The sequence below is a fragment of the Lethenteron reissneri genome, chromosome 13 (assembly GCF_015708825.2).
Source record: "Lethenteron reissneri isolate LAM-NWPU_2019-01 chromosome 13, ASM1570882v1, whole genome shotgun sequence".
NCBI classification, from domain to species: domain Eukaryota; kingdom Metazoa; phylum Chordata; class Hyperoartia; order Petromyzontiformes; family Petromyzontidae; genus Lethenteron; species Lethenteron reissneri.
In genome coordinates this window covers 3,645,159-3,789,337 of record NC_083791.1, presented here as the reverse complement: position 1 = coordinate 3,789,337, position 144,179 = coordinate 3,645,159, and the positions used below count along the sequence as shown (strand labels likewise).

Sequence of the window (144,179 nt, the reverse complement as noted above, 5' to 3'; positions counted from 1 at the left end):
TCAACGATGTAGGGGTCAAAGTCTTGACTCGATTTGTCCTCATGCTTAAATGAGTCTCGTAGGAGCTTTCATCTGTGTTGGTGGTTTATTAAAAGTTCTGATTTTTTGTTTAAACACATTTCATTAATTGTTTTTATCACCCCGGACTTCTCACTGTGGTCGCATCATCAAGCCACCTCACCTTAGATCGAAATTATAATTTTTAGATCTCACATCGCATGGTCATGAGAGGTGACGGCAGTTTGGGAAGGCCTCTATCCAGCAGCGGAGTGACCATGGCTGACGATGATGATGACCTTCATGAATAACCTTCCATAACAACATCTTCTGCTAAACATTATCTTTAGTCACATCACATTAACGTACACACATTTATTCCACGTATTATTCATTTTATTATTATTATTCATTCCTATTATTAATTTTTTTCATACATTCATTTTCTGTTACCACTTTTTTTACAATTGTAGGCAGGTGGTTGATTTTTGATTGTTAAAGTAACACCGGTTTTTGTTTCGTTTTTATTTCGAATAATAATTCTCCTGTGTCACTTAAATGGGCAAATGTCATTGAATAGGGCCTTATTCGGAGGGCTGGTGTGATGTCCAATATCTATCCATCTTCCAGGCTAGCAGGGGGCACATGTATCTGCACAAGCGATCTCCATATTGTGTATCACTGCGCAAATGCTGCCCCAGTCATGTGCTCTACTTCCTATCTGGTCGTTTCTGCTTTCACAAATGCAGGACAACTCAGGCCCATTGACTCTTTGCTGGTTTGCATCATATGACCAGGCCACTCTTTGATAAGCCGATGATAAGCTAATCAAGTTGAAAGGACAAGACAAAGATCACCGTGTAGCCTTAGTAGACTTTTGGGGGCAAGTGCTCTCCGCGAGCACCTACAAAGGATGGCAAAACACGTGAGTGGAGATGTTTCACGCAACGCACTGGGCACTTATTCGAAACTGAGCCGACCTGACGGCCGGTTCAGATTATAATTTCGATTTAAAGCATTCGTGACTGCAGGGATTCATCTTCTTGGTTCTTTCGGTAAAGTCACATAGAAGGGAAATAATAAAATAATAAAAATAAAACATAATAAAATAATTCTCACATTTAGGTGAGAAACTCAATTAGCTGAGCCTTCTTATCCCGGAGTTTGTTGAAGGATCTTAAAGTTTTGTGGAATCCCACCCCGTATTTTATTATTTCCCTTCTACGTGACTTTACTGAAAGAACCAAGAAGACAGATTATAATTGTCACCGGTGTGGGCCGAGAGCGGGAATTCAACTCGGGTCGCCGGGTTCGTTGGGCAGCGTGCTAATCAATACACAACTACGCCCTAGAGGGCAAGCACACGCAGAGTGAAGATAGACACAGACAACGATCCCGCATATCGCCTGAACAGATTGTTCGTGCTGTTGGGGGAAGTGCTGCTAGAAAGCACCTATGAAGGCAACGCGCCCGATCCGCCTTTGTCTCCCTGAGTGGCGATGTTTGGACACCGCACCAGGTACTTATTTGAGGCTGAGTCAACCCAAGAGAAAATTGATGTTGGCCGTAAGGGGGAATCGAAATTGGGTCGTCGGGTTCGTTGCGCAGGGGGCTAACCGCTACACCACCACTCCCACTAGGCACACGTACACACGCATACATGCATGCATGCAACCATCTTACAATTGCTTCATGAATTACATTAGCAGTGCTGTTAAAGTTTGTTGCTGAAAATACTTTGCATTTTTTATTTTTACCGCACAAAATTTGCACAAAGTATTGGGACCGTTTCAGGATGGCCGTGCTTGGTCCATCTGGCTGTTAGTGCAGTGGATGATACCGTGGTGCAATGGTGAGCGCATTGGACTCGCAATCCAGAGGTCGCCAGCTCCATCTCCTGGAACAACCGTTGAAACAATGGGGCATGTTTCATAAATCCCACCGGAATTTGCGTTCACCCAGCAACGTCCATTTGTTCCACACAGTTAGTCGATCGGAAGGCGTTCAAGATGTCTGGCCAGCGTGAACGAGTTGGTACATTTCCCTCTCGAGGGGGCTGTCGAGAGCTCCCTGAAATGGAAACACTTCCACCAGCAGTGGCATAAGCAATACATTGAGGACTACACCTGCACAATGATTTGTTATTATTAAGCTATCAGCGAGCACCTATTAATACTAGTACATCAGCTGATGTACACACACACACCACGCATAGGAGAATGCCTTTGGCAGAATGTCGTGGCATGGGGAGGGCTCTGAGTGTATGTAGAGTTTGCAGGACGGAAGATTCACAATGGAGGCGCTCTCATCCTCATGCTCTTTTCTGAACCTTGCTGCCCTGCTCAGAAACCTCCCAATGCGCATGGCATTATTTTTTCCATAATGTACGTTTTTTTCTCCCTTTTTTCAGCTCACCTTGAGGCTGATCGTCTGTCTTTGAAGAGAAGAATTTTAACATGTGACATCCATTCAGCTAAATTCAAACCGTTGCGCAGGACACGTTTTCCAGAAGGGATGAAAACCGATGGTGAAGAACAATATTGGAGCAGCAGCCAAGGGATGGAAGGACTCATCTGAGAGCACGTCTTTCGATGAGATTTAGCAACTAAATCAGTTCATGTGCAGGTGCTTGGTGGATTATTAAATTGCAGCATTGTGCAAGGTCATGTTGGCTTGTGGGAGGCCATTTTCCCAGCAGTAGATCGACCATGGCTGATGATGATGATGATTGCGATTTGATGAATTGACCATACTAAAAGTTGCTCTTTTATATCATTTATGTGAGCCCCAAAAATAAAAACAGTTTCCTCCAGCTGGTGACAGAGCGGATGTAACTTATACTAAAAACACACACGTACACACGTCATTTGAAAATGTCAGCTTTATGATTTGTGGAAATGAGCACACCTGCAAAGAATTCCACTGAGCAAAGCATTAGCAGCATAACTTCTCTCTGATTCCATTGCACAAGTGTGCATTCACAGGGGAGCCCGTGCGTGGATTCATCAGCTGGAAAAGTGGAGCAAATGTCTGTCGAAAAATATAACTTAAGAACAACCTCCCTCCCAGAAGTATCGCCGTAACCACCACGTATGCCGACTTCATCGTACGCGAGGCGCTAAGCAAAGCTAGGCCTCCTCGTGGCATGAGTTCCCTTCGAAAGGATTGCGCATCCAACAGATTGCGACTATTGCATTCACAATCTGCGTTAAAGCTGCACATACTGGGAACGTTTACCATCCCCTTTACATTGCCACCCCTAATTCGTCGTTTGCCTTTCCAAGTCGACAAATACCGGGTAGAAGGGACGCGACTTTAGATTCGGCTGCTGTCGAATTCACGCGGCACAGTCGTACCCGATTAAAGTTAAGATACGAACGCAACAACGGCGTTTGCCTGGGGGCTGAATCTTTTGCTCAATTTTATGATGCCACTGTTCCCCAAATTCCACCAGCGTTGGCTTGGCGATGGCCAAGAGAAAATGCCCGCGTCGGGAGGAATTGTACGCCGGAGTAACGTTGTCCCAAGCACTCCCAGCACTGTTTGTGCAGACTGCTGCCTGGAACACGTCCACAACTCCTGCAACTTGACCCTCATGCCCAAGGCATCGTCCACACATGTGCTTTTAAAACAGTGGCCAGTCCATTCCATCCGCACGTGCTTGCTTGGGCATACGCCGCCCCCATCGGCTTCGGCCCCACGCGGCTTTCTTTTGAGAATTGTCCTCCGTTCCCAAATAGCCTTCCAGCTGAGACAATGGAAGATTCGTAAACTGCACCTTTTGCGAACAGTGCCTGCATCAAACGCGCGAGATGTCCACGTGTGAACATTCTGGGGCTCTGTCGCAGGGATCGCCAATGTTTTAAAGGATGATCTGTTTCCCCTTTTGGTGATTCGTTCTTGACCTGACCTTTTTACCCCGTCTTGTATTTTCCACGAGTCACCCTCTGCCTTTCATTTTCTTTTCTCCTTTATATAGTTCCCTTTATCTCCCTTCCTCTCCCTCGCTTCCTAGATCATAGCTGGGGGCTGCATCTATTGTGTACGTTTGTGTCGGTTGTGTACCCTGGTTATTTGCCTTTCTGCATTTGTTGCTGAAAGTAAAACTGCAATGCGTAAAGCTGTGGCCAGTGATGAAAGCAGCGCTACACGGGTTATTATTCGTGTTTGTGATTACAGACGATAAAAGAAGTGTGGTTATCAAAACGTATTGTAAACAGTGCCTTCATGTGAAGAACAGGTCCGACAGACCTGTTCTTCACCTGAGGACGGCTGCTTGCGTTGTGGCCGAAATGTCGTGAGAATTGTATTTTATTATGTTTTATTTTTATTATATTATTATTATTTCCCTTCTACGTGACTTTACCGAAAGAACCAAGAAGATGAATCCCTGCAGTCACGAAAGCTTTAAATCGAGACTTCTCTTCTTTCTTTCGCATAGGCTGATGCAGATGCAGAGCAACAGCTGAAATGTCACATTCAGGTTGTCAAGCGAGATAGCCACATGGGGAGTAGCGGCGTGTAACGCTGCGGCGTCTCCTTTTTATTTGATGACTACCAGTGTCGAATGCAGCAATCGTGTTAATAATGATCGCTCTACTGGTACAGTAAAAAATATAAGTACACAGTACGCCTTTTGGCGTCATCTGGTCCAACACCAATGGAGACTAGGCTATAAGAAAAGCTGTCTCGGGTGTGGACCAATCAACTTCAAGGACAGTGCATATCATTATCGGAGTTGTTTCTTTTTCTTTGCATTTTGACTGCTTGTGTTGTGGTTATTGCAAACATGATGCCTTGTATAAAGGTGTCAGTTTTTGTACCAGTTGAAAGGGTAAAAACCTATCACTAAGTACACAGGGGTGAAGGTGCAGCCCTGCAATTGCTTGCTCACACCACTGCTGGTGGAGGGGCCTTCACGAGCCAGAGCCCTTCAGGAAGGAATTTGGCCAGGCATCTTGGAAGAGGATCGGTCCTGTGCGCCTCGAACAGATGAAACACTAAGCCAAGCGTCAACGATGCGAACGATGGATATGCGGAGAAAACGGAACAGAAGCGTTCAATCTTGATTTGAAGCTTTCGTGACTGCAGGAATCCATACTCTTTGGTTCTTTCGGTAAAGTCACGTAGGTATACAATAAAATAAATCACGACGTTTCGGGCGCAACACAAGCTTTCCCACCTGATGACGGACGCTTGTGTTGCGCCCGAAACGTCGTGATTTATTTAATTGTATACCTACGTGACTTTACCGAAAGAACCAAAGCTCAGAAGCGTTCATCTTCTTTGTTCTTTCGGTAAAGTCACGTAGAAGGGAAATATGACAATAATAAAACATAATAAAATAATTCTCACGAAAGACAGCGTCAGACGCTGTCTTTCTGACAGATCTGTTCTTCACCTGAGGACGGCTGCTTGCGTTTTGGCTGAAACGTCGTGAGAATTGTATTTTATTACGTTTTATTTTTTTATTTTATTATTTCCCTTCTACGTGACTTTACCGAAATAACCAAGAAGATGAATCCCTGCAGTCACGAAAGCTTTAAATCGAAACTTAGAAGCGTTGTTGCAGCTGTTGCTGCCAGGAAGGTACCTGCGCTGTACTATTGCCCCGACCGATGCAGCCGGGTTGATTGCTTAGGTGGTTGGGGGGCGTAGTGAGCCAGGGTGCCGGGTGTTTGCGTCTTCCATGAACATGTGTTTTTATTTCTCGTGCGCTTTCTTCTCCTCCTCCTCCTTCTCAGGCTGGCCGGCAGCCATTGGCAAGATGGCGCCTGTTCTGGGCAAAGCGTTTTCACATGCGGCACGCTTCACCTTGTTGTGACGCCCGCCGGCGCAATTGCCTCGGCACACGGCGACTCTGTGCGAAGCAATGGGCTCGTATCTTGACGACCCGATTCATGAGAATAGAGTTGTTGCCCCCTTGTATCTGGCAACAAAACAGCTGTGTTAAGATGTGGAAACAGCAAACTGAAAGCTTTTTTTACGAGGAATCGTGTCTGCATTAACCACAATGCTTGTGGTCAGAATGCGAACTAAAAGCGTGCGCTGATAATATATGCATTGTTTTTGAAACTGATTGGTCCACACCAGAGACGGCTTTCTTTTTAGCAGAAGTGTACTCGTCTGTATGTGTTCATTTTGTTGATTTATTTCTCGTATTGCTTTATTTAAATAAAATAAAAACTTGTTTTGCGCTTATCACAATTTTCACAAATTTAGGTTTCCTTCAAAGTTTGTACTGTACATCAAAGTGTACGGATATTAGAATGCAGATTTATATACATATATGTGTGTGTGTTTTAATATGCAACGTTGTGTTTTCTCAAGTCGTTCTATTCGTGAAGTTGTTAAAATCGGTAGAGAGTTGCAATTCCCAGACATGCAAATGCGTTCAATGTCATTCGAACCTCTGGCTAAAACACTGGCCCTGTGAATGGGAACCTACTGTGGGCAATGAAGTATTCACCAAAAGCCATCAATAGTTTTGATCTCGGGGAGAGTAAAATGTGCTCCTGATTACTGCGCGACAGTGTTGAATACTCGAGAGCTCCCCGATAGATGATGGTAAGCACATGAAAGCTTGAACACGCAAGCAATTGAGACAGCTAAATTGCCTCTGCTAATTAAGTAAACGCACAGAAAAACCCTTTCTGTTTAACATTTTACGTTCTGAATTTTGTTAGTATTGTCAAACGTTAAATATGGCAACATGTATCTGTTACTTCAAGACGTAGAGATATTCCTGTACTTAAGCTGTCCCTGCTATAGTCATGGAACTGTGGGTATTGTTATGGCAGGGACAGTTTTTTTCCATCGGACAACAACAGTTGACTTTCTCCAAAGTGCTACTCATCATGATTAGCCTCAGATGTATAATGAGATTATTTGAGTTTACTTTCAGAAAAATGTTACCTCAACCATTATCATTAATACTGATTTAGAACAGACATAATATTCAGTAGACTGATTTTTCGGTTTTAAACTTCTTTTAAAAATCTACGGTTTTCTCATAATGGGTTGAGCTTTCTTGCCAGCAGGCAAGTGGAGCGATGCATATGAAAACAATGTTTAAATGTTGCTTTGCAAATAGTGTATGGACTATCTCGTTAATGTGACGTAGACATATCGATTTAAACCAGGTAAACGTATACTATACATGAATGGAGTGGTGACGCACTGGTTAGTGCACAGAACTTTCAACTCGCAGTCACAGTGAACATCAGTGGCAAGTTACATCTGAAAAGTCCATCGGCTTCTTTTCCATAACCTCACAGAGCAACGTGGTAAAGTATAAATTGCAAATTATATCTGGATCCTAGCATAACAGCATTGTAAGAGGTGATGGTGACTAAGGAAAGGTCACTCTTTTACAATATAATAATTCTAAACTTTTACAAGCATTAGCTCCGCAACATATGGAGGATGTTATGAAACAACACATCCAAAGTTATTTTTTAAACTTACAGAATATTTGTGTTTGTTTGTAATTGTTATTTCCCCCCCTCAAGATGTACAACCCAATATGTCAAGTCGTGTTTAGGCTGTAGCCTTGGTTTATGTATAGAAATAGGAAAAAGGATCATGTTCTGTTTAAATTGAAGACTGAACATTTTATTTATGTATTTTTAATGGCCAATCTTATATATATATGGATTTAGAAACATTAAGGTCTGCTTTTTAATGCATTTTCTGTCGGCTTGCCAACATTCGTACAACACACGCCTTTAAAAAATATGTTTCCCTGATAACGTTGGGAAGCTCTCGCCAGTATTATCACAGCCATATGTGAGTGCTTAAGTGTCAACAACCTATCAATGCATTTTTTAAACAAATACACTTGTCAAAAAGTCAAGTGCATCCGTGCTCAAATGAGCAATGGTGTAATTTTCATATCTTATGTTGGTCCTTAACGTCTGATGGAAAAGCGACATACTCATAGTAGCATCCCAACTCACCATTTATGTCCCCCAAAATAGGACAACATTTTAGTACACTTGAAGTGGCAATGGTCCGAGTTCACCGCTGACCAGGAATTGAACACGCCATGCTTCCAACTGCGAGTTGAACACTCAAACCACAGCGCCATGCCGCCGGATGGTTCGATTGCTTCATCAGTGCATACATTTGAACCACGGCGAGTGAGCGTGGTGCTCAAAATGTCACGGGCCGAGTAGCGAGTAGATGCAATAATGCATCTCTCGTCTTCAGCCGAGTTCAATTGTCCCATTATCGTGAAGGCTGCGCGGTTAGGAGTTGCCACAAACAATGGCGCAGCGACAACTTTGAACGCCGAAGGCTTGACCCCGAAGTTCTGGAGGAGCATGCGTAAGGAATACAACATGGCTTTTACACATTCCTCATGTCAGGCATCAGCAATTTGCAAAGGTGGGAACGGTGAATTACACTCAGATTCCAACTACACCAAGTTTTACGTTTCTCAACGTAGATCCTGAAAAAATGAACACAGGTTCGGTCATCAGATAATGCTTCTGTCCATCTTATTTTACAATCAGCGTGATATACAACGGTGTGCTTTCTGGGAGGTAAATGTGGATGTTACATATTTTTTAAATCCTTTATATTAAGTTCGCTTGCGTGCTTGCGTGCTTGCGTGCTTGCACGCTTACGACCGTGCAAATCTTTCGGTCGTTTTTTAACCCACTTCCCGTGATCCAATCGAGCTGACATTTTCCACACAGACTCGTTGTGCCAGACAATTAATGTTCCTGAAAAAAAATCCCAAAATTGTACACTTTTTAGGCAAAAAACCATTATTTTACATATATTCAAATATAACTCATTCTTGGCTTTGGCTGAACGTCACAGTATAAGAGCCCAGAGCGTAACCCCTCCACAGGCAGTGGCGGAGTAGCGCAGTTGGTAGCGCCCTCGCTTTCCATGCCAAAGGTCGCGGGATCGATCCCTGTGTCCTCCACAGGCGAATACATTTTTAAATCCTTTATATTAAGTTCGCTGCCACGCATATAAAGGATTTATAGTGAAAAACGTTGTTTTTACGGGTTATACTTATTAAATCCTTTATATTAAGTTCGCTTGCGTGCTTGCTTGCTTGCTTACGACCGTGCAAATCTTTCGGTCGTTTTTTAACCCACTTCCCGTGATCCAATCGAGCTGACATTTTCCACACAGACTCGTTGGGCGTGACAATAAATTTTCGTGAAATTTTTTTCCAAAATTTTACACTGTTTAGGGGAAAATAAATAAATATTTAATTACCAATTGCTTAATGCTGGCTGACAATCATCTGACCCATAGGTGGCAGCCATCTCAAGCCAGAGGACGAGAGGACTCTAGCAGCCACGCATATAAAGGATTTATAGTGAAAAACTTTGTTTTTGCGGGTTAATTATTTTACAATCGTTTTAATATATTTGTTAAGATATATGCACATATTTACCCCACGAAGACACTGACGATATATTTTAAATACATTTCCATATCGTCATATGTACATGTGCATACATATATTAGCATTTAGACGCTCAACTCGTGTTTTTATAGTCATGTGCCTGTGTTGGAAATTCCACATTCCTATGACAGTCGAATCTAGGTGCAGGACAACCACGGTTGACACCCCCTGAAAATAGATAGAAAGTAAGCGCTGAGAATATTCAGAAAATACTCAGCACGTGCACGTTCAAATCTGTGTACGCGCACACTGAAATATGAGAATAAGGTCCCCATTTTGAGCTTAAAGCGGTGTGAATGTATTTACCTTAGTGTGCCTTCCCAGCAAAATATGACCCAGAGCTAAGGGTTGCCAAAACTTTACACCACAAACTCTGATTGTGAATGACAAATGAAAGCCTACAGGGAAGAAGAATAGGGCTTTAAAAAAGAAAGAGTTAAATTGCAGTCACAGTTGACGTTCTTAAATGCTCTCAACAGTAACCCAAAGTTTACTCGGATGACACATGCTGGGTGAAAGGTTTTGATTGCGGCCTTGTTAAATAATTGCGCTTTGTGTTTTTTTCAGGCCCAATAATTGCTTCCAGGTTGATCGTTCTCCAAAACCTTCCTCGCTGCGCACATTCTTGTTGCGTTGTGAGCTGTAGGAAGTAAAGGAAAAGAAGAGGGAGGGAGAGAGAGAGAAAAAAACCGTATAATTAGAGTCGGGCAGACATGTGTGGGACACTTGCAAATGCGTCAGTTGTATGACAGGCGATACATTTGAAACGAAATATTAAGTTACCGTTCTTCGCGGCATTCGTTATTTAAACACGTACCCGACAAGGACAATCGACTACGACTTACCCATTCGGCCGTGTGTTTATTGGCGTGTGTATCAATACAATTGCAAAGGGGAGTGGTGGACATGATGGCTCGTGCATTTGAGCTCACGAGCTTCGTTTCATAGGATCCCATTCTTTCGCCACAGGGCCCAACGCAACTGAATCTGGCCTGGGACTTGCCCGAGGTTGACTCGAAAAAAAATGAGTACTCGGTACGGTGAGGACAACACGAGTACTCAGGTGAATAACAAAAACAAACCAGTGCGCTTTGTTGCTGGCCACACAACAAGGCCTCATTGTTCTTGCAAACAACACTTGCCCTGATAGTTTACAAGGCGAAGCAGTCTACAAGGTAATTTGTATATTGATATATTTAAAGGAAATATGTTTCAGGGAAAAAACGTACATTTGTGAGTATATAAGTAAACAGTAATTGCCACATGTTATATGTGTGCCTGTAAAATAATTGTACCCAGAAAGAATTACATGGAGTTACACATCATTAATAAGCACATACATAAAAAAAAACTATCTAGTTGACGTGCCAATCAATTGTTAACTGCACACACAAGTTCGACCTATAATGGGCTCTTAACATTTACGTTTTATTAACGCGAGGTACTCTTCTTAAACATTTCCACATGAAACCTGTTCGATGGCCCACTCCATCACCGAGTACCTTTGAAGAGACATGGCAACGTTCCACAATCCAAGTGCATACTTATTTTTTTTGCCCATGTGTATGCCCATATGCCGTTAGCGATCACCTATTGCAGCCAACTCCCAATCAGAGGAACCTTAGTGAAATTGTACATTTATCGCTCTCTGATCTAAGCCACCCAATATGATTTCTGCCCATGGGAAATCGGTATTCGAAATAGGCTTAGGTTTCCTTTAGGTGACTTCAGCCAAAATAATGATTATCTACGGCAGTATATCAGTATAAGTGATGGTAGACAAAGGCAGTGGTGGCGTGGTGTGATGCTGGCTACACGAGCTTTGTGTAGCTGTGCCGACCTTAAAAGGTCGCTCACAAAGTACTGTGAACACTTGGCTTGACAAATGGCTAAACAAGGTTCTGTGTGCGTCGGTTTGTGTGCGTGTATGTTGGGAGCTGTGGTGCAGATGTCCGAGCACTGTGCAGCGCTACAATCCCACCAAATATGGTTCAATTCCCCACCATATACATCTGTTCCGGGCCACAGCTAGGTTTACTCGGCCAAAGTGAGTATCTGGTACAGGACGTACTATATAAACGAAGGTAAATAGTCAACCGACAATGTGGTGTGGGCCGAAACGCTCTCTTGTGTGCAAAGCTGGCCGCGGTGAGTTCTCGCTCATAATAAAGTATGCAATGTTCAAGGGGGGGGGGGGGGAGGGATCATTGTTTTCTGTGTGTGCATCACTGTGCGTGTGTTTCCTATATCTGTGGGTCCCTTTGGGTGCTTCCCTCTATGCGGCGGCAAGTATCTGCAGGTGTGCCATGTGTATGGCCCATCATGCGCGGGTGAGCGAGCTTTCCCAGGCATGTACATACCACCCCCCTTCCCATGTGTTGGAGTGCACACGCACACATGTACGAGTGCGCCCAAGCAAAATATGTGTGTCCACGAGCGCATGTGCGTTGCGTTCACCTGCACGGGGAGCACGTGGCTTGCTTTTACAACACATGCTGGTGTTTACACACCGCAGCAGGTATTTATGTAGGGCTGAGTTAACCTAAGGGAAGCCCAGGACATCATCAAAAGTCACTCGCCGTTGATGTTTACCATGGCTGCAAATCAAATCCAGGACACTAAGGTCGTAGCACAAGTGCGCTGACACACACGTTCATGCACACAAGATGTGTTTTAAACGTGTGTTCATTTTCTTTTTCGTTGATTCTTACGTGAATTTGCAATCATGACTGATTTTTTTTCATGGGTAATCAATAATGGAACATTTCTTTGAGAAAGCAACGTTTACCAGTATTATCATCATGTTTAAATGATAAGTCAGAAATTCAAGCACTTGAACAATCTACTGCTGAATGAAGGCCTCTCCTCGCCTTGTTGGTTTTGAGGGTCGCCTGGCCATACTTAACTGTGCTGGGTTGGCAAAGGTTAAGACGAAACCAACAAAAGATTTCAGATATTGAAGAGCACTGATGTTCTCTCTGGTTACTAATTTAACTTTGATGTCTGAATTGATAGCTTAGTGCACTAACCACGACACCGCTGATCCTCCCAACGTATTTATATTCATATATAAATACCACGTAATCAATTATGGTATATACACTGCTGGATGAAGATCTCCCTATGCCACGTCAATCCTGTCTTGTTTATTTTAACTCGTATTGCGTGCCCTTCAGTTATCAGATCAACCAATGACAGCCAAACAAAACCCATTAAAATGTGAAGATTAATTCCTACAAACAAGCAAACTCTCTATCGATGCCCAATGACGTTTGAGAGAGAGCCACTCGGTGAGGAGACACAACACATTTTCGATTCCGGTTTCCAGAATTGAGGATGTATTTATATTGTCCTCGATGTGTGAGAGTTTTGCGGTGGAATTCCTAGACAAATTCCCAATAGAATTCCAACAGACGTTAGAAATGGGATTGATGAGGTGTAAAAGAGCCGGGGTAATCTGGTGAAAGCTGTGAGCTTAATGCCTCTGTCGAGAATTACATTTCCATCTGCTTACCAGTGTCAGGGACTGTAATGCCCAGAGGCATACCAGTGATCGTACCAGCTGTAAAACGCTTCTTGACCACAATTATAACGTTCAGTGGATTCGCAAACCCACCGCTAACTGTTGCAATCATAGCTCGATATAGACAATTCCCAAAAACAACGGTATCGTGAGGTCATTTTCCCCCTGTATGCGAGTGTGTTTAGTAGCACACTGGTGCTTTTTGTCTTGTGAAAATGACTTAATAGGAGCGCTAATTTGAGTGCTGCAACATTTCACTTTGCACTTGTGATTTGGTGAATTCGCAATCGTCACCTAACCCTCACGAATTCCCCATTGCAGCCAGTGCTGTGGCCCATCGTGGGATAAATGGCACTCGTGTGCTTATGCAGTAATGGATGTTTTTTTCGAAAGGAAATTATGGTTTATTTGTATAAAAAAAAGTCAAGTCGATTGGTAAAAATGTTTTTATATTTTCTATGAGGAAGGGCAATCGCAATTGTTAGAAATATCACTTATTGTACGTTATTGTGTGTCCTTTGCGCAGTGTTATGGAGGAATGTGTTGTAGTTTGCGTTATTTGTTGTCGTGCACCACTTCCAATGCAGATGTAGAAAACATTCGGACAATTAAACTAAAAGGAAAGTGAGATACAAAAATTACTCTCAACTTGAAGGCTATGCCGCATGAGTAATAATAAATGAAAATAATGGGAAATATTTTACATTATCGCGAACAATACATGTAAGTGTCATGTCGAGAAACTATGCATTTAAATCATTTCTACGTTCATTTATCTCGGGGAAACATACCGACTGACTGAGAAGATTATCGAGTTGTGCCTAAGTACATCCAATGGTTGATTTATGTACAGACGTTGGTAGAAGGAATAGAGAATGTCTTTGTCTCAGGGCTCTACGGGGTAATTCCCTGGTCTCTGTCAGTTGCCAGTCACAATACGCCTGTCCTTTAAACACGGAGGCCACGTGTAATGCAAATGCTGCTTGAGTGAGCTCACTCGTGATGACCAAGGTTAAAAATAAAATAAAAGTCTTGGCTCGTTAATTAATGTACTTAATTAATGCCGTGTAGCCCGGGAGAGAATATGTATTTAACGTCTAGCAAAAACATTAAAACACTTAAAATTATAGTTTTAGCTCATACAATGCACAGTGCACTTTTATTTTGGCCCTGATAGTGTATTGGCTTTAGCCATCAAACTGCACGTGCGCAAATATAACAGATTGTTTGGTAATAGTGCATTGGCAGTGGCGCCCAAAGCACAAATAGCAAATAACTCAACACATTTGTCAATAACACTGTGGCCGTCAACATTTAAAATCAAGTGTATAGGCGATATATACAACCCAAAGCATGTCGTATGAAGTGATGTCTCCAACTCTTATGCACTCCACCTCTCTGGTCCGCTATGTGTGCTGTGAAGAAGGGCAAATGCCCCAAACATTGCCCCTCATCGCCCTTTTTCTTTTTCAGGCTATGGTGTTGTTGACGAATGCGTGTTTTTGTTGTTATTACGTGTGCGAATATGCTCAGCTTTGAAAACAAACGTAGGGAGAGCGTGGCGGTTGCCTGCCATGGTACCGGCGTAGCTTAGCGTGGCTCATGCGCGGTGAAACAACGGTGCAGGAAAACCTCGCAGCTTCCTCTTCAAGCGGTTTTTTTTTGGTAGTTGCTTTAAAAATATGCCTCCTTGGAACACTGATGCCCTGTTCGTAATGCCCCAAAAATGTGGCAGCCTTCATAAAGCTCTATATTAATTAATTAAAACAATGCGTTGCATTGATCATTTTTTGGACTCGTACACATTGCCAGCAGGCACATTGTGTGCTTGCCAAGAAATATTCCTTTTAGACATCTCCGCTGCGGGTGAAATCTTGGCGGGACTATCTCTCCCATGATCCAGCATCACAACAAAATATCTGCCCATTGTGTTGGCTGAATATGGTCTAAATTCTGGATCTAAGTGATGGCGGCAAAGGTGGTGGTGATTATTTGGTTCATGGTAGTGATGGTGATAATATAATACAGAACAGACCTTATTATTGATCATCATCATCATCTGTTGTCACGATGGTTACGAGCATCTGGCAGAGGGTAGAAAGCTCTGGTTAGGCCTGGTACTATTGTTGCTTTGGCCACGATGGCATATTTTGATCTTGATCTTGACCAGCATCAGCACCATGAGAGTGTTTGCTGTCAAAGTTATCTGTTATCCAGCCAGATGCCACTGCGGCAGAGTGCTTGCCTCGGGGGAGCAGGACTGGGTCCTTAACTCCGTCCATCATCCATCGAGGGTCGATACACTCCATACCAATTTGTGAGACTCCACTAGTGGCTGCCCTGTATAGAAACCGGGCCCGTACCATATTATAGTAGAATATCCACTGCTGGATGGCAATAATGGCATCGAAGAGAAATAAACACTGCCTCACCCCTCCGCAGTGCAGCGAGAGAGCCGGACTCAACTCCAGTCGCTTATGGCCCCGTGCATTGTACCTTTGCGCCATTACCGATGCCTCTGTGCGTGTGCGTCTCTTGTAGCCAGAGCCGGCGGCGGCGGCGTTAGTGCTGCCTACGAGACATTTGATCACCCCCCCTGCGCCTCCCGTACCACCCCCCCCCCCCCCCGGTGCACGAGCATTGCGGCCACGTTAGGAAGCGGCCACCATGTGGTTTGCGTTTTTCTTTTTGGCCAGGGGACGGTTCTTTGCTAAACAAACGCTGGCCTGTGAAGCCTAATGAGACGAGGCCAGAGCTGTTGCTGATGAGGCAGGGGGGAGGTTAAAAAAGAATAAAAGCAAAGGGGTTATTTTTTTCAACAAGAAAAAAACAGATCGGTGCATTTGCGTTTTACGAAAGAAAAGAAAATGCGTTTATGGTTGTGATTTAGGACGGACGATGAGATTAGTTTGTTGGTGATTGGTGTGTGAACGGGCATGCGTTTTTTGTGTCTGGTGTGTGCATGTGTGTGGAGAGGTGATAAGCGCATGTTGCCGCTGTCCTGGAGACCAAGGTTTGTGTGATGTTTCACAGGCGTGTAACGATGCATGCATTCGATTTAAATTGATTCTCACAATCATGATACAATAATCAAATTGCGTGTGAGAGATTTAATTCTTTTAAATTCGTATATGTTGTATTTAATTGGCTCATCGTAAACTCTGCAACCACTAGAAGTGATACATTTACCGAAATAAGAACACTGTTTTACAGAAACCGTGACCCCCAAATTGTGAACATTTCATAGAATTTCCAGGAAGGTGATCATTGAATGCCCAATAGTAAATGCAATACCGTACATTACAATCTCAGTGACTCGGGTCTGATTCCTGGCTATTCCCTAAGCTGGTCAGAAACTGACTTTTGCCTCCACTATGTTGACTTAGACTAAAATGAGGTCCATCCCCGATGAGAAGACAACATTCCCTGCCAGCCCCGCTCCGTTGCGTGCGGCATCAACCTTCATAGACGCTTCAATGCGTGTGCATGCATATGCAAGTGAGCATGCGTGTGAACTAGCCGGCCTTCATAGGTGACACTCGATAAAAGCACTTGCCCCAACAGTCTGTTGCAGGCTATAAGGGGGACCTTTGTCTCTGGACCTGAAGGTGGAGTGATGGCACGAAGGTTTGTACACTCGGCTACGAACTTGATGGCCTACGTTTGATGTCGAGTATCGTTGGCGAATGATGTCTGAACTGCTCCTCAGCTCTCCTTTCACCGGTCCACACTGACCAGCATAGATTGACAAAAAGGTGTTTAAATGATATAAATTTATATTGTGATTTGACCTGCACTTTTTACCTGTATTTTATGTTGAAAAAAAGTTGGGGGTGAGCCTTATAATCTGGAGAATACATGGTCTTGCGGGAGAAATCATTCGATCTAATTGTTCAGTCATCTTCAGGAAGATCTCCAGAGCAATCAATGCATGACCATTCAGAGGACAGAAGACACCATCAGCCATTCAAAATCATCTTCCAGAAGATATCTCTCCCCATTGTAAAGCGGAGGCGTTTGTCATCGTCTTTTGGAATATGAGGTCTCCAAAACAATTCCGTATGCTCTCGATAGAAACAAAAATGTTTATACGTAACTTAAAAAACATTTTTACACAACCTTTGGGGTGTGTCTTGATTTTCCGAGCAACATATAATCTGGAGAATACGGTAATAGGTGTTGACAGCTAGTGGACTCTGACAGCCAATACGGCCAAGCGAGAGATATTCTTGGGTTTAGTGGGGGGGGGGATAAGGTGGTGAGCGGTAAGTGGAACTGTTAGCGTGCTGCACTACAAACCTGGCGACCTGGGTTCGACTCCCGTTCACGGCCAACACCAGTGACGATTATCTGAACCAGCTCTGGGCCTCCCCTAGGTCGACTCAGCCTCAAATTACTACCTGGTGCAGGGTGTGTAAACATCGTCACTGGGGAGACAAAGGCGACCGGGCATGCTGTTGGCCACCCACCCCCTCGTGTACCGTGCCGGCCATCATAGGCGCTACTCGCTAACAGCACTTGCCGCAACCGTCTGTTAAGGCGATACGGGGGACCTTTGTCTTTGTAGGGGGTGGGGGGGGGCACGTCGGGGAATTGGGACAAGTCTGATTTGTTTCCGCCCCCCTAAAGGTGCGTTTACTTCACACACACCAGCCACGGGGCAGTGTACATTCATGACAGGAAATCACTCACGGAAGCCGGCAGTCCTGGGTAATTACATTACAACAGTCGGTGGGGGGGGGCGGGGGGGGGTAGTGGTTTGGGGGCAACATCGATGGTTTAAGGGGGTATGATGGAGGGCCCATCGCGGCTTGGAATCGGGGGGGGGGGGGGGGGAATGCACCGGGGGGTGAGACCGTATGGAAGGAAGTAACCCCACTGGCTGCAGACAATCCAGACGCACAAACGACTTGGACCGGCGGCTCATTAGTGGTGGCTGATTTCCACCAGCGCTGTTCGCACATTACCCAGGATTCCCAACAAATCACATTAAGTCAGGTCGCGTTTACAAAGCCCCCCCCCCCCCCTTTTCCCCCTCCTTTATAGACTGGAATAATAACAGCACCGGGGGTTACAGGCAAAGCGTCTCGCTCCGAAAAGTGCCCTGCTTACCTGCCACAGTGGCGGTCAGTGTGTGTGACCCTCGAAGCGGCCAGTAAAAGTGTGGGCACACGGTGGCCCACAGAGCGCGCTTGGCTGCTCGAGCTGATTGTCCATCGAGTGTGAAAGGAGAAAAAATTGTCGTAGGAATCACAAGGGATATCATCTCATCTCGCCGTGCTTTTTTGCCAATTGTTTGTACTGTCGAAGTTAGCACAAACATTCTGCGCATAGTGATATAGCTGCTACCTCCTTTGCTTGTTGGACAAGTACAATGAGGCTGAATGTTTATGTTTGTGTATTGCTATAGGGCTGCCACAGTGTCGAGATGTTGACTACCTCGCCTGGTATGTAGGAGGACGGCTGTATATTTGGAGATTGCAAGTTCTCACCGTGATCACATAGATTTTTCTCTGGGGTCCTCAGAGGTTAGAAACACGCGTTTAGAATGTTTGGCTCTTATGCCTTTCCACATGGTAATCCATTTCGTTTAGTTATCATTTGTGGCCAAGTCGCTTCTGAATATAAGCTATATAGCTCAATGGGCCTTACCTATAATAGTAAAACAATGGCTTACTGTATAAATGGAAAGATTGACCTCTGCCCTTCAAATGTGCAGTTAGCACCATTTGCTGCGGTCTGCCAATGGAGATCCACTTTCTTCTTTCATGTGGGCGGGGTGATTAGCAACATCCTTTGTTAATGTCGAGTGGTTGAGCCAGTTGAGGCCTACTAAAGGGAGAGATGTTGTGAATGTCTGAGATGCTGCCAGCGAATGAGAAAAGTGGGCACTGCATGTATGCTGACCTTTTTTCGCACTGTACGTAGCCAACCGTGCTAATCGAAGGTGTTGACAATGATAGCCACAGTTGGCACTGGCAGATGAGTGCTCCCCAATTGCCTGTTTAGGCAGGAAGAGCCTTTATAGTTGATGCGTACATAACAACCTCGCTGAATCTCAAACACCTATTTTTCATGGATGTTCTTGTTGAAAAGCATTTGACCGATGATTTCTTTGTCAAATTATAATTGATTGTGTACCGGAGGGCACCGGAGTATGCAGAGAAAATCACCATGTATGAGGTGGTAATTCAAATGATCAGGTGCGGTGTTGCACATGGTACAATCCAGCACTTTAGACAGAGGTTGGTGGATCACGCAAAGATCATCGTGGGCTTTGAGGTGCCCAGAAGATGGCAAAATACAGCAAACAAAGAGTTTCTGACACCTCCGTGTGTATTTTGAGAGTATTTCCCTTACATGATTCACTCTATATGCGCGAGGAATGGTTTTCGAAGATGCTCGTGAAGAGCACGTTTTGAGGATGAATATATTAGCCTACAAAAAGCAATCTTTTAAATGAATTACCTTAAATAAAGACAAAAATAAGCGATGAAATACACAGAGAGTGTAATAACGCAAAACCATGGTGATAATAAACGTAAAGTAAAGACATTTTTTGATAAAAGTATTAAATCATATTCTTGGATCTTTCGGTAAAATCACGTAGAAGGGAAATAATAAAATAATAATAAATTTCACGACGTTTCGGCCACAACGCAAGCAGCCATCCTCAGGTGAAGAACAGAGTTGTCTTTCTGACACTAAAGACACTGTCTTTCCGACAGTTCTGTTCTTCACCTGAGGACGGCTGCTTGCGTTGTGGCCGAAACGTCGTAATAATTTAATATTATTATGTTTTATTTGTATTATTTTATTATTTCCCTTCTACATGACTTCACCGAAAGAACCAAGAATATGAATCCCTGCAGTCACGAAAGCTTTAAATCGATATTAACTAATAGTTTACAAATGAACTTACCTTAAATTGTAACGATGCTGCGCAGTAGAAGAATGCAGTATCGATGATCTCATCGCTTTATCTCGTCGCTTTATCTCATCGCTTTATCTCACCACTTTTTTTCTGTCTCTCAATGCGGTCGTGTAGAGTTCCAGATGTGATTCGCCGATAGCCAACATCGCGGATAGCAAGTCCGTCAATAGCGAGGGAATGCTGTACATGGCTTAGAACATGTACTCCTTTGTGCTGCCACGTGGAAGAAACTCTTTGAGAAATTACCCTTGCATCCCGATGCAGGATCCTCTGGGAACAGAGTCTTGAGACTCAGTAAGCGTTTAATGAAAAGATAAATGACTATTGCTCTTGTTAATGCCACACGGAGTGACTGTTTCATCTCATCCATGACGTGTTCAACCACTGCACCGCAGATGAAAACACTTCTCTTTCTGCTGGTGCCCTCGCACTGGTCTCCACAAGGAATTCACTCCCATCTTCTCTTTTCCCAAGCTCTTATAGCCTCGCTCAATTCAAGAAATGTGTTACAATCTTGTCTAGTACAGCTCTAGTAGTGCTCTTTGTTGCTGGCCACCGTATGGTTTGGGCCATTTTTGCCTGTGCTAAGCAACAGTGTCAAAAAATAAAACATATCGAAAACCTCATGTGTTCGGTGTACAACGGACACACATGACTAGTTATGATTGTTTTAAAAAGCACCATATTTTTAGAGAAACAATGATTCTGCAGAAAGTGGAGTTTTAATCACAATATTATGATGGAGCTGATAAGAGAAATATTACAGTAATACTACTTAATGGCTTTATTAAGCATTTAGTCTTGACTTTGTGAACTGAATTGAATTTTACAATTCCTTCCAAATAACGTCTATTAGTGTATGCGTCATCTAAATGCTTTGCTTCAGTATGCTGTTGTTGCGGCTTCTGATATACGGCACCAGTCACCCAGGTCATTTGAGAAATAACAGCACACACACTCAGTCGTATAAATTGGAATTCCGACAACGTCAAAGTGTTTTTTAGCACGCCAATTTGACGAGCGCACAGATAACAATTCCACGTAAATCATTTGACATCGTAATTTTTGGACTCTGATATGAAACAAATTCGTGGGTTCCTCCATTGCTTCATTTCCGGTCCAAAGGCTCTCCGTTAAATGGCTCAACATGCGAGAGGTGCAACAAACGAACTTGGTGGAAGGCTGTGACCGTTTGCTCAGCAAATTCAATGGCGTGCAAACCAATTTAAACCTTTCAAATGTTTGTACTATTAAAGTAAACATGAGCAAACGTATTTTGTAAATGTTGGCACAGATAAATTAAATATCTCAATCATGGAGGTATGCCTTAATCATTCAATGAATATTCAAAGCATTAAAACTAAAATTATTTGAAGAACTACAGACGAATTTGTCTACGAGGGCATACAAGAGTGAACATTTTAGATGCCAGTCAAAAAGATAAATAAAAAAGGTTTCTCTTTTCTACCATTTAGCACATACGTATCATCAATAAGTCTCTACTTTTATCGACGATGAAAAGAGAGACTAATACAACCACCAAGCTCCCACGAACCAAGGTCTATTTTTACACGCTTTCATTTAACTCACTCTGTTGTTGTTGTCGTTGTTGTTGTTGTCGTTGTTGTATCCTCAAATCTTGTAACTCAATTTTAACCCACTTCCCAATGTGGTATCGACTGAAAACTTGGTATACTAATGTCATACTGATGACAATACTATATTCTATCATAAAATAATATAAATAAAAATTTAAAAATTATTTTGTATATGTTATGCTTCGGCTTGCGTCTAATTGTCCACGCTCAACTGACGTTGGCTGTAATTGGCCACGGTCCCTTACGTTATGGCAAGCTTCAGGGCCACATCCTGGAGTCGTGGAGTTCTGCCATTACTAGTACATTTCATAAAAGCGTGTTTTAAAAAAGTATTTGTTAAAAAATTACTTATTGTATACGGTATACAGACATTGTAAATACCACTTAGAAAGATTCGAACCGCTACACTAAAACCGCATGAAGAGAGTGACAAAATACGTGAGTGCATACCGCGAAGTTATTGAGAAACATGGTACTCATTTTGGTTGTTTTAAAATACTACAATTTCCTTACAGCTTGAATATATATTCTTTAAAAAAAACATAGACTTTAATTTGCCATGAACACACACACACATGTGCATGCACAAACGCATGCAAGCTTACAAATTAGTCATTAAGTAAATTATTTGATGACGAGTTAAAAAAAAAGTATAATCTTTACGTTGTCGTGAAAGTCTAATCGAGTCAAAGGACTTGTTTAGAATAGAGCGCTGTTATTGGAAGTTATATTTTATTTTTTCATGTGGGGGGGGGGGGGGTCACCAAATAGTTAGGAAAAATCTAGCCAAACTCCACATAGATAAGCGTCTCTCTTAATCTACTGACTATACTGTCTGCCACCAGTGCTGCATTAACTTGCACGTGGGAGTCTCGTTATCATCACGGCTCGATGTCTTGGCACAATCCTCTAACCTTGGATACCAATTAACGCGAATAAAGGTATACAAGCGAAATCAACTCAATCTTCTCCCTCCTCAAAAGAGCACGTTGTGTGTCACTTTGTAATGTTTTAGGACACACGGCAGTGGCTAAAATTCCACATTCCTGTGGCAGGTCCACTGTATCCATCATATCAAGACGGCTAATTTCCCACAGCGTAGTACTGATTTTATTGTCCTGATTGGGGTGATGGGCGAAGTCGCTTCCCCGACCTTCCAAAATTGTGAGGAAAAGCCCTTTGACCACAACGACGATCGTATATCATCAATCTTGTTGTTGTTGTTTTTTTATTAACGTCTATTGTGCCTTCGCTGTAATGACCCATATTTTGCGAATTAAAATGTTGACACACGATACCATATTAGGGGGTAAAGCAAAGCATAACCACCGCCCTCTATCACTGCTCATGATCCAAATAGGGCTTCTGAGAGGAGAGCGCAATAATGCATTCGCTCACCATGCTCTCTGATCTTTACCAACATTTGGCTTTTATCAAAGTGAAACAATAACAAAATTAGCGTGTTAAGCCTTGCCACTAGGACACAGAAATCGATGTGGCTACCAGAAACAGATGTCACGAGCCCTTTGTGATTGTTTTTTTTTCGTCTGCATGATTTTGCCATTATTTGTTAATTTCAGTTTTCCCGGTAGCTAATCTTGCTCTTAAAAGGACTGCGGCTGCTCTACAAATGAGGCATTGTTGAGGGGTGCATTTTCCATTTCGCCAGAATGGTTTTCAGAAGGGTTTGAATGTAAAATAAATAAATAAACGAGTAATAAATGCCAGGAGCATGTGTCCTTACTCAAATGAGTTGTTACAATCACAAAGGTGCAGTTTCTACCCCGTACTCTGATTTACATTTAGGGTGCTGCGGTGGTGAGATGTTAACTACTTCGCCTGGTATATAGGAGGTTGTGGGTTTAAACAACGACCCTCATGCACTCTGCGTGTTCTCCCCGTGGTCACGTGGATTTTTCTCCGGGTCCTCCGGTTTTTCCCTCCGCATTTAGAATCAACGTGATGCGTTTAGAGTGTTTGGCTGCTGTACATTTCCACGTGACGATAAGCCACTTCGTTGAGCTGTCATGTGTGGCCAGGTCGCTTCTGAAAATAAACATATACAACTCAGTGGGCCTTACCTGGTATAATAAAAAAATATTTAGTTTAGTTGACATATTCTCACTGACCTTTAAACCCTTTCCTGGTTCCCATATTTTCGTTATCAATATCTTGACCATGTCATGGGAATGTGGAATCGCCACTACCTCAGAGCTGGAGATAGATCTCAGCACCACCCCCTTGCTTGTTTGAGCAGGGGTATGCTCTTATTTATATATTTTTCTATCTCAAACAACAACAATATTTAGTTATTAATGTTCTTCTTAGATTTATCTGCACACAAATATATATTTTGCTATATTTCCGTAATGTAATTTCAACTTCTATAAAAAAAATTGTTTCTTCCACCATATTCTTATGATTGCATTTGTTCTTATACAGGAAAGCCTCATTGAGTCTTCACGACTTTTTTTCAGGAGGGTCCTACCAGGAATGGGTAATGTTGCTGCTCTGTTAGATCCCACTTCAGTAATTTAGTAATGTTTTGGCCAAATGCCAGTTACATTTTTGTTTAGCTTTCATAATTGACGTTATGATGACGTTTATAATGTAAACATATATGTAACAAGTTTTACCATTAAACCATATTTATTTGAGAAAATGCTCAATTAAATTCTTAAATTAAAATTTAACTTTTCATGATTTCTGGCTTTTTTCAACTCGTATCTGTCGGTGAGCATCTATCAAGAGCGACATGGCACAAAACGGGATGATGTATAAACCAGAGATGGGCAAAATACATAAAATGTATATATACAACTGGAGCAATGCAGTAGAGATACAAATTGCGAATTACAAATGCAAATTAAATTATATGTTTAAATGCTATATATTTTAGAAACTGCTCATCTCTGGATGTATCCTACACCCGACATGTCTGGGCCCATTTGTCTCCAGAGTTGTGATGTGTGCAATCTACAACAAGCACTATAATCGACTAAGACTAAGTTTACCTATAGAAAGGTACGGAAAGATGAAGATACAGATTAGCTCAAAACATACATGTATATAATTGATGTTGGCCTAACATCTCAATATAGGACCCTAGCGAAACGGAGTCTTCAGACCCAGTGGGGCTTACCTGGGTAAATCAGTCACGAATTGATACTTGCCACAACTAACATCTCAATATAGGACTCTACCGAATCGGAGTCTTCACACCCAGTGTGGCTTACCTGGATAAATCAGTCATGAATTGATACTTGCCAAAACTGTTGTTGCACCAAAGCAAGGAATTGAACCTGACATTCCAGGGTCACAGCACAATGGCAAAACAACTGAACCACCTTCCCACACATCCACACACATCCACACACACACTCACCAGACACACGTGAAAGCCAAAGATCCCACGTCTAGCTTTAACAGACTGTTGGGGAAAGTGCTGTTGACGAGGGACGGTCATGTGGCCAACACCACGCCCAGCCACCTTTGTCTCCCCAGTAGCGATGTATACGGCATGCCGCACCAGATATTTATCTGAGGCTAGGTCGACCTGGGGGAGGCCCAGGACCGGTTCAGATAATCGTCACTGGTGTTTGTCATCATTCGGCATCGAACTCGAGTTGCCGAGTTCATAGCGCAGCACACAAACCGCGACACTACCGCTACCCGCAGACCATGTGCACGCACACAAACACACACAATACATAACAAACGCATACCCCCTCCTTCCCATTTAAGCGGCATGTGATCTGTCTTTCGGAGGGGGCCTTGTTTATCATCCAGAAGGGGGTTCATTTGAAACATATGAAGCCTCACCTGGTGACAAGCATGGATAATGGGGTCTTGACAGCACATTCTTCTGACTCACGTTAGAGGCATGCTTACCCTGGCTCTCCGACGTATGCCGTGTCCTTTTAGATCTTTGTTTTTCGCATTTTTCTTTTTGGACGGGACGGGGGGGGGGAGTTTGGATACATCATAATACCTTGTCGAAATATAAAAATAAGCTCACTTGTGGTATGGAAATACTGAAATTACCAAATATGTTACCATCGAAATTACATTTTAACCCCAAATGCATAATCTTGATTGAGTGTGTATATGTTAAAAGAACGAACATTATTCTACAGCCACACCATTTTAGCACGCATATAAATTTTATTCGCACAAATGTAAGCGATGCTGCTGCGTTGGCAGTGGTGCACAGCCACACATAAACAAAAACGCAACACGTTCACATAACAACACCGCCCTCAAATTAAAATATGTAGATCCAATAGGGGATGATCTCTTCGCTATAAATAAAGGGCCATTGCATCAAACGTCACCTAATATCCGTTTAAGAGTCGTGTTTTTTGACAAGTTTGTTGAGTGGGTTGTTTTTGTATTATTATTACAATTTACGCCCCAATTAAAGTCGAAACATAAATCGTAACTTAACTGCTAAGGGAGATTGTATTAAAACTACACTGAGTATATATTTTAACGCTGATTTATTTAAAACAAAAAAATATGGTGCCTAGTTTCACGTACCTTAGACGTTCAAATTAAACTTCGACGCACTATTTCTCTGTGCCGTTCACACACACCAGAGAGAGAAGAGAGAGAGAGACACTCGCTTTGTTAACAAACAAGAAAGCCTGATTGTAGTTCCCCCTTTCATCACAGCTACATCTGTGTCTGCCTGTGCTCCCTGACCCGAACACTGGCTTTGATGATGATGCTGCTGCTGCTGCTGCTTACAGACTGAAGGGGGTTTGGCGGTGCCTCTGAGAGAGGGAGGCACGAGTAGAGTGGATGTGATTTGAAGCTTTCGTGACTGCAAGGATTCATATTCTTAGGTTTTTTCGGTAAAGTCACGTAGGTAAAAAAATAAAATGAAAATTAAATAAGTAAAATTAAAAAAATAATTTAAAAAATCACGACGTTTCGGAGGCAACACAAGCTTCCGTCTTCAGGTGGAACCGTCACAGCACGCTTGCTGTACCAAGTACTTGATACACCTGAAGACAGAAGCTTGTGTTGCCTCCGAAACGTTGTGATTTTTATTATTTTGTTATTTTTATTTTACTTTTATTAATTTTTATTTTTTACCTACGTGACATTACCGAAAAAACCTAAGAATATGGATGTTGACTCTCTCACATTTTAAACGCAGTTGCTCAGCACGGGCCAAAAGGGCCAAAACGTTGGCCAACCGGCAAGCCATCGAAGTGGTAACACTTGCGGCCTCACAGCAAGAGGGACCCGTGGTTCGATTCCCTCCTCGGGCAGCTTTCTTGCACAGTGTTTGTATGTTCTCTACCCCCTGAATTGCGTGGATATCCCCCCCCCCCCCCCCCCCCCCGGGGTTCTCCGCACAATGTCACTGGTATTGACGAAGCATCCCAAATGCTGAAACATTACACGCTAATTACTCAATTGGGATCGCACACGGCAGCAGTAGCATGAACCCCCTACTACGAAAACCTGGCATAGAATATGGCAAAACCTGGCAGGGTCCTCTAATAATCCAGTCTCGAGACTCGGTGGCACTGTCCTGGTTAAATAAGCGTAATAACAACAATAATAACTTCAACACGTAGGTATGTGCAGCCAGTGTTATGATTCGGAATGTATGTATTTGTTTATTGGGAATCGTGGCCTAAGACAAAAAGTAAGTTACAAATTACACGACATCTGAGCGCGGGAGAAGTGAAGCGTTTAACATGATGTCCCTTTATAAAAACGTGTGTAAATTGACACACACATACAGAGAGGTGTAAATATCTAATTTGGCCTCCACCGTCCCTGAAAGAATACAGAATGGGAACGAGAGTGAGGATACATACATTGTGTACACGTGTATATGTATATGAAAAGACGCACTCACGACGCCACTGGGCTTTATCAGAAACAGCTGTTTACCCCCACGGAAAGGGGTCGGCTAAGTGTGTATGCAATGAATCTTGCGAATGGCAAAGTGCACGTGCTCTTTATTTGACGGAAGAAGAAGAATAAAAAAATCACGCGCGGTAAACGCTAATGAGTAGCAGTGGAGAGCTGTAGGAAGCGTGGCCTTCGTTTAACGCGGTTTCTTTGTTTTGCTCGCCGCAGTTACCAAGTCGTAAGATGAGTCCAAGCAAGGTTTACTGGGATTCAAAGTTTCCCTCGGTACGGGTGCGAGCGGGCGGGTGGGGAGTCCCTCTCGTCCGATTTCACTTCGGGGGGCCGATCTTATCTCGTCTTAGACAGTAGAACCCTTCTAGACGACCTCCCTTGTTGACGACTAATCGCTTACCGATGGGCCTCCATAGAGCCCAATGTGTAGTGTATAGTGTAGTGTATAGTAGTGTAGTGTATAGTGTAGTGTATAGTGTAGTGTATAGTAGTGTGTAGTGTAGTGTATAGTGTAGTGTATAGTAGTGTGTAGTGTATAGTGTAGTGTATAATAGTGTGTAGTGTATAGTAGTGTAGTGTATAGTGCAGTGTATAATAGTGTGTAGTGTATAGTAGTGTATAGTGTAGTGTATAATAGTGTGTAGTGTATAGTAGTGTAGTGTATAGTGCAGTGTATAATAGTGTAGTGTACAGTAATGTATAGTGTATAGTGTAGTGTATATTAGTGTGTAGTATATAGTAATGTAGTGTATAGTGTAGTGTATAATAGTGTGTAGTTTATAGTAGTATAGTGTAGTGTATAGTAGTGTATAGTAGTGTAGTGTATAGTAATGTAATGTATAGTGTAGTTTGTAGTAGTGTGTAGTGTATAGTAGTGTAGTGGATAGTAGAACCCCTCTTAACGACCACCCTGTTAACGACTAATCGCTTACCGATGGGCCTCCATCTAGCCAAATTCCCCTGTTAACCACGGGGTGCTGTAGGCACAGTAATTATTAATTAATGCATTGATTAACCATGCTTCTTTTAATCTCATGTGTTGATAATGTTGTTAGTATCTGTATGTATTAATATCCATTGTTTAAATATTATAAAGTACGTTTTTTGGGTGAAAAGGGGTCACTTTTGATGCTATCGGGACGAATTAAGCCCTTGACGTGACGCACCTTAGACTCTGCATCAGCATCTTAATCGAGGCAGGAGGAATCCGAAGCGCTATGAAGCTCTATTTTTCACAGATGTCCAGTATGGGCGGCTCAGCAAGTTACAACAGCAAACAATAACCCACCCAACCGCCGCCTTCAAATGTACACTGGGGTGCAGCGCGAGGTTACATCGTCCCTGGTTTGGAGTTTGTAGCGGCAGTCGCAGACACAGTCGAGTCAGCCAGCACCTGTGAGAGCAGCACTCAACGTCATTGCTAATTCCCAACATATGAACCTTATGGCAGGACCCCGGGGTCCCGAATTAACGGAAGTCAAAATCGTAGTTAGTACGTGTATTTTTGGCGACTCCGTCCCACCGAGCACATAAACGCCGCGATCTGCCTGGCGCAGATCATTCTGTTGTCGTGTCGTCCAAGCGCTGCGGCGAGTACGAATGCGCAGAAGAAACACAACTTTGAAACTGTGATTAGCGCATCGTGTAGAGCTCGTCGAGAGGAAATGATCGCCCCATCGTTCGCCTTCAACAGACATAGAATGACGTCGCAACGCAGTTCATGCGAGAGCCGGGGGCTTATGGGACCCCGGGGTCCAGCCATGAGGTTATTTTACCAAATGTTTTTACAGAAGGGGTATGGCTCAACCTGTGTCTGAGCCCGTCAAATTCACTCCAAGTGTCACGGGCTAAAGCTTTAATATCCTGGTCCAGAGTCAGACTGCCGCTCGCTGCAGCCCGGTTTGATTTGCAGCGCGCACGTGAACCCCAGTTCAAACTGCGAGCATTCCCGGAGCAAGCTCATGATTCACGCTGCATCCGGCAACGCAAATTGTTTAGGAAATGAAGTATGTACGTTTTAATGGATATCAGCCACTAGATAATGTATTCGCTGGCTTAGGGAAATTAACCTTGCTTACTGTTGGAAAGGTTCGTTTCCTGACATACGTGACTTATTTTATTTATGTTGAATTTTTTGCAATGAGCTCTGCATCCAATTAATCTGCTTACGTTAAGGTTTTATGGCTGCTATCACAATATATGGGTTCATAAATATGGTTGCATATGTTGTTGTATCGCAGCACCATGTGGGATGGTGGTAATATAGGGAGGAAAATCATCGACCAGTGGATAGAACATGTCTGATTATGTTTGTGACTCTTAAATGGGACATGAAGGTGCTGTATGTTTCAGGCTGATGCCTTGTAATAATCAGTTTAATCAGAACATCGTAAGTTCGTGATCGACCGCGATGGGGAAAGTTATTTTTTCCAACTCCTGAAGATGTCTCCGGGCAGTGCGTGGTGAAAATTCGAGAGTACAATTGGATTTTTTTTTCATGACAAGAAAGGGAAATATTTAAGAAAGCGGTGCTTTTCTCTCCAAATTATAGAAAATAAATGTTTTTTTTTTTTATGAAGATACTTAACCCTTGACTTAAAGCTTTCGTGACTACAGGAATTCATAAGATACTTAACTTCAAGTTACTTAACTTCAAGTAACTTGCAAGACACCATGCATAGAATGATAAATCTCATCACACAATCACTGGCTGCAAATAACGCAGTACAATTGTAATTTTATTCTCAAAACTATCCCTTAGCCAAATGTCAATGCACATTGGCAATGTGACGTGAATACAGATGCACATTGCAAAAATGAATGCTTGATTTATTGAGACGACAAAAGACGCTTGTAAAACCGGCCCCAACTGAGTGAGCCTGTTAAAACAGAATCAGCGCTGATGCTTTTACCAGCGCATTTACATGTCAGCACCTGTTTGCGTGCCTGATGTCGTGACGAGCGACACAACCGGTGGCTTTCGGACCATCGCCGTTGCACAGGCGGCGATCTGAGTTGAACGCCCCTTGGCAGGGAGCCGCACTTTTTTTTGAAACGCCAAGGAAACGGCTTCTCAATAATTACCTGCCAACCGCGATGGGAGGAGAGTCGTTGCCCGCGCAAAGGTGGGGGGGGGGGGGTTGCTCCCTTTCAAGGTTTAATCAGTAGCACCTGCGCGTTCACCCTCGGGAGAGGAAGGTCCAGGCGGGACTGGCGCGCTCGCCAAATCCGCTCACCCCCTGCTCGCACAGGTGATGGGCCCCCCCCACCCCCCAAGGCCTCCAGCCACGCCTACTTGCCCATTCCAGTGACCCTCTCTGTGTGTGCCACAGGCCAGGCCATCGGTTCACAGTTCAAAGGGCACGCTGTCAGAACAGCAGATGTATGTGGAATTCTCCACGCTTGGGGCTACCGCTGTCACGCTTAAACAACAATGCACCGACTCATTTCCCCCCCCCCAAAAAAAAACTTCCCACCTAACAATGTCCCGTATTTGCGTCAGAGAACGATGTTGTGAATGCCTTTGCGTGAACGGTTTCACACTATTACATTTAAATACTGGTTTAAAGCTTTCGTGACTGCAGGAATTCATAGCAATCCTCTTCAGACGTCTTCAGACGATTGCTTGTGTTGCGATCGAAACGTCGTGATCTATTATTTCTACTTACGTGACTTGACCGAATGACCCAGAGAGTATGAATATTACATTTCTGTTTATTTTCCATCAATCTCTACACTCGTTGGGTTTAATAAAATGAGTGCCACTTCGTGGGTAATTGGGAATGGTCATGCCACAGATGGACTGGATGCTGTCATAATAATGTGGCATTTCCAACACTAGCTCAGACCACGAATGGAAAGGGGCAAAACTCAACACATGTTTGAACAGGAATACACTGGCTTTATTTTAAATACAGAAAACAACCAAAGTGCGTGCGTTGTTTAGAATTCTATAAGATGTGTCAAACATTCAAGTACATTCTGTCGTCCCCTTGTGATTTTGCTAGAGCAACATGGCTGCATTAAGCTTACATACAATCAACAACATGTTACCATTAGGCCATACCTTTAGAAACACATGCGCAATGGAACTCTACCATCAATCTCTATCTTCTCATCGTTTCCATTTAGCATGCACATCTGGGTAGCACACGACCTCTTAAAAATCCGAAACAAATTGCTCGCACTAACGTCTCACCCAAATCGCCATTCATTATTAAGGTCTCCAATTTTAGAGGGAAGAGCACCTGTGAAGTCATCGTCGGTTCCTACCCTTTTCAAAACGCAGTTCCGTGCATTAATCATCATTTGGACACGCCAACAGCTATCTGGCCTTGGCATTCTTGAACATGTTCATATTCCCCTTTTTCTTTACACGCCTGAGGTGATCTAAGGCGCCGTCCAACACGCATACCTTCAAAGCCATCATTTTAATGGGGTTCTTTGTGTTTTCTATGTCAGGTAATATCACTCGTTTGCAAATGCCACAGTAGTGAGGAGTGAGGTTATTGTGTTGTCGTGGGGTTCTGTGTTTTTTTGAAGACGAGACATAGTCATCCATCATGTTTGGGTCACCGTCATCAATCACGAAAGACATTTTTCGTAGTTGTTTCATTTAAAGTTAATGTCAATGTTACTTGTCTTTATGGAAGCGCGTGTATCATTCGTATGTTCGTTTCATTCATTTACACTGTCAATCATTCAATTGCAAACATAATTCAGTGGTTTAGGACATGAACACTGCATATTATCGATCCGTTATTAATAATAATAAATAATATTTCCCTGATCAATTGAGCAATGGGTATGTATGATGAACTTCTATCGCACCGTACATAGCCAACGGTGCTAGTTGGAGGTGCGGTGGAGGCACAACAAACTGAACACAACAAAAATAGTTGGTCCTTAACGCCACCTGTGGGCCTGTGCCAATGGTCGGCATTCCACATTCCGATGATGGAGACCAGTCTCTCCATAGGACAACCACTGTTTGCTTTCGACAAAGCGATACCCATTGCATCAACTCTGAATGAATGATTGGCCTCAGTGGAATCTCAAATGTGATGTTTTTAAACGTGTGATATGATTGAGAATTAAGGACACGACCTAGCCAGATATACTTTCATTTGTGTAAGGTGCATATGCGTCATATTGGTTTCATCATCAACCATGGTCATTCCACTGCTGGATGAAGGCCTCCGCACTCGACATCAATCGTGGGGATTGTCAAACCACCCGTCGCCGTGCTGGACATCGCGTGCTGGTGAACGTGGCGAACCACAACGACTGCAAGTTGTGTTTCGCCACTGGTTAGCCGCGCACATGCAATGATACGAAAGGTAAACCCTTCATTTCTTATCAGGTGACAGCTCGCGTCAGGCAGATGGTCTCTCTTATTGCAAGCAACGCCTGGGAAAACGACGGGGTGAAAGGGTAAACAACGAGACGCGCTCGAACCGGCAGCCGCAAAAGCGTGCAATTTGGTGGCGCGTAGTTCAAATAAACAATGGGCGGATCGGGTATAGCTACGCAGCGTGATGCGCGCGTGCGTCCGTGTGCTTGCCTTTGTTGCACACTCAACAAAGACAATGATCCCTACAGCATCTAAGACTGAATGGGGTGGGGGTTGGGGGGGTGGGGGTACTTTATGTTTTGTACAAAACCTACGAGTGGTTGGCATTTAATTCTAGATTTGAAGCTTTCGTGACTGCAAGGATTCATACTCTTGGGGTTTTTATCCGTCAAAGTCACGTAGGTAAAAATAATAATAAAATAAAGTGAAAATGTATTATTATTTTACTTTAATAATTCATTATTATTTTATTATTATTATTTTTAACCTACGTGACTTTACCGGAAGAAAAAAAAACAAAGAGTATGGTTGGCATTTGCCTCCGGAGTTAACTGGGTCTTAATGCTATATCAAGTAATTTACCATGCTTCCTTTAATATAGGCCGTTCGCCAAGGGTACTGGCTCCGATGGTATATCAACGAGTAGAGATCTCTTATTCATATGTGTACCTATGTATATTAAACCTCTTTTGCACCGTACTTAGTCAACCGTGTTAAGCGTCCTAATCGGAGGCGCGCTTCGCACCTATGTGTGAATACCTTAACAGCGCATAAACACAGTACACATACAAAGAGAGGATGCCGCTGTGGGTGCAATGGAGAGCACATTGGGCGATCTCTCTGCGCGGCACGTGGGCAAAAGTTTTCATAAATCTCTCCCTGCCCTGCGTCGCCCCACGCCACCTCTGTCCACGCAGCAGAATAAATGAGTGCATCGCGGCTGGTAAGTCGTAGAAGCGGGTCGCACGTGGTGGTGGGGTAAAGTGTGGGTGCTCCCACCTCTACCGGCCAGCTTTGGAAGAGTAGACCAAATGCCCACGAGAGGGAACTCTTTAGAGCTGTTCGGAGCTCCCTCTCGTGAAGGTCCTTCCGACAGCAGCGGCGCGAGACACCAAATACGGCGCCGCTGCACTGATGACGCACAAACGTCAAGCTTGCTTCTTGACAGGAGCCCTTCGACTCATTCATCATTTCCGTTTCACTTCGCACCTCCGAACGCAGCAGATGCTCGCGCGGGATTTGGCGTTTTTTTTTCCGAGAGCAGGAGCCGCGGCCAGGCAAGCGTCGAACGTGGCAGTCTCGCTCCCCCCGTGGCCTGGCTCCCCTGGCTCCCCCCGGGGCCTGGCTCCCCTGGCTCCCCCCCGTCGCCTGGCTCCCCCCGTGGCCTGGCTCCCCTGGCTCCCCCCGGGGCCTGGCTCCCCTGGCTCCCCCCGTCGCCTGGCTCCCCCCGTGGCCTGGCTCCCCCCATCGCCTGGCTCCCCCCGTGGCCTGGCTCCCCTGGCTCCCCCCGGGGCCTGGCTCCCCCCGTCGCCTGGCTCCCCCCGGGGCCTGGCTCCTCTGGCTCCCCCCGTGGCCTGGCTCCCCCCGTGGCCTGGCTCCCCTGGCTCCCCCCGGGGCCTGGCTCCCCCGTGGCCTGGCTCCCCCCGTGGCCTGGCTCCCCCCGTCGCCTGGCTCCCCCCGTGGCCTGGCTCCCCTGGCTCCCCCCGGGGCCTGGCTCCCCCCGTCGCCTGGCTCCCCCCGTGGCCTGGCTCCCCCCGTCGCCTGGCTCCCCCCGTGGCCTGGCTCCCCTGGCTCCCCCCGGGGCCTGGCTCCCCCGTGGCCTGGCTCCCCCCGTGGCCTGGCTCCCCCCGTCGCCTGGCTCCCCCCGTGGCCTGGCTCCCCTGGCTCCCCCCGGGGCCTGGCTCCCCCGTGGCCTGGCTCCCCCCGTGGCCTGGCTCCCCCCGTCGCCTGGCTCCCCCCGTGGCCTGGCTCCCCTGGCTCCCCCCGGGGCCTGGCTCCCCCCGTCGCCTGGCTCCCCTGGCTCCCCCCGGGGCCTGGCTCCCCCGTGGCCTGGCTCCCCCCGTCGCCTGGCTCCCCCCGTGGCCTGGCTCCCCTGGCTCCCCCCGGGGCCTGGCTCCCCCCGTCGCCTGGCTCCCCCCGGGGCCTGGCTCCCCTGGCTCCCCCCGTGGCCTGGCTCCCCCCGTGGCCTGGCTCCCCTGGCTCCCCCCGGGGCCTGGCTCCCCCCGTGGCCTGGCTCCCCTGGCTCCCCCCCGTGGCCTGGCTCCCCCCGTGGCCTGGCTCCCCGAGCGAGCCCCTGGCGCGTCTCTCGGCAGCGGCTCGCTTGAGACAGACGGTTCCACGCAGACGGCTGGCTCCATGCTAAGGACGCGCCGGGGCAGATGGCACTTTGGTGCGAGACACACACACAAACAAAGCACACACACACAAACCCGCTTTGCCACACACCCTGTTGGCTTGTTTTGCTGTTTGTTTAACCCTCGTGACCAAGAACAAAACATGAACAAATAAATATATAATTGGACGCATTAGAGAGCCCTGTGTTCGCAACTGGGGGATGTTTTTTTTCTGGAATGGCTTCATCGCTTATTTGCATGCCTCTTGCTGTGGCACGGATGTCTGAGTGCCTGGTGGACCTGAGAAGCGAAACGGGACGGGGGTGCCCTTTACCAGCCCGGTATAGGGGCCGGTTACCGACAAAAACACAGACTGAGAATCTTAATTTATCCTGGAGAAAACCAATATGAAGTTCTTTTTCACAGACGTCCACACATTGGAATGGTCCGCACGAGTCTGGCGACCGAGGCGAAGATCCTGAGACCACGGTAGGATACGGTCAGGGCAGATCTTGGCGGTCGAGTGTCTCCTCTGTGCAGCAGCTGCGGGAACTGGCAGAGAGCGGATGGCGTTGGCGAACGGATGCGTTGGCATCGATGCCTTTCGCCACGGTGACCTCTGGATCTCGGCGAGTGGCGAAAATAAAAACCTGTTCCTTTTAACCCACACTGGCCGGCTTGGTGAAGTATGGCTAGAAAGAAGCGACGCTACAAAAGGAATGGATTAAAAGTGGGGGAGGCCTTCGCCAAGCAGTGGGAAGTTACAGGATGACAACAACGAAAGCAATTGCTGATAAATATTCATATTCATCGAGGTTTTGAATGTATGCATGTTGAACTTCTTTAGCACCGTACGGAGCCAACCGTGCTAATCGGCAACCTACATATGGCCCAAATATGTCTCATTCACCATTCACGAGGGAATCGGTGATACTAACACGGACGTTTGATTGTGAAACGAATTTGAAAAGTTGAATTATATTAAAATAATAGGAATATATTTTTAAAAATCCAAAGTGACGCAAAACAGTGTTTCTGTTACAGGATATGTATAGCTATATATTTTCTATCTTAAATAAACTTAAGTTAGTGTTGGCAAAACTACGGATTAGCTCTGGTTAACGCGTCGGGGTCAAACACGCGCTTTGTGGGCACGCACACCTAATCCCTCGTGCAGGTGGACACCGAATGGCAGGGCAGTGATTAGGCCAAGGGAGTTGGCGGAGCTGCGCACAGCGGAGTGAATGCGTGTTGAGCAAAGGCATGAATGAGGCGCTAATCGCAATCGCAGGTGTTCGACGTGTGTGCCGTACCGCTCGTAAAGGGCCGTTTGTTTTGAATGTCCATCCAGGGCAATCACTATAATTTGGCGGAGGGCAGAAAGGCATGCGTCCCAGTTCATTCAGTGGGAAATAAGAACCGAGCCTATTCACAAGGGGGTGTTGGTGTGTTGTGTTTTCTTTCTTTGCTTCAGTCACTCTCGTCCCTGCAGTGTTAACCGAGATGTTTGTGAGTATCTCATTTAGCGGGGTGCATCATATACAGTATGTATTAACACATAAATCTACGTATACTTTTTATAGCTAAATTTTTCAGCTGGAAGATGTATTGAGTTGGATCATATCGTTTGCAAGGATGTCAACGGTACCGCCAAACTAAATTATACAAAAAATTTTTATTTTACCAGGTAAGGCCCATTGAGCTATAATATAGCTCTTTGTCAGAAGCCATTTGGAAACAAATGATCGCTCAACCAAGTGGCTTATCACGTGGAAATGTATAGCAGCCAAATGCTCTAAACGCATGTTGATTCTAAATGTGGAGGGAAAAACCAGAGGATCCGGCGAAAAAAATCCACGCAACCACGGGGAAAACATGCAAACTCCAAATACACAGGCGTCCTGTAGACCAGGCGAGGTAGTTACCATGGCGCACGGTGGCCAGAATTAGACACACACAGCAACTGAGACGCATATAGCAAACACATGTATGCATATGTATACATGTATGTGTGCGGGCAGGGCTTGATTACTCACTTGTAAAGCAAACCTCAGCGAGGGGGGCCATCTCGAGCGGGGCTCACAAGACCCAAAACGCGAGTCGTGTCTGCGGCGGAGAGCAAAACGATGCGTCCTCGCTCGCCTGCGAAGGGAAGCCGTGCACAGCTGATGATTCAAGCGCCTTCACTGACCGTGATTGTCAATCAAGGCAGATATTCATGTTTTTCATACATTACCTGGAATTGCTGACTATAAATTTTTTGTTACAGAACTCCTCTGTCCTGATAGAGGGGATCATAATCGCAGATCCTATTATCTGTGTCGATGTATATGTATTTTGAACTTCTTCCACACCGTACATAGTCGACCGTGCTAAGTTTAGGGCTTATTCACATATTTACTCCAATTATTGGTGGGGGGAAAAAACCTGGTATAATTGCAGGTAATTAAAGCAATGTTTCACTCAATTCCAAACGGCAAAATAATTTGCGGATAATTGGAGTTATGACGTAAAGTAAGGGCCGGTCAGTACCCGCGGACACCCCTTGGGTAAGTGGATGAATTGCGTACCATAGCTGAGTTCCTTGAGCATACTTAGGTGCCTTGGTAGTTCTGCCACTGGCACACTCAATATAACCTCTGACCCCATCAATCCAGAAATCCCCAATGCATTGCATCTCCATGTGTGCACCCAAAACATTACCTTGAGGCAAAGGGAAAAGAAAAGGGGCAGGTCGTTTTTATTAGATTTTAATGACTCCCTGAAACGTACGCAACAAATTAGCGAAACAACTGGCATTTAGGCGTTAGCCACAACATTTCTGAGAATATCGTTGAGGTTTAACTTGGTTTAATGAGTTCATCCATTACCACTGTTATAGTGTTATAATGCCGTTGGTTTCAATAGCACTAAACGGACACTAATGTTGAGCAGAGACGTGATTTATAATCGGGTTGTAATGGCATTTTGGGCTGGTCAGAAGGTCACCGAATGATGTATGAGCCGCAATAAAGCACTTAAAATAAAGTGTGTATAGCGGGTCCCACAACACAGAAGCATATATCAAAAATAACAACGCTTATTTCCGTCCTGCAGTCGAAGGTTCGTGCGTGTGTATATACCTGCACGTAATTTAATTTGCAGCGGGGTATCAAAATCTATTTATTTATTTAGAATTACTTTGAAGAAAGGTGGAGTGAGCCACCTCTGAGGTGCCAAGCAATTAATCCGATCGTTATTGTTTCCCAGCACCCGCTAACATTGCCACGTGCTCATTTATGGCTGAGTCAACCTAGGCGCATTCATAGTCAGAGGTGCGCTTCACTTAAAATGCACGCTAGAATCTTGACCTGCAACCTACTGTACACTGTTTTCAAGGTCTTTCATTGACAAAAAAATGTTTGTAAAACTTTTTCATTCGTTAGCGGTTGGGCAATTTCCTTCTATGTTAACGTATTCTCTATATTGTTGATGTTATAAGGCATTGTTAAAAACAAAGGGGAGTATTTTTCAGTACTCAGCACAATACTATGCTAAATATGAATACTCCGATACTGTGCACTTCTATAGTGTGTTTGAATTACACTGCTGTTGTAATGTTCTGACCCAACTGTTCATCTGTGAATAAGGGCTTTATCGCTCATCCGATCCATCCAGTATAAATACATATTCTGATTCTGACATTAAAAATAAGTTTAAGCAGGTAGGCATCATGAGTATAATAGTTAAGGCTGAGCTACGCTAGCAGATGGCATTAGTCGATTCAGGAGTCATTGGACATATCTGAACAATGAGACTCTAATCAGCCATCACAAAGTGAACACAATAAACATGCCCCACTTGATGCAGCTAATTCGGCTGTGACGGTCCCACCTGATGACGGAGACTTGTGTTGCCTCCGAAACGTCGTGATTTTTTGTTTTATTTTATTTTATTTTCATTAATTTTGATGTTTTACCTACGTGACTTTACCGAAAAAACCTAAGAATATGCCCCTTATGTTTATGTCTCCATCTAAGGCGAGAAGAGACACGCGTTAAGGCCGCACATTGTTTTCGAAGTGCACATTATCAGCGGCATTGAGTCAATGCAAGCAAACTCTCGACCAGCCTCGACATTCAATGTCTCATTAGCAGGGTCAGGCCTGTTTGACCAAATGCTGGTGAACATCCGGATGGTTATAGGCAAGGATCCTGTCTGTAAGAAACGAATCCTCGTTCCACGCTAAACTGTGTAATACCCGACATAACACAACGTACGTTGTGGAGAATGGTGATAACCAAATAGGTAATGCTCATTTTAAACGTAAGGCTATGCAATTGGCAGAAATAAGACCAGGTACAAAGAGAACCACGTGTACTGGTGACTTACCTACGTGACTTTACCGAAAAAATCTAAGAGTATGAATACTTGCAGTCACGAAAGCTTCAAATCTAGAACCACGTGTGTTCACGTGAGTGATTTATGATGGACTATCTGCACAGATGGGAGGTTGTGGGGGCACAGCGGTCAGTGCACTGGGCGAGGAATCCGGCCACCTGAGTTTGATTCATGACCACGGCTAACGTAAGTGGCATCTGAACCGGTCCTGGACGCAAAATTTTCACCAATCCATACCGACCAACTTTCACGACGAACACAGCATGGGGAGGCCTTCATCCGGCAGTGCAAACCACAACGTGTGATGGACCTGGAGAGATATAATCAATGATAAAAATGCCGAAGAAAATATTGATAGCAAACACGGAAACCGTAAGGAAAGGATTGTAAACTGGAAATTGGAGAACACAACGCAAACGATGTATTCGTAATAAACAATGGGAGCAGCAAAACTAAAGTTAATCATTAGTAAATTACGAATAGGAGCGTCAAGAGGTCAAGATGGAACGTTGATGCATGATAGAAATAGAATTATACAACGAGCAGAGGTGCCGTATGGACGTCGTTGTGAAAAAAGAACAATCGTACACATCAGACATTGCAACATTTTCAGAGTGAGAGAAAGAGAGGACGCATTTCACACTTTGAGAAAAAACTACGACACTTCACACGCGTTTAAAAGTGAACAACTCACAATTAGGAAAGTTTCCATCTCAATCCCGTTTGGGTGTCTATCCTGCTCTTCATCTATCCGGGGCTGATAAAAAAGTACAAATTTATGGAAAGCTAACAATTGTCCCATAGCTAGACTCGTCCGCACAATTAGAATGTGGAGTTTCCACAACTTTTTCAGGGTTTTCAAGAAGAGATGAGCACCAATCTTGATTTGAAGCTTTCGTGACTGCAAGAATCCATACTCTTTGGTTCTTTCGGTAAAAGCATGCTTTCCCACCTGATGATGGACGCTTGTTTTGCGCCCAAAACGTCGTAATTTATTTTATTTTATACCTACGCGACTTTACCGAAAGAACCAAAGAGATGAGTACCAGTTATCACCTTGTTTGGATTGGGAAGCAATATGCCATTTATTTTTAACAGATACCGATGGGTCAAGGTGGTAATACTAGTATCACTCCTATAAAAGTGTCGTTGTTTTCATTGATTCCGTGTCGTGCTGCCCACTGAAGTAATACTTATGGAATGGCTCGTGACATGCCAGTACCAAATAAATCAACGTGTTCCTCATTTTATTTTACCTTTCTGGCAACTCCAGCATAGGCCAAAGATTCATCCATTCCCAGGCACGTGGTTTACATTTACGTCCCTCTATTGCTTATTCATCATCTTTTATTTTCTTTGTTTTTGAAAGCGTTTTGCATCTGTTGCTCATTTGGCAAGTGTCTAAACCCGTTTGCTTTGAAACGTACACACGTTGTTCCATTCTGTTTTTCATTGTTGCCTTTTTATCACGGAGAGCAACGGGCTGTTGAATCGGCATCTTTTTCAACAGGTGATACGAAACAGGAGGAAGGGGGACTTAAGACGCATCTGCTCACAGCGTAGCATCACAGCACACGAGTGTAGCGTGCTTCCACTTGTTGAGTAGTTTTTGGGCACCTCGTTTACGAACGCTTCATAAAAATACATAAATAACATTAAAACGTTTGTCAGTCCGCCGCTGGATTAAGATCTCACCACGCTGTGCCAGCCATGAGGGATGTTTGGCCATACTTCGTCGCAACTGGTTAGTGCGGGCTGGTGAAGTCCTCCTTATTGTCACCTTCAAAATATTCCTAAGTAACCAGGGTAAGCACTCATGAAACTTCTAGGCACATAACCAATAGATATTTGAAAATGACCCGTTTTACTTCTTCCGTGACGAAAGCTGCTTTTATTGTCTTAGGCTTTTTTCGGTAAAGTCACGTAGGTAGAAAATGAAATCAAAATATAAAAAATCACGACGTTTCGGAGGCAACAAAAGCTTCCGTCTTCAGGTGGAACCGTCACAGCACGATTGCTGTATCAGCAATCAGCAATCGTGCTGTGAAGACGGAAGCTTGTGTTGCTTCCGAAACGTCGTGATTTTTATTTTATTTTTTACCTACGTGACTTTACCGAAAAAACCTAAGAGTATGAATCCTTGCAGTCACGAAAGCTTCAAATCTAGAACTTCTTTTATTGTTTATTTTTTTTAAGCGATGTCATTCAAACACGTACATATTCACATTGTTTCACGCGTTTTTTTTTAAGGCAAAGGTGCAGTCCTGCAAGTGCCTGCATCACTGCTTGTGGAAGGGCCTCCACTATAGGGAGCTATAGGCAGACCCTTTATAAGGCATCCTGTCCTACTCTTCCACACTGTCCAGATATCATGGGAGAGGGGGGGGGGGGTAACCACACTTTATCCCACCATATACACTGCGGCAGAGGTGTGGACTCGAGTCATGTGACTTGGACTCGAGTCAGACTCGAGTCATGAATTTGATGACTTCAGACTCGACTTGGACTTGCATAACAATGACTTTGTCCCACCTCTGCACTGCGGTGTGTGCGTTTATATTGGCTGGGTGTACAGAGGCGAGGGTATTTAAACAACATAAGTCAAATGTTTAAACTGCCATGCCAAGGAGATAAACGTATGTAATATAATAATAAATGTACATGAGAAAATGAGTACCGCTTGGGGGGGAAGGCACTTTGATAGTTTTTTTGTGGCCATAGGAGACTTTCATCCAATGCCGCATGGCCATTTCGGTCCGCAGGGAGACATTGGCGCTCTTGATTTTTTTTGAGACGTGTGACATCGCAGCATCACGGCAAACTAAACACCCGTCCTTACAAATAACTGGAAAAAAATACCATACACGTTCTATAATTTCAGCAAACCAAAAAAAACGAAAAAACATTCGTCAATAACGCGGCTCTAAAATAAATAAAATATATAAAAGGTGACATTTCAGACGGTGACCCTTCCTCATGACAACGAGAATGTGTTGAGGTTTTGTTGAACGCGTTCAGTTTTTTTTAGTCACCAAGTGGACACAAACGGAATGTAGATTGTACGTGGCTTACATCATACATCTGTCACATAAGCCGTACAATGAGTGTCAAAGCATCCCCTTTGAGACTCGATGTGTTTCTCTCTTATCAAGAGTTGAGCAACGCCCACCTCTTTTTTACACCACGAGCTGGCAGAAATTATAAAATAATGCGGTAGAGGACAATGGGCTGAGTCTGACGACTGACCAGGATTTGCACTGGCAAGACTACAGTTGTGAATTGCACACTGACTAAAGTGCCCACCCAGCCGTATTGCCTTCGAGACTATCACGTAGATGACTATCTGCGTGCAATAATGATGCAGTGCAATATGTCAGATGGAATCACGAGCCACAGAGGGCCATAAACAATCATTTACAACCTCTGCACTCAACTTAATCAAAGTTCCCCCCACCACCACCACCACCACTGCCACTCCAGAGAACGCACACAGGAAAATCACCATGCCATTTTTTTTAAAGCCTCATTAAGGCTCGCCAGCATGGGGCCCTGAGAAGTTAACACACTGTGGCTGGACCTTGTTACATTTTTAAAAACAAAAAAACAAAAAACGGGGAGACTTGGTTCTTACCGAGATCAGCGTGTTCTCAATATATATATTTTTTTGGCCTCAAGAAAGGACGCCGTTGTGCCCCGGCTAAAATCGGCTTCTTTTAAACACAAAAGGGACTGCGCCACTATCCCACAGGAAGGCCCACTAAGAATCATGTTTTTCTTTCTCCGCTAAACGACGGCGCACTTCTACGCACGGCAAACACCAAGCTGCTGCCCCCATGCCAGCCTACCCCCATCCACCGCTGAGAAAGGATGCTGCATGTACCACCTGCATGAGTCCGAAAACAAGGAAAAAAATTGTTTTTTTTTCGTTCAAATGAGCATTGAGCGGTGTTCATCTCCTGTTGTTTACAGCCCTGGAGCAGTTATGGATATTCCACATTGCTATGACAGGGGTGAGTCCCTCAATTGGATAATGACTGTTGGCTTTCCTTCAAAGTGCACTCTTCTTTAAAATAAACATTTTTTTTTACCAGGTAAGGCCCACTGAGCAATAATAGCTCTTTTCAGAAGCGACGTTGCCACAAATCATGGCTCAACGAAGTGGCTTATCACGTGGAGATTTATAGCAGCCAAATACTCGAACACGCATGTTTCTAAATGTGGAGGGAAAAAAACGGAGGACCTGGAGAAAAGTTCGTGGGGAGACCATGCAAACTCCAAATATACAGGCATAAGGGTCTGGATCGAACCTTCGACCTTCTGTATACCAGGCGAGGTAGTGCCACCGTGACCTTAGAAACTATCTGGGCTGAATCAACCCTCAACCATGATTAAAACTTGCAGTCTTCCGAATATGAGTCGCCTCCTCTACTGCTGACCCACCTGGCCAGTTGTGTGTGAGTATAAAACTTTGTTAAGTGGGAGTCTATTGCATTGTGGTAGAATAAGATTTCGATTTATGTAGTGTCAAATTCACGTGGAAGACGAGTGGTGCAGTAAAAGTGTCGGTGTGTAGCGGTGCAGTGGTTGAATTCCCAGCCGCGGTTGAATTCTCAGTCACAGCTAACAACAACAGCGAGTGACATCTCAACTGGTCCTAGGATCCTACCTTCACCAACCTTCACCGACCTTCACCAACCTTCACCAACCTTCACCAACCTTCACCGACCAGCATGTGCACGTGCGTACGTCTGTTGAACTTCTTCCGCAGCCGACTGTGCTAATCGGGGGTGCAGTGGAAGGAAAACAAACTAAAAACAAAATGCAGTTGTAAAGAAGTGAGCTTTCAATCTACATTTTAAAGCGCATAGCTCCGGTGGCCTCCTAATATAGGAAGGAAGAGCATTCCAGACGGCTGCAGAAGCGCATCTGAAAGCGCGCGATGCAATGACCGTCTTTGTGCGATGGCCAGACAAAAGCCGCTTCGAGGACGACCGGAGTTTGCGTGATGATCCATGCTCCTTAACGAGATCAGCGAGGTACTGTGGTTCATTTGTGGCAAGCACTTTGTGCGTGATGAGTGCGACCACAGAACGTATTCGTTCGGCAACCAGAAGTCAGTGCAGCTCGGTGAGCACTGGACCCGACATGGTCGGATGTTGCAGTGTCCCCGTCACGATGCGTGCCAGAGAAAGTTTGTATGGCAAGGTGAAGCGTGGTAAAAATAACGCCCGTTAACACAAAGTGTGGCAACGCCGTAATCCAGCCGTGGATTGCTAATGGTTTGTGAATAGTATGAAGTATTAAATCACTGTACATATATTTACAGCAGTTGCCACGTGGACACACTGCCCCCCCCCCCTCACCATAGGATCATGGAATTTACACCACTGGGTCGGGACCACCAATGGACATGCGCATTGATGTTTCGTGCAGGAAAATATGTCAACTTGACATGAACTCCAAGCACACGTATTGGTCTAACTGTCGGTTAATTGGCGCAGTGATGTTTACAGAAACAATTCTGCTAAATTGCTGTTTGCCTAAAAAAATAAGATTTGCGCTGAATCACGTGGCATTTAAGTAATGTGTTCTGGCACTCACATATCACATTTAATTTTAAGAGAAGAGGCGGGGGGGGGGGGGGACGTGCCAATGAGGACAGGGAATGTTATGTGGCGTCTGGCTAAATGAGACAAGGCATGCAATTAGACCCACAAGATGCGAAAAAAAACTGGGTTTTTTTCACGCTTCGAGCTGAGCTCGGGAAAAATTGCTGTGATTTCTGCCAAGTGATGATATTGGGTTTGGCATGTAAATTACAACAACAAAACAAATACCTGACAGGGAAGGCGTATGTGCTATTTTAAGCAAGCGTGATTTAACTTTTAAAAACATTGTTTTTACCTTTAGCAATTAAATTATATTATACCAAGCCTAAAGCAATACGTTCACAATTGTTTTACCTTTAAAATTATGATGAAAAATATAGCAAATTGTTATAATATGGGAAAATGGCTGTTATGTTCAGCAAGCTTATGATTCAGCACTCCAGAATATAGCTGCCATGGCGGAATGAATAACACCGCGGTTACAAAAGTTTGGGTTGCGACCCAAAATGGTGTCATCTCATCCGAGGATCGGGTCGCCATAAACACAGTAACCCCCTCTTATTCTCATGCTCACGAATTTAAATGCATAGAAAGAGTGGCATCTCCGACATCCTGAAGAAATGGATCTGCCCGCGGCCGAAATCGATCAGATCAATCGAATGTCACGTGATCGGCTTGAGCACGGAAACACATTCCTGCGTCTAACCGTGCAGACAGATCACTCCCGAAATATCAACGCGTCCCTTGAAACTGATGGTGCCCTTTGCAAGCACTTGCGTGGGTTCCTGTGAGTTTCTATGAGGATGGGTCTTTGTGGGTCTCTATGGGTATGGGTCTCTGTGGGTCTCTATGAGTGTGGGTCTCTGTGGGTCTCTGAGTATGGGTCTCTGTGGGTCTCTATGAGTATGGGTCTCTGTGGGTCTCTGATTATGGGTCTCTGTGGGTCTCTATGAGTATGGGTCTCTGTGAGTTTCTATGAGTCTGGGTCTCTGTGAGTTTCTATGAGGATGGGTCTCTGTGAGTTTCTATGAGGATGGGTCTCTGTGGGTCTCTAACTATGGGTCTCTGTGAGTTTCTATGAGGATGGGTCTCTGTGGGTCTCTAACTATGGGTCTCTGTGAGTTTCTATGAGGATGGGTCTCTGTGAGTTTCTATGAGGATGGGTCTCTGTGGGTCTCTATGAGTATGGGTCTCTGTGAGTTTCTATGAGGATGGGTCTCTGTGAGTTTCTATGAGTATGGATCTCTGTGGGTCACGATGCACATTTTGCATCGAGTCTAAGTACAGATCGACCGTGGATGTCACAGCTGAGGTCGACAGTGCAATATTAACCACACCGCGTGATTTTGAGAAACTGCGTCTCACGCTTCAAGCCCATGTGTCTCACTCAACCTGGTGAGTAAGTCAAATCATTATTTCATCGTGACTTAATCTAAGTGTATTTTCATAGCTGCTGTTGTGCAATACCGTTACTTCAGGGACATGTTTTTATTATTCTGGTCGTATTTTCGGGTCCCGTAGAAATGTTTTAGTCTTAAAATGGGGTCATACTGGAAAGAGAATTTGGGAAGTCCTGGCTTACCAAGTTGGACTTGCAATCCAGAGGTCACGGGTTCGACCGCAACAGTACGAATGGGTGCACCACAGTCCAGTGGCAGATCGCATGTGATGGGCTAAAGTGTGGTTACTCCCACCTCTCCCAAGATGTCTTGGCTAGCGTGAAAGAGGAGGTCGAAACACCCTCCAGAGCAGCTCTACAGAGCTCCCTCCAGTACAGGGGTGGGGAACCTTTTTGGATATTTATAACATCATTCGCGGGCCATACAAAATTATCATCTTAAAAATTAGCCCGTTATAGTTGGTCAAACATTTAATTAACTCACCCCTAATGTGATGGCTGGAACTGCTTCTCTTTGGGCGAGGCGTGTGATGTTAGCTGGCATTGATGATGTTGCTGCTACTCGCGACTAAATTTTCCAGGTTTGCTCCGAGATTTATTTAATTTCGAGTCCCGCCTGCGGTTGCCTTGGCAGAGCCAGACCTGCTTTAGGAGAACATCGTCCACCAACAGTGGTCTAAGAAAGCAATCGCAGGGCTGCACCTTTACCTTTATTTTTATTAGCGTACATTACAGCTTGTATTTACAGTATGCAATGTCGACATGTAACCGCATCTGTCAGTTAAGCCCCGCTAGTTTAGGTTGCGAGTTCAAATCCTGATTGGAAATGCACTCGGCCCAATTGTTCCTGGGGGACTGATATAATGAATACCCCTTTGTTGGAGGTCACCCGTGGATTGTGCTTTGGAAGAGGCTGGCCCTGTCCTGGGACATGGCATTTCTACCCTGACTGTTTTCAACTATTTAACTTTTTTTTTTTAACCAGGTAAAACCCACTGAGCACTATAGCTCTTTTTTCAGAAGCGACTTGGCCACAAATGATAGCTCAACAAAGTAGCTTATAATGTGGAAATGTATGGCAGCTAACCACTCGAAACTCATATTTCTGTATGTGGAGGGAAAACCCGGAGAACCCGGAGAAAAATCCCAGCGACCACAGGGAGAACATGCAAACTCCAAATATACAGGCGTCAGGGTCGGCATCGAACCCACGACCTCCTGCATACCAGGCGAGGGAGTTAACATTTTGACAACAGTGCTGCGACATTTCCATTTATTGCATGTTAGGTTATTTTTTTAAAGTCCGCAGAGGTAAACAACAAATTGTAAAAGAAACATGAAAACAAGTTACACTGACCGATGCATATCAATTTGATTCTTCTGCAGCAAACAATAATGGGTGACTTAATTGTTAATAATCGTTTCCTATGCAATGTTAACTTGACTCATTCATCTCAAGGGGTTGTCGGCACAACATCAGCGACGACCTTTACGAAGTAGGTGTGTTTGTAACGGTGCACATTTATTGTGGACTCCTAAGCTGTTTTGTTACTTCATTTTTATTTCAACATATTATGAATAAATACAAAAATATATATACTACTTTGTCAGTCAAATGTATAACTGTTGGTGGCGGTCATTCGTCAAAATTATGTGCAGCGTATGAATCTCTTTATCCCAGTATTGAATAGGTATGAAAATAAACATATGCGTGGATAATACATACCAAATATGTATTTCCATGTACACATATCCATTTGTAGAAAATATACATCTGCTTAAAAAGACGTATACAAAACCGTTGATCATTCTGAGAACAGGCAGCTCTATAGACAGACAGACAAACATATAGACAAATAAACGGCATCGAAGATGAAACGGACGGTAAAGTGAACCCATTTAGATAGAGCTCGCGCAATATAAAGCAAAAGGCACTCTCCTTCTCAATAGAACAAGTGCCCAAATCCGTATGTACTGCTGCCGCTGATCCTGTTGGTTGGGTATACGCAGGCTGGCGAATGCTGGCGTTGGGGTTTTACTCAATCCCACTGGCTCTCACTCACACGCGCACTCACCCAACCGACCCAAGCGAGTGCCCTGCCCTCCCTTGTTTAGTATCCTGTTGGTCTGTAAACAATTTCATGCACTGGGACACTTAAGACCCTTGGAATTCAGACCTTATGAGAATGCCAGAGTGGGGCGTTTGAGCCACCACGTTCAGACGTGCTGCTGCACCACCTCTGGAAATAATTACATCCATCAGATGCAATATGCTGGAGGACTTCCTGGCAGGGGATGCATTCCTTTGCCACTGTGAAGCCCGCGCTGAAATGCTCAAACACTCGCCCTGCTGGTGCGTGGAAGTGGCAGTGTGTCGTGTGCACAGAGCCGCGCTATGTTCTCTTATCAGCGTGTCGCTTTGCGCTCTCCGTGTTGTGCGCATGTCAAGTCGAAAGTCATTGTCTCTTCCACCCCCCTCTCTCAAACTCGTCTCCTTTGGTGGCCATGAATCATCATCGTCATCATCAGCCAGGCTCAGTCCGCTGCTGGATGTAAGTGTGTTCCCAAGCCGCAGGCAACTCTCACAATCCCACGATGTAATAATCCACCCAGCGCCTGCACGTGAACTGATTTCATTGCTCCCGTCTCCTAGGCTTTATTTTCCGTGCCTTGGCTGCCACTCCGTTGTTGTTGTTGTTGTTGTTTTTTACGACTGACAATTGGCCATCATCATGTCCTCGGATGAATACACTTTTCTGAAAAACGTAGTATGAAAATGGGCGAGTTATTGTTGGTGTTGTTGTTGTTGGAAATAACCCTGCCTTAGTCCACAAAGCAGGATTAACGGGTACAGCTGAGTTAATCAATAAAGAGATCACGTGTGGCAGGTAAAGTGTGGTTACATCCACCTCTTTCAAGTTGTCTTGCCAGTGTGGAAGAGTAGACCAAAATACCCTCTCGAACTCTGTGGATATTTTTTTTCCCAGCAGTAGCATGATGACGAAACATGAAGGCAACACCTTTTATATTGTATGTTGAATGTAGCTAAATACTTGCTTTGAGTAATGCTAATTATAACCTTGCTCAAAGTAGTGCATCCCAACATATGAAGGCCATGTGAGCGTCACGTTTATTGAGAACGGTCGGTGTTATATTCTTTTTTTTACCGAAACAAGACAAACAAGTCCACACGTGAAAACACGAAGGTAATTTGTAGGAAGTTGGCTGTCAGATTCATGAAAGGTACATTCTGACGTTAACTTCTAACAATTTCTATCCCTTTCCCCCAATGGGTTCCAAAACGCTGTTTAGCAATTTGTGAAATTAATTTAATATCCATAATCCTACACGGAGAAGTAATATATCCGCTTCTCTACTTACAATACCGGGGCCTTTGTTTTTTTTTTTCAATTGCGCTGGATGAACTACAGACCGCATGGTTGGTTAGTTGTTTAGGAGAACATTCACCTTGCTAATTTCAGAGTCTAAAAGTATTCACATTAAAGCTCACTCATCACTAAAACTACAAAATGCAATAAATGGATCTTTGAAGTTTCCCTAAGCTTTCCTCGATAAAATCAAATGCACGATTATTTTATGTCAATTATAATTCGTCCTTAGCTATGTCGCAAGCGATCCTTAGCCCCGTCAATGTATGTATTTGTTAACTGTAAGAGAAATGAGCCATTAGCTGTATTTACTTTGGTGTGTTTTGCCTTTGTTGTATGGGCAAAGGTGAGAAATGGCATAATCTAACAGGAAGAGGAACATTTCAACGGCAGACCTGGAATGTTAAATGGGCATGGCTCAGTACAGAGTCGTTCCAAAATGCACAGTTTCTTACGTAGGAGCTAAGAAAGTCAAGATACATACATGTCAGAAAATGGGATATTATCGATGAGGTGTAGATTATACAGTATAGGTTAGTCCCACCATAGTCACAAACTATCATACTTTCCGGTCGTAGTCGGTTGTCAGATTTGTATTGAGCACTTTTTATTGCTCATAAAACTGAGATTGTAATTTTAACAAGATTTTCAACATTATTTCCAAAACTGTGGAAATATTTGGAATGCATTGACCATGTTTTAAAAGTCAAAGTCACGTTAAAATGTCTCTCTGGTTGAAATAAGCATGGCCCTCAGCCATTAGTAGATAATACACATTCTCCTGGCAGGGGATCATCTCATGTGAGAATAGCCACCGTTCACTTCCCACAGTGGAACTCGTTTTATCAACCCTGGAGGAATGATAATGCTGATGCTGATGCTTCTTCAACAGTGCACTATCTTGCTGCGGCAAAGAGGCTTGAGTTGATTGTAGACCTCAGTAGCTCTGCTGAGTAGGAGCACCCATATCAGCCAGGTGCTCAGTGAGACAAAAAGTGTTCTTATCACCAACCGGCACATGCGAGCGTGGTGAAGTATGGTCAGCCCCTCCCCCACCCACCATAACTGTCATGGCTGCCAGTCCCCAGCTACTTTGGTTCCACTGCCATGTCTAGCCGGTTGGGATTGTGAAGGAGCAACGGGGTGGTGAGCACGACCATGAGAAGAGACGGCAGGTTGGGGAGGTCTTCATCCAGCAGTGGATTAACCATGGTCTAAAAACAATGAAAAAAGAGATTCTGATGCAGCAAGTCAACCAATATGCCGGGGCTTGAACTCGCAATCTTGTGTTTCCGAGTCTTGCAATTGACCACAGTGCCACCTGGCTGGATCGTAATGATCATCATCATCATAAAGGAGCTTCAAAGAGCGACGTTGGAACCCATGGGGTCAGTTTGCTGCTTCTGTGGCCCCTTGCCGCAGATAACGGCCGCTCTGAGTGACAGGACAGAAGCACACCCAGCCATTATGAGGAGACAGTCGGGCTCAGTGCAAGATGCTGTATGTCAGCGGCTGATTTAGAGATAGCATGTGCATTGTGCCTTACTTTAATCCGCCTTATCGCCATCAGTTCCTCTCCATCCGTCGCAGTTATGTCGATGTTCAGTTCATTTTGAGCACACCTGGCGTGAATTAATAACCGCATGTCAACATGCCTTGCGGAGTGTCAATGTACCTTCGTAATACGCGATTAACCTAAACGGTAAAATCTGCTTAATCTCACATCATCGATGTACTGTTTATGGAGTGATCGTGCCGTGGTTAGCGCACCTCGCTATCCATCTGGCCACCTGAGTTAAATTCCCAGCCATGGCTAACGTCAGTGGCGAGCAATATATAATATATAAAATGGTCTTGGGCTCTTTCCAATTAATGAAGCCTCACATACCAGAATAGTGAAGTATGGTCAAACATCTCCCATGACAAATACGGCATGGGGCGGCTTTAATCGAGCAATGGATTGACAATGGCTGAAAATGATGATTATATTTTAATAAACTGATAATATGGAGAGAAAAAGCTAAAACGTTAAATTCTAGATTTGAAGCTTTCGTGACTGCCAGGATTCATACTCTTAGGTTTTTTCGGTAAAGTCACGTAGGTAAAAAAATTATATTAAAAGTTAATAATGGAATAAAATAAAATATTTTTTTTATTTTAATAAATAAAATATTTTTTTATTTTATTTATTTCCATTATATACTTTTAATTTTATTTTTTACCTGCGTGACTTTAAAGTGCCTTTATTCAGGTGAGCAATTGCGTGGTGGAATAAGGTGTGCCTGTGGCAAAGCACCTGGACTCTAAGTTTGTGAGTTATAATGACAGTCAGGGGCTGACTCAGCCCTTCATTCCTCTGGAGTCCACACAGGGACTCTCGTTCATGGAAAGTTGACCACAGTTCTGCTGTGGAAACACGGATCGCCAGCCTCACTGCCTGACCGTTGCTGATAGAGCAGCATTGCCCAGCGCTCGTTTTAATATGGTGATAAATCGACTGGTATTATTATAAACTAATCAACACATTTGTCAATAACACTGCCTTAAAATATAATTATATTTAATCGATAACATTGATGGTAATGGCCCTTCATTGATTTTTTTGCCTATAAAGAAGGGACATTGCACCTAATGTTACTTATTATATTTTAATCTTAATTTTAATTATTATATTTGATTGAGGACAGTGTTATCGCATGTGTGTTGAACTTCTTTCGCACCGAACTTAGCCAACCGTACTAATCGGAGGTACACATTCTTGACCAATGTATAGAGTTTTTGTTGAACAACTGCAAGTAAAATGATCACCCCCTATAAACAAGTGTTGAGTAATTGTTATCTCCATTTTGTCTCTTTTTTATTACGATAACAGTTTGTGAGCAAATCTGTTTGCAAGACTACATAAATTGTGCCTGTGTGTACATATAATTAACTAATAATTCTGATATGAAAGCAATACATGACCTCCAAAACTAATAGCTTTTATCTTGCTGATAGCGTACCTCGTATGTGTCCCAGGCTGTCTGATATGAACATGCCGCTCTGGTAATGAGTAAAAAAAATATCCCAATGACATCACAGCGATGATGTCATTCTAAACATTACAAGGGTTCAACTGCAGTGATGTCATTATTACAGCATGCTGAAGGTCTCTCTCGTTTTGTTAATCAATTTTGTTTATCGCATCTCATCATCACGGCATGGAATGCATCTGAGAAGACGTCCATCGGCAAGATGGAGAAATGTGCAGGTGGCTAGGTTCATTATTACATCGTGAGAGGTGACAGTGGCTTAAGGAAGCCTTCAATCAGCAGTGGACTGACCATGGCTGCTGATGATCATCATCAATGTGTAGAGTTTTTTTTTATCACTAACAAACTTTTGAACGTGCCTTAGCACAGGACACGCCGGCCTCATTTCTATTGGGTTGCCTCTTCTGTGACGAACAAAACAGACCTCGCACCGTAACATTTTGTTTGTGTTAGCTGAATCCCCTGTATATTGTGCGTGGAACAATACTTCGGTCGGACTGGCTTCCTCCTCCCCGGCAAGTCCACCTCTCCCTTACCTCCAGGCGGTGGAGATTCACGGGGGGGGGGCAGTGGGTGTGGAGAGCAGCCTCTGCCTGGGGTAGGGGGGCGACAGGGTCAGAGAGATGTTTTTAGTGTGCCTGTGATGCTTGAATTCCACGGAGAGCTGATTGGTCACAGACAGCGCAGGAGGAGGGGGGGTATTGGGGTGGGTTGTGTGCGTGGGGGGGGGGGGTTCTCCCCCCCCCCCGTTCTTACGAGGGGGCGGACGGGGTGGGAGTGGAAGGGGCAGTTCCATGCCGCAAGGAGGGGGGACGTCAAAAAATCGGCATCGCCCTCTGGGAGAGAAGCAATGCGCCTCGAGCCGGCACGCAGATCACCACGCCAGGTGCCGAGCGTCGCTCCGTCTCAAAGCCCCGATGCGTTTCCGCACGGGGCCGCTGCGCCGCGCCGATACGCAGTAAGACAGGCGGACTGCCACGCTTGGGGCTCATGCAGGTGTGACTCGCAAACCCTTCGGATCAAACTGGTAAGACAGCTCCGTTGACGATCGCAGATTTAAGCCGCGTGCCCGGCACGTATACACAAACACGCGCGCGCGCGCATGTGCACGCTTGAAGGTTTTCAGTCCAACTTTAGCAGATTTAACAATCTGCTGTGGATTTTTTTTATTCGCGCAAAGTTGTTTATGGTAAACCAGTCGTTTCGATGAGAAAGTGTAATTTAAAGGGTTTCTCAAAATTATTTCAAATAAAGATTTATCCAGGCAAACTCGTAAAATTCGGTAATTATACAGGAACATATTCTGTGAAGAATTTTAACGAATAATTGAACAATTGAATTCACATTGGTGTTACAGTCTTCTCTGGTGAAAGGAATAACATGCTCAAGTAAGCACAGTTATTTAATGTTGTTCGGCGAGATGTTAACTACCTCGCCTGGTATACAGGAGATCGTGTGTTCGATCCCGACCCTGACGCATGTACATTATGAAGTCTGCATTGCCTCTCCATTGTCGCGTGGGTTTTTTCTCCGGGTCGTCCTGGTTTTCCACCTACATTTAGATGCATGCATTTAGATTAATTGGCTGCTATAAATGCCCACGTGATAAGCCACTTCGTTGAGCTATCATTTGTGGCCAAGTTGCTTCTGAAGAAGAGCTACATAGCTCAGTGGACCTTACCTGGTAAACAAAAAAAGCTTTAGTTTAGTTATTCACCATTGCAATCAACGCATTTTCTTTTGACTGTGCTGCATAATTCATTATATTTATGAAGGTTGTAATTTACAAGATGCCAGTTATTAATTATGTATTGCAGTGGAAGTCTTCCTTTTAAAAACTGTATGTATAACACACATATAAAGTAAACTGCTTCAATACATGTACTTATTATTAATATTTTGGTATAAAAAAGTTTTCACATACATTTAAATACCCCCTTTAAATTAGAAAATGTATTCAGATTACAATTATAAATTATAGTAAAAATTATGTTTGTGTAATAGTATGCTATGAATAATTTTTTTCCGAATTATCACAAAACTGTTATGCTCACCATTATTTGTTATTTATTAGAATAATATACAAATACTAAACTTTTTTTACATTATGACTAAATAAAAAATGCATGTATTACTTTACAACACTGTTTGACGAAAAAATTATGTAAATTGTATATTTTAATATATATGTAAAATGAAACAACATAATCTGCCTAAATAGGAGTTTGGGAGATTAATGTTAAAATGAACAAGAGGGATTGGTGAAAAGTGAGTGATTCCATATAAAAAAAAACTCTTAAGCATTCGCTCGGATATTGATACATGTGATTTCAGTTAATATTTTCTCAAAAAACATAAGTACACAACTTGCCTCAAGCATAGCATCTAAAAATCACTTTATGAGTCTCGTTACTTAAACTTTACTCCTTGTAGTATTTTGATACTTTAAAAAAAAGTGCAATATTGAGTTGGTATAAAGTACACACATTTTGCTTCAATGTCGTTTAATTTGACAGATCTTGACATATTTCTCAATCATGAAAACTGCTGGCATGAGGCATTCACAATATGCGCTATGTATGTATTTGAACTTAATTCGCACCATTCGTAGCCAACCCTGCTAATCGGAGGTGCAGTGAAGGACAGCAAACTTTACACAAAATAATTTCTAAAGAAATTAGTTTCCAATCTCGATCTAATTGTGTGCATGGTGTATTCTGGTCATGCGAAAGCAGTTTAGTGTAATTTCCATAACTTTTGTGTGTTACAATAGTTCAATATACTGTATTGTACACATATATACTCTTGCGACAACACATCTTTGGTAAATGGGTTGGTGGTAATCTTTTAAAGGATGATTAATAGAATGTAGTGTAAAGTATTTTCATTCAATAAATATCAACAGAATATTGCGTTAAAGCTAAATTTACGGACTTATTCTTTTTAGGGTGTTTCATATATCAGACACATTTGTGCATTATTGTTCACTCGCCTAATATATAACATGCAACCTGTAATAGAAAATTGAATAGACGCCAAACATAAGCTTCTGTAGTGGTAAAATCAAACAGGCGAAGTGTCTCCATTCTCAAATAAGCATTCAGTTGTGACATCTCTGTTGGTGGTGCCAGTTTATGCACGTAATATGAACTTTTAACTTCTCAGAAAATGCAATTCATAAACTCTGAATGGATGACGTGCTGCAAACTGGTAGGCGTCCCATGAATTTCATCCAGGGTTGACAAAAGTTTAAACAGCACCATGTAGACTGAACCTGGTTGTGTATGTACGGATGGCAGTCAGGTGTGGTACTGGCGACTCGCACTTGCCATGTGTTCAGCATGGACGAATAATTCTGAGGGTTTGCGAATGTAAATTCCTTAAATGATACATATGCCTACACTCAGGAATGTATACATCAGCTACAGATATTAACTAGCATCTGATGCAATCCAGACACTTGACATTGATTATGGCCGAATATGTAATCCTGTATTCACTTTGAAACATACAATACATTTAAATGAAGCAATAACATTGAAGAGTCCAGTACATAAAATAAAATATTATATTGAGATTTAAATGCAAAATGCGCTTCAAAATAACTGGGTGAGAACCAATTCAAATATCCAACCACTTTGTTTAAGGAGATCTGGCAAAAGTACAATACACATACTTAATTTGGTAAATATAAGTGAGTTTCAGGGTTAATATATGGATTAACACTGGCACATATGGGTGCTGTCTTGTGCGAGTGAGGCATGGGGAAGGCACAGCCAGCTCTAAAGTTATCAGAGAAATCAACCACGCGATCTGTCGTGGTGGATTTCTCATTTGCACCGTAGGGCACAGGGTGCAAACTCCGCTCGCCTGTGTCAAGGGCTCTGACTACACAACACACGCATAATTGTCAGTCGTGTACATAACCACGAGCACGACCGGGTTGACGCATCATCTCCCTTATCAGTGCTGCCCCATAGCACAACGCATAAAAGCTTAATCGGTTCCATATAACAGGGTCATATTTTCGGGAAGTGACAATGGCCTCTCTTCAGAATAGGCCACTTTCAATGAAACATGTTCCAGTTGTAAATGCCTCCGTTATAAGTCTGTTCCAATGACTTAAAGTGGTGATAGAAGTCTTCTCGATGTATTGTCCAACATTGCCCACCTAGTAGCTTTACATTTTATTTTTCTCGTTTAAAAGGAACGGAAGATGGCTTTTTCTTTTTTTAAAGACCATAGACTTCGCACGCCATGGATATCATTAATGAACGGGTCGGATTGACCGTCACTCACAAGCGCCGCCACCTCGGGGAATGAATGAATGGACTGGCACGCAGGCAATCGGTGTGAGAGGGTGTGTGAGTCGTCCCCCCCCCCCCTCTCTCTCTCTCTCCAATGCGTGTGCCACTGTTGGGACTTACCCATCGCTCAGCCGAGAGGGGGCTCTTTCAGTGTATTTGACCCGTGCTGCTTTCATTAACAAACACTGACCCACACACTTTATATCAGTAGCTACATTCAAGGGCCACAAAAAAGCCCACTTTCTAAACACTTGAATGTACAGTCTATACCGGTGAGATGTGTGTGTGTGTGGCATTTCTGCAGCGGTCTTTCATTTGTGTTAATACATTTCGGTTCAATTGGAGCTTATTTTTCTCAGTCCCATTCATGAGTACATCAAATGCGTTGCATTCTTATCGTCGTCGTCATAATCAGCCATGGTTAATCCACTGCTGGATGAACGCCTCCACAAACTGTCGCCACCTCTCACGTTCCTGCGATGCAATCATTCACACAGCATCCGAACTGAATTCGTTGCTCCATCTCCCCTCTGGATGTCCTCCCGGACGCGCTCCATTCCTTGGCTCATGTTCTGAAGGAGCAGCGTATTTGATTCAATGTGAGAACTATGAAAGCAACAATTGCATGTTTCCGATATTGTTTCAGTATTTACATATGCAAAAATAACAATAATACAGCAATACTTTATTTTATTACAACAAACAAATAACTATACTCATAGTTTTTTTCGGTAAAGTCAAGTATGTAGAAAAATATATATTTTTATTAAAATAAATTACAAATATTTTTTTTTACATACGTGACTTTACCGAAAAAACCAATGAGTATAGTAGTTGCTGCAGTCACGAAAGCTTCAATTCTATATTAAACAAATAGCTCTGTTATATACTTTATTTAAATAACTTGTATAGTTTATTATTACAACTAGACGCACTTTTTATTGTCAGCTATGATGGTGTTGAGCTTCTTCTCTCAGTTATATCTGTATGATGCACAATCGCTGAATGCAAGGCTTAGTGTCCAGAGTGTCTAACTTAGAACTTCAAGAATACTCACAAGCGAAGGGGCACGTGTGAGAAGAACACACGACGGTGTGGAGACCTTTCTCATTTTCGACGTTATGACGGTCATAAAATCGCGGCACTTACAAAAAAAAATCTGGCCCCTATTCCCAAGCGTGCCGGCTGTGTATATTTTTCTATTTGGACATTGGCTTTGCGTAAAGTAAATAGCTTGTTTAAGCATGTTTGTTTAATGCAATGCGCAAGGGTGGTTTATTAGGCTTCTGCGGTGTCTTTTCCGTTGGCTCTGCACCAGCGTCTCGAAGCAGTGGTGGTGGTGGTGGGGGGGAAGCGGCCACGGTTTGAAACAACAAAGGGGAAAAAAACAATGTTGGTTTTTGCCTGGATTCCTGACCAATTAAAGGGGCAGTGTGGGAGGACAGGGAGACACTTTGGGAGTTGGGGGGAGGGGAGTTTTAGGGAGGCGAGGAGGCATGGGAATGGGTGACTTGATGGGAGAGAGCTTACGCGTGAAAGAGAGTATTGGATTTAAAAGCCAGCATTGTGAGTTAATCAAATTTTCTCATTGAAATGCCGTTACAAATGTGCTCACTGCTGTTATTCACCTTGTGGTTTAATGAGTCATTTGTCATTAGTGAGTGCACGTTATGGACTTACTTGGAGGAGAAAGCCCACTTGAGGACAGGGAAAAACATCGGCGGCGATGATGCAAAGCAAAGTAGTTTGTGAAGAAGAAATGCTAATCCGATGATTGATTTCATATCGTGCAGCAAAAGGGGTGAAAATGGGATTTGTTGTAATCTTTGAAGTTGCTAACTCTGTTTTACTCTTCTAAGGTTACCGAACCAATTGCATTGTCCTCCCACATTACGACACTCATCCTAGTTCTTAATGAGACCACTGTCAATATTTGCTTTGTTTTGCCGAGTCGAAAGACTTACTCAGTTGGGTCCTCCATGAGGATTGATCACACAAATTCAGACAGCCTAAACAAACACGAGTTCATTAAAACGACACTCGTTTTGTTTACTAAAGCATTCTCTTTTAATCTAAATGTATTTTTTATTTGTTTGATGTATATTTTATTAAGTATCTAAATACTAATTACCATTTTAAAAACGCGAATGCCTTTTTATTATCTATGTTTTTGCTGTACGAGTCGACATCTATGCTGGAGTTCCCTTCCATAAATACATCTAATTACAATGGCTCATAACAGTTGAAATACTAATTGTAATGACTGTTGGGTTTCTATCTGCCCACTTCAGCAATTGTTTATTGCTGTAGTTGTCCCACCTGATGACGGACGCTTGTGTTGCGCCCGAAACGTCGTGATTTATTATTTTATTTCTATTATTATTTCTATCATTTTATTATAAATTTTTATTATTTATTTTTACCTACGTGACTTTACCGAAAAAACCTAAGAGTATGAATCCTTGCAGTCACGAAAGCTTCAAATCTAGAATTTCTATCTGTGTTTCGTGTATAGTTATCCTTACTGCCCACTAAATCACGATTCATAAATGTCCTATGTTCAATCTTGACTTAAAGCTTTCGTGACTGTTCTATGTTCACTTGGTAGCACTGACTTTCTGTAGTGAACATATTTTTTTAAACTTACCTTGATGGTGAATGCTAAACGGCAAATGTGTCGTCTACAAACATTTAATATATGCATCGTCGCACACTGTACACACTTGTGCATTACATTGTGGAAATAACCGAATTAGCAAACACACATTAATGACATCACTAAATAATTACTAAGCTGATTCTTGGGTGTTGATAACTCAGTCGTATCACGTGAGCGGTTTCACCCTCTAATAAGCTTAGTCAAATACCTCTCTGGACTTGCTTTTGTAAATGGGTTTAAATGCCCTTAGGTGGGTGTGTGTGTGTTTGCACTTGTGTGTGTTTGTGTGAGTGTCTTTGTGTGTGTGTGAGTGCATGTGTGTGTGTTTGCGTGTCTGTGTGTGAGTACATGCGTGGTTTCGCACGAGTGTATTTGCGTGTGCATGTGTGTGTGCGCGTGTGTGCGTGTGCCTATGGTCACACTGGCAGGGCAGTTAGATGGACAGAAGCACAGACACGGAAAGACACGCATAGAGAAAGGCCTTTGGCTCCATCCAAGCCTCCAGCTGTGTGGCTCTTTTCTGTTTGTCTGTAGGGGACATTCTGAAATGCGAGGCATAAGGCGGCCGAGTGCTTGAGGGAGGGAAGGAAGGGGGTGAATGAATGCATGGGGCAGCACTTGCAAAGAAAACAGTATAAAGAATGTTATTGTTATAGCATTGCCATAGAGCAGTCTAATAAATTACAAAAAAATAAATGCGTACGTCAGCTCGAATAGCTATCAAGAGCATTAATACAGCCTGCATACACTTACTTGTGCGGCGCAAGCATAGACCATTTGGATGAATACACTTTGCGAAAATCGTCATTAACATAACACTGCCTTCGTTATGATGATTAATAAAGTAACGTTTCAGGCAAGTGGCCGATCTTCTAAAGGACCACTCTGATGGAAGGCCTGCCGTGCCAACACCAGCATGCTGTCTATTATTAGTGACCAGGCAGTGTGTTTTCATGACAATCGACGTCAATTAATGTACAGGATGCTCTTCAACACTGCCGTTGAAGTTGAACACAGATCCATTAGCGCAGGTGTGCGTATGTTGAACCAGTTTCGCACCGTACATAGGCAAACCGTGCTTATCGGAGGTGCGGGGAAGGATGCTGAAACGAAGATGCTGTAAATAAAACATTAAATCACGTGGTTTAAGACGAACACTTTGGCTCAGACACCCTCACCAAAAATAGAGTGAAAACATTAAAGAAGATGCAGACAATATTTTTGGTTGGTGTCGCCTTAGGGCTTTGAGTGACCTTTTTTTCTTGTTGTTGCGATGGAAGGGATGGGTGTTGAGAACGCATGAAAGAATGCACCTCTGTTTAGGCTCACTAGGATTAAGGGAATGGCCTGGAGCCCAGGCTGCCCACCACCCAATATAATGAGAGGGCCAGGAAGCAATTTCCCAATATGCATTAGCAAAACTCACATCACTGTCTTTTGCCCTAAATAGCGCAAGCTGGAACATATTCAAATATTTGGGCAGTAATCTCCATGCAACGTAATCAGCCGTCCTTGATCTATGAAAATTGCCGCGTTCTAAAGTAAATCACATGGCAAGCGCAAGTCTTCCACAGCTAAACAGATCGCGTTGTAACTCAGGGAAATATTTGGGCATAAATCGCTGTGCAGCGCAATCATTCTGGCCTGATTTACAAGAATGCTCGTAAAAATTCGAATTAATGGCCATAGCATTGGAAGTGGAAACAGAGTTTTAGTGATCAGCATCTTTTTTTCTATAAATAAGCCTCCTGTTACTCCTCCGTTCGACCGTCGCCGTAGGAAGAAATGGAATTTCAACTTACGGCTCACCATAAGAGATTTTTCTTTTGTGATACTGTGTTGGCATTTGGTGCATGGAGCACAAATAACAGATGCTGAAATACATTTGTCAATAACACTGCCCCAAAAAGGAGAATATATTTAAAAAATTAGATACGATTTTGGCAAATGTCAGTAATTAATAGCACATAAGATCCATGAAAAATTGCCATTGTCCGAAACGTCACCTATTATGTGTTTCCTGTTAGGGCCGTGTTATTGATGTGTTCAGTGTTTGTTAAGAGATGAGCAGAAGTCTGATGCTTGTTTGCGGTACCTTGGGACATTTTGACTCTTGGTCACGTTGGTGGTGCCAACACAGCCCTTGACGCTGATGTTCACCTTTCAAGTGACTCCATTAATTCGGCACAATGACGTTATAAAACAAACTCTTTAACATATATCCAATTCAATATAAAATTATTCGATAGACAATTTCATTATTTCTTTACTAAATACTCTTGCTGGATTTTAATGCTGGCCAACAAAACGAAGTGTTCACGTTTGAGTTGATCGCAAAGTATTGCCTGTGTAGTAAGGAAAGGTTCGAAACGACGTGAATCGAAGCGACTTCCAGGGACACGGTGGTAGCGGACGAAGGCTGAGAGGCGACGGATAACGGAGAAGGGACGGGACGATGCTGCTGGCGACGTGAGTGTGGGGGGTTCAGGCGACGCAAGCCGGGTAGGAGCGGTGCTGATAAAGCGACGACTATTTTTGCGAAACTACGTAAAAATCACATAGTCCTGGTAAAATAAAATAAAAATCACGACGTTTCGGAGGAAGACGGAAGCTTGTGTTGCCTCCGAAACGTCGTGATTTTTATTTTATTTTACTTTTTTATGTTTTTACCTACGTGACTTTACCGAAAAAACCTAAGACTACGTAATGATAGTGGGGGGTGGACGTACATCGGGGTGATATTGTGATTGCTCTTCCAGCACCAACGTACGAAACGTTCCACCTGCTAGGCTGCGAGGTGACCAGCAGATGGCAGTACAACAGATGGATTTAATTAATATATGAACATGTTTTGAGTGTGATCCCCTCGTATGTATGGGTTTTCTCTGGGTACTCTGCTTTTTCTCTGAGAAGCCAAATACTCATTCGAGGAACTGGCCAAACATCCTCATGGAGGACCCAACTGAGTAAGTCTTTCGACTCGGCAAGGCTTTCCTGAATCACTGTGTAACAAAAAAAAAATGTTCCTGGGTTATTTCCTCATTGCTTATGCCTCAAAAGTACAAACAATGGCTATTATTCCTCACAAACTTTGCTTTTGTGACCAGGACAATGATATTTGGAAATGTACCTATTTGCAATGAGAAAACGTGTGCATTTTTGTCTTTTATTCACGTAGTCCTGGTAACAAAAGCAACGTTTGTGGGGAATAATAGCCATTTTCTATACTTTTTAGGCATAAGCAATTAAAAAATAACACTTAGTACTCAGGAACAAAAATTGTGTTACATAGTGATAATTAATCAAAGGACATCGTTTGTAACGCAAAAGTACAGAAATGTGCTCAGTGCGGGAAATCGAAATAAAAAACAATCATTCTGTAACATATAACAGTAAAGTACTTAACGGTGAGATACACTTTTAAACAATGAGCAAATTTTCAGTCTAAGTTAAACATGATTCTAAAAAAATATGTATTATTAAGTGAGTACTGTATGTCAAATAGAAACATCCTAACTCGGTAACCTCATAGCATAATACCCATCAAGCCAGTAAGATATACTTCTGACGAAGGCAACAACAACTGATGCTATATCCAGACACAACGTTAATGACCCTCACTGGGGACCTCATTGCAACGTGTTTACTTGTGTGTGCGTTTCTCTCATGTGTTCCCCATGTGTGTGTGTGTGTGGCGAGCATCATCATTAAGCAGCTGTGCAAGGGAAGTGACAGATAAATAATCAAAGCTCACGCTGAAGCTGTTGTCGTGGATTGCGTTGCTCCGTCTAGATTTGCTGTAGCCATGATGACACCAATAGAAATATCGGGGTGCAGTGGTGACACGTGTGCCTTACAGCACGAAGGTCCTGGGTTCGACTCCCAGCTCGGTTGAGCCTCTCTGTGCGAGGGCTTGTGTGTTCTCTGCGTGTTGTGCATGGGTTACCCCTCCGGGTTTTCTCGTTTCTTTCCTGAGCTAAAAACATGCAATGCCATTGGCGTTGGTCACACATCCCGATACAGAACAATGTTGAATAAGAGTCTGTGATTTGTGTTGGCTTTCTTGAGCAACTAATTAACAATTATTATTTGAAGTGTCACTAAATGGCTCTGTATAATGATTGTCTTATAAAATTTTTTATGATTTACACAGGCTTCTGATGAAAGCCATTTTAACAATCATTATTCTTATAAAAGTTACACTGATGGTCTAATAACTTTCAAAATAAATACTGAATAACCAACTATTCAATAACATTTATTTAAAATGTCAAGTAGTTGTATATCACGAGTATAAACTCGTGAACATGGATACATCAACACATTAACTTTCCTTCGAAACTAAGGCTTAATTATTACCTTATTCCAAATAAACAGCGTTGCGGAGGCTGTGTGTGTTATTGCAACGTGCAACAAATGTGTTCATTACTTCCCAATGACAAACGTTTAAAACAACACAGCGTGCACAAATACAGCCGCAGATGCGCACACAACAACACACACACACAGTGCATTTACACGAGATAAAACACACAAACCACAGTATTAGCGGTAAGCATCACAAACACCCCGTCCGGTGCTGCACGCGGAGGTAACTCGCAAACAAACTATTCACACAACACGTTGAGGCCTCTCAGACTCACCGTTTCGTCTCGTCCACACTCTGCAGGCCCACGGCTCCCCACGCTTTGTATATCCCTCCACCTGTCGAGCAGCCTCCATGCGGCCCACTCCGTTGTTAAAGGGAGACATCACGACGAATATAATCAACACAGCGACCGAACATCCATCATGGATCTCCCGGTCTCCAGAAAAATAAAATAATCGTCCCTTCCACCAAGTTGTATATTACTTCTGTTTTTATAACCTGGCTCATTTCAAGTCACACATCAACGCGTGTCTATTGCAATTTTAATAGTGCTGTTTGTTGTTGGCAGCTTGGTGATTTTCCTGATTTAAAAACGTGTACACATTCTAGACAAACACGATCATCTACACACCTAACACACATACAACATGCAGGCCTGCAACATACATACATACGGACACATACAAATAAAACACATACAACCACATACTGTAGCATGCAGACATTGCAAACCACACACACGCACAGCAATATGGCACTACTGCGGCATATTACATCATTACGTACTTTCTGGGAATAACCCTTAAAAGCTACTTTGTGGTCTGATATCATTGCATTCTGTAATAGGATTAGCAACATTAGGATATAATCAGACCTGAAAATACATTTGAGTTTGATATTACATTCCAAAAATCTAAAACACATGTACTCTTCATTTTACCTCAATTACTTTTGTCATGGGTAAAGGCTCTTGCGAGTTGGAAAGGTGAAACTTAACATTTATTCTGCATTGAAAATCAAACATATTTAATGCTTAAAAGTAATAGATTTGGCCAGGTGGCTATATATAGCCCGATTGAGCAGCTCACAATCGTAACTTTGCGAGAGTTCCAATTCCCGGTTAGGGGGACGACTCAATCAATTATCCCTCTCTGGCAGATAAAATAAGTACCACTGTGTGGGGATCTCAACACAAACTATTTTTTCATTATCCATTGCATCCAAAATAAACGTTTTTTAAAGGACATGTTCTGTTTGTTAATTGAATTGTACATTTGTATCAACCTCATTCGATTTTACACCCAGCCAGATAACTATGTATATATTTGCACACCACAGACAGTCGATCATCAGGTCGAGAGTAGTGGGGTAAAATGTGGGCACTCCACTCCACTTCCAAATGTCTGGCCAGGATGGACGAGTCGGTCAAATGTCCTCCAGAGAGGGGCTCCCGAACTGCCTTCTCGTGGAGACTGTTCTGCCAGCAGTGGTGTGAGCAAGTCATTTCAGGGCTGTGCCTTTGCCAAACAAAAATGTTATAACACGTACAAATAACATTTGCAATGCGCCCTCAACAGAGCCAACGGCACAAAGTGCAGCCATTCATTCGATAGGGGCTCCCTCGACCTCCCTCTAGCGGAGGTCTTTTAGACGAGCAGTAGTTGTCTTCACCGTCACACTTTTCACATTTACCAAACATTTTTTCTCAAACCGTTTTGTCCTGAATGGGCATTGCATATACCAGCCAAAAGAGAGAGAGAAACGCTAATTGGAAACCCAGCAACAGACGCAGAAAGTGCTGCTGCTGTGATGAGCATCCAGGGAGTCGGCGGGGAGAGGCGCTGGGGGGCTGGGGGGGCTGGTGTGGAAAATGTTGCCACGTGAATATTCTTTTGCAAGCTGTGTGCTCAGTGCGCTCTGTGTTTGATCCCGTGGGGCCAGGGGACACTGGTTTATTTTGGCGACCCCTCTCTGCACAGTCTACTGTTCATTAGTCGCCGCAGCTCCGCTGGTAGAGAGTCTTAGCGCCGCCGTTGTCAAGAGCCATTAGGGCACTGGCTGCTCCCTGTCAAGAGAGAAATGAAAGGAGTCACAGCGGGATGACCCACTCCGCATAGCTGCCAGGACGCCACCACTCGACGGCTTCGAGTAGGGGTGGGGGGTGGAATCGCTGACGCCACAAGACTTGTTTTTTTTATATACGCAGTGACTATGGGGGTGTTCATATGCAGTACAATGTGCAATTGTGTCATGTTTGACTTGGCAGTGTTTGGTATCAGATCTTTATTTGGGCCGAGCGTTTGTGTGTTTAACTTGACATTTATTTGTACGTGTAATGTTTGATACCGTACCATACAGAGGATGTGTTCATAAACGGAATTCAGTGGATTCACGTTGACTGCATTTTCGCATACTCGTAGAGTAATTTGGTATATGGCATAATGATGAGATACAGTTCGTACAATTTGAAACTTTATGCCAGGAACAACACAAAAACTCACGGGCCAATCCTCTGAATAAACTGGCCCCCCGCCATAGAACTGTGGAATTTCCACCACTCACTCAGGGCCACAAGGAAGATACACATTGGGGAAATATAGACTGTATAAAAATTTCCCTGCATGCATACAATACTTGTATGATCTGCAATTAACATGTTTATACGTATCCATTGCTTTATACAGACAGCAACGTAAACGAATGTCCCAGTTCCAACTTGCATATTGTGATTCATTATCTCTGTTGCCTTGGCCAGTGATGGGAGCTACACATTCCTATGACACGGGTTGATCTTTCCATAGGGAAACTATATCACAGCAGTGCATGGGAGTTAACATCGATGTGCCAACAACCACAAGCAGAAACCAGCTAATGTATTTAACATACGGAATTAGCAATCCGATGGTTAAACCAAGGTGTATCTCCGATCGAATGTGCATTGGGGAAATCCTGAAGTATCGGTTAACATTCCATATTCCCTTGACGGGGCACAGATTATCCAAAACACAAGGAAGACGAATCTCAGCTATGTAGACCGTCATGTCCGAGTATGCGACGTTGTGTGTACTGTGTAGTGTATCCACCACTGAACATGAAGTGTATATGAGAAGCCATATATCTAAAAGGCTGCATTCATAAAATATCACGTAAAAAATGTAAACAGATTAACAAAACACACACGCGTGTGTGTGGCACTTCCCAAAACAATATAGGTTTGAGATCGGTGTGTAGGTAGTATAGACACGTGCATACAACGCCGTATATGCACCCAAGTTGTACGTATTCTTTGGGTCTTTCGGTAAAGTCACGAAGATGGTTCAAAGAAAATAACAAAAAAAAACTACGACGTTTCGATCACTTTCCTCCAGACCACGACCGCGTGTGTTGTGATCGAAACATCGTAGTTTTTATTATTATTATTTTCTTTGAACCTATCTTCGTGACTTTACCGAAAGACCCACAGAATATGAATTCCTGCAGTCACGAAAGCTTTAAGTGAAGATTAAAGTTGTACGCGTTGCGTTACACTGCTTATGTGGGGTATGGCGCATGCAGCACAGGGAGGAAAGCACTCACTCACACACACACCCACAACGCACAGGCACCCCTACATTTCGCAGCCGGGCCAATGGCACGATCTCAGGGAAGCCCTCACATGAGTCACATCATTCGCTCACTCGAGCGTGAACAGCTCCGGCTTTTGCCGCTGTTGGTGTCGAGGCCTTAGTGCTGCTGGCTGCTGCCGCTGCAGTGGAGCGATGTAAAAGCGTGGGGGGCTTTGCTGTTGTGACGCTCGCCAGCCGTGTGCTGTAAGAAACGAGAAGAGAGAGAGAGCGAGAGAGAGAGGCACACGGAGGGCAGTCAGGCAGGAAGGGGGAAGGGGGGGAGGAAGGAAGAGGGTTGGAGAACAGAAGGGAGAGGGGAGGGGAGGGAGGGCGAGAGGATAAGGGGGCGGCCGGACTGACTATAGAAAAGAAACAACTGCAGAGGCACGGAGTGGAGCGGGCGAGTGTTGTGTGTTTACACGCGAAGTCGTCTCGCCGGACTGTTCTAGCCGACGCGGACGGAGGACACAGGCACAGCTGTCCAAGACGACAGCGAGGGCAAGACTGTTCAGACGAGAGGTGGAAGTGGACGACAGACACAACAGAGAGAGGGAGAGACGGGGAGGGAGGCAGAAGGGAAGGGGAGGGGAGAGGGGAAACAGCTCGGCTCGGCTGTGCCGGGCAAGGAGCGAGAGGAGGAGGAGGAATGGAGTCTCACGCAGATGCACGTGGAGCCTGCTCCTCGCAAAGGTGAATTGAGCAACTCCGGAGCGACCACCGTTCGGGTTGCACGGCAGCATCCCAACTCTCATCGATGGAGGCTCAGCTGCTGCTGCTGCTTGCTTGCTTGGGTGCCGTGCGGTTCGTGATCATTGTTGTTGCATCGTAGCCGGTCGTGCTGCATTGACGCGTGTGCGTGTGCACAATGCAGCTTTGTCGGAGGGTTCCTGAACAGTGGTCGTTCTATCGAGAGGATCGCCTGTTGCCCCGTCCCGCCACCGGAATGTGGAATTTCCACGGCTGGCTCGTTGATGTGTATTCTCTGCACACAATCTGTTGCGTTGTTGGAACGCGAGTTGGGTGCCCTTTTGCGTAATTTGGTTTCAGCTGGAGGCACGCTCACCCAGCCAATCACTCACTCACTCGGGGGCTCGTCTCTTATCTGCGAAAGTTCGTATCGGTGGCATCTCCATCACTAGTGACTACCTGCGTTCTTGGTGGCTGTTAGTGTGGTTACATCTTGACTGAAAGCTTTCGTGACCGTAGGAATTCATATTCTTTGGGTCTTTCGGTAAAGTCACGGAGATGGGTTGAAAGAAAATAACTAAGAGGGGTGGTTTACCCCCCTTTTTCTTGTGTTGCGATCGAAACGTCGTAGTTTTTTGTTGTTGTTTTGTTATTTTACTTACTTTACTGAAAGACCCAAGAATATGTTATTTGGTGTCATACTTGGGGAGTTCTTTGCACACGCGTTGCTTCCCCGTTTCGCTTGCGTTATGCTAATTGTGTTTGGTGTCGATGTTGTTGAGCTTTCGTCATCATCCTCAGTATTCATTTTTTTGTAAAGTGGACTTTGTTTTTACACTCCACAGTGCAATAGCCTCGCACACATAATCAGTGCATGGCTATAAGCACAGTGGTCAGTCACTACGAATGAGATTTAAACAGCAGCGCGTTCCCAACTACTGACCAGAGGCATTGCTAAGAAAACAAGAGAGAGCACCTTTAATATACTCTCTGCCGCGTGAATTACGTAAATATGTTTATCTGCTAAACATCGGAACACAGATAAGCTGCGTAAGTATGCGGAATTGGCCGATACTAGTCAAAGCGCGCGTTTGTTTGTTTGTTTCCAAAGCTAACTTTGTATCAAAATAATTTAACTTAACTCCATTAGACGTCCGGTGTTGTTTTTTTTAGTTGTGTGTGTGTACAAATGTTGTGTGGGGAGCGGTGGCGCAGTGATTAGCGCGGCTTGCGCGACGTACTTGGCCGCCACTAGTTCCACTCCCGGCCACGGCTCTAGCGCCAGTGAGTGACCGCCTGAATCGGTGCCGGTTTCTGGGTCTCCCCCTAGGTCGACTCAGCCGTAAAACAGTGCCTAGCACGATGTGTAAAAACTCCCTCGCGTGGAAAGACAAAAGTGGCTGGGTTTGCGCGCTGGCCACACAAACCCCGCTATTTGGGCCCTTCTCGAGGTGCCTCGCTTGACAGCACTTGCCCCCCCCCAAAAAAGTGTGCGCAGGCTACACGGTGGACCTTTGTCTGTTGTGTGCACAATGCCACTTGCACCCCCCCCCCCCCCCCATTGTCACGACGTCTGTGCGATGCGCGGCTCTTAAAGGGACCGCGCGCACTCTGGAGGAGCCGAGTGAGAGTGGAGCGGTGGGGGAGTGTTTATTTACAACGCTCATTTGTGTTTATTTGGACTTTATTTAATGCGCTGCTCGGCAGGGAACCCAAGGGTGCGTTTCCAGTAGTAGTCCACGGAAGAATATTTACGCGAGCCTAAACACACACACACGCCGTTTGCCCAGACGTGTGCGAGATGATGCTTAAGTCGACGAAACGTTTGCCAGACAGACCCGAATATTCTTACATTGGAACGTGGCAGGAGCAGCAGTGGTTAGCAGTGTACATTCACTAAAGAGGAGGGATGATTCTGCCATGGTTGTTCCACATGGTTAGAACACCGAACTTGCAATCCAGAGGTCGTCGGTTCTGTTCGATTCTATTTCCCGGTACGGCACTTGCAATGATGGCCACGTTTCTTAGATCATGTGGCCTCTATGCAACTCTGGCATGCGGAATCAATGGATGCAACCACATTTAGGTTGCGTGTGGTGGGGTAAAGTGTGGGTACTCACAACTCTTCCAAAACGCCTGTGGTGGGTTGCATAAATAGCCTTTAAAGTGATATTTCACATAGTTTCCAATCTCACTTTGAACCCTTAAAGAAGGATATGCCACTGGCCACTGTGGCTAGCGTGGAAGAGGAGGTCTGATATCTTCTCAAGTTGGAGACCCCTCTGCAAGCAACGGCGTGAGCAAGCAGTGGCAGGACTGCACCTTTACGCCGAACTAAAATTGAGAAAAGTGCCCTCAGCCGATGGCTATAATGCAAAGCAACTGTTAGAACACCCGGCGTGTGTTTTTTTGCGAGACTCATGCATTGCCAGGGCTTGCAGTCTGCCGCAGAGATTACCAGCGACTGGTAATTGCTCGCGATGCAATACGTGTCTGGCAGCATATTCACGTGAATCAAAGGAATGATAATTTAGAGCAGATGAATGAGAGCACACTTTGCAAAGCAGAGCAGGGGGACGAAACATTCAAATGGACATTGCAAAGGCGCGGAAAGTGAACGGTGCTTTGGGTAAGAACATTAGTCCGATGGTCAAGAGTAATAACGGAGTGTGAAGCCAGGGAATTGGAACGCGTCCGACAGGATGTCCACCGAGGAGATGGAGCGATGGAATCGGCTCCTTGTGCCTCGACGGATTAATGCATCGCAGGGATAGTGGGAGCTGGTGGTGTTGGCGGATTTGGGGAGGTATTTGTCCAGCAGTGGATTGGCCATGGCTGATGACACGGTCTCCTGCGATAGAGACGTGGGATGCTCTGCATATGCTGTGCAGTTGTTATTGACTACAGTATTTACAAACAAATATTGCGTATAGCCATAGATAAATAGCATAGTCTATGGTAACTAAACGACATAAGTCACTTCGTAAGCCAACTTTAAATTAAAGGCATTGTGAGATGTATGAAAGACTCAGACCTCTTTATAATAATTTAATTCACTTTCCATTGTCAATCCACTGCTGGATGAAGGCCCTCCCATATGCCGTTTCTGGCAGTGGGGTTTGTTTGACCATACTTCACCACGCTCGTCAATGCGGGGCGGTTGCCGAGAAATTCGCTCACCTCCAACTGGGTTCGCACTTCTCAAGGAGTGTGCTAACCACCGTGCCACCGCTCCACCCGGCAAGGCGTTGATATCAGAGGAAACGATTTGAACAATACAAGTGATAACCCAGCTGAAATATGCATTTACTGCATACACAAGTCACTATTTACTTTGTATATAACACAACCTTATGCCCATGATACTGTGCTGGAGCGTGACATGCGTTTGCCATCGGTGTACAGACTCGCAGAATCTGTAATCTTGCTTTTTGTTTTACCTCGCAGTGTCTGGCATTGCTCTCCTCTGTACTTCTTCCCCTTAATGAATGGACAGTTCATTGCTTAAGAAAAACACACACACCATCGACAATTAATGTATTACACGGCATTATAACAATTTTCACTAGAGCCTGTATCAAGCCGTATATGATACACGCTAAATAAATGTGTCTATATTCATTTAGACATTTAGTCACCCTAGGTCTTCCCTAAAACGTGAATGAGCATTCACGTTTGCATTGGCAATTGGGCTTCATCTGTGCATAAAGTTGCAGATGAATAAACTGCCGCTAACATGAAACGGGTGACATAATCTGCTGTGTGGCACATTTGCCAATTGGGAATTAAACTGCATTGCTTTTGCACGTTTCTTGCAAACGATTAATCGCTGTACACCCACCACATGTAGTTTCGCGTCACTTAAATCGGCCACAATTTCCACCGTATAGTTCCATGTCACTTAAATAATGCACAATTTTGAACGGAGCATCAAATCCCTGCATTGTGCCCACGCCGTTCTAGACAAATGTTAACGCAAGTTTCTGTAAGTTACGAACCGTCTACATTGGAGCATCGTGCACATTCGCTCAACGCGTACAAACAATTTTGACGGGTGTTAAAGTTGACGAGCCTTTCTTTCACCTATATGCAGATGAACCCTGTTAAGCTCCCTGCCTCATGAGACCTGTTCAAAGACAGTTTGCGTCAGGGTTAGCGTAAATTCCGGACGGGTTTGACAGCGGGCATCTTTCAAGGCGCTTTTTCTTCTGTCGATGGCGATTTAATGCACTGTCGTGGAGCTACTTTAGACCGCACATAACGGAAGTTTATGCACTATCTTTGTTCTCTTCAAAAGGAAGTCCTTGGGGGGGGAAAAGCGACATCAAAACAATAAGCTTTCTCATTCTCGTTTAGGCGAGCAATGGCACTTTTTGTTTTATATCCCAGAGAAGAGGAAATGCTTCACTCCACCACGAGTCGAGTCGGAGGAGTGTCCGACGAGCAATGGTGGTGGAATTCGTCTGACATTCGGCGGGGAGCCAATGCGTAAACTCCACGTTCTCATGACGGTGTCAGTCTTTCCTTTTGAACACAGCTGTTGCCTCTCCATGAGGAGGCTCTCGTTGTATTGGCCCTGAATATGTGACGGGTTGAGTCAAACTCCTGACTGGAACGGAGTTGGGAGGCGCTGGACAAAGTGCCGCCTAACTGACCGTTTTACTGCAGCTTCTACCTACACATGTATTTTTTGCGTTCAGCAAATGTTTACCATGTTTAGGCATTCTCTCTTGTTTGAGATGTGAGCCTAACATCTGATAAATCATGCAGCCCGTTGCGAGGTCAAGGTTCGTACATTACGTATTAATTATTAATGTGGATTACCTTGTGCATTCTGTTGGGTAATTTATTAAAAGTACAATGCGTAGAGTTAGCCTTTGAAACTGTGATGAATGTGCTTCATTTGGGATACATGTTTTTTCTTCTAACGCATATGCTTTTAATATGCTGCTCATGTGTGTGTGTGTATTTAGTGTGGGGAGTCACTGATGCCATGGCTATTGCAGTACACTACAATCCTCAGAATCTTGGCCATGCACATCAGCATAAAATGTCACCGGAACCTGGCAAGAGCCTCCCCTACGTTGACTCATTATTACAGATCTATTCAGTACTTAATTTCAGCTGGAAGAGTCAAGAATATTTTATTGTGAAATGTATTGGCATGCCACATCCAAATTTCCTCGCTTTATCCTCTTTGTACCCTGTATTCCTATAAACCTTTACATAGGATTATATAAATATAGGGTACAATAACATAGCACTCATGGATATTAATATATTTGACTCCCAGCAATAGCGCCTCTAAGCCAGGCTATAAGTGTTCTGGAAAAATAACGAACGAGGAATGAAGCCCTGCTGATGGTGGCTGTGAGCCAGTGGTGGAAATTACATAGTCTCATGGCGGGACCAGTTCGTTTCTCTATAGTTAGGAGCACTGTTGACTTCCCATTTGATTCACCCTGGAGCCGATGAGAGGCCTAGCCGAATCCCAAGTGGAGATTTTAACTCCGAACCGTGTGCTTGATGGACGGTCTCCTCGTTAACTGCGGCCATGCAACAGTGGCCTTTCCCGAACATGTTGCTTGACCACAGTGCGTCACCCTTGCATGATGTATCGCCCGCTCGCTCTCATACCAGCCTGCACTCTCCAGACATTGCATGCGGTGGCCAATGATCGTGCGCCGTGATGCCTTTCTGAACTCTAATGGGTGCTGCGATCACTATCGTCAAGGCCAGGCTGGGAGGGCGCCCACATTATACTAATGCCTGCAGCCTTCGCTTATAAGGAATTTAATGGGCTCCTTTATAGCACATGGTGTTCCAGGCTCTTAATGCTTAGGTCATTGGTGTGCTCATGGTACTGAATGTTATCCATTAGCCTTGAGTTGAATACAGAATCTTTCCTTAATCAGTAATGGGGACTGCTATTTAAAACGTGGAACTGTTTCTAGGATATATTTGGTCATTGGTTAAATGAGGTAGCTGCATTTATAATGTCAGCTGCTTGTGAGGGCAGTAAATATTTTTTGTTGTTGCGGCGTGTAATAATTAGAATTATTTTATTTTAAGATACTAAGCAATGTTCTTTTTTTGTTACGTGACATTCGTTACTATTATCGGAGCGTTAAGTCACTTTTCTAGGTTTAATTTAGAGTAAAATATGGTCTAATTGATTTTTAGCAATTGTAGACGTGTCTGCAATAGCAGTCCTTGCCAAGCCGTGACGAAATATCCTTCCAGATCGCCTTCAAGTTTCGAGAGGATCACAGCTTATCTGTCAACCGTCCCACAATGACACCACACAACTGTTTGTGGATTTGCTTTAATGGGCGGGCCTGCCTTGCTCAAAAGTAGACGCCGCTCATGTACACTTTGTAAATAGCGGTTTGTCGCAAGTCACTCATGCAGTATACCCGTGTTTATAAATGTTAGGCCTTGGCGACAGGCTATGCCAAGGCAAGTTAAATTAATGATAAATATGCTGAGCCCTATCTTTAGGTATTGCTAAATAAGGGAAAAACATACTGCAGTAGTTAATTTAATGACAAGTAAGCAATGTACTTGAATTTACAATAACTTAACTTTCATGTTACAGCAAGTAATCGTTCATTCGCTCTCAGATGAAAGACTGATGCGTCAGTAAATGTCGCATATGAGCGCTCGCTATGTGTGAACCACCGACTCTACTTCCCAAACGCTTTCCGGCAGGAATGTACCATCATTCTCGCCTTTAGAAACGTAAATAATGTTGACTAACTTGAATCATTCGTGTTCAGTTAAATGAATAACCTTGGCAAATATTTAATACTGGTCTTCTTACTTCAAAATAAAAAAAAACACGTGTCCTTGTTTTAATAAGCAGTTGTATTGTCACAGGTAAATTGAACGCCATTAGAAACTTGTGTTATACCAATCACAATTGCAAGCCAATCATACAACATGTTTCTAAGGAAGTGTTTTATTTCTCAATTTCAGGAACGGCTTCATCCTCTGTGCAGTTAGAGGTGCCAGAGATTTTAATTCCTCCCAACGGTAACATTTACTCGTGCAATATTTTTCCTCCGCTTAATGTTTTCATCCCTAAGCGTATGCTCTTAGCAATGGTCCGAGATACTTTCTAGGATTGTAGTTTTTACAGCCTATAAAAATTTTGCAGCAGGGAGTCAAAAAATTGTGGACCGGTGCAAGCAAAAAAAAAATTGGCGGCACAAAAATTAAGCTTGGGGGGAAGAAAAAAAGCTCTCCGAGGGAGCGTTTTCAACATTTGAACGGTCTCTCGGTCTCCCGTCGACGCTGCGTTTCCTGTGGCGGAAAGTAGCTCATGATTACCCCCGTCGAAAACGCGAAGGAATTTATTTTTTGTCGTGAAAAAAGCGCTCGATGTTCAGGCTATGGGCCACTGGCTTGCGACAGCTTTACAGTAGATTCACCTTAGATTGTGACGGGGACTCATAGAAAGACGTTTGTGTGTGCGCGGTAATTTTTTTTTTAGTCCTATGGTTACTTTTTTTTAAGTTCAAACAGCCTTGAACAAGTGTTGGACAAACTTTACCGGTTCCAGCTGTGACTCTTGACCTGCGTGGCATTTTTCTCTCCACGCTTGTCCGGCCTCTAATATGCGCTACCTGGGGTGTATGAGGGTTTGTGGGGTAGCATTGGCGGCTTTGTGGGGGTGGGCTAGGGGTCTCGCAGGGGGGGGTTTCGGCTGTGCATGTGAATGTCTGGGCAGCGTGGCTTGACGGGAGTTTGGTTCAGGTTGGTGGTAGCCCACCAAGGCGCTAATATCCTGCAGTTGTACTGGTGAAAAGGGGTGGAAGAAAAAAAATCACCTTGAATAATTTTTACCCAAGTGGGAGTAGGTTTTGTATTTCTCATTCCATTCATCAAAAAAAAAACACACGTGTGTGCATCTCTTTGTGTGTTAGGTACTGTACACAGTATATGGGGAGTGAGGGCAAAGAGGTTAGTGCATCGCATTACCACCTAGGTCAGCGGATCCCAGGCTGTGGCATGGAGACCGTGCAGGATACATTTTTAGCGTGCGTGGGGAACATCAGCGACACATTGCGGCGTCAAAACACGCGAATACGCAGCGTTGAACGTAAAACAGACTGATACACAACATGAAACCAACGCATGACTGATACCACGTTGACTCGAGGTGGGCATGTGATCTCTCCGTTGTTTTTTCGTGGCTCGACGAAGAGGGTGCCCAAGGAGAGGCAGTCTTAATTGGGGGGGGGGTGGGGGAGGGTGCGCCATAGTAAATAGGGTGAGAAGCACTGCCCTAAGCGTTTGTGGCCATTGGTATCTGCACATGGCCAGCCCCTTCCTGGCACCGCAGGTTGAATCGGTTTTAAAGGAGTCCCACAACTGGTTTTCCGTGGCCAAATAACAGCACCGAGAAAATAAATGTTGGTCGGGAATAGTACTGGCTACACCGTTCCCTAGTGTGCCAATGTTGGCTTTACCAGCTGATATATCCACGTGTAATATGCAGTGACCATGCCTTACTGGTGATTTCACACACCATCCATACGACGCAGGTCGGTTCACATTACAGTACTATAATGTGTAACTTTACAACAAACGATGATGAGAGATCATTTTCGGACATATTATTAAGTTGCAAATGGTCAAGTTTGTTTATTCTTTGATTCCATTTGCAGTGAACTGAGTTTTTAAATATCTAAAGGCAACCCACTGAGAAGCAACTGGATAGATGGCTTGAATTTGTTTCAAGAATAATTTATTTACTAAAATGAAGAACAAGTTTCATTGGGCGATTTTGTCAGAATTGAATTGTGCAAATTCCCCAATGAAGCTGATTGTAATCACCAGCAAAACGTCGTACTCAAATTAAAATGTTGTGGGTTTACTCTCCAACACGGGTGTGCTGAAGTAGTAACTAATTGATACGTTTTGTTTACACCACAAACCCAAAAAAACACCTTTATTATATATAATATTGGTCGCAAAAGACTACGTGTTGAACTTAAATTAAAAAAAATTCGCATTGGCATGCGTAGGGTCATGATATTGTCAGCCAGCCAGTCTGCTGGCACAGACCAAAAACATGCGCATACGCGCTACCACTCATGCGCCGTGTCCAAGTGACCCACCAACCCCTGTGAGCAGCTAAGTCCTGAGCGCCGTTCCCTGCGGCTCCCTATTCTACTTGGCGGCAAGATGGCGCAGTGGTTAAACTTGCACTTCACAGCGAGAAGAACCTGGGTTCGATTTGCGACTCGGGTGCCTTCCTTGTGTGGAGTTTCTACCTTTTCGCCCTGTCCTGCATGAGTATCTTCCTGGCTTTCCAGTTTCCACCCATTGTTAAAGGCATTACCATGTAATTGGTATTGGCCAAATATCCCAATGCAAGACCCTCCTGAAAAAGAGTCTTCGAACTCTGCGCGGCTTTGCTGGGTAAATGCAAGCGATTATTATTACTATGAGAGCTGCGGCCAAGATGCGTGCATGTTCACGACCGCGCCTAAGTGTACTTGCACCCGAGCGTTAAGGCGTGCAGGTGCCAGCACCGAGCATGAAACCCTACCCTCGTCTGCGCCGCGCTGGCATGCGAGCATGCGGCGGCCGGAGTGGCGCTGCGAACCGGCGAGCGACGCACGCTGCGACCATGCCCGCGTTGAAGAGCGGATGGCTGGCTCTGCTTACAAAGACGTGGAGCTTTTTTGACGGGAAAAAAATTGTACCAAGGACAGATTCGTGAATTCTGAACCACTTTTAACGGACAAAACCAGTTATACAATGTTACAGAGGAGAGCGATGGAAGAGGATGGGCCTGTGTTCTCGCTGCCATTATTCGTTTTTTTGGTAAGAGTTACCCAAACTGCTGCCCTCACAATGCTTCTTCATATTCACAAGTCTTCTGTGTTCCAGTATCAAGTAGGTGTTTACACCCCTCTCAGGCCTGATTGTCGCGTGCATGCACGACACCTCAATCTTTATTTGAACCGTCACTCTCTACGCGAGGCTTGTTGACAATCATTGGGCGAGTGGGACATGGAATGGCCTGATTTGTATTTGAATATTGAAGCTTGGTGAACGTGAAAAGGTGGAGTGTTGAGAGCCACGAGGACTGGCGTTGAGCAAGATGGTAATATGTTAACCACCTCGCCTGGTATACAAGAGGCCATGGGTTCGATTCCGACCCTGACAATGCCTGTATATTCGGAGTTTGCATGTTCTCCTTGTGGTCTTGTCGAATTTTCTCCGAGTCCTCCGTTTCTTCCCTCCACATTTAGAAACAGTATTCAGCTGCTGTAATTCTCCACGTGATAAGCAACTTCTTTAAGCTATTATTTGTGGCCAGGTCGCTTCTGGAAGTAGCTATATAGCTCGGTGGGCCTTACTTGGTAACATTAAAAAAATGTTTAAAGTAAAATAATAATTTTACTTCAATGCTTGCCACAGAGCTAGGAAAAACTAAAAATACACCGGCCACTGACCCAGAACATCAGAAAAAGTAATGCGATAAAGCGTTAAAAGCGAAAGTACGTATTTTCGTGTAAAACACCGATGAACATGAGGGAAAATGAAAATAAGGCACAATGGGGAATTTGTGAGCACGCATTTGCAGTGGCAAAGCGTGCCCATACCTGTTGTCACATTTCACTTGGCTCCATCTAGCCCCAGCTAAAACCATAGCCCAAGCCACATGTGGTATCCATAGGGTAGTTCAAACCTCGAGTCCTAGAATAACCCTCAGTTAAACCCTATCCATAACCTGAGCCATAATCCCAATTTTGTCTTCAGTCTAACTCAAATGCTATTCCTAGCCGTAGCCACAATGCTAAGCCTAACTCGCAGAGTATCACAAAGTTGTGTAAACAATAAGTTTCAACTCTATCCAGGGCCACGGCATAGCAGCCTCGGTGCGGTAAACCATACGTAATCTTAACATGGCCTGTGGAAAGACGGCATGCACCAAGGAGAAAAATGGTCTCTGTCACAATTCCATGGAATTTCATTCCATCTCGTTCAAAAACTTGCCCCCATATTTTCTGTCCTGCAGCGAGCGTGGCGTTGGTGTCTAGTCTGTGGATGGAAGCATTGTTCTCCACCTGCGGCACTGAACCCTGTGGCTCTTAGCATTCTTGGCTTATCTTAGATTAGTAACGAGCTCCTTGTCTGTGTGTCTGTTTATAGATTGTCTGCACTCGTACATTGCACACACGCGCGCATGCATGCACGATAACGTGTTCCTGGGTTAGGTCGCGTGAATGTGTCGTACACACCCACCGCCACCCGTCACAGCCAATCTGAAAGGTTTGTTGCGTGAACAGAACGTGCCAATTAGTTGCTACTTCAGCACGCCGGTGTGTTGCAGAGCAAAACCACAGCATTTCGAGTTGAGTGCGAGTTTTTGATGGTGATCTACAACCGGCATCATCAGGCGTGTTTCCAGAAGTACACGTGCACACGTGTGCACATGCATCAGGCCCAAATGCACATTTTCGAGTTCCAGGCTAACCAGTTTGAGACCCCGGTTCCTGCCCCTTTAATTGTGTGGGCAATATCAAACAAGCGGGCCATCACATCTGCAAACTTTTTGCACTTAAATTAAAGGCAGCTGCACAACTTCGTAAACAAAAATAGAAGCAGAACTTCAATTTGTGTCTCCCCGTATACTACGAATACAAATATATATTTAAGTCCGTCAGCCTATTGGCTGAATGCATGTATGTTGAACTTCTTTCGCACCGTACATAGCCAACCGTGCTAATCGGAGGTGCACAAAGCGGCTCGGCTTAAAGGCAACAACATCTTCCTCGACACAGTGAGATGGCTGATGGAAATAATGGCAAGATATCGTGAATGAAGCCAATTAAGACTGTCACGCAGTAGATTGCATATTATGCTCAAGAAAGCTACCATCTTCGATTATTCCTCCGAATATGAGTGCCGAAATTGGAAAATATTTTTTTTTTATTATAATAATACACTAATATAACAAACACCCCCTCGGACATAGGCCCTAATCACCACATGTCGTGTTGTGTTACGGTGGACTACAATGCCATAAACACACGTTGGGCATGGCCGTGTTTCGTTTATTTTTGCACACCGAGTGTTGAAATGTGTATCTTGTCACATCCATCAAGATATCTGCTGATGTGTATCGGCACACACCACACTGAATAGGCAACTGTTCATCGACTAATAGTTTACTAAAGTATTCCTATGCCTATTTTAAACTGTTCCCTCTGGAAACATGTTTATAATATTATTCTCATCAGGCTACATCGAGTAAAGCGCAGTTTACAACCCTTATTATCCACTATTTCTCTGGTCCCTCAATTTATGTTCTACTGCCTGAAACGTCACCTAGGTTATAAACTTTTCCTTTAAGGCAACCGTATTTTTGATACATGCGTTGAGTTGTTTTGTTATTTGTGCTCGTGCACCGATGCCCATCACCGAATAGAGTTCAGTTCAGTGTTGGTTATACACAGTCCTGTGTGTATTTTGTTAAACAATGTTAAACATTACTTATTTGGTCCTGAAAGTTCCGTATCCTGGTTCACCTGTATGTTTTATGGGCATTTTTTCCCTCCCTCTCTACTTTTTTTAAAGTTGTTGTTATTAAAAACAGAATTATTTTAGAAATGTTTTACAAGTAAAGAAAGGTCCAGTTAAAGTTGTTGTAAATGTAGTATTCCTTGGACGAATGCCAGAGTTTTGTTTCCACAGACAATAATGGATGGTAGAATTGATTCATCATCGAAATGGAATTTCTTGAGCGGGTGCTTCGGGAGGTGTGGTGGGTGTGGGGTAAAGCAGCTTAATGATAAAACCAAGCAAAACAAAAGTTGGTGGAAAAAAACCCTCCCCACCGTTTTGATTTATACGTCTGCTCTTTTCCGAGTTAATTCATTTTTGTTTGGGTCTGTCGCTCATTTCGGAAAAGGATTTCGTCGCCACTCAAATGATCTGGCCAGGTGGCCCCCTCCCGAGCAGCCTACTCAACTCTGAGTTTGAAGGTTGTGAGTTCAAATCGTTGTCGAAGGTTGACGCAGCCCATCATCGTGTCTGCAATGGAACTTTGTCGGAAGTCTAAAACAATGCTCCTGTGGATAGACTGGTACTGTGCGTGGGAATGTGGAATTTCCAATGTGTGCTCAGGGCCACCGAACATGACGACGTTACGGACGTTGAGACAGAAGACAACTTGACTTGAGGCTAAAATTCGCCCTCAATATAAAATCAAAGTTAACCCTTACATGAACAAAATAAACAGAACTCTGTTCACCTCTCCACATACAAATTTAATATTATGTAGTCTCTGTGCCTGTAAACTTTCCAGACCAATATACACTTATTACCCACAATGCTCTGCAACAGTGCACAATGGGCTATTATCATATATCGATATGTATATTGTCAGCTCAATGATTATTTCATGTGATGTTTTATTACAGTTGCAGAGTTTGGCCATTTATTTAATAATGCACGTGATTACGTAGCAATGTGCTTTCACTGCACGCTTACATCTTCCAGTTATCGCAGCTCTGGACGTAATACTCAGCTGGGTTCAGCTACGGGGCAAGGCGCTGCTGGGATCTTTTCCAATGCCCTTTCAAAGGGCCCCATCCGATGAACCAGAGAGCACCCTCTGTAGATCCTGATAAAAATCAGCTCTCTGCTGGTAGCTGTTTATACACCGCCAAAGCCAGCCGTAGCAATAGCCACAGTATCCGTTTTAACACCCTGCTTTGTACTATAGCGAGACTACATGTTAAAGTGTTCCTTTGCTCAATGGAAATTCCACATTCCTGTAGTGAGTGCCAGTCTCTTTACAAGGTAGCCCACTCGCTTTCAACTCTCCATGTAGTAGTGCTTAATTTATTTACCCTAAAGAGGTGATGGATTTATTGTGAGTTGCATGTGTGAGCCAGTCCCACCAGGCCAGGTATTTTTGTCCTCTAGGACAGTTTGATAGGTGACGAGGATGAACTTTAAATTCATGGTTTTTGTCTCGCATTTGTTGAATTGCAATTTTACATAAATTTGTCATTCTTTCACCTCTTTACATGCTTCATGTCAGTCAGAAATTTTATCACGTGATCGTTACTGTGTTTCTTCCCTTTCGCAAACCCCCATTGACCAGTATGGTGAAGTATGGTCAACCAAGCCCTGATAACCGACACGGTGTGTATATGCTTTCACCGAGCATTCGAATGAACAAAGCATAAATAGTTATCCTTAGCATTATATATACTTTATATTTGGAGTATTTGAAAATCTATCATTTTTAGCAAAAATAAACCCATCAATGTGAAATCGAAAACTACACGGAACTCCTCTTATCCACGCCTCCTATTTTCCTCGCCATTTTTGTTCGCGAACAATTTGTATCAATTGACAGATAACCCCGAGGATAATTGGATCTGTGATATGCGTCCCACTATAGGGTCTGTAATATGGGTCCCGCTATAGGGTCTGTGATAAGGGTCCTGCTATAGGGTCCGTGATATGGGTCCCACTATAGGGTCTATGATGTGGGTCCCGCTATAAAAACGTCACTCATTTCAATTTTCTGCGTTTTACTTCCTTAACATTTAATGTGGGGGGCGGGGGGAAGTATTAAGATTAAATCTAAAGGAATAAAAAAAATCACAAACAAGATTATACAATGTTTTTTTTTCTTGTAGACCAAAATCTAGATGTGAATTTACGAGTCCTTATAACGGCCTGCGGCTCACGGACCAATTGTAGCAGAGTTGTTATTTGTTGAAAAGAATGTGCAGTCCAATACAAAAAAAAGCCATCGGGCTCCAAGAAAATCCTTGACCAATTGCCTAAGTTAACTCCGAGTGGCGCAGTAACTTAGAATCGAGAACTAATTATTTTCATAGCCACTCGCAGCAGAAGCCTTGCCGTCAAGTTTACCAAGCAAATTAAGCGATCTTATATTTGATAACCGAAAGTATGTCGCATTTTCCGCTAGGCTATTGACCCGAAGCGAATCTTGGAGATAAAATTGTGGAATCCCGTGTATTTCAAGCTTCCTGCGAATTCCTCTGCACATAAACACTTCTCATAAGTGGCACCAAGTCTAATGGTTTTGCCTATATTCTTGCCAAAAGCACATGCCATATTTGTGCTGGGAATTCTTTCTTTCCATAAAATAGTTCGCTTATGAAGAGGTTAAATTTATTTTTACTTCGTGCACTGAGCTTTGTGCCTGTGTGTGTGTGTGCTTTGTGTGTGCGCATGTTTGTGCTTGGCCCGTTTTCGGTCGACAAACGAACATGGAAACAATTTAATTAAGCACCGAGCCACTTTTATCATGCAGTGGCGTGTCCAGAGATTATGAATCCGAGAGTGCCAAGGGGTAAACGGTGGGAGAGGAGGAGGGTACGACTTTAGTCTTTGGGGAGAGGAGATTATTGCTGGGAAGTTGACAGCGCGTTTATTTCCTCTACACCATTCCTCGGTCAGGTACGCAACACACAGAGACATCGTGATGAATTCAATCACTGGTGGATGGTCATTTCAGCCCATCAGCCTTCCTGGTCGTTCAATTAAGCAGTGGTTGCCCTATGGATAACTTAGTCCCCACCACCAGAATGTGACATTTTCACCACTGGTCCAGGTTTGCGAAATATTTATACTGATTTGAGCATAAACAACTTTTATTTTTACCTTCCGAATATTGTCAATGAAAGCTCAATTAAACGTCAAGGAGAGCCCTGCTTGGGATGTTTGACAAATAGCTGTTTTCAATTACCGGAGAAAACTCACACACCTACAAGGATATATAACCTATAAACTCTGTACACGTCGGTATGGAAGCTACTTGCTCCACTGCCTGCTACATGCACCTCGTTTTCATGCAGGTGGCTGTCTCGCACACATTACAGCTCCATCTTTGTGCGCTCCACCAATCCCGTTGCAGTATTTCTGGCCAGATTTGGCGTGCTTTTTTGTGTTCTCCTTTAAGGAATTCATATTAAAAATGCTTGCACAAGCAGCAAATAGCGTGGACTACCATCGTATCTTTCACCCACCTGCGGTGAGCTGCATCCACTCCTGTCCAAGCGAACACTTCCTCCAGCTGATTCATTGCGGCATATTGCTTGTCTCTAAATCTATGTATCACAGCTCCTTAAGTGTGTTTGGTGGTGATTTGCTATAAAGAGCCCACGGGTCTCACAAGCATAGACTTGGCTGCCAGAAAAGCATACAGTAAAGCTTCAAGGGTATTGAGAATTGGATGGTGTCCAGTAAGTGTCCTAATCCTTTAGTTGAGTCAATATTAGCTCGCTGGAAGACTAGAAGTCAATTATAGAAATCAGATGACATCAGTAAGCCTCTGGCAAATGATGTAAGGTCTCGTTTTTAGCACCACATTTATAGTCGGTATTCTGCAAACGTATTGCATTTCATAATATTTCTTTGGAGGACTAATCGTCACCGTAGCGTTATAGTACGGTACGGTACATGTAATAGTGTAAAGGTCACTATGCTGTTATGTAACACTTGAAAAGTTGTACAACGCGGCAATCTTTTTTTTTTTATCAACCTCAGAGGGAAGATGGGTAATGTTCAGCTTTAACCGAGATTTGAACTTGCAACCGCTCAATGTTGAGTTGAGTGTTCTAACCACAGTGCCACCGTTAAGCCATGGAATGTAAAACATTGTTCTGATGACCTCTCCCAAATTCATTATTACAGATATTCATTATTACAACTGAGCACTTTTGTCGCAGCCTCAAGACAGTGGTGAATTCTAGGCTCGTTTGTGCAATGATAACAAAGTACAATTTACCATGCTCAGAAACCTACGTTGGTATATTCGAAGCGACGAGGCGGCAGTGATAGTTTCAACAAAAGTGATTGCAGTGCCACCTGTCAGCTCAGCCGTGAGACAGAGGCCGGCACCCTTGGTGCTGAGTGTGCCATTCCATTCGACCCTTGTCTCTGTCACCACATTGTGCCACCCTGCTTGATGCTCAGGGCGAAGTCTGCTGATCCCCGCGGTCCCATGACCTCATCTTATTTAATCCACTATGACGAAGCCCAGAATACGATTGTGGAGACGCTGAGCAAGCAGTAGAGCACATGCATTGCGAACCGCATGCCACACGGCGAACCGTACAGCGCATCGCGAACCGGACAGCGCATCGCACATCGCAGAGCTCATCGCGAACCAAGGCCCGCAGTTTCTGCGGTGCATGTTGGGATGAGACCGCCAGGCGTTGGCCCTGGGGTTAGGGTGCGGAGGAGGAGGGGGGAGGCCTGGGGCGTAGCGTGCCCATGGTAACGCCGCGTCCCTTTTCAAACATCCTCTGGCTTGTGTGATGCTGCCAAGAGCTGATTAAAGTCGAGTGGCTCTCCACCCTTCTGCAATCCCCACTTCACCCTCCATTGGTGCCACCTATGGTAGTCTCTCTAGGAAGGCAATAGGCTGCCTCTCTGGATCAGGATTCACGCTCATTCACTTCAAAAGATAGGGATCCACTCGAATGCCTGCCTTCTGCTTCACACAATCACGCAATTCTTGGGAAGTGTCTGAATGATCTGTATGTGTGGTGTATGTGTGTGTGAGTGCCTTTCAGGGTGGGAATGGCACGCTTAAAGTATAGTAGTCGGTAGCATTGTCATGCCATGATTATACATCACTGCAATATGTTGTATATTCTTCCTGGACAAGATGAGTTGAGAAAGCATTTATCCTATTATCTGCATCTTTCCGCAGTGCTTGAATGGTTCCTTTTTGCTGGCACATTTTTCACAGATATGTGGAGTAAAAAAGGCAGGCAACCTTTGGATAATATGATCTGTGAAGTTCCTCCCTCACATCAGCGTGGAAAAGGGGAGATCCCCTGTACTGCACGTCAATTCAGGCAGTGCGTCAATTTTGTCACCACTATGTAGAATGCATATGCTGTGTTATTCCAGTACTTGAATAAAACCGATTTCTCTTATAAGTCTTGTACAAACACTAGCGTTGCGTTATCATTTGAACAACTGCACCATGTACAATGCTTGCAGCATGTGTGTGTATGATTATTGAAAAGAGTCCAATGCATCTGCACATACCCTTGAGATATTCCCATGAAATTCCACGAGCCTTCCGTTAGCAACTGGTGTTTGAAACATTTGAGTGTTGGAGTTGATATTGGCAGCATTTGCGCCGGAGAAAATTTCACTTGGGCTCGTCTACAGAGACAGCTTAGCAAAATGTTAGCAGGTTAATGCAATCCATCCTGCACGATGGCATATCAGGCACCGTACCAAATGGCCCCACGGCTGCTACTAACGCATCACTGCGGAAAACCCAAAATAAATTGACCTTTTTTTTTTCCCCCGCCACCACAGTTTTAGTTGGCGCGCGTGCGCGCGCGTGCTCTCTTCCTGAGTAAGTACCGCGAGGCTCATTGCTGGGTCCCCCAGACTCTCTCTCTCCCGGCGAACCCGCGGAACGCAGGGGGCCATGATTGATCGGGTGGAGCGCGTCCGCGCTGGGTACGTACGAGCGCAGATCTTTTAAGCAACACAGGATGTCTGGCTTTTAGGGAAAATGCGGGGTAAAACGTTACCCCACCCCACCCCCCCCCCCCATTATTTTCCTGGCAAGCGATCGCAGGAAACCGAGGAGGGAAGTGTGCACGCAGCTCTCCGGGATCGTCCGCGTCGCCTCGCAATGAACAGAGATGAGCTCGTCGGGCGCTCGCCGAGACAATGACTGCTGGCGACCGCACGAGTCGGACATTGGGAGGCGTCCTAATGACTTAACAAAAATAATAATCATTATTATTATTTTATCCCACCGCGCGTCCGGAAGGGATGCTGCTGCGGGCGAGATGGTTTAGAGGACCGGAGTTGCGATGCAGAGGTTCGCCAATTCCATCTCCCGGCGCGGCAGTCGAAAAAGCGGTGCAGGTTTCCTGAATCCACCCCAACTCTGCCAGGCCAGCATTACAAATGGGTACACCACAGTTTAGTAATTCGACGTGTTGCGTGTGCTAGGGCAAAGTGCGGGGGGGGGGGGGGGTTACTATCTCACCTCTTCTTAGACTTCTGGCCAGGCTGGAAGAGTAGGCCAAATTTACCCTCCAGAAAGAGCTCTAGTGCATAGGCACTTCTCCGAGCAGTGACGTTGAACCATTTGCCCTTTCACGGGGGCCTCGTCATTGACAGATGTTGCAGCATTAAAACGTCCACATTATATCTATAGAGTTGCACGTGCGGCGACCGCTCCGCACTATTTCTTTGTTATCATTTTCCCCAAAGGGGTTGCCGGGCATCTGTGTGTGTGTGTACGCTTGTTTGTTTGCTTTTTTATACATGCGCTTGTGTGTGCGGGCGTGAGTGTCTGTTAACGCGTTTCTTACGTGCAGATTTGTGTGCGTGTGTAGTGCAGTGGTTTACGCGCTGCACTACAAACCCGGCATCCCGAGTTCTATTCCTGCTCATGGCCAACACGGGTAACGATTATCTTAACCGGTCCTGGGCCTCCCCGAGGTCGACTCAGCCTCAAATGAGTACCTGGTGCGGTGTGTAAACATCGCCACTGGGGAGACAAAGGCGGCCGGGCGTGGTGTTGGCCACCCACCTCCGTGTCTGCCGTGCCGGCCTTCATAGCTGCTCACTAACAGCACTTGCCCCAACAGTCTGTTAAGGCTACACGGCTGATCTTTGTCTTTTCGTGTGTGTACACGTGCTCGTGCATGAACGTACGTGAGCGAATATCTACGTGCGTGTGTTGTTATTACGTCCTGCATCTGGCTCGCTCCCTTTTCACACGGTCTGAAGAGTGGACACGGCTGGCCCTGAGGGCTGTTCTGGCCTAGTCGGGAAGGGATGGAGAGGGGGCACTGTGCGAGAGAGGGGAGGGCAGGTTATGGAGTAGGAAGGATGTAGCTAGGCTGCCTTTGTCTCCTGGGTTTGGCTGGCTAAGAGGTCAGGTTTCTGTGCTCAGGAGTCTCCCTGGCTACGAAGAGGCTATGCACATTTCCAAATTTCCCTTCTGCCCTTGGCGCCATATTGCATCGGGGGCCCTCCTCCTCATCTGACGAGCGCAACAGCGGCCCGCTTGTTTTTGAATGTGTTGTGAGTTGTGTGTCCCCAACACAGGCACATGTGTGGACCCACACGGGTATTCATTTCCATCAGTAGCAGGCTGTGAGTGATGAAGGCCCTCTTGTTATCTGATCACATTAAAGACGGTTTTAAAATTATGCAGCCCAACGTGCTTTGTGCGAGGAGGGTTCCTGTTAACGGGGGTGTTTGTTTCATTGTATTGTTCATTCGTCTGTATGTCGACTGTTAAACTGGCATGCATGTATCTCGAACACTCACTGTATATGGTTGTGTTTGTGTTGTGGGCCAATGGCGGCACAATTAGTTGATGCACTGTGCCACAATCCCAGTGACTTGGGCTGGATTCCTGTACTGTGTCGTATTCTTCTGTCCGTCAATGCTGCGGCCTCGAGATAGAGTGACATAGAGCTGGACCAATAAGACATCACAGGGTGCTCCAAGCTGAAGATCAAAGCCAGAGGAACAAGGCACGGTTGGGCACAGGTTACAGCGGTAGACTTAACCCCCTAAACTAATGTCTGGTGTGCCGTGGTCAACATTAGCACTGGGGTGACAAAAGTGGCCAGGCCTCACGCTGACCACGCTAGCCCCGTTATGTGCTTTGCTTGATCTTGATGGGTGCTCGCTCAGAGCACTGACCCCACCAGTCTGTCAGGCTAGATTGTGTACGTACACCTTTGCCTTGGTGTGTGAACGTGTGTTGCGCTTATGGATGCGCGCACGCGGTTTAGCTTTTCGCGGAAACTTGAGCGTGGTTGGCTACGCACGGTGCGAAAGAAATTCTACATGCATACGTTCGCATACGTGCTCTACTAAAATGCGTGTTCGCAATTATAAATTCACAACAGCGTTCCTTAAGGAACGTGTTTATTTTCATGCTGGTGCCACGCGCCTTGCGTGTGCGTTATCTGCGCTGCCCCATGGAATGCGAGGTTTTTGCTGGCACACGGGGCCAAACGATAATGGAGGTGGACACGCGTTGCCCAGAATTCTCTCTCCACCACAGGCTAAGGACAGCCTGCGTTTGCACTGTAATATGCCACATGTGTTTCGCTGGCAAAAACACCGTCCTATTATAACAAACCACATGTGGTAACCAAGCGAAATAGACCGTGCAAATAAATAATAAATAAACATTAACGGCCTAAACACTTTTTAAAGAGGCTACGTATGTAGCGAAGGATGAGAGCGCCGTATTTTTTTTTATCGCCGCTGTCGCTACCAAACACTCCCTTGAGATGATGATACGCACAGTGAAATTCCTCTTTATCCGACGCCCTAATATCTGATATCCATATTATCTCCCATTGGGTGAAGTTCCATTGTTTGTGGATGGATCCTTCCTGTTACCCGCAATATTCCGTGGGATTTAGGCGTGACCGGGAAGCAGTCACCCAGCAGAAGTGCCGAATTCATTTCATTGTCTAAGATGAGTGACCCAGAAGTGGCGGCAAATGAATTAATTAATTACATTATTTGCATTTACCTGTGGATAACCGTGCAGGTTAACGGAAGTAAATTCCACCACCTGAGAATACAAATATTAGGATCTCCCATTCAATGTTGACTTACAATTTTCGTGACTGCAGGAATTCATATTCTTTGGTTCTATCGGTAAAGTCACGTAGATAGAGAATACAAAGGAAATTAAAATAAAATTTTAAATAAAGCAAAAAACCCACGACGTTTGTTTCGATCGCAACACAAGCGCCTGATGAAGACCGCTTATTTTGCGATCGAAACGTCGTGGGTTTTTTTATTTAATTTTTTATTTTCTTTTAATTTAAAAATGTATTTTAATTTTATTTTCTATCGACGTGACTTTACCGAAAGAACCAAAGAATATGATCTTCCGTTAGTTCCCCCCCCCACATCGCCACAACGAATTGTATTCTTCCCCGCACCTCCGATTATCACGGATGGCTACGTATTGTGCGAAAGAAGTTTGGCGCACACGCATATGTACAGTACTGTTTGGGTGACATGTTAGGCCAGTGATTCGACTGAAAAGAAAATAGGAACGTAGTGATTGATGGCTGGAGATGACATCAAAGTGTATGGGAAGGTATCTTCTGCAGTGTTTGAGAGTCGGTGAAAGTAATAGCTTCGTAGGGCATATCGACATGGCATAACATTTGAACTCGCCTCATTGGACACTGTGAATACCGACAAGGGGTCAGCACATACCAGATTGAACTGATCAATTCAAACATTTACAATGTACGCTTTAAAGTAAGTTCTAAAAGGCGTTTTTTTTCCTTCTTTAAACTAAACTCCTACACAAGACGTGTTTTTTTTTCTCTTTCCCACCCCAACAAATTCCAGTCTGAAATGCATTCGTGACATCAGTGTGTAAACAGCTTAAGTTTCAATGCAGGTGGGACTGCAATCTTGCTAGGCAGGTTAATTCTAATGTTGCAACGTGCATTTAACTTGTCCGTTCAACGCAGTTGTTTTCTGTTTCTGTTGAAACTCTCACTGATTAACTCCAATTCGTCTTGTTCTTCTAAGCCAAAAAAAATCTCATTTATTCGCAAGGGGACAGTCACTCAAATTATATTTTTCTATGAACTCCCCTTCTGTGTCTCTTCTCTCGTCACATCCGCCGCCCTCATGTCCCATTCCACCACATACTTCTGTGGTGGTGAGATGTTCACTACCTCCCTGGTATACAGGAGGTCATGTGTTCCATCCCGACCCTGACGTCTGCTGTATATTTGGAGTTTGCATGTTCTCCGATTGGTCGCGTGGATTTTTACCCGAGTCCTTCGGTTTTTCCCTCCACATTTATAATCAACATCACGCTTTCAGAGTATCTGGCTACTTGACATTTCCACACGATAAGCCACTAAGTTGACCCTTCGTTTGTGGTAGCCAGGTCGCTTGTGAAAAAGTGCTATATAGCTGAGTGGGCCTTATTTTACTCAAATAAAATAAATCGTTGTATAGTTTTACCTCACCCTCAATCTCCTTGTACGCCCCTCTGCCCCTGAAGAGTGGTTGAAGTATGGGTAGTCTCAATCCCTACCACAGGAATGTGCAATGTCCACCACTGGCTCAGGACCACCAATGGGGGATGTCCTCGGCTCAATGCTCGTTTCAGCTCAGAGCCTCTGTGAGCGTTGCGAGCATGGGAGCCTGGGAAAGTTCTGGCCAGACCATTCAAGTTGATTTGTCAAAGTGACTCAAGTTTGACTTTTTTTTGCTCTACTGTAATTTGCTAAACCCTCCGCTGAGAAAGCAAGGTATTTTCAGCGGTAATTTTTTTTTACCGTAAATTTATTCCATTTTACAACGCTCCTAATGGAGGAAAGCAAGAAGAAATTCGAGATGTTAAATATCAGCTTCATTGGGTGAAACAAATCCCTGCATGATTCAAAGCAAACAAACAAATAATTATATGGCAATGAACATGCCAGAACCATATTTATTGAATGCTTGTTACTGGCCATGAAATAGTTTTAAGCCATCTCCTGATTTAAAAGGCATTTCCTGTTTTCATCTCGTGTATATATCTTCTTCTTTTTTTACCAATACAAGTACTTTACTAACAAGAATTCGGCCCGAACTAAGGAAAAAAATCTTGAAAGTTACAAAGTGCAGACTACGTGTTTGTTAAACTTCACTCAGAATGCGCAAAAGCACAAAAACAATTGACGTCAAGGAAATTTGTATCTGTAAATTATGGTAAAATCAATCACAACAGAACAAATTAGTGCAAGTCGAATACAAGATGTTTCTACAATGATAAAAAAATGTGCTGTTGATGTACAAATAGCTCTCACCCTCATACATTATGCAAAACCACCAGTTCCTAAAGAACTTCATTGCATTGATCTTGTCACTGCTGCCTCGGGGTTGGTCACATTTTCTCAATTCACTTATGATGACTTAAGACAAGATGACCACAATGCAATTCTTCAGGAACTCCTTGTTTTGCATGATGTTGTACGATACATTGACTGGAAAGAGCTGACAGCTTGGCAGCCACCGCCTCACTGCCATCTGCAAGTCACAAAGCAGTAGATAGAGTGGAAAACATTCGTCCGTCAATATTGATGGACGAATGTTGAGTCAACGTGATGATTTCCCCGTGGCAGCGTTCGGTCGACTACATGAGATCTTGACGGCCTTCGTTCAGCTTTTGTAGCTGTTGGTGTTACCGAGACTGAAGTCGTTTGTACAAACACCAGTTATGAGCATTTAGTTCGGACCGATTGCATCCGGCTCATATCGCACGGCGTGAATAGGGCCTTTCACAGCGGTATCACTTGTCTCAGTGTCTCAAGTCGACCTTAAAAAAGGGGATAGACGCGCGTCGGTCTCCTGCGTGAGTTATTTCAGTTTTACTTTCCTCTCTGAAAGACATAAATCTGCCACGCACGTCGTGGAGGACGGAGCGTGTAAATTGATTCAGTATCGACAGATGCAATTTTCATCAGGGACAGAGAAAACGTTCCAGACCAGCCTTTGGTCACTTTTCTCTCCTCTCTTGTTTTCGAGCACATGGGCCAAATGGGTGAAACCACCATGAAAGGCAGACACAACCTATGGCAAAAATGTATCTTAAACTGAAAAAAATAGAAAACTCAACTTTCAAGTTTGATTTTTAAGGTGGCATGATTATTGATGTTGTTGTTAATGCCTTTCTGTGCAATTTAAGAGTTTCCCTGCTCAAATGAGCATGGAGCAGTGCTCAGCTTTGTTGGTGGCCCTGTGCCAGTGTAAGTTCCACATTACTATGGCAGAGCAGACGAGATGTGGTGGCATTGTCGCCGCTATTTTTGCGAACTTACCAAAATAAAGTAGCGGCGATTCATTAGTCGTTGCGTTAGTCACCTTTTAAGAGCTGTTATTCAAAGAGTCGTCTTGTAGACCCCTGTGGCGTCGTTGCTCGTTAACAGCAGGCTTTAAACTCCACTCGTTACTACAAACCTCCTACCTCGAACAGGAAAAACAATGCATGCCTATTAGCGTAATTTAGAAAAAGCATGCCCCATTTTTTGAGGCAAGTGGGGGAAACGAAACTACAAACAGCCGCGCACATTTGTGCACATTAACAAAAAAATCTGCCACGGAAGCAATTAGCAATTTCTCAAAAAACATAATTGAATTCAAAAGTTCGGGGAAGCTGTGTGCCAGTCACTCGCCTCGTCTGCCGTGCGTGCGCACGCCCTGCCTGACGCATCCCACTCTGCGCCAGCGCAGCTTCCCCGTCGTGCTCTGCCGGTGCCTCGGGGGCGCCCGGTCGCTTGGAACTCCGTGGACGTGAACTCAAACGCGGCTCTCCCCCGTTTCACGCGACGACGTTGGGGACGCGCCACGGCTTCAGGTGGCAAAGATTTGCCACCGTTTTGGGCCACGGTGCGGAAACCATCGATGTGTGTGGACCGTGGAGCCGTCACGAGTCGCGGCGTACCGCTCACCACCGCCGTGTTTAAAAAAAAAACATTTCTCTAAATTATTTTTCTTCCAACTCAACACGATCCTGACACAAAGAAGCCAAACGCCGAGAAGGGGGGGGAGGGGAACAGAAAATCCGCGGACAGCAGCCCCGAGTTGGACGTGACAGGGCCCAGTGAAGGGTGGACAACTTGGCTCACTGCTCCACCCAGGTGGGGACCACGAGTTGGGGGGGGACATGAAGGTTTATGTGGGGATTAAAGACATTTTTTAATCACCCCCCCCCCGCGCGCTCTCTCTCTCTCTCTCGCTCGCTCTGCACTTGATGTGTGGCAATGCGAAAAGATGTTGCAGCCATGCATAGCTTAGCAGGTTCGAGATACAGTGAAACTTCAAAGGGAAATAGCTGCACGGAAAGATCCTGATTTCATTTGAAGTTTACCGTGCCGTTCGTGCGCCTGCGCTGCCATGCGCCATGCGTGTTGTCCGCATGCAATTTGCACAGCTTCTAACGTGGTGAGGTATAACCAAACAGCCCACACAACAGAAATGTTGTGGGGAGGGCGTCATCCAACAGGGGATTGACAAATGACTGAGCAACACAATGTCATGCTTGCATTGAACGCTTACAAAACGTACAAAGTGCGGTGAATGTTGCATTGTATCAACGCTAACCTTGGTTATTTATAATTAATTAAACAAAAAGCATTGGTTGTGTGCAGTACCTGTATTATGTATAGAAAATGGACGGAATATCCTTTGCGTATTGGGAAAATGTAAATATCATATGCATTCCTATTTATGTAAGCGCACACACACACGTAATTGTAGTCTCAACTCAATAAACGATCGTTGCTCAAAGGTGAATGAGCACACTGGGCGTTCAAGTGAGATCCTGTAAGGGTGTTTGTGAGCAGACCCACAGGCGGCGTTTAAAACAAAAATTCCCGCAACTCGCTGCAAGTGAACCCTTGCGCTTGCACGATAAAAGAGCGTACACGACTGTTTTTGAAACACTCGCGGTATCACTTTTCCTCCAGTAAAATGTACAAATAAAAGCCGTGTTTTGGCTCTCGCGCTAAGTACAGGATCCGATTTCAAAAGGGACGGGCAAGCTCGCCAACATGGGTGCCACTTCACGTCAACCACGGACGTTGGCGTGTATTTTTAGTCTTGACACTTTTTTGTAATAAAAAACCTATCATTCGGCCGTATTAAAGTGTGGCTAGAGTTTGGGAACTATCACTATGAGATGAAAAACTTTGGTGGAGGGGCGGGAGGGGGGCAGAAAATGCAGTCATGCTACAGACTCCAGCCGTTCTCTAATCGCAAACACATTGGGCTGGGATTTGCCCTGACCTCTTCCATCCGACCTTCGACCCCCTGAACCTCCAGCGAGCTACCAGAAGCTCAGAAGAGAGAGCGTTATTAATGTTGCTGTCACTTGGACAATGTTCAAAGCCAGATTTGCGGTTTTCATAGCAAAAAACGATCCACTGTGTGTGCGATTAAAGTTTTTTTTGGAGCGAGCGCGCTCGCGTGAATTCCGTGCTTCGGCAATGTGAAGGAAAGACGCGTCGAGGTGAAAGTCACGCGGCGTGCGAGAGGGCATGCAGGGGCAGTTTAAAAGTGACCTGCATCTGATCTGTCGACCGACTAGAATGTGCCGCTGGATGTCAGAAGATTTGAAGTTGTGAACAAAGAATTTTAAGTGCGTTCATCCGTGGGAAGAACACAAAAAAGCCATGCTTTTGTTCCGTCAGAAACGGGGTTGTTTGTCCTAAGTCAGCGTTTTAGGAAACATTTTATAAGCATTGTGGCTGATCGAAATGCGTGCTTGTTTTATGTTCACATGGGATTTGGTTATTTTTGTAGACACAGGTCTTTTAATGGGTCTGTTGTTTTAGTATCTCATGTTTATATGCAGTTGATTTGTTTGCATTCCTCATTGCTGGAAAAAAGCCAAGCATTTAAATTAAGTTGTAGAGGAGAAATACAGGTTAGACAATGTTACGAATGATAAACCACTGCCAGTATCAGTTTGAGACATTTAGAAACTATGAACTGATTTAAGAGGTCATTGAAAAGTGTTTTTACACAGTGTGATACATGTTTTCGAATACAGTATTACTAATATAGCTTTAACTGGGAAAGCATCAGTGATTCAAAAGTCTCATTTTGAGGAGCGCAGTGCCAGTGCATTTTATTTACACTGGAGGAAGAAAATCTCTGCGGTTTTCTGTTGTAAATGTTCGACGTACCCCTACTAGACATCTGTGAAAAGAGCTGCATAGCTCATCGGATTCCTCTCGGATAGATACAGATTGAAAGAATCCCCCCCCCCCCCACATATACCAGGGGATAAAATAAAAACGAAAATTCCAAATGATTCGACAAACAGCCTATTTGCTGTACTGCCTCTTTCAGGCAGCTCGCTTCCCCCAGTCGCGGGGTTTCGGACACACGATCATCTCTTTGTGGTCCACCAACCCGAACCTAAAGCATTTTTACAGTACGTCGCCAAACAGGCCCAGAGCTCAATCTTAATCTTTCGGAAGCGCTTGGGCACTTTTGGGTTCAAAGTGGCGCATTCAATCAAGATGGGTATCGGAGGGGTGGACGTTAACCTTTACTGTGGTGATTAATGACTCGTTTATTGTTAGCAGCTACGGAGCAAAAAAAATCATCAACACGACCTTCAGTAATTGTGGTCGTGAGCCCACAGCTGTGGCGAGCAAACCTTGAAATGAACCAAGGCAGTCCGTGGAAGTGTAAGACCAGCTAATTATGAACGAAGCCAGATAACGCGAGCTTGTTTGTAAAATCATCCTCATAAGCTCATGGTGTATGTACTTTTTCTGCTTTGGAAACAGAACTTACACTCTCCAATGGGTCATTTTCTTTTTTTCACGGTTGGCTTTTGTTGTTAGCTTTCCTGTGATATTTTATACATCTCTTCATGTAAAATTCCAAACGCATTTTACCGTACACTATTTTACAAAACCCAACACAGCAATTGATTTGCCTTACATTACTCATTTGGAAACAACAACAACAATGAAAATAATTGAATCAAACACAAAATAAAACATAAGAAAACAATAATGCATTACAAAAATATGAATGACTTTTGTGTGTATATATACATTTTTCTTCTTGGTTCTTTCGGTAAAGTCACGTAGAAGGGAAATAATAAAAATAAAACATAATTTTAAAAGAACCAAGTAGATGAATCCCTGCAGTCACGAAAGCTTTAAATCGAAATATATACACATTGTTATATTATCCCACTTCTAATGGCACTAATGCGTTGTGGAGTATAATGTGTCTAACTGTGCACCCAGCATAGGCCAATTGCATTAGGAGTGTGATAACACATTGATCCTGGGTGTGTGCCTTCCTTTCAAGGGAGTTGTGTGGCTCTTGGCGCCTGCCTATGTTTAGATAAGGGCGTGGTGGGCTGGGTTCTCGGCTGATGGATTAAGATCACGTGAACAGTCCATTAGCCCCTTGCGCGCTGCAAAAAATGCACCAACAATCCATTGCTTGGAACTCTATTAGAGACTGTGTGTGTGTGTATCATGCCGGTGGCGCAGTGGTTGGCGTGCTGCGCCCTATGAACTTGGCGAGCCGAGTTCGATTCCCACTCACCACCACCAACATCAGTGATAATTATCTGGCCTTGGTCCTGGGCCTCCCCTAGGTCGAATCAGCTTATAAAATGTGCACCCGGTGCGGTGTGTAAACATCACCACGAGGGAGACAAAGGCGGCCGGGTATGGTGCTGGCTAACCACCCCATCGTGTGCCGTGCCGGCCTTCATAAGTGCTCACTAACAACACTTACCCTAAAAGTCCATTAAGGCTACACGGGGGATCGTGATCTTGTAGCATGCACAGTGTTAATCATTGAACATTGTATACGAAATATGTTTTTTTTAATGCTACCCTCTTGTGTGTGTGTGAGCATTCTCCGGATACTAAGGCTTCCTCTCATATTCTCTAATCAAACCCATCCTATCCATATCCTTTCGTGTCAAAGGTCTCGATGAGTATTATTTGATGATGCAAGTTGAATTTCACCATATATGCGGTATTTGGGGTGAGTAGCACTCTCAAAGCCATCCGCTGCTGCTGCTGTTGCTCAAAGGAGCATTGATTGAGGCATTGGTGCTCAGAGCCAGTGGTGGAAATTTCTCATTGCTATGGCAGGGGTGGAGGTTGAGTCTCTCCATAAGAAAACCACGGTTGACATCCCCACAAAGTGGTACTTACTTTTTTTATCAACCCCAGAGGAATGATGGGCTGAGTCAACCCTGACCCAACCTTAAACTCACAAACTTCCGATTGCGAGACGCTTGCTCTACCGCTGACCCACCTGGCCATATAATCTAAGCACAAGATAGCAGTGGCTCATTGTTATGTTTGTACATTTATATATATACAGTTGTTACTTTATAAAGCCTCGGGAAATATGAAGGGAAACTAGAACTCCAGTTCGGTCAACATTAACAGGCATCGATGTTACATAAACGGCCCCTTTATTCAACATCCTTGCCATGTGGCACTGTGTGGTTGGTGTGCCACCACGACCGTCAGTGATTGTCCTGCGAAGAGGATGGCACCTGGCATTGAAATGTGAAATTTCCATTGCTGGCTCAGGGGCTGCCATTCGAGATGAGTGCCACACCATTGTTCATGTGAACCGGGAGATATGTTGGGGCCTTGACTTGATATAATTCAACACAGACGTGCCACAACATCGCACTGTACATTGCGATTACGTTGCTGTTGCACAACTGCATGCACAGTGAGCACAATACAGTCACGTTATAAAATAACTTAAAGCCTTTTGTCATTCCATTGCTGGGACGAATTCCTCCCCACCCACACTGTTGGTTGTAGGTGGTTTAACCATACTTGACCATGTTTGGTCAGTTTGGGTTGCTGAGACTTGGGGTGAGTTCAAGGGCTGGTTCAGATATCACTGATGTTTTAGCCGCGGCTGGGAATCCATCTCAGGATGCCAGCTCCGTATCGCACTCTGGCAACCACTGTGCCACCGTTTCGTATGTGTGTGTGTATGTTGAACTTCTTTCGCACCGTACGTAGCCAACCGTGCTGATCGGAAGTGCGGGGGAAGCGCAACAAACTAAACGTTAAAAGCAATTGTCAAGAAATTAGCTTTCAATCTAGATGATTTAAAAGTGCATAGCTCCAGTGGATTCCTAATATCGGAAGGAGGAGCGTTCCAGACGGCCGCAGAAGCGCATCTGATGGTTGATGGCCCCTGACGAGATCAGCAAGGTTATTGGAGTTCATTTGTAGGTCACCCCATCCAGAAAGTGTTACAGTCGTGCATACGGGTAGGTGTGATATATATACAGTATAAAACGTTCCCCTCCTCCTGAACATGAACATTGCTCAAAGTTTTGCTCGTGGTTTTTATGTTCTGCACATGGAGCATGTTACAGGCTCTCTCCAACAGCTCTTCAAATATCCATGCAGAGTATTGCATAATGCTGTTTATTGGGCAGTTGGGTACGTTAAAAAGAAGATCATGAAACAGCTGGGTGGGATAGGATGTGAGCAACTGAACTGAATGCGTTGTCATTCATGGTGATACGTGCCTGGGATCCAAGACTTTTGGGGTGGGGTTGGTGGATTGCAGTGTGTCAGAGACACTTGCTGCAGGATTGCAGGGAGACCAATGGGTTAGTAAAGTCCATCCATAATCTAGGTTTACTGCAGTCCAGAAAGAAGTTTGCTGGCCTATCCCAGGTGGATGTTTGAGTGTTATCCACTCGTGTTTGGTTTATTTTGTGGGCACATTTATTTTTGCACGCGTGAAAACACAAACTTAGTAAGGACTCTGACAAGACTTTGTAAGAGGAAAAACAAATACCCAAGCCTTTCCTGTTCAATAAATAATTACATATTGCCCACGGCCATGCGGCGCTATAGTTAAACTTTTTTTTGTAATATGTTGCAAGTTCAATTCCCTTTTGGGTGGTCAACTTGAAGCCGATCATCCCAGTGTAGCTACCAGCATCTAATTATTATCACTTTCAGAGCAGTCTACAGTGGAAATCCATTGCAAGAGACCGGTTACTGTCACATGGATGTGGAATTTGCAGCACTAGCTCTGAGCTTCCGACAGAAGCTCGCTCGGGCGTTTTATGTCTATTTAAAAAAAACACACACTTCGTGCAGAGTCAACTTGGGAGCACAGAGTGTAACACAGCGGTTGAGAACGAGCGGCATAGTTTGTTTGGAGAGGAATCAGCGCGAGTGTGCACACTTTACAAACACCGCGTGACGGGGCCCCACTTGCACGTGTGCCTGGCGGTACGTTCTCGCACCGGGCTCACGGGGTTGTGACCCCGCGCTGATGGGATTGACGTGACGCCACAATGCCCCCTCGCTCGCTCGCGCGTGCGAACGCTTTTGCAAGTGCAGCTGTGCGTGCACCGGCAAAGGGGTGGCGCTTCCTCTAAATCATCTCGTGACCCCGTTCTCTCGTCACCGTTTCGTCATCTCGGCCCTAATTGTTACCCACAGGCAGCTTGGTCGAGGAGTTTTTAAACTTTGGGGGAGGTTGGGTGGGCAGAGCAGGGCCCAGCGTAGTGGACTTGTAGAAGTAGACGGATGACGATCTTTGCAGTTACTAGGAGGGAGACACCAAGAGATGTATTTTGTGGATAGAAATCGGTGACCGCTTGCCAGTGCTATCACATGCGTGGCTGCATGCAGAGTGTCCAGACAAAAAAAAATAACCTGTGTAGACAACATCATTGTCAAGAACCTACTTGCCGCACTACCCCCATGCAGCGCCATCTCGGAGCCCAGGAAGGAGCGCATGTCTTAGCGCGATTCACCACGTCGCCTCTGCCGCGCCAGGTCGAGCCGCCATGCGTCTGTCTTTGGAACGTGGAATCTTTCGACGCGAGCGTAAATTAGCGCCGTGCGAGCGTGCGAACGTCCGGAAGTAGCTGCAGGTGCCACGTGCGTCCCGCCGCCGCTAATTTGGCCGTGCCGTGTGTGCTCTCGCGCACGGCCCAAGGACGCGGTGTTGATGCTCCTTCCGCCTGCGCGAGCACCCACCAGCCCATCGTGTTGCACGAGAGTCAAATGACCCATCTGTGCAGCGATTACGCGTGGCGGAAAAAAAAAGGCCTCGGTAACATTAATCCGCGCATGAGTTTTTGCTGCGTCTTGTGCCCAGCGCCCAGAAGTGCGTTTCTTCACTTGTGGCGCAGCTGTGGAGAGTATGGGGTGAAATGCGTAACACATGACCTCAGCGGGATTCGTACACAGCGGGGAGTTGCCCATAAATTCGATCGCGAGTAATTCATACAATCACCAGAATATTATTGTGCGTTCACGAATGCGAGGAATTTGACCCAATGATAACAGGCATGCAACGATAATGCACGTTACGGCTTGGTTTACAAAGACATGGCTTTCTGACGTGGAAAAAAAAAACTGTACCAAGGACAGATCAATGAATTCTGAACCACTTTTAACAGAAAAACACAGTTTAAAAAAGTTACAGAGCAGAGTGATAGAAGATGTTCCTGTGTTCTCGCTGCCATTATTAGTTTCTTTGGACAGAGTTTCCCAAACTTCTGCCCTCACAATGCCTCTTCACATTCACAAGTCTTCTGTGTTTCAGTATCAAGTAGGTGTTTACACCCCTCTCAGGCCTGATTGTCGCGTGCATGTACGACACCTCAATCTTTATTTGAACCGTCACTCTCTACGCGAGGCTTGTTGACAATCATTGGGCGCGTGGGACATGGAATGGCCTGATTTCTATTTGAATATTGAAGCTTGGTGAACGTGAAAAGACGGAGTGTTGAGAGCCACAAGGACTGGAGTTGAACAAATCCCACCACGGTGGCGAAATGTTAACTACCTCGCCTTGTATACAGGAGGCCGTGGGTTCGATCCCGAGTTGGCATGTCTCTCTCTCTCTCCCTATGGTCGCGTGGATTTTTCTCCGGGTCCTCCAGTTTTTCCCTCCACAGTAAAAATCAACATGCGTGTATTTGGCTGCTAGAAATGTCTCTTCCGTTGAGCTATCATTTGTGGTCAGGACGCTTCTGATCAATGGGCTTTACCTGGTAAAATTAAAATGGTTAGTTTTTGCAGATTAAACTATACATTTAACTCGGAAACCTAAATAATCCAAACACACTTTACAAAATTACGATACTGTATGTACAGACGCAATTTAAAGTTCTGCTGAAATTTGCTTTTACCCTTTATTTTCCTTTGCAATGCAAAATAAGTTTGCGTATGGGATTGCTTTTTGAGTTGCATGGAGCCCCCATCCTTTTTTATGGAGTACTATTGCCAATAACGTCCAATAATCCAGCAGCATTTGTTTACAACCCTGACTGCTGATGATTCCCAAAATGTCGAAACCACTCCAGAGGTGCTTGCTCAAGTGAATGCTGCTTGATCATGTTCGTCTGGAAAGTCAATAGGCAGATGGACTTAAACTTAAACTAGAAGATAGAAAATTATGTTTACTTTAAATAATCCCTCCTCTCGTCTGTTTTACGAAGCTCTTGAGCAGTTTGAGAAACATGTGAACTCTTGTCTAAAATATTACAGTTCTGATGGTGCTGTTTGTTGCTGACCGTTTGACGTTTTCGGCCTGTCCTTGGCAATTGTGTAAAAAAAAAATGACAGAGTAGCCACACGCCTCCAGATGCAAAAACAGCACAGCCCAGCGTGTTTCCTAATGTTCGGCAGCAGATTCAATGCTGCACCACCATGCCGGGCTGCAAGCAGCACGGTCAGTGAAAGGCGGCCCCACCAGCAGCAGCAGCAGCACCTGTTTGCTGTCTCGGTTCGTATGCGAGCGCCTCTCCCCTACCCACCCCCCCTCAAATGCCAGCATTGAGACCGGTTCAAGGCTCGCCTGAGGGCCGGTGAATGCCGCGCGGACCAAACCCGCCCCACGCCAATAAATTAAATGCGAGTTTATTCAGCGCACATGTTGTGTTGAGAGCGCTGTTCCGCGCGAGGGAGAGAGGCGAGCGAGCGGGAGTGCTACTCGCAGTGTAAAAATAGACAATGTGGGGCTCAAGGGAGACCAGAAATTAATTGTGTGTGTGTGTGTTGAATTTGTGTGCTGAATTTGCGGGGAGCAGTGGCGTGGTGATACGAACCTGGCGAGCTGAGTTCAATTCCCGCTCACGGCGAACACCAGTGACGATTATCTGAATCGGTCCTGGGGCCTCCCCTAGGTCGACTCAGCCTTAAATGAGTGCCTGGTGCACGGTGTGTAAACATCGCCACTGGGGGAGACAAAAGCGGTCGGGCGTAGTGCTGGCCACCTACCCTCTTGTGCACCATGCGGGCGCTTAATAGGTGCTCGCTGATGGCACTCGCCCCAACAGTCTGTTAACGCTCTGCGGGGAATCTTTGTCTTTGAGAAGCATGTGAATATGTGAATGTGTTCACAGTGAACACTGCTGAACCCGTGAGCCATCAACACGAGTTGGTGACAGCACATTCTATCGCCTCTCTCAATTCTCTGCAAAGACTCAACGCATTCTACAATCACACTTCCCTAAAAGGAAATGTATGTACATAGTAATAGGCAGCTGTTCAGGCAATGGCCCTTTTATACAAAGAAAAACATGTTCTGGTCCGTGCAGTGGCGTGCTTATGAACGTAGCAGTTTGTTCGAGTGATTTACCAATTTTATTATGAATGATGCATTGCCTTGTTTGAAGAGAGCACCTGGTGCTGCATCGGTTCAAGGGTGTAACGTTGTAGAGTGATTCTGATTGGGGAGTTTACTCGGTTAGTCATTCTTCCGGGGATATTAAAATGAGTACTACTCTGCCGAAGGCCAAACGGTGATTGTTTTATTGGAACGACTGGTCCCCGTCAGAGTCATCTGGGAGGGCTACCAGAAGCTCTGGCTTGCTCATGGAGATGAACGCTGCGCCAATTGCTGGGAACAACAGTGAACAACAGTGAACTATCATAATTACGCCGTCACTGTTATTCCGTATGCGGTCGTGGAATGCACGGCTTGTATGTACTGCGATGATTACAATTATTCACGTTACTTTAATTTATACGGGTCAGGTAAAAATGATTGGGTTTAATCCCTTTGGCATTAGCCCGAGCAAAAAAACGTTTGCGCAAGCGAAGACAGCCGCGGTGTTGCTGACCGTTTCTACGATGGGATGCGTTGTCGGAGCAAAGGTACTTGAATTTGACTTGTGGCTAGCGCCGCGTAAACAGTAGGACTACTGCTGTGCTCGGATGTCTTCAGAGACTGCTCCTGTTGGATTGCAACAGCACTGTGAGAGCCAGAACAAACTTGAGCCTTTTGGTAATGCACTAGTCCCTTTAAAGCCTTCTCAGAAATTAAACTTGGCAGGTACAGTATTTGTGTTAGATTTATTTCCAGTTAATATTGTTTCGTCATATCTGAGAATGTTAAGGAATTAGATTTGTGTAGCATTATGAGATTACGAATTTAACATTCGTATTACCGGCATTACACGGTATGGAATAGTTGGTAAGTCCATATTTTGTTACACGCAGACTCGCATGCACATGCAAGAGAACACATGTCATCCGTGCCAATATGGAAACAGATTTAGCGGATACTATTATATGTTTTTTTTTATTATTCCACCTGTCCACAACGAAAAGTTCCGGAAAAGCGCAGATTATAGGATGAACTCTTTTTATCCGTGAACATTTGCAGATGATAGCGATCGAATTTTTTTAACGTTTGACACGTAAAAAAAGGGGACATAATCACGGATAACCGAATGGGGTGATGGATTAAATGATTTTCCATGGACTATTTTGGTCCAAGGGATAATTTGCGTTGTGGGCAATGTGGTTACAGATAAGAGGAGTCCTGTATGTGATGTAAATAGGGTTTGTACTGTAGTGATCAATCACATTTTTTTTATTTTGAGTCATCTTGCGATCACAGATACTTTAATATTTAATTTAAGTGATATCTAACAAAGTGTGAAAGAAACCATTGTGATTCACTAATAGTGTTTACATGTGAGTAAATCAGAAAATGTAATTGTGTTATATTTATGTGTTCTCATATTTATTACAGTAGAGTCAGTTATGCCAGAAAATGTAACAAAATTCCACGTAATGTCTATAATCGTTAGTTTAGCTTCTTCCAGTATTACTGTATATTGACAATGTAGCATACACGTCTTGTTAGTCACAACTTTTCAGTGTCCCTGTTGAAATCCTAACGTATGTAGATGAATCCTGTAAAACCCACGTTGGGTGCTGCAGGTATCATGGAGTATGGGGTGCTGCTCATTTATATTGGCCACCCTGAGCAAGTGGTGGACATCCCAAATTCGCATTCCCAAGAGGCATTGAAATGCAAGGCAGAGCGGCACTGATTCTATCATGGGACCTTTTGTGCCAGTATCAAAGTATGAAAACTAAGAATCGGGTTTACCCTTTCTGGCAATAAAACAGGAGGTGTTAATATGTTCAAATACTGATTTGATCCACTGCACCAAATCGATTATTACAAGAGGCTGCGTCAACCCTTTAACCGGGGCTTCAACTCGCAACCGTCGTGTTGCGTTGTGATTTGCACGCTCGGTCGGGCGCAGTAGCCCACGGTAAACGCATCCTCGACAGACACTTGCTACAAGTTCCACCCCCCCCCCCACCCCGGCAGCATAGCTGCTCCAAAAAGTGAGAATACTTTGTCCTGTTGCGTGTAGCACATTGAAGCCTCCTAATCGCACGGGCTTATTGGCGAGGTGTGTCAAGAGAGGTGCCGCGCCGGGATTTAGGGGGGCTCGGAGCACGCGGGCGTGTGCAGCAGATCGACTCGACGTGCACCGATGGCTCCAAGCCCCGGCAGTTTGAGAGGGGGAAGGGGTGCATGTATATGTGTGTGTTGAACACGAGTGGCATTTGGTAACACGCAAACTAATTTTTCCAGGTGTAATGTACAGGAAAACCTTGCCAAACGTGGTGTTATCGAGCGCGTGTCTCGGCTATACACGGTTTACGTAATGAGCTCTGTTTTACGAAACTCAGGGGTGATTTTTCGGATGTACATGGTTTGACGCTGCTAAGATTCTCCTCCCCGTGTCGACACATAGTGCGATGAGAGTGCTGTGAAGGAATTGACTGTGAGAACAATCTATTAACCGTGTACGTATGTATGCATGTTGCACTTCTCTCGCACCGTACGTAGCCAACCGTACTAATCGGAGGTTGTGGGGGAAGGATAACAAACTAAACACAAAAAGCTGTTCTAAAAAAATGAATCTTCAATCTAGATTGAAAAGTGCACAGCTCCAGTGGCGTCCTAATATCAGAAAGAAGAGCATTCCAGACGGCACATCTAAAAGCGCGTGATACGGTGACCGTCTTTGTTCGATGGTTAGCTAAAAGCCGCCGCTGCGAGGATGACCAGAGTCCACGTGATGGCTGATGCTCCTTGACGAGATCAGCGAGGTATCGTGGTTCAGTTGTGGCTAAGGGTGCTGAGCACGAGGGTTTGGTCCTGGGGGGTAGTGAAGTGGGGAATGGGACGGCAGGCCAGGCCGGGGAGAGAGGGGGGTTGGGGGTTTGGTCATGACGGCCGGAATGCAGGGCATGTGTCTCATCTCGGATCACCGACCTGGGCCGCTGGAATGAGGCCGGGTGACACGTCGCCTCCGCCGCGGTGGTGGTGCCGAGCGGGAGGAGGGAGGGGGCGCTGCTGAGGTTGGGAGGCGAGGGAGGGAGGGAGAGAGGGCGCCGCATGGGTGCACCGGCGAGGGGCGAGGGCCCTCACCTATGGCTGCCGGCGGGGAGGGGGGCCTGCACGGGTCACGTCATGCGGGAAGAGGGCTCTCGTGCCCCTGAGAGCCGCCCGCATGGCTGTGCCTTACCCGCCGTTGGGAGAAAATAATGCGGAGACCGTGACGCGGGTCAGTGATACATCGTTGATCTCACTTTCACAAGGGTTGTCACCGAGGCAAGTTCATTCAAGTGGGCATCGATTAATTACCAATTGTAAAGGGTTGCGGTGTTGCTCTTAGTTCATATTAGGTTGGGACGAGCGTATGGGTCAGGAAATAGGTGTTCCTGTATCTGCTAGGGCTGAGGTTCCGGCGAAACTTGGCTTCTATTGCAGTGGTCCCCACTTTCTGCAAAGTCATCGGTGACTGTGATATGGGAAAGACCGGTCTCTGCCATGTGAACGTAGAATTGCCACCTCTCGCTCAGTACCATCGACAGAGACCAGTGTTGTTTCCGGTGTTCGTTTGAGCAACACGACGCGTGTTCTTGATGTAGCATAAGCTATATTGGTGATTTCTCAGCAAACACAATCGTTTAAACAAAAATCATATTTGCTTGTTTTGCTCCAGAAAACATCTGCCTAAAATGTCACTACGCATTATTCTGTGACTCAATAAGCGGGGGAACTGCCCGTTTATAGGCTTTGTTTATATTGGTATTAAACTTACAAGGGTTGGCCAGCAGGCACCCTTAAGAGTGCAATTATTGAGTTATTTAAAAAACAACCTTCCAGGAAGCACTGCTGAGATACAAAGCCACGATTACGTGTTACTGGCGAGCTGCGTTACATAACACATGGTACGTAACACAGTCGAATGCCAATAATTGGAGTGTGTTTCAAGGGAGTTTTGATGAATGGCAGATTTGTATAAGACAGTGGCACAATTTTTTATTATACCTTCACACCAATGCACTGTCACAATAGGTACATTGCAGTCTTAAAAGGTGGGACTTTAACATAACACTAGAGCCGAGTGGTGGCACTGTGGTTACCACTGCAATATGTACTTGGGTAACCTGGATTATAATTCCTAGCCATGGCTAACATCGGTGGTGATATCTGAATCGTCCCTGGCCTCCCGTTTAATGAACCCACACTCGCCAGCACGGTGAACCAATGTGGTCTGGGGAGGCTTTTCTTTCAGCGCTGTAGATTCTCACTTCACCGGTGGAAATTGGCGTTTGAATTTACGCCGAGGCTCTTGGGTGCAGCCCTGCAATTGCTCACTAACACCACTGCTGGCAGAAGAGCCTTCAGCTCAAGCGAGCTCAAGCCCCACTATCGCGTGTTTTTAATCTTCTCTTCTGATGCACAAATGGAAAAGTAAAAACTCTCCAGTGTGCGACTGTGGTCATCCAAAACAGACCGTACAACGTGTAATGATGCAATGTCCGGTTGACAAATACGACGGACGCATCACGGCTTGCCCACCTGAATGTGAAATTGCATCTTGACTTAAAGCGTCCGTGAATGCAGGAATTCAGATTCTTTTGGGTCTTTCGGTAAAGTCGCGTGGATAGGTTGAAAGAAAATTTCAAATCGCAACACAAACACCGCTTGTGTTGCGATCGAAACATCGTAGTTTTTTGTAAAAAAAAAATGTAACCTTTACCGGAAGACCCAAAGAATGTGAAATTATAGTTGTTGATCTGCAATCTATATCAGCAGCCGTACGAGATAAGATCTACTCTTCCACGTTGTGCCAGACGTTCGTCCCTGCCATTCGGTCTACTCATCATCAGCATGTCATCTCCAGAGAACTACTGTAATCTTCTTCTTCTTCTTGGTTCTTTCGGTAAAGTCACGTAGAAGGGAAGTAATAAAATAATAAAAATAAAACATAATAAAACAATCTGTAATCTTAACTGGCAGCGCGGTAAGACAAAGGCAGCTACGTGTACTGCTGGCCACACCACCCCCTCTCTGGCGCGGGTAGTAACAAAATCAAGTTGCTTTTTCAAACGCCTCTTGCCCCAGCGATTCACGTCGCTATACAGGGAGAACTTTGTCCTTGTGTCTATATAGATTGACATTGCTGAATACCGTCAGTTGGGCGAAGGCAATTCCACCAATGTTATTGCATTGATGGAATTAGTTTGATGTCCTTCCCCCGCATCCTTCGATTTAGCAGGGTTGGCTACGTACGGCGTGAAATAGCTTCAGCATACATACGCACGTACGTCGCGTTCAGAAGATGAGCCGCAATGCTTTACGGTTCGGGTTAGCGATGCCTCTGTGACGAGCGGCATTGCTTGCTGAGCACACAGGAGCACCATGCCCAGGCTGTGATAGAGGGCTGTAAGCTACTAATGGGCGATAAGAATGCTTATCCTCACTTCGGCCCTCTGTTTGTTTTGGGTGTGATTAGAGCCATTTGAAGTGGTTCGTGTTATAAATTGTGTGTTGAGTGTATTTGCTAAAGGGCTGTTGTAGAATTGTGCAACAATTAAAGTGGCACTGCTGCGTCTGCATGTCTAAACACAAACCTGACCGTTTAGTGGTTAGTGCGCTGCGCTTTAACCTCGCGATCTAGGTTACATCCATGGTCACACACAACACAGGTGCCAGCCGTTATCAGCCACGTCTTGGGCTTCCTCTAGGTCCACCCAGCATAAAGCGAGTGCATACCTGCTGTGGGACGTGTCAGACTGTCAGTGTCGCCACCGAGTAGACAAGCGATGGCCAGGTGTGCATGTGCTGGACACGCTGGGACCCGCCGCCTTAGCCGTGCGTCTGTGGTGGACTTTTCGATTGAGGGGTTTCGGCTCGACAAGTTTGTGCCCTCGCAGCGTAAAGCACGCGAGGCTGAACGCGTCGAGCGCGTTACCGCTCCACCGGGATTTGCTTTTCCGTGCCGAGGGAAACGGCCGAGCAACTCCACAATCCGCGTCGACAGAATCGCGTGGGGCCGACTTCGAGCCCCGCGTCGGTGTCACGGCTGCCGCTCGCAAGCTCTGGGTGCATGTGCGGCGAGCGGACGGACGAACGGACGGGCTGCCGGGCGGGGGCGAGCTGGCGGGCTGCCGCTTGTTTTGTGTGCGCCTGGGCCCCAGAGGGGAAGCCCCGCGTCCTTGCGTGGCTGGCCGGGAAGTGCTTAAGCAAACGGCGTTCGCTGCAGGTCAGTGGGGATACCCACGTGCGTCCGCGCGCGCGTGTCCGCGTGTGTACGTCTATGCACACGTACGTAACTAAGTGTGTGTGTTTGAGTGTGTGTGGGTCGGTGGGGAGTGGTCGTGTAGTGGTCAGCGCGCTGCGCTATTAACCCGACGACCCGGGTTCGATTCCCGTTCGCGGCCAACACCGGTAACGATTATCTGAACCGGTTCTGGGCCTCCCCTCGGTCGACTCAGCCTCAAATGAGTACCTGGTGCGGTGTGTAGTAAACATCACCACTGGGGAGACAGAGGCGGTCTGGCACGGTGCTGGCCACCCACCCCCTCGTGTACCGTTGCGGCCTTCATAGGTGCTCGCTAACAGCACTTGCCCCTACAGTCTGGTAAGGCTATATGGGGGATCTTTGTCTTTTGTGTGTGTGGGGAGCGGTGGAATAGTGGTTAGCGCGCTGCACCATGAACACCGGTGACCTGAATTCGATCAGGGCTCACGGTGAGCAACCGGTGATGGATATCTGAACCGGCCCTGGGTGTCCCCTCGGATGAATGAGCCTTGAATGTGAACCTGGTGCGTTGTGTAAACATCGATGCTGGAGAGACAAAGACGGCCAGGCGTGGTGATGCCCACACCGCCCCATCGTAGGTGCTCACTAATGGCATTTTCCCGAACAGCCTGATAAGGCTATTTACAGGAGATGTTTGCAATTGTGTCTGATTTAGTTTGTGTGTGAAGTATGTGCACTTGTACATGTGCCGAGAGCGTATGGGAAGCGGTGGCATACTGGAGGGTGAAATGAGCCACGATTCCTGCCCATCTGGGTTCCAACTCGATTCAATTGTTATTCGTTACACGGAAAATCCCGTCTATAGTCAGTTGCCCAGCTAGTTCGCAAGGATACAGATAGGTCCGTGGTAAAATTGGCATCTGCATCTCCGTTGTGTGGCTTTGTCTGGTGCTGCATTCACTTCGGGTCTGGGAATTCAACGGTGGGTCAGGTGTTTGTAGTCATCTCCCATATCTATATCAGTGTTGTACCATGCTCACCGTAACAGGCACTCACAAACGGCACTTTGCCCCTAAAGCCGATTGTGCGAGACACGGGATCGCTCTCCTTGTTAATGCCTGCTGTGGGTGCGTGTTCGAACACACAAGCATGCGCGTTTGCATGCAGGCGTGTGGAAGCGCTATTGTACGTGCGCAGGTTCACGTCTGCAAGAAGGTGGCATTTAAAGTGACGGCACAGTGACATCTTGTAACCAGACAAAGCGAGAAGAAAACACGTTGCCCTTGTTGAAACCCAGACGTTTATGTCCTCCGAGCACATGCAAGCTGGTTAAACATAAACACCTCCACGCAAAAGGCAATGTTGTTGATTAAAGGTCGCGATATTGTTGATACGGATTTATAAAGACATTTCGACCTTTGTAATGTTTACAAATGCATATGTCAACATCGTTTATTGCACTTTTAATGCGTGGGTGGAAAACACATGCAGGAGTCATTTTGTTTAGATTTATTTTACTTTAGTAATTTGCTACTTTGTTTTGTTTTTCTCAAAGTTGGCTGCGATATTGTCAGTGGCCAGTGACCTGGCACTGTGTTTGCCCGCTCGGAGTCAAACACCCCGATTGCCACAGCCGAATATCACTGCAGCTTCACCAGGACATTAATACATTGCCACGGAAGTGAACCCTGTTCTTGCAATCACGAGGGTAGACTTGTGTATCATGATCATGATCAGCCATGCTCAACCCTCTGCTGGATGAAGGCCTTCTAAAGCCACCGCCAACTCTCATGACCCTCTGATGTGATAGTCCACCTCGCACATGCACACAAACTGGTTTTGTCGTTCCATCTCCTCGTTGGACATCCCCTTGGATGCATTCCATTCCTTAGCTGTAACTCCTTTATTATTCTTGAAAATCCTACATTCCAGTGAATTGACCTGCCCAAGGCTGCTACGGGTGTTTATTTATAGTTTAATGACTATCATATACCAGTGTCATCATCCAAAATCCCAAGTTTTCTGACCAATCTTTACAAATAGTATATCTGGCGTGCACTCATTTGCTTCGTGTTATCCACTTGTTTTTTTTTTATCAGGGTTGTCCAGATTCATCGTGCAGACGAAATATTTGGCGAGGAATTGATCGAACATCGCAAGCAAATAGTCTTGAGACCCGGTTGAGGCCTTGCGCAAAATTTTATTATAAAATCGGCTATGAATAGACGGTGGAAAAACGAACGAGCAGGTCTTACGTAACGATAGGTTCTTGGGTTTCACACGTTCCTTGAAAAGGAAATAATTACGTCAATAGCCTCTCACCTGGATTAATAATGTACAGATGATACACGTTAGTAAAACAAACAAAACATATTCGCGTAAGTCTTAATACTCGTGTTGTTCCTAATTCTTACGGCAATTCCCACAAGAGAGTTTCACGCCAACATTGTCGCCATTCCGATCGCTGCGTTCTTGGCTCTGACTCTCGACTCGAAGCAGACTTTGTGTACCGGTTTAAAGATTAACCGCGTCCCACTGCGCCCCCGACAACCCGTGCCGCGCTGAAGGCTGCCCCGTGCTTGCGAAGCGTTGCGCGCTACTCACTCTACACACGCGCGCGCGTTCCGCGTCTCTCACTCCAACCACCCAGCCCATCCGCTCCCGCGCTGCGGGGTGGCTGAAAAGCCAGGCGCCTCATGGTGCGGCCAGGTCCGTAATCGCTCTCTCGCGCATACAGGGGAGGGAGGGATGGAGGGTCCGGGTGTTTTGTTTTGGTCATTCGCAGTTAGCTGGTCACAGACCCACGAAATGGCCAGCGGCCAGCAACAAACCGCGTGCTCTTGAAGGTTGCAAATAGGCGAAGTCAATACATTTCGCGAATTGAGCCAGTGTGTGTTTTTATATATACGTAAGAATTTGGGTAGAGTGGTGTGAGTTTAAACAAACAGAGCGGACACGACCGCCACTACTGCTCTGTTCTGAAAACGGGGGTGTGGGGGGGTGATGAAGACCGATGGTGCTGGAATTTCATTGCCACAGTTGTACTCGTAATTGACGTCATCGGTCCGCGGTGACTAATGTTGATTGGACAGCTGCTGCTGCCGCCGAGCGTGTCGCAAAAGGTTGGGTTATCTCCTCGCCGTTAATGCGTTCAGCATCGGGTGCGGGTGTTCCCCGAGGTGCGACAATTTCTGGGTGGCGCAGTGGTAACAGTTGCGACTCGCAGCAAGGAGGGTCCTGGGTTCGAATTCCTGACACGGGCCACCTTTTTCTGCGTTTCTCGCGTGGGTTTCCTCCCATAGCTGAAAACATACAATTGTATGTATGTGGAACTTCTTTCGCACCATACGTAACCAACCGTGCTCATGGCATGGGTGTTGGCCACACATCCCGATGCAGGGACCCTCTTGAAGAATAGTTATTGGACTCCACGTGGCCTTCCCGGGTAAATAAGTAATTTGTTCATTCAACCCCCAACGCCCTCCCCTTTTACAATTCGCCGTCAATAAAACGATCGATTTATAATTTTTTTAATGTTGCATTTATTCCTCACGAACTGATACGCCGCTTTTGCTCAACATGTCACTGTCATAGCTTGTGCCCATTGATAAGCTTGTTGGCGTCTGCGTGTGTATGCCGTGATGGTTGCGATGGCTGGTGCGTCACATGCTGACGCTGATAGTTGTGACGCTGATGGTTGTGACGCTGATAGTGGTGATGCTGACTGTTGTGACATTGTTGTCGTCGTTCTTGTTGTCTGTGCAGATCTATGCCCCCGGAGCCCTGAGTGGCCGCGTGCCGCGCGTGAGCCCCGGGTCCCCATGGCCTGCCGTGTCATCGTGCCGTGCCTTCTGGCTGCTGCCACCCTCTGCATCGCACGCGCCACAGGTACTGACAACGCAACTGTGGGTCCCCTGAGAGCTCGTACAGCACATGCCAAAGTGAACTTTTTATATATATTAAAGAGAGTGCTCAACTGCTATTTCCCTGAGTCGGTGGTGGAAACTTTTGATTCCTATGGCAGCCCCCGCCGCCAAAGCATAACCACTGTCAGCATCCCCACAAAATAGTTCTCGTTTAATCCACCCTGAGGAGTGATGGACTAAGTCAACCCCCAAACCAGCATTTGAACTCACAACCTTCCAATTGCGAGCTGCTCGATCTACCGCTGTGCCACCGAGCGGTTTTCTCTTTTTTATCAATACACATCTATATCTTGTTTAATAGACATTCATAGACATTTGAATTAACTTCTAGACATCTCCGCGAATCTTAAAACTACAGCATTTTTTAGAGTTTGAGTAGTGATCTGCCTTTGTCATTTCTTCGCACGTTTGGTCCGATCATAACGTCATGAGTCGAGACGCGGACGGTCTCCTTTGCTTAAAAAAAAACACCCGTTTAGAATTCAGCCAACTCACTTTGCACCGATGCCGTGCTCCCCCACACATCCATCCACCCTCCCGCCCGCCCGCGCACACAACAGCAGCTGTTCAGTGACTTATCTTGGTGGAATCGCGGTGGAATTAGCAATTAGGGGGTGCTGGATGATGTTCAAACAGCAGGTGAGTTTTTATATCTGTGCGCACACAGGGGACAATGAAGCGTGCATTTTTATATTGATGGTGCACAGTGCTGAAAACTATTTCTTGTATTCGGTGTAAAATGTACACGTGGCTGTCTCCATGCTCTTCGCAGCGTGATTTGTAGGGGTCAAAGGTTGACGATCGAAACGTCAAGTTCCCCAATTGTACCAGGCCTGAGGCTTCGTTTGCCTAGAATCGGTAGCCGGTGCAGCGAGTCAAACATTGGCACCTCGGAGACTCGGGTAGCTTGGCGTCTTGTGCCGCTCCTCGCCACAGCCCCGTGTGTTGGCACATCCTCAGCAGTGGATCGTTCAACACTGCTTTCCCTCAAGAGCGTATATGGTGAAAGTAAACTGGAGTGATTCGTAATTGACGATTGTGGATCGGATCTCATGAGTGCAATGCCAGCAAATAAGTCTGCGCGTTAAATACAACGGAACGTCAGTCTTTATACATGTGCATTGTGTGTGTAGGTGTTTGTCAGTACTGTGTATATACACACATACATTCATATTCCATGCGACTGAAGTTTTGCGCAAGCAAGACGTTTCAGTCATGGTATTTACAATTACATTTGACGAGTGAATACTCTTCCAATGTTACGAGGCTTAAACATTGATGTTGAATGTTATCTTAAATGAACAAGGTAAAAAAAAAATCCGCAAAAATAGATGTGACCTGTTATCTGCTGTCATTAAAGGGATCTCCCATGCCGTAGGAATGTGGAATTTATCCTAATAGCTCAGGGCCACCAACAGAGGGAAACATCATCCCGCAATCTCTTGATCTGGCCCTTCACCAGCATTGATCCAAGCAAGCCTCACTCTGCCGGAGACTCGCTGAATGTTGAAACTGGTCGAGACTTTGCAAGTGCTTGAATCAATGCTGCCGGCAAAATGCACGCCCAGCGAGACTGTGTAGCGATGGGTTGTGTGTAAAAAAAAAAACTTTTTTTTAAGTGGAGAGACAAATATGATGAGCAGGCAATATTTGTTTGGGTCGGGGAGTTGCCTTGACTTGTGTCACTATGGCTGAATGTGAATTTTGGAAGCCACCAGCGGTGGTGTTTTGGCACTGACACTGAAACGAACAAGAAAAATCGACGGAACCGCACGCGCGCACATTTCCCCGCGGCTTGGCGGACTTCTCCGCTCAACTCAGTCGCCGCTCGCAGGTCGCTCTCCCTGTGTGGCATCTTCGCGCGGTTGAGGTAGTTGAAGCAGGAGTGAGGGCCGAGCTGGGGTTTGCTGCCGGGCTGGCCGGGGAGGTGGGGGCTACCCCCCCCCATCCACCCAAGCTCCCGCGCTCACAATGAGCCTGTGTGTGGAGCGAGACGGAGCTCAAAAGCCCCATTCAGTGGCTCTCTCCCACCTTCCCCGGTGCTGCTGATCGATTCCAGCAATTATCTGTAATTAGCTTTCCCCAACAGACGCGGCTGAAAATGGGTGGGGGGGGGGATCGCTTGCTCCGGCGTTGGCTGGCAGCGGCTTTCGCAAACCGCTTGGGCAGCCCTCCTGGTCACCGCTGTGTGAAAACAGAACAATATTTTTGTTGGAAATGGTCGGTAGTTTCGTGGACTGTTGTTGTTATTTTTTTAAAGGAAAGTACGGATGCTGACCGTATTTGTTCTTCATCTTTTCAACTTGTCAGCGTGTTTTTGTTGTTGTTGTCGTCATTGCCGCGTCACTAACTTTATAGCTGACGTTGAATGAAGATTTTTGGCCGACATTTAATGCAGCGGTGGGATTTGTTTGACCTCTAAAATAACTGCGTGACTTTACGCGCGTGTCATTTGTGAACACGTGCCAAATGTTGGTGTCTCCCTCCGAGCTCTTACCCAGAAATGGAAATCCCAATTTCTATGGCGATGAGCGCACTACCACCGTGGATTTCTCACAAAGTTGTGCTTGCTTTATCGGCCCTGGAAAAATGATGGGCTGCGACGAGGCCCCAACCTGCATGAGAACTCCTCCCCTACCCGGCTGCTGTGCAATGAGTGCTTGAGCCGAAGTGGCACCTGGGCCGGACGTGTTTTTAGGATGTGTATTTTAAAACTACGAACGAAACTATTTTTATTCTACCAGGTAAAGCTGGCTGAGCTAGATAGCTCTTTTTCAAAAGCGACCTGGCGGCATGTAATGATAGCACAACGAATTGGCTTGTCACGTGGACATTTATAGTGGCCAAATACTCAAAACGCATGTTGATTCGAAATGCGGAGGGAAATACCGGAGGACCAGGAGAAAAATCCCCGCGACCACGACGAGAGAGAGCGACACGCAAACTCCAAATATACACCAGCAGGCGTCAGTAGGGATCGAACCCACGACCCCCTGCATACCGGGCGTGGTAGTCGACATCTCGCCACCGCGGCACGACGCGAGTCTGCCGAGTGGCGGCGATGGCCGCTCGCTACGCAGAACCCCCTGCGGGCGCTTCGCTTCGTCGTCGCAACGCCGGTCCAAGAGCGGTCGTCGCCATCGGCTCCCATTCACGGGGGGGCGGGCGGAGGGGCACGGATCCGCCGCGCATTGTGGCCGCCCTGCGTGATCGTAGCCCCGTTGTGTTATTGTCACTGTGTCAGTCAGCGTGTTTGACAAAGCTTTATTGTATGAACTGCGGGAGTTTATCATTGGATAAGAGGGGGGTCAGGGTTTGACACTTGCCAATGCGTGGAGGCCGTGGGCAGGGGAAACACCCCCCCCCCACCTCTTTACCCCCCCGCCCCCCCCCCAGTCCCCCCCACCTACATCCCCGCCCCTTGGCCGCCGTGATAAATGATCTGCATTCCGAGTCCCCCTTTACAAAGAGGATGCTAATAAAAGCTGTTGGGGTCACAGCAAGTCTCGCTCAGCTGCAAATAAAAGTTTATCGGCTCTGCTGACTGCTAATTTTTCCACACTCTTGGCCTTTATTTTACGCGCCGCGAACAAGCGAACGATTTGGCATTTATATGAAAATAAAAACAACGTGACCCTGCCGTGGAAATGCGATGATCGTGAAGCAATGTCCCGAAGGTGCCGATTCTCTCAGAGCGGAAGTATCTCTCCTCTGGCCTGGCTCGTGTCGCGTTCTCTCTCTCTGTGTCTCTCTACTGGAGAGTGCGTTGGGACGTCGCGTCGAACATCACCCGCAGCTCGCAAGTCGAGCTGTTAATGCTGCCCGGGTCTATAAAAAAACAGCGCACGTTTTTTTACTGGGGCCGCCAGCCGCCCCCTGATTGATTCGTAAACGCTTTAACCCTTAACGCATCTCGACAATTGCCGCTTCCCGAGCGGTTTCTATTCAGTGGGAGGGGCCCTGTGAAACCCGGCGTACAATGCATCAAGTTTCCGTCAGTAAGTATATAAATGCCTTTATGTTACCCAGGTGAGAGACCGCGCACATTGTATCCCTCCCTGAAGTGAGTGCATTGTACTCGTACGAGTCCATGTTTATGCACGCGTGCATGTGTCTGTGCACATGTGCCACAACAGAGCCTTCCCTCCGGCTGACATCCGAGCCGGAATCCGTGACGCAGCGGCCGGGAGGGGAGGTGAGGCTCGGTTGCACGACGGACCCTCAAGGCGCTGCACTCGACTGGCAGTACCGCGGTGGCGGCGGAGACGGTGCCTGGGAGAACGCGGCCCGCCAGGCGGGTGTGCTGCTCGCAGGGAGCGAGCTGCTCATCGCGGCGCTCCGGCCGGAGCACGAGGGAGCGTACCGCTGCGTGGCGACGACCGGCAACGGCTCTGTGACCAGCGCGCCCGCCAACGTCACGCTCGCCCGTGAGTGGAAACAAACACAGCAGCAACGCGGTTGTAGGGCACGCAGCATGCAGCAGCTGCGGTGGTGGGGTTCCGCGGTGGCGAGATGTTAACTACCTCGCCATGTGACGTCTATATTCGGAGTTCGTGTGTTCTCTCGGTGGTCACGTGGATTTTTCTCCGGTTCTCTTCTAGTTTTTTCCTCCACATTTAGAATCATCGTGCGTTTTAAATGAAAAGCCACTTTGTTGAGCTATTATTTGTGGCCAGGTCGTTTCTGATAAAGAGGTCTAAACCTCAGTGGGCCTTACCTGGTCAAATAAGAGTAGTTCATAGTTGAGTTTCAATAGCGTGACCAGATGCCGTGCGGAGAGATTGATGAGCAGTCAAGTCGGTTGGAGGAGATTTTGGAGCGGAGCTACATGAGGTTGTGAACAGCTGGGTGATAAGGGTGTATTGATGGAGGAAGCATGTCTGGGTTGGCTTGCGCTGTAATTAGAGCGGTGCAAGCACATTTTTTACTCACCTGTTGGCTTATCGATCTATCATCATTCCTCCACGGTGCACAAAACGAGCACTACTTCGTGGGCATCCCATGAATAGATTGGCCCCTGCAATCGGAATGTGTAATGTATCCCTTTATTGTAGTTTCGACTAAAAAAACATCGGATGTAGTGAAATACACTCGGAGGATATTCGTCAGCGGCGTCGCGGAAATGAAACGACTGCGTCGGCGGCGTTCGCTGACAGCGCGTCGGTGTCGTTCAGGTCTGGGCGAGTTCCGCTGGTACGCCCGCCGCGTGCTCGAGGTGGCGCTCGGGGAATCGGCGGAGGTCCACTGCTCCCTCCCGGAGAGCCGACCGCCGGCGCAAGCGCGATACAAGTTCAAGCAGAAGTGGCTGGGCACCACCGCGGGTATGGCGCTCCTACCTCGCTCGCGCCGCGTTCGCCCGGGCCAATTCCCCCCCCCCCCACGCAGCTCTCGCGGTCCCGAAGTCAATGTATGCGCGAGCATTGGAGAATAAAGACACGTCACGAATACGGGGAGTCCCCTCGCTTGACGGCGTCGTCGTGCTCCCGAAAAGTTTGACTTTAAGCGGAACGACGTTTAAGCGACTCGTGACTTGAGCTCTCTGTTGTACGTACCAGTCGCACCACGTGGCCATTATCGGTCACCTTGTGCAGCACGCGCGTATTGTCGGCAAAGGCGTCGCGATCGTGCGACGCTAACAACCCACGCTTGGCAACGCCGCAGGGCGCGTGGAGCTCCTGCCGTCCGGAACGCTGCGCATCTCGAACGTGTCCCGCGAGGACGTCGGCGTGTACCGCTGCGCCGCGTACAACCCCGTGACGCAGGAGCAGAGGGTGCAGCGCGGAGGCACGAGGCTCCGGCTCGTTGGTGAGATCTCCGGCGCTGCGTTGCGCGGCACCGTCCGTGCCCCCCCCCCCACCCCCTTGTCGAGCAGCACTTAAGTTTCGGTATAAGGTTGTGGACCTGCCCTGTAATTTGTGTTTATAAAGGGTCGGCCAAAGTTTGGCAATAAAAAAAGCCCACCGCGGATTGGAGGAGGTCACATGCCATGCGCGCGCGCATCGCTTCACCGTGACGCAATTGTGCCTGACATCATCTTGGTCTTCTCAGAAAGCGACCTTGTTATCGCTAATTAATGAATTACTTCTGAGGACAAGCGCATGTCAGGATGTGTTACATTGCCATAAACTTTGTTACTTTTTTAATCTACAGTATAACCAATACCGAGTTCCCACTACAAGGCACTGCAATTGTGATCTATGTGGTTGAATCTCCCAGCAGGGTTTAAACTCTCAACTCATGAACAACACCAGCCAGACTGGTTACCCACGCAGTGGTGCATTGTGTGTTAATACTCTGCAATCAAAGTGAATCACAGTGAATTGGAGTCAATCTCTGCTTCCTATTCTTCCCTCTCTCTTACCTTTCCCACATTTATCTGCTATTTCTTAAATCCTCAATTTTTTTATGTTTATTTTATACGTCTCAAATGGTGGCGAAATGGGTGCCATGGTGGCGAGATGTTGACTACCTCGTCTGGTATACAGAAGGTCGTGGATTCAATCCCGACCTTGATGCCTGTAGATTTGCTGTTTGCATGCTTTCCCCGTGGTCGGGTTAATTTTTCTCCAGGTCCTCGTGTTTTTCCCTCCACATATAAAAACATGCGTTAAGAGTATTTGAACTATGATTTGTGGACAGGTCGCTTCTGAAAAATAACTATATAGCTCAGTGGGCCTTTCCTGGTTAAATAAAAATAAATTAATTATTTTTTGTTTAGTCTTATGGCGGTCTTTCATTCACGGTGTCTTCTAGTTCTTTGCCTTCTTGTATTTGTTGCGCTGCAAGCTGGTACATACATTTATTCTTTTTAAAAGCAAAGCGACCAGTCTCACGTCCCAGAGAGGCTGAATGTCTCGCGGTGCCGTCCTCCTGCCGCAGAGAGAGGCGGCGGCGCTGAGCACGCGCAGCCCAAGGAGGAGGAGGAGGAGGAGGCGGCCGAGGAGACGGCGACGGAGCGCCTGAGCCTCCCGGAGCTCCCCCTGCAAGACGAGCCGGCGGAGGCAGAGGAGGAGCCGCCGTCGGGAACGCCCGGGTCCAGCGGGGTCCCGACCACCGTGCCTGCCGCCGCCGCCGCCGCCGCCGTGGCGACCAACTCGGCCCTCCTCCCTCCCGAGGCTCCCATAATGCTTAGCGCGCCCCGCAGCTCCAGCCCGGATTCGTACGAGCTGAGGTGGAGGCCCGGCAGAGACGGAGGAGCCCCCATCATGGCCTACCTCGTCAAGTACCGCAAGGTACGGTCCTGCCGTATTCTCCAGAGAGTGATACAAACCCACCCCAAACTTGTGTCCGGTGTCAATAAAATTATACAAATCTGGCCTCCCACACACATACACAGACCTGCTGAATTTTCACCCTCAACTTTGCTTTGAAAAACAGGGGAAAGAAGTGAGTAAATGTATTATTGTTGTTGGTATTATTATCATGGTTGTTTATCCAGTCATAATCCAGTGTAAGTTAAAGTGTCTCACTGTTCAAACGAGAGTTGGTCAGTGCTTATCCCCACTGGCAGCCCTGAGCCGGTGGTAGGAATTCCACATTTTGTGATGGTGGAACCAGTCTCTCCAGAGGGCAACTGGTCTTCCCACAAATTTGTACTCCCCTTATTGATCCCCAAGGGATGATGGTGTTAGTTGGGCAAACAACCCAAAACAGGACCCTCTGCTGAGGCTCATGGATAAAGAAAATAATACCACATTTGTGGAAGTGGGAGCAAGGTTCGCCAGCGGGCAATCGCTCAACTTTTCACAGAGTGGTACTTGCTTTGTCATCACACAAAGGCCAAGTCTAAGCGTGACCAGGAGCCTTTTGATGTCAGCCACATCTTGACCTTGCCGTGTCTGCCGCCTCCCCCGCAGGTGACGGTGGAGGATCCTGTGGTGTGGCAGAGCATGCGCGTACCGGCCGACCAGCGCTCCCTGTCGCTCACCGAGCTCGAGGCCGACAGCCTCTACGAGCTCGAGATGGTGGCCCGGAGTCGAGCCGGCAATGGGCAGCCCGCCATGCTCACCTTCCGCACCGCCAAAGGTATTCAGCCAGCACCGGAGCACCGGTGCGGACGGGCGGGGCCCGCACCACGCGGGCAGGCAAGATTTTAGCCGGCGTTGCCGGTCCGCAGTCACTTCTGGCCACGTGCCGAGTTGCTCGAAATCGGATTTCTTTCACCCCAATCGCTGATTTGTGTCGTTGTCCTTCTCCCCCCACCCTCTACTGCAACGTCACACCTTGCAGAGAAGAACAACAGTTCCCGCAAGCCCGGCAGCGGCCTGCGTCCCGTGAATCCGTGGCGCCGCCCTTCGAACGATGACAGCGGCGTCAACAGCTACAGTCTCAACTACAGCCCCGCGGAGCCGGACGCGCACACCGGTATGCTCGCCGCGGCACTCGTCCCCCCCTCGGCCTACGCCCTCGCTTGTCACGCTCGTGTCAAAGAAACGCATCTAGTTTTCCACTAAATTTTTTGCATTTTTTTTATTTGACAAGAGCCCTATAATAGGCACGAACCGTAATAAGGGAGGGAGTGGGGGTGGCGGGGGTTACAGAAATTCCACAGGCCAGAGTTTGAACTCGGTGCTCCTGGGTACTGGGAAAGGGGAGAAGATTGGGCTCACTGCCCCACTCGTGTAGGGACTGTGAGGGGGAACGTGTCGCTTTTTATATGGGGAAGTTAAGGCGAGGGAAGAAGAACAAAAGTAAAGGGAAAAACAAAACGGTGGGGGGGAAATGCACGTAACAAAATCTTCCAAACAAAGTAATCTCTACACACGCGCCATCTACTCGCCTGTAAGGTCGTCACTTCTCAAGCCGTCGAGCTTTTACCGTAGGCAACGCAGGCTGCGGCGTGAGCACCGCGCGGGGAGAAATGTTGAAAGTGCACGGGGAAAGCCAGTGCCATGTTGCAGCAAAAACAAAAGGGACCAATATGTAATTGTTAAACACTACGTCGACCAGAGGCGTGGACGTGCGATCTCGCTCTGTTGTGGCCCTCCGTAAGCTTGGTTGTGTTTTGGAGGCTGGAGCTGGGATGGGATCGTTGGTCTTGACTCTGAGGTGGGCCGTCATTGAGATACTGGTTGAGAATCGCTGTTTTGATTTGTTTTCAGCCTCTGGGTTTCTGGTTGAATTGTTACTGAATAAGTGCTGTTCATGAGGGCCAAAGTTATTGGGAAAAAGTTATAGGATTGGTAAAATGAAAAACCATGTTCTCCTTCCAAAGAAGAAAAAAGGAAAATTATCTATGTACAGACAGTTTTGATCAATCTGCTACGAAAGAACACGGGAATTACAGAGCACAAAACCAGTAGCGGCTACTGTAAAAAATGCTAAATGACTGACTAAGCTTTACTCGAACGTAAGTGATATTTTTGTTTCTCATACATAATAAAAATCCAGTGACTTTCTGAACATAATTTTTTTTTACTTAAAATCTTTGTCCCAATGCCCGTACAAACATGTCGCGGTACTCGGCTCTCTGTTTGTGGCCCCAAAACGGTAGCAGAAATTCCACATTGGCGCTGCGCGACGCTGTCTCTCTCCGGAAGTCGCTCTCAGTGTTGTCTTGACCACACGATGGTACACATTTTTATATCCACTCCAGAGGGATCAATGGATTTGGCTCGAGTAGCCATACCGAACAAATGTTGTGCAAAAGCAGACATGGTGGGGGGGGGAGGGGGGCGGTGGCAGTGTGTATGTACAAGAGAGAGGCATTAATCCAGCAACCATATCCATTTGACAAACAACATGCAGCTGTATCCTGAGTCTCGCTTAAGCCCCTGCTCACAGCGACCAAGGACACGGGAAGGCTGAGGCCTCGCTTCCACGTGCGAGGTCTCTCCACGGGATGCGTGCCAGCGTGGACGGCCCGCGGCACGCCCCAAACCTGCCTTGAGCTAAATCGATGCCGAGTAGGTGACTGCAGCTCGCTTTAAATCAACGGCAATCGACACCCGGGCGGTGGAGGGAATGTGGCTGGCTTCACGAGCGTTGCTTCATAGCCGCGAGGTTGTTTTTTTTGTTGCTAAAACCTAAAAAAAGAACTTTTCTCACTCACGAAATGCCGAGCCTCTTCAATGCCCTTCAACTGGCATTGTCATTTACGGAGTTTATCGTTAAAGGGAACTCGGGTGTAGGGAGTAGGTGAGGGTTAGTGGGAGTCTCCGCTGGTTTATTGTATTCGTTGCGCATGGAAAACAAAGCAAGCAGCTGTTCCGTGGGCCTGCCGCTCGCTCGCTACGCGGGGCTTTACGAGCCCGCCCTCCCCACCCCCGCCTCCTCTGAGCCCCGCAAAAATCTGAGATCCGTGTCACAGCTTTAAACGGCCAGACAAAAAACATGAGCAGTGATTGCTTATCTACGTTAGAGGATTGCTTTAAAACAACCAAAGTACTCTTTTTCCTTGTCCTCCTCTCCTCTGCGCCACTTTTACTCGTAACGCCATCTCTTCCATTTCTTGATTTTCCTACTCCAACTTTTCCCCTTCAAATTCCTCCTTGTCTGCCCATCTCCTTCTTCCATCTACTGCCCCTCATACATTCCTCCTCTTAATCATCAACATCTTCACCCTCCTACTCATCCTCATCCTTCTCATGTTCATCATCGTCCTCATCTTCCTCAACCTTCTGATCCTCATCTTCCTCATCATCCTCCACATCCTCATGCTCCTACCCCTCATCTTCCTACTCCTCATCCTCCTACTCCTCATCCTCCCCCCTGTCCCCGCAGTCCCCGAGGCCCCGTGGGCGGTGAGCGTGCGCTCCGGCGCCAGCGGTGCGGTCTTCGTGTCGTGGATGCCGCGCGGCACGGGCGGCTCCCCCGTCAGCGCGTTCCGCGTCGAGTGCCGGCGCGTGGGCCGTGGCGCCGGCGAATGGAAGGAGGCCGCGTCCGGCATCCCGCCCGCCAAGCTCGCCGTGCAGATCGACGGCCTCGCCGCCGGTGAGGCAGTCGACCATCGTCATTGGACGCGGAGCGTGGAGCGCGGTGGGGGCGGCTATGTTAAAACATAAATATATGTATTTTATCCAAATATTGTATGTGTTCATGTTGAGCTACTTTCGCACCATGTGCAGACAACCGCGCAAATCGGAGGTGCGGGGGAAGGACGGCAAACTAAACACAAAAAGCAGTTCTAAAGAAATACGTTTTCAATCTAGATTTAGAAGTGCATAGCTCCAGTGGCATCCTAATATCGGAATGAAGAGCGTTCCAGATGGCCACAGAAGTGCACCTAAAAGCGCGCGATGCGGTGACCGTCCTTGTTCGATGACCGGAGTTCGCTCTGATTTATGAATATTGATAAAATACCAATTGTTTGGCTGTCAAGGGGGTGGCAATTGCCTCCACCCCCCCCCTCCTCCCACCGTCCTTCCATCCTGATCTGCCACCAATTGTCAGACAGCTGATTGTTTACGAGCTATTCATGCATGTGGGGATGATGGCGCTGCCACGTTGTAATGGTTGGCACACCGTGCCTACAATCCAGAGGTGACCGGTTCATCCTCACATTTCTTAATGCCCCCCACCTCCCCCCCACCCACACCTCTGCCCGCCCCGCAGTATAAATGGCTACACCACAGTCGATCGGCGGGTCGCGTGTGGCGGGGTAAAGTAGTGTAGCTTATGCCCATCTCCTTTCAACACGAGTCTAGTCGACGTGGCGGAGTAGGCCCCAAAAACTCTCCATTGTAGTTCTCTCCAGCGAAGGCCCTTCCACCAGCGTTGGCGCGATTCGGCACATTTCAGGGTCCGCAATCTTAGCAAAAAAAAAATCTCCCACTTTACCTCCTATAGACAACGAGCAAAAAAAACAAACCTCGACATAAATCGTCGCTCAGCTTGTGACCGTCGCCGATCCATGCTCGCTTCCTTGATGCTCCCAGGCTGGGCGTACCGCTTCCGCGTGGCGGCGCTGAACGCGCACGGCGAGAGCCCCTGGAGCGTCCCCTCCACACCGTTCTACCTCTCGGGCTCCCCCGGGGGGGCGTCTGCCTCCCAGCGACTGCTCGCCGCCCCCCACATCTCCGCCACGGAGGCCGTGAGCGACACGGCCATTCGCATCACCTGGACCGTACGTAACAATTTCAACGATCGACAATGATGACGATGATGACGATGATGACGATGATGACGATGATGACGATGATGACGATGATGACGATGATGCCCGAGAGTGCGGTAGCACTTAGTCGCAACAACCGTCTCATGTTAGTGGTTTGCGGCAGGTTCACATCCCTGTCTGGGAAAGACGGTGAAATGGGCACCCATCATATAAATGTGTAAATCCAACCAAGATGTGCTGGTTCACCAGAAATGCCACATGCTCATTAGAGCAGGGTGGAGTAAAGTTAAAGGTGCGGCCGCGCAGTCACTTGCTCTCGCCTCCGCTGTATTTGGTCTCTTTCACGCCGACCAGATGTCTCGGAAGAGTTTTGGAGTACGCACACTTTACCCCACCACTTGTTACTTGCTGATCGACTAACTGTGGGGTTCCCTGTTTAAACTGCTGGGAGGACAGAAGCAGGTTGGGGGAATTCCAGAAACTTGCTCGATTTGTTTCTAACTGGCGTGCCGGGAGACGGAGCAATAATTCTCAAGTAGAATGTTGTGTGTGTGTGTATGTTGAACTTCTTTCGCACCGTACGTAGCCAACCGTGATAATCGGAGGTGCGATTCATGATGATGAGAGTGGTGCGTGGATGATTGAAAATGTGGTAGTAATGGTGGTGATTATGGCGATGGTGATGACGGTCACGATGCCGACGACAACGACGAGGATGATCACGTTGATGGTCGTGACCCCCCCCCTCCGCCCCCACCCCACGCGCTCGTCGTGCGCAGTTTGCGTCTGCCGCAGCTCCGGCGCAGCCCGTGCAGAAGGTGACCGTCTACTACCGCCCCACCGACAGCGACAACGACGAGGACTACCACAAGGAGATCCTGCACGGTGAGTGCCTCGGCGGCACCCGGCACGAGCCACCGCCGTCACATCGGCTTAGAACTCTGCGGGATGTTTAGAGTTTGAGGGATGTCACGTGCGAGCGACCCTCGCGCTGTGCAAGTTGTGTGCAGGTGAACATCGTTCCAGCTACAGACGCAGCCTTCCTCGGTTTAGTGGCCTCAGGTCCGACGCAAATTCACAGTTTGAAAACAGCGCACAAATGCGCGCCGCTCGTAGGCAGTTGGAAGGTGCGGCTTCCCCGTCTTGCCGTGCACGCGTGTGATGTGACCGCCGCGTTACATGGACATTGCTGTCAGCCTTGTCAAGGCTGCCAGCTCAAGAGAGCTTAACGTGGTGGGGCCGTATCGTTGTTTAGATCGCCAACTCGAGTGTTAAATTTGTTGGCATGGGTTTTCTCATAATTTACAGAAAGCGTTGTAAAGAGAGCACATGCATTAGTATAACGGTCTGAGTTGTGTGACGTGCATTGTGGGTATTTACCACAGTCATTTGAGAAATGAATGTAATATCTTTCAGATTTCTGTGTGTGTATGTTATCCTAGCTTGCACTGTTGGGAGCGGTGGTGTAGCGGTTAGCGCGCTGCACGATGAACCCGGCGATCCGGGTTCAATTCCCGCTCACGGCCAACACCAGTGACGATTATCTGAACCGGTCCTGGGCCTCCCCTAGGTCAACTCGGCCTCAAATGAGTACCTGGTGCGGTGTGTAAACATCGCCACTGGGGAGAAAAAGGCGGTTGGGCGTGGTGCCGGCCTTTGTCTTATTCTAGCTTGCACTAGAATTCAGATTCATTTGTTTAACCAGGTTAGAGCTCAAGAGACCAAGCATAGACCCATCAGCAACGAAGCACGTGCAAATCAGAGCAAACAAAACACGTCTAGAGAATACTGTACGAACATAATTCACTGTTCAAGAGAACAAGTCCCCTGTAATTTTCATTCCGAAACAAAGACTAAACTAAACTTAACATTTTATCAGGTAAGGCCCATTGAGCTACATAGCTCAACGAAGTGGCCAGCGACCTGGCCTCAAATGATGGCTCAACGAAGTGGTTTATCATGTGGACATTTACAGCAGCCAAATACTCTAAATGCATGTTTCTAAATGTCGAGGGGAAAAACCCGAGGACCTGGAGAATGATCCACGCAACCATGGGGAGAACATGCAAACTCCAAATATGTAGGCGCCAGGGTCGAGATCGAACCCACGACCTCCTCTATACCAGGCGAGGTAGCTAACATCTCGCCATCGCGATGTTCATAGTACAATCACGTTACAGGAGCATGAAGATATGTCACGCCGTAGCTGATTGCATCCTGCAGCTGATAAACACCTGGCGTGCCGCGTGAGTCACGCCGTCACGCGTTGGTCGAATTAATCCACGATGCGGCTCGGCCGTAACAGCTGCCGTTCGCCGTTTCACCCCAGGGAGCAGAGACTGGCACGTGCTGAGCGGACTTCAGCCGGAGACGTCGTACGACATCAAGATCCAGTGGTTTAGCACGGCGGGAGAGAGCGAGTTCAGCAACGTCATGATCTGCGAGACGAGAGGTGGGCGAGCGCGAGTGCGGTGTTCGTCGTAACGTATATTGCGCTGACAACCGCCTCGAAATCAAATCGCCGGGCACCACGAGTCTCGATGGCATCAGCGGCCGGCCCGTTACACATTCAGATTTGAGACACCGGCATGACGGCGTCGTCCGCAATAATCCTCTTGACCCCGATCTTAACCACGCTTCCCCCGCCCCCTTGAACGTGCTGCTCGTTCAGCTGCTGGCAGCCTCCTCGACTTCACCGACCCCACCGGCCGCGACGGCGCAGACCGGCCGGCGCCACCCCCGGCCGTGGACAGCGAGAGCATGTCGCCGCACGCGGCCCCCAGCCGCGACCTCCTCTACCTGCTGCTCGGCATGGGCCTCGGCCTGCTGCTGCTCGTCCTGGTCCTCTTCGTCGGGCTGTGGGTGTGGCGCGCGCGCCAACACTGCCGCGGCTACGGCTCGCCAGGTGACGACTCGCTCGAGCTCGGGGTTCATGTTGGTGAAAGTCAGCGCCGGGACGTTGGGAGAGTAAATGGCTGCTGCTGCTGTGCATTTACACGTGATGATGAGCCACTTCGTTTAGCTATCATGTGTGGCCAGGTCGCTTCTGAAAAGAGCTGCATAGCTCAGTGGGCCTTACCTGGTGAAGTAAAATTAGTAGTAGGAGTATATTCTTTGGTTCTTTCGGTAAAGTCACGTAGATAGAAAAAGAAAAAAATATTTTTATTAAAATTTAAATATATTTTTATAATTTTTCTATCTACGTGACTTTACCAAAACAACCAAACAATATGAATTCCCGTAGTCATGAAAGTTGTAAGTATAGTACGACACGAATCCACGATAAACGCTTTTGTGTTGGTGCCATGTTGAGGCTGAATGTTTTGGCCAAATTGCTGGCAACGAAAGGAAGCACAGTGACAGCCGGTGCCTTGTGTGTTTGGTGGGGCGTGTCACCTCGATGTCTGGCTCCGGCTCTGGTTCGTGTTGGGCACTTCTGAGTGTTTAATGATGATAAAGTGGAAAAGGTACGAGGTTGAATAAGGTGCTAGCGTTTGGGGGGGGGGGAAATGCAATGATTTGCAAGTCTCTTGACTGTACGTGTCTATGTATATATGATAGCCAGATTGTGGGCACTCCAAACAATCGCATTTGTCTTAACCAAAAGGAAGCCTTTGAACGGTTGTGTTATCGGCAAGGTGTGGCTCATTTAAACAAACAGTACTTTGGGGCCCAATGTTTTAAGAGAGATCATCCCGTGAATACCAAGCTCACCTGAGCACGTCTGTCGGTATTTTGTCCGCTTCCCCGCGCTCGCATCGCTGCTGCCAAACGCAGGCCCCGTGCTGCCCAACTGCAAGGCCGAATATCTCTACCCGAGCCTGGACTACACCTCCGTCTCCCTGCCCGGCACCGGCCTCATCAACGGCGGCATCGTCGGGCCGGCCATGATGAACGGCGGCTCCCCATCCCCGCCGTCCGTGGGGCCTCTCGACGAGCGGTCGGACGCCAGCGGTCAGCGCGGGGCTAGCGGCCCGGGACCCGGGGCGGCTGCGGCGGCGGCCGCAGTCTCGTCCTCTTGTTGCTGTGGCAACGGTGCGGTGGCCGGGTTGTGGGAGGGCGCCGGTGGTGGCGGCGACGGTGCCGTCGGGCCGCCCTCCACAGGACACCACATTGGCTGCGTTGGCTGCCTGGGACTGGAGTACCAGCAGCGTGGCCACCACGTGCTCAACGTGAGTGGCTTTGGGTGCCAGCCCCGCTTCACCGTCGGTGATGTCGGGTCAGCGGAGAGTAGCGTCATTGCGTGCCGGGCAGCCGATTTAAATCGGATGTCGCCTTGATTAAAGCACGTCCCGATGCTGAGCGCATTTTCACTTGTTTCGGAAACGGTGTTCACTTCAGCAGCATCATGTTCGGAAACAAAATCGAGTTTAGATTGTTGGAGCTGTCTTGTTCGATATTGGAAGGATTAGTTGACCCACACCACCCAGATATGTATACATTTAGAAGACAGAGAAGACTATAGTGTTATTATTATTATTTATAATGCAATTTAATCAGGAGAGTCACACATTGAGAAGTTTGACCCAATTTCTCTTGGCAGAGGATGCAAATGATCGTACTCATGACATACTCGCAGTTTATGGCAATTACGCAATACATCTCTTATTGTCAAGCTGACGTTGTTGCAACTGTTAGCGCGACTGGACTTGCGACCCAAAGGTCACCAGTTCAGTTCAATCTCCCAGCACGGCAGTTGATATAAATTCCTCCCCCCGCCCTTCTCACCCGAGCAGTATAAATGGGTTCACCACACTGGTAGCGTGTGGTGGGGTAAAGTGTGGGTGCTCTCCACCTCTTCCGAGACGTATGTTCAGCGTAGAAGAGTAGGCCACATGCCTACCGTCCGGAAGGGGCTCTAAAGAGCTTCCTTCGCTGGAGTCCCTCCCGACGATGGGAGTTGAGCGAGCCAAGAATTTGCGGGGCTGCTCCATATCCTCCTGCCTTGCACGTTTCACGTGAACTCGCCGCGCGATCCCCTGAGATTTGAGCAAATTTAATCATTTTGTCATTGGACCTTTCCAGGGGAGAGGCTTGTACCACGCGGTGCCACAGGCAGAGTCTGCCGAGTGCAACGACTGCCGGAACTGCAGCAACAATAACAGGTGCGTGCGTGCGTGCGTGCGTGCGTGCGTGCGTGCGTGCGTGCGTGCGTGCGTGCGTGCGTGCGTGCGTGCGTGCGTGCGTGCGTGCGTGCGTGCGTGCGTGCGTGCGTGCGTGCGTGCGTGCGTGCGTGCGTGCGTGCGTGCGTGCGTGCTCCCGGACATTCATAGCTACGAGCAAGGGACACGATGCATTTTCGGCTTGCTTGTAAATGGAGTGATGAAACTAGGGGCTAGGTGGGATTGTTAAAACGCAGGATGGTGAAAGGGGGCGGCGGCGTGCGGAGGTCTTCATCCAGCGGTGGTTTGACGATGGCTCATGATGACGATAATAACTTTCTTTTTGGCCGCTGATTTGGGGAGTGTCACATGTTGGTTCAAGGTCTTTCACGTTCGCCTTCAGCATGGCAGTTCCTTAAGGGTCGGGATTGTTACCTGCAGGGTTCCATCGGTGAAACTCGGAGTTGCTTTTCCCCATGCTCTACAGATGCACCCTTCAAAGTATTGCACCTTCCCAGAAACACAAACAATCAAAACACAAAACAATCAAAACTCGTCGACCATTGTGGCCAAGTCGTTAAATATTTGCAAGCAAAAGCCTCGCAAGTGAAATTGAGAGAAGCAATTAAAAATAAATACCTGGGGGGGGATTGTTTTTTTGCAATGCGAATCAATTGCATTCCGGTAACAATTTGGTAAGCGTAAGAGTTAATCACGTGTAATCACCTGCTATGTATCCAGACACGAGTATAATGCAATGTACAATTACTAGGTAATTGTGCAGCCAGATTGAGCGCACTTGTAAGGCATTGCTCAATAATTGGCTACTTGTAGTCTAGCATTATTTCTGGAATGTTGCGTGACAATTACCGTATAATGGCCGTGTTATTAGCCGCTGAGCCTTGTTGGGAGTGCTGCATCAAGTGCCTCCTCCCTCGGTGTTGCTGTTTCATTTCAAATTTTAAGTTCGAGCAGCTTCTGGGGTTTCATTCGCAGCCCCTGTTTCCTCGGCAAGGTTGCAACGAACCGTGCGTGAAGCCAAGTTGGCTTTGTTGGTCACCTATTGCCATCGTGGTCATTGAGCTGATGTCGAACTTGCACAATGCCACGGATGAAAATCCCACTGCCGCACGATGATTTTCTTTGTGTTAAATACAGATCCCAAATTTGATCTCCCTGCTCAAGCAAACGTTTTGGTGACACTCGCCTCCATTGTTGGACATTCAACATTTTTGCTTCCATAGGTCAAGCATTGTTGCTCTTCCTGCAAAGTGGTGTGCATTTTATCAGCCCCCAAAAAATTACGATGATGGATTTTATTTGACCAAATAATTAGAATTAGAACTTCATTTGTATGTCTAGTGCTCTGCCGTAAATATACTTACATATAAAACAAACAAAGACAAAGATCCCCCGTGTAGCCTGAACAGACTTTTGGGGCAAGTGCTGTTTGCGAGCACACACACTCACACAAGCGGTACAGAAATGGGAGCACCCATATGCATTGGTGGTCGCGTGGCTGCCACACCACATGCACACGTGGTTACTGCCATTGCTGATATTATACGTCATGTGGCACCTTTGCGGCGTTGATCGCTGTTTTTGCTGCCCTCGTCGCTGGTGCACGTGCAGGTGCTCCCCCAAGCCTGGCCGCTCGTCTCCGACCCCCCACGAGCCGCACGTGAGCGACTCTTCGCCCCGCGGCGGCAGCGGTGACTTCGACGACGAGCGAGACCGCGGCGGGGGAGACGCCGACGGCAGCGGCAGCGGCTGCGGTAACGCGGCCGGCAGCGGCGGCGACCCCTCGCCTCCTCCGCCCGAGTTGCCGCCGGCCGCCGGAGAGCCGGGCTCCGCCGACAGGTCGGAGGTCGACACCACCAGCGAGAGCGATGGGGAGCAGCCGGCGGTGGCGGCACAGCGGCGGTGTCCGGGCGCGCTGCTCGCGAACGGCGCCGCCCTGGTACCGGGCGCCCGCTGCAAGAGAGGCGCGGAGAACGCTGCCGGTGAGCGTGCGAGCGCGGCCTCGAGTTCGATTCCCGGCCACGGCTAATGTCGGCAGTGATTATCCGAACCAATTCGCGAATCGGATAATCGGCCCCCAATCATTGAGACGTGCTGGCCTCCGTTAGGTGCTCGCTCGTATCACTTGCCCCAGCAGTCTGTTACGTCATCGGAACGGAATCAGTAGAAAACTAAAATAACTAACTTTATTAGTATGTCTTCAGGTCGGAAGACATAGCGAGGCTTCCGCTCCTCCGATTAGCACGGTTTGGATATGTACGGTGCGAAAGAAGTTCAATATACATACATACATGTGGCACAGTTTGGCATCAGCTATTATAGAGTGCGGTCGTGTCGCTACACTTCTCTGCGGTGAGGACAATGTCTCTCTTAAGTAAAATGAATGCGAACCGCTTGCGTGTTCCGAGATTCAGCGGTGAACGGGAACCCATCACCCTGCAAAATTGCAGACGTCTCTGAACGGGAAAGGGGTTTAAGAACATCCCACCTCTGAGTGACGCACGTGCTTGAGAATAACACGCAGAGCACCGTTGTCACAATCATTTACTTACGTGATCCGTATCTCTGTTTCTTCCACAGAACAGGGTGGCATTAGGCACGTGAGGGTGCGGCCAGTCTCGGACTACATCCGACCGTCGGCAATGGACTATCAAATGGACAGAACCAAAATGCAGAACGGGAGTTGCAAACACACACCCCCCGCTGCGGGGAGCAATGGACTCTACCTGGAAATGCAGTTGCTGAAAGTGTCTTGACTTGCGGTGAACGCTTTTCGTGGAGCAAAGGGAAACGGCGGGAGGGAAAGTACAGGAGAGGTGGCGGGCAAGGTTTATGCAGTGTAAAATAATGAAAAAGAAAAGCAAGCATATTTATTTTTTTATAGTTTATGCAACTGTGTCGTGTTTGAATGTAGTTGGAGTCAAATGTTTTATTTATGTCAAAGTGGCCTTAAATTGAAATTTATTGCACAGATTAATGTGTGCCGTTCTTCCTCCCCATCGCTGTCATTAAATGAGCATGTAAACTTGTACATTGTGTTGAATAGGTGAATTGTTACTAGACGTTAACACTAACACTGCCAGTGTCCTATATTTTTTGTATATCTATGGGGTTAGGTACCAATACGTGCATATACGGCTATAAATACGGGAATGTATTATTATTGTTGCTGTGTTTATTATAACTCTGTGTACAAATGTACAGTGGTATTTCAGCACTTACGAGTGTTCTGTAACTATAACAGAATCCTCTAAGATGTTCACGTGTATAAATATAGTTTTAAAAACTGTTTGCCCAATGTACTGTGTGCACACTGACTATACTTGCCGTATGCCTATACGTAACCTGTATTACTGCAACCTACAGCGGCAGGAAGCCGCATCGTAGCCCGGTGCAGTTATTTCATTGTGCGGTATTCCCTCGTTCTTCACGAACTTGCTGTCCGCAATTTTGGCTGTACGCGAATCGCATCTGGAACTCTACACGGCTGCATCGAGAGAGAGAGAGAGAAAGATGGTGATGAGTTAAAGAGATAGAGAGAACTTCTCGAAGCTTTAGAAGCAGCTGCAGATGTTGTGCCTACGATATTCGTAGGCCGACATCACTCTCCGCAAAATGCTCTGTTCTTGAGAATATCCGGAACGTATCCCTCGCAAACAGCGAGGGAATACCGTATCTCAAATCGCGTCTCTCTCTCTTCTCCGCGTCCAAGCCAAGTGGGAAATTGTCAAAGACAAAGGGGACAGCTGCATGACACAACCTGAGCGAATAGGCACCGTTGATTTCTCACGCACATCCGTGAAAAGTAAGGGAAGGTTTCACTTAAGACGTTTAATGCAATAAGCCAAAGGATGGGAAAAGTCGATCTGCGTTCCGGTGGAGGTGTTGTAGATTAGCGCTGCCTCCTCCTGTCTGCGTGCCAGACTGCCGGCCCCAAAGAAAGGCCGGGTGTCTGTGCTCACTTGCAAAATTTATCATGAACGGTATCTTTTTTCTTACTTTGTAATGTGAATCGGTGTGATCTAAAGGAGAATTTCACTTTAAAATGGCAATGCCCAGTTGTATAACATTCCTCAATGGAAATGTCCCTAAAGGAATGTTACGCAGCTGCCCAGTATCCTTTTAACTCTACAATTGCCGGACGATGAGGAGAAGCTTTGCATCAGTCTCGTCAATGGATGCCGCTGTGTTTGTGCGTGTGTCTGCACACGCAAAGACAGACAGCGTTAAGTGTCGCGGTTAGCGCACTGCGCTACGAACCCCGCCACCCGAGTTCGATTCCTGCTCACGGCCAACATCAGTGTCGATTATCTGAACCGGTCCTGGGCCTCCCCTAGGTCGACTCGACCTCAAATTGGTACCTGGTGCGGTGCGTAATAACATTTCCACTGGGGAGACAAAGGTGGCTGGGCGTGGTGCTGGCCACCCATTCCCCCCCTCGTGTGCCGTTCTGGCCTTCATAGGTGCTCGCTAACAGCACTTGCCCCAACAGTCTGTTAAGGCTATATGGGGGATCCTTGCCTTTGTGCACATGCACATGTGCCTCTGTGTTGCAACCTAGCCTGGTAAAGGTTAAAACAAGGTAATTCTACATTTTAAGGATGTGCCTTCCAGACAAACAGGTTTATAGTATTCAACACAATGTTGATGAATGCACAGCGCAATGCTCAACACAAGCGCGAGAGGATGGGGAAGTGTATCGGCATGAGTTTGTGCGCATTGCATTGTGGATACTCAATCAACTAAACGCATTCGGCCTTCTCCGGTCTCCCTCTTATGAACCAGAGTAACCGCCTGGTCCCCGGCCATAGGAATGTCGATTTTCCACCACTGTCTACTGGTGGCCAATGTAAATGAGCGTTGCCCCAACTCTCATTTGAGCAGTTGTGTAGCCGTGGAGCTAATGGGTGTGAAATTAATCACTTGTCGGACACTACTAATCCTTGGCTGTGGCAATGGAGAACTTTTTGACTCGAAATCTTGAAATGTGGGCTTCTGGTGAAAACTGAACCTGACTACTTGATGACGAGGTTCGGTTGAATTCGCATTACTAGGACAGTGTTGCTATTGTGTAGCTGTTTAATATGTCGACAGGAGTTACGTCTTCCATTCTGCTGCACCGTAACGATATGAGTTCACAAAAAAGCAATATTCATTGAAATGGGTAAAGCTCTCATGGTGATTTTTTTGGTCATGTCAAGTTATACAAATTGTCATCATGCAAGTCGTTGTTTTAATGGTTTAAAATGGTCCATATCGTGTAAATGTTCGCCGTGGTGGAACCATGTTCCTTTCAAAATGTTCTCCAGAAAGCATTGTTCTTCACGCACACGCGCACACATTCAGCAGATATCTCTATAAACACGAGGCTATGACAGTGCGTCGATTACCCTCGTCACGATACATGCATGCCATCGCGTGTAATAAATTATTAACATCTATTTGCGTATGCCGTGTGTGTGTGATTAGTTCATGTGACCACTGGAGATGCTGCCTTCCGCCGTAGTCTATCTTTTTTCACGCGCAAAAATTATTTTTCATTAAACCTTCAGAATCCTGACGTTTCCTCAAATCGTGATGTTGGAGAATCCTTTCAGACCCGATAAAAAACAGACCCAAATGCATGTGCAACAACAACAGCCAGACGACACTGTGGCGTTCGTGCCAGGCCAGGTGCACGTGAGGCCACGTGACAGACGGGCAGAGGTGGGGTGGCGTCAACAGACTTGGGGTGCCTGGCAGACTCACAAACTGCACTTGCCACTGTGACGACCCGACTGCGTTTTAGTTGTCAGACAAACACGCACAAAGACAAAGATCCCCTGTATAGCCTTAACAGACTGTAGGGGCAAGTGCTGTTAGCGAGCACGCACACATACATCCACACACGCATACACACACGCGCACTCACATAATGTACGTATAATCCATGTCTATTTTTCGATTTAAAGCTTTCGTGACTGCAGGGATTCATCTTCTTGGTTCTTTCGGTAAAGTCACGTAGAAGGGAAGTAATAAAATAATAAAAATAAAACATAATAATGTTTTAATAATAATGTTTTATTTTTATTAATAATGTTTTAATAATAATAAAACATAATAATGTTTTAATAATAATGTTTTATTTTTATTATTTTATTACTTCCCTTCTACGTGACTTTACCGAAAGAACCAAGAAGATGAATCCATGTCTATGTTATTTTCACATCAAGGTATTAAGGTGTGCCATTTAAAAAATGTAAATAGGACAATTATTTATCACATCCAAAACCAATATGAACCGTCATATTTAAGTGTTTTCCCAGAGTGTGGTCTGTGTGTGCGCGCATGTACAAAAACATCACTGAGTTGCCGATACAAGTACAATATATTCACTTAAGGAATTTCCCTTTGGCACTGCTGGTTGAGACTGCTTGAAACGGCAATATCAAGGCATATTAGAATAGCTACAATATTGTCATTTGCTCTGGTATCGTGGTGTAGTGTGATACTCCTGTGTTGTGACAACCCTGTTGCGTGTGTAACCCTCATGGATGAACGCCGCGTGACTTGGGAACTGTTATTGAGTCTGCTCACTGCCGAGACATGATGTCAAGGGGTAGTTATGCTCCTCGGGCAAAAAAAACACATTCGCCATACATTCTCTGCTGTCGTACCCCAGCCAAAGCTTAGATTTTTGTTAATGCCAGCTGCATGCAGTTATTTTTTTTTATCATTTAAACTACTTTTTTTTGTTCTCTGTAGTAGCACTTGTAAGCTTTTTTTTGTTCATTTTAGTTCACTATTCTGATATGGAGACAATGTATTCCTACACAAGTGTTCATCGTCACTGCCATTTTCTTGAATTCTCAAGTTCTTCTAACACGCTGATCAGTGCTTGCACATGTTCTGCCGAGACGTGAAACAGATGCGCTATTCTACCTTGAAGGTCGGTTGATGTCTTTTTTTTGGGGAAATAAATATGAATTACTTTAAACAATGGCCTTAAAATCAGTGTAAAAGCATTGTGTGCATTTGTGCTTGAGCGTTGTAAGATATAATTAACCGCAGTGCTGCCTTATGTAACGCATAGAAGTGCTCCTTATATTGTGTTGGCAATGCAAAAGAATGACACGTTGCTGGCACGAATTATTTTTGTTTCATTTTAATTTATTTTAACTGGGGGGGGGGGGGAGGGGGTGCTAAAATTTGCAAGTTAAAATATACTAAAATAAGATTATTTTTGTCCATACCGTAGAACATTGCTTATTGTTACAGCTTTGGCCAAAATAACGTAAGCTTGTGTTTTCATGTTTTCAAACAAAAGAAACACATTCTTCTTTAACAAAATGCAAATATGAGTTGTCGTATCATTGCGTTGTTCACTTCAAGCCGTGAACATTACTTTCTACCTTGTGCAGCAATATTGTTCTAGAAGGTGGTAATCATGATCGGGTTCTTAACTGCCACCTCTTCAGAGGTTACGTAGCCGCAACTTATACAAAACGTGAACTTTGACACCTAGTGATATTACCCGAGGCTATTGACGTATAACAGCAAGAACGCATTACACTCGCGTGTATTTGATATCCAGAGCCTTAAAGACTAGTAAAATTAAGAACATTTATCGATTTAGTAGCTAAAATAACAAACTCGTTTTGTTTTGGTGGCTTCTTGTTGTACATACTTGCTAACACAACCCTCTTTTAAATTAGCCATGTATGGTCAAAGCGGCAGTAGGCAGAGTAAACATGTGTTTTTTTAATATATAAAGGTTATGTTTTGTATGTTTTATATATTTTTTTATTTTCCTGTCTTGCAGGACGGACTTAAATTAAGCAACTAAAGTGTATCATAATTGAGATCATTGTTTAAAAAAAACATTCATGTTGAGTAATGTTACGTGCTATAAATGTGTTTTTTAAGGTTTACATAAGCTTTGGTGAAGTGAACTGTTTGAGAAACAAAGGAAACCCCCAACATTGTTTTGTAAAGTTAAACTTGGGATTTGAAATGTGACCGGGAGTTCAAATGTAAAAAAAAGTAACAAAAATAAAAGTTTTATTCTATGAAGCGTATGTTGGCATTTATAAGTGGTTTACTTCTAAAGGTGGGCCCATGTGTGGTTGGAAAGGTTTTTGGGTCAGGTTGTCATCCAGCAATGGATTTGGCCGTGGCTGACAATGATGACGATTACTTGAAAGGAGTTCACGTTTGTGTGTGTGTTGCTCTGCTGACGGATCATTCAATGTTTAGTTTTTACTTTGTGAATTATTGTTGATGCGGCAGTAAATACGAGTTAACACAAATTTGTTCGCATCCCGATCGTGTTGGGTGGCTGATTTTGTCGAATTCCGCAAACTCTCCACGCGACTTTTTTTTTATTCTGCAGGGAGATATATACAGGGTGGCCCAAAAGTCAACACGGTTATTCTACGTATTTTAACAAACCACACAGGGTTGTTTAATGTATTTTAACAAATATTCCAACTGACTACCATTAACATTAATGTGTGCACAAATAACGTTTTTTTTATTACTTTCGAACTTCCTTTCAGATTGCAGGTCTAATCTATTACACATTCATCAATTCTGCTTTGTCTCAATCCCTTCATAGTTCTTGGTCGTGTTTTGTAAATGACAGATTTGAGGTGTCCCCCTTAGGAAGAAGAAAAATAAATGTTCATACTGTAATGATAATATTTATCAATGTTAATTTAAAGACTAAACAATTACACGTTTTAATGCCAGTGTAAAATACTTTACAACCCTGTGTCCCGGCTTTTAGGACACCCTGTAAGGTATATTGTTGGATTAAGATGTGTATACTCTTTGGTAGGTAAAAAAAAATCACGACGTTTTGACCACTTGTGTTGCGATCGAAACGTCGTGATATATTATTTTTTGTTTTATTACATTTTTCTACCTACACGACTTTACCGAAAGAACCAAAGTGTATGGATTCCTGCAGTCACGAAATCTTCAAATCAAGATTAAGATGTGTATGCGGAGTACACATGTCTCTGTATTACAATCTTCTTCGTCCACACATACAATTATAAGGCTATCCTCAACAGAGACTCCTGACCTATCGGTGTGACGAGGAAATGAATCTCTGGCGCGTCGTTTTAACAAAATGGCGATAAAATTTATATTTTAAGCTCCAGCAAGAGGGATTCTCTCTCGTGACAACGCCACCAAGTGGTTGCGAGACAGGCAGAAAAACAATCATTTATTTTCGAAAATAAATACTTCTACAGCCAGTGTATCGACAAACTCGAGGTCATTACAAGTTGCCAAAGTCACACAAGACCATGTTAGGCTTATTTCGCTCCAGTGTAAATCCCAAAGGGTCCACTAACAAATCAAATTAAAGCAACGTATCGACGTGCCGAGGAGTAGCGGGAGAAACTCTTCCAAGCCGTCGCAAGTAGCTTCCTTGTTTTAATCCTCCAGCGGCATGGCCCTGATTAACGTGTTGGCAAATGTTCCTTTTCATACTATTTATTGGACAAAACTTGCTTTCTACATTTTAAAGAAATGTGAGAGTTCGCCAGGACCATGTGCTCTGGCCAGTTCATCAAAGTTTGAATCTGGCTCGATGTGTATTTTTTTATTCTCTTAAAATAGCAAATTAATAAAAAAAAAGATTGCAAGCTAGTGGATTATTATTTTTCGTTCAGTTATCGTCAAGTGCCTCGTTGTTGAGTGTTACCGATTTTTTGCGGTCCTAGTATACTCCGAAACGTTATGTAAAACATTGAGCTCCACTTTATATATAAGATGTGTGAATGTTTTATATACTTAAGGGATGCTGCCATGATGCGATATGTGGCGTATCTGGCCACCGAGCACAGGGGACGAGAAACAAAAATTGTATTTTATTTTTTAATTCGATAAAATATTTCTCGAACCCGCAATGCAATGTGAATACGAGACGGCGGCCCTTAATAAATGACGCCACTAAGCAGTCCTTGAAGAGCCGCGTGCGGTTCCATCTCCACCACTGTGACGAGGCCGTGTGTGGCGGGGTAAAGTGTGGGCTCTCCCTCCTCTTCACAACACGTCTGGCTAGCGTGGAAGAGTAGACCAAATACTCCCCAAGAGGCCGGGGCTCTCAACAGTAGCATGAGCATGTCCTTGCAGCTCGGCTGCACCTATTACCTGTTACAGAGTGCGCGTGATTTGTAGTGAGGACCCGAGTTCGATTCCCGCTCACGGCCAACACCAGTGAAGGTTATCTAAACCGGTCGCGGGCCTCCGCTAGGTCGACTCAGCCTCAAACGAGTGCCTGGTGTGGTGTGTAAAAATCATCGCCACTGGGGAGACAAAGGCGGCCGGGCGTGATGCTGGCCACTCTTCTCGTGTGCCGTGCCGGCCTTCGTAGGTGCTACTAGCTAACAGCACTTGCCCCCAAAACTCTGTTACAAGGCTACGCGGGGCGGGGGGGGGGAGAAGGGATCTTTTGTCTTTGTGTGTAATTTATAATGTAAAGTGGCCCTGAATAATTCAAACGTGGGCCAGCAAATGCCCTCTGGGCGCGTGCGCTCCGTTCCACTTTTCTCTTCGCCATCGGCTCCGGATCGCGCGCCGCGCGTTACACACCGCGCACGGCGCGTACAGTGATGCTTTTGAATAATCTATAAGGTTCACGTAAACAAAGGGGAACTTTCATAACCCCCCACCACACACACACACACACCACCCCACCCATCCACCACCCCCACCTTTTGTGCTCGCAACGTGGTTCTGTCCATTCTAATTCATGTCCTGTTGAGAGTTCATCAAAGAGTGAATCATTCGCGGAGTGCTTTGATTTCAGGCTTTTCCGTTTGACCGAGCAGGGGAAGCGCAAACAATGGAAGCAGATGCCTCCCCTCTCCCCGCCACTCCAAAACCCAACAGCACATTTACCCCAAAGCTCTCTTTCCACGGAGACCTGTGGGATGAGCGGTGGGGGTGGTGGTGTTGGATAGGATGATGGGGGAGTGGATTGTTTTTTTTCGTGGGGGGGGGGGGAGCGAGGGAAGAGGGGCTCGAGGTGGTGAAGGGAAGCTGGAGTGGTCGTCGAGAGGGAGAGAGAGCCAGAGAGAGAGGGGGGTGGAATGGGTGGGAAATATGCATTGTCTATTTAGCAAACCGCGGGGGTAAGGATGCCTGCGGGCAGTAATAGAGTGGATTTCGCTCAAAACACTGAAGTGGGGAAGAGGAGTTAAAAAAAGGCTTCCGATTAGCATCACAATGGTGGATGGCCGTGCTGGTAGGGGGGGGGGTGCCGCTCACTGCTGTGAGGCTGCGCGCCTGAGGGTGACCTGCCCGCGGTGGCTCTGTTCTGGCATCGTCGTCGTCACCTCGTCGTGCCTGTTGCGTGAGCCGCAAAGTTTCTCGTTTCCTTGAGTGTCGCCCCCACTACACCCCCACCCGTACCACCACCACCACCACCGCCTCCCTCCATCATCCTCCAGCCAATGTCGAAGTTAACGACGAAAGCCCCGCCCTTGATCTTTGCACTCCCCGTGTGTGTCGGGGTAATTGTCCATTTGATAGGCTATTCTGTTTGTTGTTGTAAGCTATTGCCTCCCTTTAATTGTGCTAATAAAATAAGTTGTCCATACCCCCCCCCCCCCTCCAATGCAAATCGTAAATTATGATGTGAAATGCACGCGTGTGTGTGCAGCGCGCGTGTGTGTGAATAGTCATGCACAGCTGTAATATAGGTAAATAAATGCAACGCGCTGGAAATGCAACACAAAAAAATTGGAAAAGCACACAAAGAAGCATGCTTAGCATTACACTGAGAGAGAGAGAAAGAGGAAAACGTGGTCCAATTGAAAAAAAATCTATTCCTAAATAGAGGCATAACGTTGACTGTAAAAGAAATGTAAAGTGGTATTTGGCGGCAGGACACGTCGCTTGGAAGGGATTGTGGCCGATGGTCGTGGCTCGTGATGGAATGCCAGCTCGAGAGAGGGAATGTGCCCAAGAGCATATCCACTCCGAGCAGGGATGGATCAGATAATCTCATGCATGCGAGCAAGATGATGCTACTATTCACTATAACCAATATTTAATTTACCAGGATAAGACTCACTGAGCTGTATAGCTCATTTTCAGAAGCGACCTGTTCACAAATGATAGCCCAATGAAGTGGCTTTTCACGTGCAAATTTTTTTTTTATCAGCCAATTGCTATAAGCGCACGCTTCTAAATGTGGAGAAAAAAAACTGGAGGAATTGGAGAAAAATCCACTCGACCACGGGGAGAACACGCAAACTCCAAATATACCGGCGTCAGGTTTCGGGATCGAACCCACGACCTTCTGTATACCAGGCGAGGTAGTTAACATCTCGCCACCGTGGCGAGAGGGTAATCGAGAGAGAGCCAGAAAGATAACGGGTGGGAAGTACGCGTTGTCTATTTAGCGAACTGCAGGCCTGTGGGACAGGAATCGAGTTGATTTCGCTCAAAACACAGAAGTCGGGAAAAGGAGAAAAAGGATTCTGATACATGCCAACATTGCAAGACCGGTAAGGATAATGTCAACATGGGAAGGGACTTTTATCCAGCAGTGGAATGTTCATGGCTGTTGATTATTAAATAAAAGCATGCATTATACGTGTGGAAAATGACAAAATACGCATATCTCATGGATACCAATTTAAAATGGTTTACATTTTTGATTCGTATCCACCATCACACAATATGGGTTCATTTTCTATAGAGTTCATTGGGATTAGCTTTTTTTCTCCACCTCCGCCTCATTTGATGGAACAAGCAGTAAGACACAATCCAGTTTCCATTATGAAACCTCCTTGAGCTCTTACACTGAGACTTGAATGTGCTAGACATCGGCTTAGACTTTGAGACCAGGCGGCTGATTTCATTGCAAGCCCTCGGCCAGGAATGAAGTGGCGGGTGGGAGAGAATACATGGAGATCGTCTCATGCGAAATCTTGGCATTTTAAAGAGGCTCAGAACTGTGGCATGGTATGCCGTAAAAAGATGCTGCTGGACACCTGCAACAGTGCGTTCCTTGGCCAAAGGTTAAATAGAAAGGTCAACAGCCAGACGGCGCTATGTGTGAGGCTGTGAATGTCCTTATAATCAAACTTTCTTTCTGTAAATGACGACGAAACCCCATCACAGCAGCAGCATGTGCTCAGGCTGGAGACAAATAC

At 45.9% G+C, this 144,179-nt stretch overlaps 1 protein-coding gene across 2 annotated transcripts; it reads left to right on the top strand.

Moving 5' to 3' along the window:
- The first annotated feature begins 53,702 nt into the window (after positions 1-53,702).
- Positions 53,703-137,041, top strand: LOC133342012 (cell adhesion molecule-related/down-regulated by oncogenes-like). 2 transcript variants are annotated; one of them, XM_061550878.1, is made up of 17 exons: positions 53,703-53,893; positions 113,684-113,806; positions 117,981-118,271; positions 119,019-119,165; positions 119,506-119,649; positions 120,724-121,076; positions 121,701-121,869; positions 122,074-122,208; positions 124,567-124,776; positions 125,721-125,908; positions 126,679-126,784; positions 128,229-128,351; positions 128,571-128,804; positions 129,677-130,071; positions 130,925-131,004; positions 132,634-133,004; positions 133,603-137,041. In XM_061550878.1, exons 2-17 carry the CDS (start codon positions 113,740-113,742, stop codon positions 133,776-133,778), a joined length of 3,189 nt encoding a protein of 1,062 aa, XP_061406862.1. In that variant the 5' UTR covers positions 53,703-53,893; positions 113,684-113,739; the 3' UTR covers positions 133,779-137,041. The 2 variants fall into 2 exon arrangements, with proteins under 2 accessions (XP_061406862.1, XP_061406861.1); XM_061550877.1 differs by lacking the exon at positions 53,703-53,893 and adding an exon at positions 68,407-68,496.
- The last annotated feature ends 7,138 nt before the right edge of the window (positions 137,042-144,179 follow it).

Bases quoted from the DNA above. Each gene is read 5' to 3' on its own strand.
- LOC133342012 (XM_061550877.1), top strand. From the start codon at position 68,469: ATGCACGTGGAGCCTGCTCCTCGCAAAG. The intron at 119,650-120,723 runs GTGAGATCTCCG...CTCCTGCCGCAG, and splicing joins CACGAGGCTCCGGCTCGTTG to AGAGAGGCGGCGGCGCTGAG. The intron at 121,077-121,700 runs GTACGGTCCTGC...CCTCCCCCGCAG, and splicing joins ACCTCGTCAAGTACCGCAAG to GTGACGGTGGAGGATCCTGT.